Source organism: Benincasa hispida, unplaced genomic scaffold, assembly GCF_009727055.1.
Source record: "Benincasa hispida cultivar B227 unplaced genomic scaffold, ASM972705v1 Contig384, whole genome shotgun sequence".
In the NCBI taxonomy this organism is placed as follows: Eukaryota; Viridiplantae; Streptophyta; class Magnoliopsida; order Cucurbitales; family Cucurbitaceae; genus Benincasa; species Benincasa hispida.
Genome location: NW_024064828.1, coordinates 743,327 through 887,505, shown reverse-complemented (window position 1 = coordinate 887,505; position 144,179 = coordinate 743,327). Strand labels below are relative to the sequence as shown.

The following is a 144,179-nucleotide window of genomic DNA, read 5'->3' as shown; positions in this document are numbered from 1 at the left end:
TAACTAAACACTAGCCCATACATTGACAAGATGCTTGTCAGGTTTTTGATACAGAACTCCAAAAGGGGTTTACTCCCTTTCAGGCATGGAGTTATTTTGTCTAAGGAATAGTGTCCTAAGACACCTTAAGAGGTTAAGGCAATGAGATGGATCCCTTATGCATCGGTTGTTGGTAGCCTGATGTATGCGATCTTATGTACTAGACTTGACATTTGCTATCCAGTGGGGATAGTCTGTAGATTTCAGTCTAATCCAAGATTTGATCACTAGACCACTGTTAAGAATATCCTCAAGTATCTATGAAAAATGGGGATTGCATGCTCGTGTATGGTTCTAAGGATATGATCCTTACAGGATACACAGTCTGTGATTTCCAAATTAATAAGGATTTTAGGAAATCCACATAAGGATCAGTGTTCACTCTTAAAGGAGGGGCAGTAGTCTAAAGAAGCACCAAACAGAGGTGCATTACTAACTCCACTATGAAAGCTGAGTACGTGGCGGCTTGTGAAGCTGCTAGCAAAGCTATTGATAATGGGCCGAAATGCACATTATTACAGCGCAGAGATATAAAACAATGTAGGATTGCGACGGTAAAAATATATAAAATCGTGTCCAAAAGCATTAAGTTTAGAACATTGCGATCGCAAGCGTCCATTGCATTAAAGCAGTTAATTTATGTATTTTGTGCAAGAAAATGCGTTGGCGCAAGGCAGAGTTACAATCCAAGGAATTCAGCATCTGAGCGCATTAAAAGATTGCGACCGCAAGGCTATGCGATCATATGCATTCATGAAGATCTTCTCAAGAAGGTGGCCACATAAAGCTAGCGCATCAAGGTGAAAACTTAATAAATCATGATGGGACAGAAAGCTGATGATGGTCGAATCCAAATTTAGTTGACAAGCTGTTAACGACACACTGTAGCAAGTACACTCAACTTTTCAGTGATAATTAATCAGCATATCAGACAGAGAATTAATGACATCCCATCAATGAAATCATTTGAGAGAAAAAATCTCTTCACCCTGAAGCTCTATAAATACTGAAGGTCACCTTCGTTAAAGGATTTCGGTTCCTTTCTAGCTTAGCCATATAGAGAGTTCACCATACAGAAGATAGTTAGCCTTTGTTCATAGTTTTTTTTACACTTAGAAGGCGGAGGCGAGAGAAGAGAGAAGATGCCGGAAGATCATTCCTAGTCAGCTCGAGAGGGTGCTCGGAAGCATTGAGAACGGAGAGAGGGCCAACTCTTGCAAAAGCAAGATTATTTTTTTGGGCAGAGTGGAGAAAAACAGTGTAAAAAACTTGGGAAGCAAGAAATTGCTACCAGACCCCCTATCCTTATTTCCCATTGTCACTCTGTATTTTGATTTCATTTATAGAATGGAACTTACATCTCTACATCTGTTCACTCTCTTTACATTACGCATGAGTAACTAAACCTCCGAATGGGTTGAGAAGTATTTAGCTAGCATGACTTAAGATCTTCATTGTATGCGATCATCTTGTCTTATGTATGCGTCCATCACCTCTTTAGAGCTACTTGAGAGAGAGTCTAAAGAAAGAACCTAGACTTGAGAGAGCTAGGTTAGAATCTAGACTTAAGAAACCAAGATTAGAACCGTATAAGCAAGAGATAGAGACTTAGAGATAAGTTTTGTTTGCTAACATGCATCGTATGCACCCTAGAAATAGGTTATGGTAGTATGTGGTCGCCTTGTGTATGTATGTGTCATTCATCATCGCATAGACAATAGTAGAGGGTTAGACAAAAGTCCTATAGACATCATCGTATACATTGCATGCGTCCTGAAACTAGGAGCTATAACATTTGCATTTAGAGATGACTTGCTGTTGTATGTATGTAACATGATCACACGCAATCTTAGGAAGTGTTAGCTAAATCCCTTCTCAACTCGTTCCCCCGCATACTCATTGTACTTTCATTGTTATCGACTCTTTTCTCAATTCTGCCGCATAGAACCTATACATTAAACAAACATACCAACCAAAGCATCGCAAAGAAATCTGAAATCTCCATCGCATACTGTCTCCATAGTCTCTATGTTCAACCCTAGGCTTACCAGGTAACCTAATAGGATTTATACTTGGGTCTTGCTAGGAAAACTTGCATGCACAATGCATACACCACCATTGCAATCTACACCATTATTTCATCATATTCATAACGTATCAAGTTTTTGGCGTCGTTGCCGGGGACTATGGCAATACAGATTGTGCTAACGGTAATTGTTTTTATTTTCTTTGTAGACTTTCCATCTCTGTGCACTGCCTCTCCTTAGGGAAAGGGAAGAAGCGGACATCGTATGAGCGAAGGAAAAAATCCTGAGCTCAATTACGACCCAGAGATTGAGAGACCTTTCCAAAGAAGAAGAAGAAACAGCTGCCAACGACAACAAGAGAAAGATCCCAACATGGCAGAGCAACCAGAAGACAGAGCACCAAATGCAAATAATATCATGACGAACCCTATCCTCTTAGCGAACGATCGTAATAGGCCCATCTGGGACTATGCATCACCCGACCTTTATGATTTCTCACCAAGAATCATGAGGCCAGCCTTAAATGGATCGAGATTCGAGACGAATCTGGTGATGTTGCAGATGATTCAAACGGTCGGATAGTTTAGCGAAAGGCATGGCGAGGATCCACATGTCCACCTCCGGAGTTTTATTGAAATCTATAACACGTTTGTGTTCCCAAACATCTCCGTTGAGGAGGTTCGATTAACACTGTTCCTATTTTTATTGTGTGACCAAGCACGAAAATTGGCTTATTCTCTCAAACCAGGGGAGATTACATCATGGGAGCAAGTAGTGGAAAAGTACATAAAGAAGTACTTCCCCCCCGACAGAGAACGCCAGGAGGAGGAAGCTGATTACAAATTTTGAACAGGATATCGACAAATCGCTCAATGACGCCTGGGCGAGGTTTAAAAGACTAGTGCGAGATTGTCCGCACAACGGCTTACCAGATTGTCTACATATGGAAATTTTCTACCACGGTTTGAACCCTGTATCACAGACGACTGCTAATGCAGCAGCAGCTGAAGGTCTGCTTGACAAGACATACGATGAGGCCAAGAATACATTTGATTGCATTTCCAAGAATCATGAAGACTGGAGAGAAAGCGATCAAAGACTAAATTAAAGACAATGATTCAAATAACGGGGCCATCGCATCCCTATGATAACGGGCAGAAATGCACGTTATCATAGTGCTAATTCTTAAACAATGCTGGCTTGCGTTGATAAAAACATGTTAAATTGCATCCAAAAAGCATCAAATTCATAATATTGTGGTCGCATGCGTTCATCGCATAGGAACAGTTGATTTTTGCATTTTTATGCAAAATATGCATTGACGCAAGGCGAAAATTGCGATCATAGGAAATCATTGGTTGAGCGTAGCATTACCACAAGGATTGTCGCAACTTGGTCGGCGCAACATGGTGGCCGCATCTGAGTGAAAAGCATAATTAATCACGATGGGACAGAAAGCTGATAACAGTCGAATTTGAATTAAGTTGACAGCCACTAACGATAACAAGTACATTCAGCTTTTTGGTGACAAATATTCGATACATCAGTCAGGGAATTAAAGTCGTCCCATCTGTGCAATCATGAGAGAGAAGCCGCCTTTCACCCTAGAAGTTCTATAAATACCGAAGGCATCCTTCAGAAAAAGGGTTCACCATCTCACAAGTTCACAAGTATGTTCATAGTTTAGCCTTGTTCTTAGATTTTCTTTTACTTTAAGGCGGACGCGAGAGAAGGAGGTTATGCCAATAGACTGTTTCGATAAGCTTGAGAGAGCGCCGGAAGCTTCAAGAACAAAGAGAGGGCCGACTCCTGTGGAAGCAGGAATATCTTTTGAACTGAATAGAGATTGACAGTGTAAAAGCCTCAATCAGCAAGGAATTGTTACCAGGCTCTCTACCTTTATCTTCCATTGTTATTTTATACTCAACTCATTATCGTAATGGAATTTACTTCTCTATATCTATTCACTCTCTATTATTTATGCATGAGTAGCTAACTCTGTTGAATGGGTTGAGAAGCATTTAGCTAGTACAACTGGGAATCTTCATTCTATGCGATTATCTTGTACTATGTATGCTTTAGTCATCCATTAGAGATACTCGAAAGGGTAGTCTAAGGATAGGATCTAGGCTTAGGAAAGTCAGGTTAGTATCTAGGCTCAGAAGAGTCAAATTAGAACGCATAATCAAGAGATAGAAGCTTAGGAATAAGCACTATTTGCTATTAGCGCATCGCATGCATCCTAGAGATAGGATATAATTGTATGTGGTAACCTTGCCTTTTGTGCATCATGCATTAGTGCATGGGAAAAGAGTAGAGACTTAAGAATAAGCTCTATGGACACTTTTGCATTCAACACATGCGTCCTAGAGTTAGGATCATTGCATTTGCATTGGAAAATGACTTGTTGTGCATGGTTGTAGCATGATCGCATAGTTTGACGCATTCCCAAGTAACACTAGCTAAAAATATTCTCAACCCGTTCATCCACATACTCAGTGCATTTATCACACAATCAGACTTTTCTCAAATCCGTCGCATTTGTTTATTTTCATTATCGCAAACAATAACCTCAACAACTATTGATTTATTTGGTTACCGCAAAGTTTTCCTAAAAATTACCACCGCAAATTGTTTTCCCAAGTCCCTAAGTTTGACCCTGGACTTACCAGGAAACTCAATGGGGTTTACACTTGGATTCCGTTGAGGAAACGTGAGTGCTCAACGCATTTTCACCATTGCATTTTGTCCATAATTTCACTTCATAAAATAAAGCATCACCCTACAGAACCAAATGACTGCAATGATGAATTTAATACAAGGAATCGCAATCAACAGCCTAGGAACGTATAGGGGGTAGGTCAACGTAATCGTCAAGCGAGCGCAAGTTGTGCCACTTGCGGTGAAGGCCATCCAATGGAAGAGTGTCTGAGGAACCCACAGTCTGTTTATTTCATGAAGAATAATCCGTTTTCCAATACTTACAACCCTGGGTGGAGAAACCACCCTAACTTCGCGTGGAAAAATCAATAATAAAATTTTCAACCAATGGCGCAAAAAGAAGGACTGCCCGGATTTTTCCCACGAATAAACGGTCAACCACAAAATCAAGCTAACAGTTTGCAGGCGCCACAATCTTCATCTTTGGAGAGCTTACTGAAGCAATATATTGAAAAGAATGAAATAGTGCTTCAAAATCAAGTGACGTTTATCCGCAATCTTGAAATTTAGATAGAACAGATTACGGGCGAACTCAAAAGTAGACCACAATGGGAATTGCCGAGTTCTACTGAACTACCGTGCAACCCAGGTAGTATGGGAAAGAAGTAATGTCAAGTTGTGACGCTGCGAAGCAGAAAAAACAGTGGCAGAGGAGAAAAAGGAGCCCAGCCGAACTGCTCCAATTGTAATGGAACCACAAACCCTGTTGACTCAAGAAGAAACAGAAGAACAGGAGGCGATGGAACAGGAGATTGCGTCCACTTTGAAGCTGAAAGAATAGGGAACCGTGAAAATACAGCTGCCACCATTCCCGCAGAGACTTAAAAAGAAGAAAAATGATGAAGTGCAATATCAACGCTTCATGGACATGCTGAAACAATTGCATATCAACATCTCTTTCACTGAAGCGATTGAACAGATGCCAAATTATGCGAAGTTTCTGAAGGACATGGTGACGAAGAAAATGAGCATTGGTAAGTTTTGCAACGATGACATTGACGCAAAGTTCAAAATCCATAATTCCACTGAAAATGTGAGACCCCGGAAGTTTCACAATACCCTACTCGATCGGAGGGTTATATATTGATCAAGCGCTTTGCGATCTCGTGGCCAATATAAACTTAATTCCCCTTTCAATTTTTAAGCAGTTGTATGTGGGGCAGCTGGCGTCCATGACGGTGACTCTCCAGTTAGCTGACAAGTCCCTTGTTTGTCTAGAAGGGAAGGTGAACGATGTCCTAGTCATGATGGACAAATTTATCTTGCCGACAGACTTCATCATCCTTGATTATGAAGTGGACAAGGATGTACCCATCATCCTGGGACGACCATTTTTATCCACTGGTCGCGCTCAGATTGATGTGTCACTACAAGAATTTTGGGCTTTAATGTCGGTTGGAAAAAGTGAAATCGGATATATAATGTCCATTTTGTTTTTTTTTAAAAAAAAAAGTGGATCTTTAATGTCGGTTTAAAACTGACATTAAAGATCCGCTTTTCTTTTTGAAAAAAAAAAAAAAAAAACCCATTCCCCCCCTTTTTTTCATTTCCCGCTTCAATCCCCCCCCCCCCCAATTTTCTTTTTTAAACCCTATTTTCCCCATCAGCCACCTTTTCCCTCCCATTACCAGCCACTGCACCTCGCCCCGCCACTTGCTGTTCCTGCTCGACACCTTCTCATCGACTGTCGTCGCACGCTGCACTCTCAGCTGTCGAAGTATCAGCCAACCCTTTCAGTGCAACATCCTGCATATGGCCCTCGCCGATTGTTTCTCCATTTAACGCTGGCATCTATATAATCTTCTCATAATCATCAGTTCTTTTCCCTCCCTTCCTCAATATATTTTCAGGCATTTTGTTTCTTTCTTACGAAAATGATCTTAGGTTACGTTAAATAAATCCTTGCAGTAGAAGATCTACTGCCCATTCAAATCTTGCCGCCGACAAAGCTAGTTAGTTCATCATGGCGGACATGATGCTGATGAAGGAGATTGAGGAAATGGTTGGTTGGCTTGGGATAGATCTCTCCCAAGTTGATTTTGATGCTAGTCGTCTCCCCCCTGGCGAGGATTTCGGAATCATTAGGTCAAAGCTTTATACTTTTATCGTTTGATTTTGTATCTTAATTTGCATTTTTTGAGCTCTCCTTTGAAACGTGATGAGTTTATTCATTTATTTTCGTTTTTCCATTTTGTGGCTCATATTCCTTCATTTTTCTGCAATTATGTATATAGTGATGATGAATAGGTTCTACAAGAGGAGAGTCTAGAGTTTGATTCTGGGTTTGGAAACATTATAGTTGTTGACAATCTTCCGGTTGTTCCTCCAGAGAAGTTTGAGAAGCTCGAAGGTGTTGTTCGTAAATTTTTTGGACAGATTGGAGTAATTAAGGATGATGTTTGTGGATGCCTGATGACCCTACTAAACAGAAAACTTTAGGTTACTGCTTTATTGAGTACGGCACCCCACAGGCACTTTCTCATTATCTCATGCACTCTTGTGTTGTTTCTACTAACTTTTTTCTGAAACTTCATATATTTATCAAATCAAAATGTATTTTAAATAGTATTATGAAGAAATAATGTTCTATAGTATAAATCTTGTTTAAGATAAAATGAAAGTCTCCTATTTTTGCCACTTTTGGTTCTTGTTGGCATTTGATGAAGTTCAATAGAGTGACAGAAACTTGCAACCTCATCTTACTTTCTAGCTTAGCTGGTACTTAACTCTAGTCCCTTTGGGGGACTACTTTTAACCTCCACAGTCCATCCATTGTAATGGTGCCTTACACCTCTCTTTTACCATCACCCTATCGTCCATTTAGAGGTGGAATATAAATACTATAGAGGTAGTTTGATGTTCATGAATTAATGACTTGTTTGACTTAACTTGTTATGATTATTTCCTAATCTCTCATTGTCTTTGCATACCAGTAATATATTGGCACAACATTAGTGGTACATCGTAAATATTCCTTGTTAGAATGGTCTTGAAATGGAAACTTTCTAGCGTTCAGAAAGTGTGCACTATATGATAATGTGACATATAGCAATCCTCGTGATGCAAATGTGGCAACTCTCTTTCGAACTTCTACTCTAAGTCTGGGAGCTTGGAATTTGCAATAAGAGCCTTCAAGAAAATTAAGAAAAAGAATGTGATTTCATGGACTTAGTTGTATCTTCCTGTTGTGATAATGGTCAAGCAGCTCGGAGTTTAAGTTTCTTTGCCGAGATGCACTCGGATGGTGTGGAACCAAACGAGTACATTTTAACAAGTGCTCAAGGTTAAAACTGATGGTGTGGAACCAAACAGATGGTGTGGAACTAAACGAGTTTAAGTTTCTTCGCCGAGATGCTCTCATTTGTATCTTCCTGTTGTGTAATGTTGGCATTGGGTTTAGGAGCACAGACATTCACTAAGCATGGAACCTTCATCGAAGGTTAAAACTTTGTAACCATCATTCTCATATGTAGATTTGAACTTATTATATGGTTATCTATGTGTATATTCCTGAAATTCTTGTTGAATATTTAAATTTCAGTTCAATTTTTAAAATGTCCCATAAATTCTAGAATAAATGTGAAAACGCTAGGTTAGCATATAGCTAAAAATCATTACAAGTATGAATTTATGATGAATTTTCTCTACTAGCATTCTTTAACATCCGATTTAAATAGTTAGTATCTAGCTCTGTAACAGAATCGATATTTCTATTACATTAGTAACATTTTTCATATTAAGATTCGATAAACATCATTCTAATATTCGATTTAAATTATTTGATCATTCGATAAGCATCACTACAAGAATTTTGCCTTGAATGTACCATTTATGAACATTCCCAATAAACACGGTTAGTTGAATATGAATTCTGATAACATTTTCACTTTCAATCCTTTGTCTTCAACCTTTTTTGTTTGTGTATTTTTTAGGTGTTTGGAAGGGGTGGGGAGGAGATGGATTTCTTGCAACAACAAGGGATTCAGGTGAAAATTGTTCCTGGTAAGTGCATTTTTGAATGCTTGAAGTTTTAAGCACAATTTCTAAGTGTTTTCAAGTGACTCTAATAATATGAAAATTCCTGTTTGAGAAGTTATAGTGTGCTTATTTCTCTTTGGACCATATTGGATTAGAATGTAACACCCATTTATGACTCATGGGTACTATTTATTTGTAGTTTAGATTTGATTCAAGGTGCTCGAGTTTGTAGTTCGCACTATGGTAGTTTGTGGGTTATTCATGCACTATGGTAGTCTTTGTGACAACTTTTGAGGTTTGAAGTATATTGTGAGCTAAATTTTCTTATTGATGTATATGTTCTTGAATATTCATTTGTTGGGAACTCTAATAGTTATGTTGAGAATAAGTGGTTGTGAAATATTTTTGAGAGTGTGTTTCTTTGAACAGGTTCAAGGTATATTTTTGGTTTTGTTGTGGTAGCATCGTTATGCTGCCGAAAATTTTTCATCCTCTTTGTATCTCATATCTAGGTAACCAAGCTTCTCTTCTTCAAGAGAAGATTCTCTCATTTATTCAACTATTGAGTTTTCTTGTTTTGCAGATGCAACAAAGGAGTAAATATTTGGTATCACAACCTCTTTATGCTTTTTCTTAGGGAACTTTAGATCCAACACATTCTCTACAAGAATTTTGCCTTTAATGTACCATTTATGCACATTCCCAATAAACACAGTTAGTTGAATATGAATTCTTATCACATTTTCACTTTCAATCCTTTGTCTTAAACCTTTTTGTTTGTGATCCTTTGAACAACAGTGGTTAGACAAAGATGCCTATAACCAGACACTGCTGAAGCTAGGGATTGGTTCAAGAAGAATTATGAAGGGATCCATACTTACCAAGTGGAAAGAGACAGTAATCTCACAATGTTTGTAAAATCATAATGTTTGTATCACTTCTAATTTGTGTTTTCAAGGCCTGAATTATTGTACAGCCTTTTAAATTATAATTTTATAGTAGAGTTTGTGGATTAAATGTAATAGATTTACAATCCATACATGAATAATATGTCATAGCCACAACGTTCAATGATGATATGTCATGTTATACTTGTTGACCAAAAAAATGGATTCGGCAATGAAATTTAAAAAAAATGAACAGATTCGGGCTTCAATGTTGATTAATAATTAAACAAAAAATAGAGACTTTAATGTCTATTGCAACTGACATTAAAGACCTTTAATGTCGGTTGGAAATTTCACTGAAGGTCTTTAATGTCGGTTTCAACCGACAATAAAGACCTTTAATATTGGTTGGAAATTTCACTGAAGGTCTTTCATGTCGGTTGCAACCGACATTGAAGGCTATGTTATTGAAGTCCTTTAATGTCAGTTTAAAGCCGATATTAAAGGTAACCGACATTAAAGGGCTTTAATAACACTATCTTTAATGTCGGTTGTCAACCAACATTAAAGCCTGAATTTCTTCTAGTGTGTACAAAGGAGAGATCACACTGAGCGTGAATGGATAGAAGCTCAGGTTTGATATTATCAGAGCCATGAAATATCTGGAAGAAGAAGACCTCACTGAATCCGATGATGAACCCAGTTTATATAAAGAAGAAAAGTCTGAAGATGAAGAAGAAAGAGAGGATGTGACCGCTTCCATAGTAGCCTGCAATGCGATCATAGAAATCATAACCAAAGAAGAAAAGCTAACAATGAATGAAGAAAGAAAAACACCAAAACCATCCTTGGATTAACCACCGACAGTAGAGCTGAAAACCCTTCCAAACCACCTGAAATATGTTTTTCTGGGGCAAAATAAGATGCTATCAGTAATAATTTCCTCTACATTTAATGAAGATCAAGAGCATGCACTGCTGAGCATCCTAAAAAAGTACATAAAAGCAATAGGATGGACACTAGAAGACATTAGAGGATTCAGCCCTGCATATTGCATGCACAGGATATATCTCGAGGACAATTAGAAAGGATCGGTTGAACATCAACGCAGACTCAACCTTGCGATGAAGAAAGTCGTGGAGAAGGAAATAATCAAATGGTTGGACATAGGGATTACGATCCAATCGCCGATAAAACGTGGGTCAGCACCGTGCAATGTGTACCAAAAAAAGGAGGGATGACGGTAGTCTCAAATGCAAATAATGAAACTAATACCAATGAGGACCGTCACTGGCTGGCGGATCTGCATGAACTACCACAAACTGAATGCGGCGACAAAGAAGGATCATTTCTTTTGCCTTTTATCGACCAGATTCTAGACCGCCTAGTAGAAATGATTACTACTGCTTTCTTGGATGGATATTTCGGTCTACAACCAAATCAATGATTTCTCATGAAGATCATGAGAAAACCCATTCACCTGCCCCTATGAACATTTGCGTTTCGACACATGCCGTTCGGCCTATGCAATGCGCCGAGCACATTCCAGAGGTGTATGATGGTTAAGTATCTTGAAGATTCTATAGAAATTTTATGGACGACTTCTTGATGTATGGGCAAACATACGAAGTCTGTCTCGACAATCTAGAGAAGATACTGAAGAGATGTGAAGAGACAAACCTGATGTTGACTAAAGGAGAAATGCACTTCATGGTGAAGGATGGTATTGTGCTTGGGACAAAATCTCCAAAGACGAGCTGAAGGTGGATAAAGCGAAGATTGAGGCGATTGAAAAAGCTTCCACCTCCAGCAAATGTGAAGGCTACAGGAGCTTCTTGGATATGTTGGCTTTTATTGACGTTTTGTGAAAGATTTTCAAAGATGCATGACCATTGAATGTGTTGTTTGAGGCAGAAAGAACGTTTGACTTCGATGATCAATGCCTCATGCATTCAAGATACTAAAGAACGCATTAACAACGCACCTGTGTTGATCGCACCTGACTGGACACAGCCCTTTGAACTAATGTGCAACGCAAGCGGTTATACGATGGGGGCGGTGCTGGTGCAAAAGAAGAAAACAATGCTACATCCCATCGCCTATGGGAGTAAAACCTTGAACCCTGCTCAAACAAATTACACTACCACAGAAAAAGAATTGCTTGCGGTGATATTTGCGTTGGAAAAATTCAGAGCTTACCTGCTGGGATCCAAAGTGATCGTTCACACTGACCATTTGGCAATAAAGTACTTAATGACAAAGAAAGATGCGAAACCGAGATTGATTTAATGGGTTTTTCTCCTTCAAGAATTCAACATGGAAGTCATTGATCGCAAGGGGACGGAGAACCAGGTTGCGGACCATTTGTCAAGGTTAGAAAATTCAGAAGTCGACCGCAACCAGTTAGAGGTGAACGTAACTTTCCCAGATGAGCAGCTATTTAAAATTGAAGAATTACCATGGTATGCGAACGTGGTCAATTTTCTGGTTTGCGAACAATTTCCTGAGGACTACACAGCCCACCAAAAGAGGAGGCTCAGACATGAATTTAAATCATACTATTGGGATTAGCCAAATATTTATAAGAGAGGATCAGACCAGATTTTACGCCTATGCGTACTAGATGTTGCTCACCAATGCATACTATCACAATGCCATGACTCGCCATATGGAGGAAACTTTGAAGGCCAACGCACAGTAGCAAAAGTGTTACAAAGTGGATATTTTTGGCCAACTTTATTCAAGGACGCAAAAGACTATGCAGTGAAATGCGATCGATGCTAATGCACGGGAAACATTTCATGGAAGAATGCGATGCCCATGAACATCATCTTAGAATTGGAACTATTTGACGTCTGGGGCATAGACTTCATGGGACCATTTCCACCATCAAATGGTCACAAATACATTCTATTAGCAGTCGACTATGTTTCTAAATGGGTAGAAGCAGTATCGTGCGTCGCAAGCGATGCGGCGGTAGTCTTCAAGTTCTTGAGGAAGAATATTTTCACTTGTTTTGGCACTCCATGTGCAATAATAAGTGATGAAGGCTCTCACTTTGTCAATCACATCATCAACAAATTGCTGCCCAAATATAATATCCTTCATAAGGTGGCCACCGCATACCATCCACAAACAAATGGTCAAGCTGAAGTGTCCAATAGGGGGAAATCAAGCTGATATTAGAGAATGTGGTAAAACCTTCACGAAAAGATTGGCAATGAAGCTGGACGATGCCTGTGTGAGCATATAGGACAGCACTAAGACACCTATAGGCATGTCCCCGTATGCACTGGTGTTCGGAAAGGCATGTCATTTACCACTTGAGCTGGAGCATAAAGCACTGTGGTAGTGAAAACTCAATTTTGACTTAAAGGCTGCAGGGGAAGCAAGGAAACTTCAGCTGGTCGAGCTTGATGAATGGAGAACTCATGCATACGAGAATGCCAAAATCTACAAGGAGCGCGCAAAACGTTGGCATGACAAACAATTATGCGAGAAGAATCTCCAAGTCAGACAAAAGGTCTTATTATTCAATTTGCGGCTACCACTCTTTCTCGGTAAATTAAAGTCACACTGGTCTGGACTCTTTATAATCAAAGAGGTATTCCCGCATGGCGTGATTGAGTTATCCAATGAGGACAGGACCAACACATTCAAAGTCAACGGGCAAAGAGTCAAAATATACCATAAAGAAGACTTGCATCGCGAGAACACCTCCGTGTACCTGAGGAATTCCTACTAAAGGAGAAGTGGACAGTCCCTGCATAATCATGCGATTCAAATTCATCAGGGACGTAATTTTTGTGAAGTATCCTTTGAACTCTTCAATTCATGAACTCAATTCTACCTCTTTATATCTATTATCATTTCTATATCCTTTAACGCCTTTTTCTTTACTCTAAAAAAAAAATTGCTAACTCTGTCTTTTATTTGACCCTCTCGATGTTTTTTTGCAACGACCATGGTGAACGATTGCGGGGAAGCTACACGATAACCAAAAGACGCGACTAGTTTATTCAGCCACCGCAATCGAAGAAATCGGCTCGCCACAAAGAACATTGCGATCATAAATAATGCGAGCGATAGAGCAAATTTGGGGTTTGTATCTTTCCTTGACTTTGTTTATTCCCAATTTTGCACTCTCGCATCTCATTTTAAGTTTGATAATTTTATCATCGCATCCTCTTTAGTCAACGCAATCATTAAACATTGATTACTTTAGTAAATCACCGCATTGTTTTTCTCTACCAATTATGATTTCAATGATGAAACGCATGCCTCTATTTTTCATCACATGCACTAGAGTCAACTTAATTTTAGGACAGACAATCCATGAAATATTTTTATAAGTTAGTGGTCCACCAGCTTTCTTTCAAACTGACTTTTATGAAACCTCCTAAGAGCATCGCATGAATTCTTTCAATCTTTCAACAATGAGGCCATTGCTGCATTTAAATTTGGGGGTGCGGTATTTATTTTCAACCTTGCTATTTTAGGCATTCTAAAAAAAAGTCATAATGTTGCGATCGGATCCTACTCGTAGTTGGATGTCCGCATGACACCCATGGGGGCAAGCCAAAACGAAGGTAGGAATCATGATCAATGCATAAATAAAATGATCGCAACTCCACTGCCAAATGGGCATGAGTTTAGACTGAAAAAGAGCACCTTGCTCGTAGTTGGATGCTTGCATGACACACGTGGGGGCAAGCCAAAACGAAGGCTAGGCACTTGGATCAGTGCAAGGTCATAGAAAAATTATCTAAACTACGCAAGGATAAAAATCATTTGAAAACACCCCAGTTGAAAAAGTTTTTTTTATGAAATAAATCATGTGATGCCCTAGAAACAAATAAAGTCTTTTTGAAGGTTAAACTTGCAGTCCCTAAATTTTAGAAATATTTTAAGAACAGACCTGGATAGGAATTAAGGAGATTTTGGTAATAGGATTTGAATAAGGCACCTCGAGAAATCTAGGAAAGAAAAAGGCGGCTGACTTTCTAGAGAAAATCCTTAGTTTATGCTTGAAGGCAAGCATTGTTTTAAATTTGGAGGTGTAATAACGGGCAAAAATGCACGTTATTACAGCGCAAAGATATAAAACAATGTAGGATTGCAACTGTAAAAATATATAAAATCATGTCCAAAAGCATTAAGTTTAGAACATTGCGATCACATGCGTCCATCACATTAAAGCAGCTAATTTTGGTATTTTGTGCAAGAAAATGCGTTGGCACAAGGCAGAGTTGTGATCCAAGGAATTCAGCATCCGAGTGCATTAAAAGATTGCAACCGCAAGGCTATGCGATCGTATGCATTCGCGAAGATCTGCTCAAGAAGGTGGCCGCATAGAGCCGTTGCATCAAGGTGAAAGCTTAATAAATCACGATGGGACAGAAAGCTGATGACAGTTGAATCCGAATTTAGTTGAAAAACCATTAACGACACACTGTAGCAAGTACACTCAACTTTTTGGTGATAATTAATCGGTGCATCAGACAAAGAATTAATGGCATCCCATCAGTGCAATCATTTGAGAGAAAAAAGCTCTTCACCCTGAAGATCTATAAATACCGAAGGCCACCTTCGTTAAAGGAGTTTGGTTCCCTTCTAGGTTAGCTATATAAAGAGTTCACCATACGGAAGATAGTTAGCCTTTGTTCATAGTTTTTTTACAATTAGAAGGCAGAGGCGAGAGAAGAGAGAAGACGTCGGAAGATAGTTCTTGGTCATCTCGAGAGAGTGCCCGAAAACGTTGAGAACGGAGAGAGGGCCGACTCTTGCAAAAGCAAGATTATTCTTTTAAGCAGAGTGGAGAAAAACAGTGTAAAAGCCTTGGGAAGCAAGAAATTGCTACCAGACCCCCTATCCTTAGTTCCCATTGTCACTCTGTATTTTGATTTCATTTATAGAATGGAACTTACATCTCTACATTTGTTCACTCTCTTTACATTACACATGAGTAACTAAACCTCCGAATGGGTTGAGAAGCATTTAGCTAGCATGACTTAAGATCTTCATTGTATGCGATCATCTTGTCTTATGTATGCGTCTTCCACCCCTTTAGAGCTACTCGAGATAGAGTCTAAAGAAAGAACCTAGACTTGAGAGAGCTAGGTTAGAATCTAGACTTGAGAAAGCAAGATTAGAACCGCATAAGCAAGAGATAGAGGCTTAGAGATAAGTTCTATTTGCTAATATGCATCCATGCACCCTAGAAATAGGTTATGGTAGTATGCGGTCACCTTGTGTATGTGTGTGTCATTCATCATCACATAGACAAGAGTAGAGGCTTAGACAAAAGTCCAATAGACATCATCGTATACATTGCATGCGTCCTAAAACTAGGAGCTATAGAATTTGCATTGAGAGATGACTTGTTGTTGTATGTATATAGCATGATCGCATAACATGAACACAATCTTAGGAAGTGTTAGCTAAATCCCTTCTCAAACCGTTCCCCCGCATACTCATTGTACTTTCTTTGTTATCGACTCTTTTCTCAATTCTGCCGCATAAAACCTATACATTAAACAAACATACCAACCAAAGCATTGTTTTATTTGTCACTGCAAAGAAATCTAAAATCACCGTAGCATATTGTCTCCATAGTCCCTGTGTTCGACCCTAGGCTTACCAGGAAACCTAGTAAGATTTATACTTGGGTCTTGCTAGGAAAACTTGCATGCACAACGCATACACCACCATCGCAATCTACATCATTATTTCATCATATTCACAATGCATCAGCTATGTGGCTCAAGAAGTTCCTGATTGATCTGGAAGTGGTTCCAAACATGTCTAAACCTATTACCATTTATTGTGATAATAGTGTTACTATGGCTAATTCCTGAAAGCCTAGAAGTCACAAGCGCGGGAAGCACATAGAGCGAAAGTATCATCTCATTCGGGAGATTGTGCATCGAGGGGACATGATCGTCACACAAATAGCTTTGAAGCATAACGTTGTTGATCCATTTATAAAGGTCCACACAGCTAAGGTGTTTAAGGGCCACCTGTAGAGTATGGGTTTACGGGACAGGCCACATCTAGTCTAGGGCAAGTGGGAGATTTTGTATTAGGTGCGTATTACACCGTAGTTTACTGTTTTGTGTACTTTCATATTAGTGTGACTTTAATGATGTACACCCCACTAGATTTAGGACAAGTGGGAGATTGTTAGGGTTGATGCCCTAAATCTCGTGGGTTTTGTAGTTTGTAGTTGTAATCTACAAACGATTTATTTATTTAATAAAAAATGTGATATTTTATTTGACATTGAGTAGCATTAACCCATAAAAATAATAAACTAACATCCAAGGTTATCTTATGTAACTTAAACATGTATGTAGAGACACACAGGGGGATCATGTTTAAGTGGTAACCTAAATAGTCTATAGTAGATGGATAAGGATGGATTCCTTATCATGGTGACACTACAAACATGACCCGCTTTGTAGATGTTACAATTATTGTAAAGTGCTATAAATGATCTGATCCTGATCATTCATGTAGAGACTTGTGGTTGGAGGTGTTCTATAGAAAAGGGTTTGTATAAGTCTGGACCACGAAATGAATAGTCTCTTTATATAATGCCATTAATAGTAGAGACTTACATTTCACCAAGATGACTATATGTGACATGACCTTAATCCTGAGTGAGTTGTGAACTTCTATCTATGAAGGCAGTCCTTTGATTTGTATGGGTGATAGTGGCCAAATCGCCGACTCGATACGCCTACCATTTTGGGGATTCGTTTGATTGAGGAGTTGGGAACACAGCTACACAAGATGAAATTCACTCATAACCTAATGTCAGGGTAAGCAGATAAATTGATCTGTTACGGGCTGATTCCAAAGCTTGAACAATGTGGCGCCACACCCTCTCTTGGCCGAAGAGGGGTTTGGTCATAGTTGGACTATGACTTATTGTTCATTAGAGGGATCAGTGGTACTTAAGGAGTTAGATGTAACTAAAGGGGAAAAATGGTAATTTTGACCCAACTGTACTTACGAGCAATTTGTGAAAAGTCATCGTACTGTTGATTGGTTATATCCAATGGACACAAAAATATTTATGTATTGCGAAGAGTGCAACTGTCTGTCTTTAGTGGAGTGACCGACAATTAATGGATGTTGAGTAATTTAATTAAAGAAGTTTAATTAATTATTCAAGTGCAATTGGAGCTTCAATCTAAAGTTCATAGGGTCCCCTCTATAGCTCAACTGCGATTACTGAGAATTATTTTTGGATTAATCAGGGAATTAATTATATATGATATAATTAATTTAAATTAATTATATGTGATATAATTAATATAATGTATTTGATACATTATAATATAAAGTTTATTTTCAGAGGAAATAAATATTTGGAATAAATGATTCAAATATTAATTATATGAATTGGATTCATATAATTAAATTTAATATAGATTTGATTTATATTAAATATCATGATTGATTGAGATAATTAAAACTATAGATTATATTATATTTGATATATTTACATATAATTTTTTATATATAATAAATTAGTTATTATATATATGTTTTATTTATTAAATTAAATTAGTTTTAATTTTAATTTAAAATCTAAAGAGGGAGTTGTAACTTCCTCCCTTAATTCTCTCCTCAATCGATCATGGAAAGGGGAGTTGGGGGTTTTGATGTTTTTCATCTTCTTTACAAAAGAGAACACAGTTAGAAGGTTTATGTGTGAGTTTTATTCCCCAACGCAATTTTTTCCAAAAAATTTCCTTCCCTCTAAAAAATTCTCTCCCTCTTCAAAAGAAGCAGAACCCACACCTTTTGCCAATTCTCTACCCAAAAGAGAAGACAGAAGGCTTCGCTTGGTAGTGTCCTCATCGAAATGTTCGTGATTGGTTCGAGGGAACTCGTGAAGATTTTTGTTCTTCAAGGGCAATTTATTTTCCAACCCGAATTTTCTTCTCTGTTTTCTTTTAAAAGCATGTTGTAATTTTTGTTAAAATGCATAATTTGAATTTTGAGTTTTATCATTCCGTGAAATTAAAATTTTGGGAATGTTCTGCGCTTCCACAGTGGACTTCACAATTCCTTCACCTCGTATCTACAAGAAGATCATCAATAGTTCAGTAAGTTCAGTAACTTTCTTAGTATTGTATGTGGATGATATCCTACTCATTGGGAATGATGTAGGTCTACTGAAAGATGTAAAGAAATGGCTAGTTGCCCAATTCCAAATGAAAGATTTGGGTGAGAGATAATTTGTTTTTGGGATCTAGATTATCAGGGATCATAAGAACAAAATGATCGGTGATAACTTGTAGAAATTGTTCTCTCAAAGTTGGAATAATTAGGAATTAGTGTTGCAGATGAGGCTAACACAAGGGGTATGCATCCGAGACTACTCGACACATGAAGGATTCATTTGGCTCATACATTTTGCGTCAAATCACAACTTGAAGGCATGGGCATATGATTGATGATGTCTAATTGAATCGGTGTGGTAGACGGCTATCTCAGGGTATGAAATTTAATGCAATCACATCACCAAGTTTCTGAGAGGTTGCCTATATAAGGAGAAGTCACTTGCAAGAAGAAGAATTAGACAGTCAGAATTTAGAGATCAGACAGCCCTTAGTTAGAACTTTTTCACCTCTACCGTTAGCAAGCAAGAAGTATGAGGGATTATAACACCCCGAATTTTTATTATTTATGTAATTTCAGTCATTTTTATTAATTGAGAGCATTTTTGAAATTTTTGGACTTAACTGTAATTGCGCAAAAATAATTATTGACGTTGAAATTATTCAATTTGGAAATTAATGGCATGAATTAATTTCATTTTGAAAGGAAGAGGTGTTTCAATTTAATGGTTTAATCGGAGGGAAGTTATGGAAATTGGACTTTTAATGTCACACAAGTTTAATTTGAAATTAATGTCAATAATTAATTTCATTTTAGAAGGGGGTTATGTCACAAAAATTTAATTTGAAATTAATGTCAAGAATTAATTTCATTGTGGAAGGGGGTGGGTTAAATTCTTTGTGAATTGAAAATTTTACGAGAAAAAAGGATTAAAAGTTAGAAGCATGGTCTGATTGAAGGAAGATTTTGGAGATTGGAATCTTGAGGGTGGTTGTTGCTCAGCTTCATTGGGGAATTGAATTCAAAGATTGATTATTGAAGACTGTCGCTTGGATCGATATCTGAATCTAGTATCAGGTAAGTAATCTTACTACTGGAACTGCCCACGGGCCAGACACTAGATATATGCTAGCATAATATATGAATGTCAGAAGAGAACGATAGCATGATAAACAGATAGTATAGTATGACCGATATATGTTCTTGTAAGAGAATCTGAAAGATCTATTTATGTATGTAGATACTTGCATGCTAGTAAGAGATGATACTTGATTCACTGAGGTTGTATTTGATATGAGGATATTGAGGCGTATATGCATGTTCTATAGCCATGATGTTGAGGTGTATATGTATGTTATAAAACAATATTGTGATCATTGTGATGTTGAGACTGTGATAGTGTGAAACTCGAATCTCTATTTTCCTTACTTAAGCAAGTGATAAAATCAATTAACTAAGTGAAAGTTAAATCCTAAGTTAAGGGGAAGGAAATTTCTAATTGTTAAGTAGATTTTTCTTGAATAATTTAAGTTGAGCTTTAATTGGTAAAATTGTAATGAAATTTGAATAATAAGTAGGTTGATGAGAAAGTTAGTGTGGAATGGTGAAGAAGGAATGGGGATTTGAAAAAGAAAAATATGGAAATTGAGTTTAGGAAATTTTGGAAAAATCCAGCTAAGTATGGAGAAATTAGGTGAAGTGCGTGGCTGAAGGACTGAGAAAAATATGGAATTTATGTGAAATGCGAAAAATATGGGAAATTACTTTGGAAAAATTTTAAAATTCGTGTAAAAGTATCACAAAGTTGGAGAGAAACTAGGAGAAAGCGAGAATGGAGAGAACAAGACCAGTGAGATAATGGGAGAGAGCGAGATTGGAGAGAGCAGTTTGAGCGAGAGAATGGGAAAGAGCGAGAGTTTGAGCGAGAAAGTTGGAGAGAGCGAGATTGGAGAGAAAGTTGGAGAGAGCGAGAGTGGAGAGAAAAGTTGGAGAGAAAATGGGAGAGAAAGTTAGAGAGAGTGACACTGCCGAGATTGAAGAGAAACTAGGAGAGAAGGTTGGAGAGAAACTTGAAGAGAGCGAGATTTTGAGCGAAAAAGTAGGAGAGAGCGACACTGCCGAGAGTGGAGAGAGCGACACTACCGAGAGCGGAAAGAGCGAGAGCGCCTATGCATTAGCCTTACTTTGACCGATTCAAACGTCACGCCCACGCGTCGCCTATGCATCTGTCTCTTATACACATCTAGATGTGTATAAGAGACAGGGATTAAACATTTGGCCATGCAGCCAAGTAGGTGATGTCAATCCCACGAGCAATTTGAATGCCTATAAATAGGGAGTTGGGATTTCATTTTCAAATCACACAAAAATCATAAATTTCGTAGAGAAAGTAGAGGGTAGTGAGGGTTCAGAGGCATGTGTCAACTTTGGACGAGAAATCTTCCAATCTACTCGTGCATTTGAAGTGATTCCAAAGCCATCTAAAAGCTCTGGAAGTTTAGTGTTCAGAATAGGCTGCCGGAGGAAAAGGCTCAAAGGAACTGGGCTGGAGGTTGAGAAGAAGGCAGAAGGGTCAGACTGTCAGATCAGTCTGGGCCAGTCTTGAAGATTTTAAGATTTCGGCCAAACCACGAGGAATTCTGAGCTAAAAGTTTAGGGTAAGATTCCTGAGACATTTTAAAATAAGTTTGTAGAAGGAAGTATTTCAAAATAAGTTTGGAACCATAAGTAATCTAAGTTTTAAGTTGAATCTAGATGAAAAAGGGACCCGAGGAGCTACTAGAGTGAAAAGCTCCTAAGAATTCAAGGTGAGTGGCTAAAATGTTTTCGAACTAAAATGTTTTTAAGTTGTTTTGGGTTACAACATTTATAGAAAGCATGTTTGCGAAAATAATTCTCATGCCTACTAGTTTTATAAAGTGGTTTCCAAGCAAGATCTGATTTGTGTTGTGAACGCATGCCTATTGTTGAAAAACTATTTACATATGTTGATTTTATCCAGCATGTGTTACCATCTTTAAATCCATGTTGTATATGTGTTATACTGTACATGCTTTAAAGAGAAAAGTTGTTTATAAATAATTTTGGTAAAATGCGATGCCGAAGTACAAGGAGAAGGCATCCACCAAACTAGATACTGAAGTACAAGGAGAAGGTATCTATTGGTACTGAAGTACGTTTGAGAAGGTACCAAGCCAACGGGATACTGAAGTATGTTGGAGAAGGTATCCAAGTAGCTCGATACTGAAGTACAAGGAGAAGGTATCTAAGCAGTAGTACCTAATGTGGCTACAGGTTAATAAAGTCAGAGATTGAGCAAAAGGGTTCTCTCTGGACTAACAGTTGGTGTTGGGATTATTTTACCAATTATAAAGTACTTTGATTTGAGAAATGCTTTTATTGTTTTATGTTTAAAACAACTTTACATGTTTTACGCTTGGAAAACGTTTATGCTGCAGTACAAGTACTGTAAAAGTTTATGTTTCAATTAAGAAATCATTATTGAAATCATGCATGAGAATTTACTATGTTTTCTCAGTCACTCACTGGGCGTAAGCTCACCCCATTTTCAAATTTTTTTGTTCCCCCCCCCCCCCCCACAGGTAACGGTCAAATCCTCTAAAGATAGCTCAGTATCTGTTCTGCCACTAAAGGACAAAAGACTTGTAACCGTTTGCTAGGTGGTTACTGTTAATATTGTCCACATGTTACTATTGTTCATAATGGGACTAGGGTTTATGGGTTTTGGGACTTGTAAATCTAATGTTATAAATACTCTAAACATATTAAGTTTCTAAGTTAATAAATTGGGGCCTACAGCCGTCCGTTGCATATAATTTTATTTAGTATCAAAGTTATTCCTCAAGAGTTTTTAGGCAATAAGTGTCAGCCTAAGGGTTGATAACTGCTATAGTCACGCCCTTCTCTATGGCTAAGAGGGTGATTTGGGGCGGGGTGGACAGATAGTGTCTTTATTGGGTTAGTATAGATGCCACCAGGAATTGTGTTTCCTTCGGGATTACCAGATATTGTGTTTACTTCGGGATTCACCAGATTGTGTTTCCTTCAAGATTCACCAGATATTATGTTTCCTTTGGGATTCACCAGATTGTGTTTTCTTCGGGGTTCACCAAGATATTGTGTTTCCTTTGAGATTCACTAGAGTTGTGTTTCCTTCGAGATTCACCAGAGTTTCATTTCCTTCAGGATTCACCAGGGGTTTGTTTCCTTCGGGATTCACCAGGGTTGTGTTTCCTTCGGGATTCACCAGGGTTGTGTTCCTTCAGGATTCACCAGAGATAGTGGGCATTCTTAACTATAGTAGGATAGAAACCAGTTTTTCATGTATGTATGTGTCCCATGAGGACTAGAACAGATTTTATGTTCCGCTAGAGGTAGGCATCTAGAGGACATAGATGTCTAGCCCGACCCCAGTAGTGGGGTTACTTACTAAGTATTTTATACTCATTCTTTATCATGTTGTTGTTTCAGGTAAGGGTAGAAATGCACCGACGATTGACAAGCGAAATTCGTGTTGAGCCACTGGGACTAGTTTTATGCTTCCACTCATGAGATTTAGATTTCTTTTCATGTTTTGCTTAACTTTCAATTTTGATGTTTGAAATTTACTATTAAGAATTGTTTTCCGACTTATTTATTAACATTTATGATTTATGGGTACCCTATTGTTGTTTTTAATATTTGAATTTAATGAAGGGCTTTTGAACTTGCCTTATTTATTTGACATTTATTTCACCATAAAAAGGTGTCGTTTTAAGTTTCATGCATGCATGTATTTAGTAACGGCCTAGCTTGAGTCCTAGGGGTCGGGTCGTTACAGTTGGTATCAGAACCCATGTTTTGGGGGTTCTGTAGATTGACTTACTATGTAAGTCCAGATTGTCCCTATGGTCCATGAACGGATTCCTCGTCATCACCAGGTATGTCTTATTAATTAAAAGTATTATGATAGTGTGCATTAAAATATTTGTTTTGCTTAAATGCACCAGTTATGCTCTAATGCTAGGTCAGCGACTCGTTAGAAGTTATTATAAGAGGATTATCAGGTACGATACTACAAAAGGAGAAAAATAAAATAGAGTAAGTTATGAGGTCACTTGGCACTAGTTTATCTCATGGAAATTATGTTAGAAACGAACAAATATATACCTCAGTTCAGAGATGTTAAAGGTTGATAAAACTATGTAGAGTTATGGCAATTTAGGACTGAATGTATTTAAATGTTTAAGCCAAGGAATAAAATTGTCGAGACAAGATTTGATCAAGGACTAGTGTTATGTTTTGTGTTGGATAGTGCAATCAATGGTAGTATAAATACACAGGCCAGTACTCAAGTATAAGGTTAAAAGTTGTTTTATGAATAAGGAGGAAAAGAAGAAGAGACCATAGATTTATAAAAGGTTTTGAGATATTAAAATCCCAACATTTCAAGAAGAATTTTAGAAATTATTCATAAGTCATAATCATTTGGGTAATACTAAAACTTGATGGACTAGGTAAAGTATGTGTAATGATATGAAGAATTCTTTTGGAATATCTAGCAAAGTTGATGTCATTAAAGGAAGCTAAAATAGTTAGACATGACCTTGAACTTAAAGGGGGGATAAAGCAAGGTATTATTGGTTTAGGTTGAAGGATTATTTTCGTATACCTAGACTAAACCCAGAGCCTTATTGTGTTGAGGAGATCCAAGTTGGGCAAATTTGAAGAAAGAAAAGTCTTTTGGAGTTTAAAAGTATGCAAATTGGCAAATAAGAATTCTACAAGATGGAAATTCTTAGTAAGAGAGATCAGATTTATGGCAGAGTTTAATAGAATATAATTTAGTAAAGAGATTATGTTCCACTTGGAAAGTGAGAAAAAGGGGGAAAAAAAGGTGTCTTGAATTTAGTGGTTTTACCAAAGATAAGTGTGAAAGAGAGAAAAGTATCTAAGAAAGTTCACTTTTTTGGAAAGAGAGAGGAATTTAATGTGTTTTAAAACTCCTAATTAAATATGGTTTGGAGGCATGATATGAGGGGTTACAAGAATTTTGTTTTGGTATAAAAGAAAAATATCTCATTATCATGTGGAACTTTAGGAGAATATGAGTTGAATGGAAAGATAGCTTACATAGGTGATCGGTATGGAACTTTATTTTAACACAAGAATCTATTACCGAAATAAAAGGTTGAGAAGGGATAAGCTAAAATGGAGTTACCAATAATAGTAGATGTTCAAGAACTATTGACATGGTATGTTGAGGTTTCATTAGTTAAGAGGTAAGCCATTGAGGGCATCAGTAAGATTTAAGGGATTTTGACGTAGTGTTCAAGTTCGAAACATGAACTAGAAAGACCATCAATTTGATTGAAAAAATAACTTAATCTAGCTTGAGGTAGACAAAAGTTGTATATGCACAAAAGTAAGTAAGTTGGATCTTCCAATATCACCATTGGCATAAGGGATAGACTTGTAATAAAGTTGAGTTGATAACAAGAAGTTGATATAGGTGGGTTTGGAGCAGTACAAGATAGTATGTTTTCCCTTGCATGGGCAATGAATTAACTAGCTCTAGGGAGTACGAGTAATTCAAGCTATGACTTATGAATCAAGAAAGTTTTATCATAAAAACTAACTTCAGGGATCAATTACGGTTATTACAAGGTTATGAAAATGTGTTATCAATTGATTGATACTTTAGCATCTAGGAACTTCAAAACCTCATTTTCAAAGGGCATTTTAGACTCATCCGCAGCAGGGTCTAAGTAATGATATATGATTGTTTAAGGTTAAAGGATAATATGAGGATTGGCTCAAGCAAGTTTTATAGCCCATGATAGTATAGAGCCTCATGATGAGTTTCTCATGAATGTGAGACCTAATTAGACAGAGTTATTCTCATACATGTAGACCCTAACAGAGACATCACAGTCGGCGCTTCTAAAGCAGAAGCAGTATTCAGTTGAGCAGATTTGTTTTGGTACGTATCTTCAGATGACGCATTATATAGTATGACCAATTTCTCCAATACATATATGAAGTTTTCCCTATGACAGAATGGTAAGCTCAGATATATGTTTTTAGTGGATAAGACTTTCTTAAGCTCACGACAGTTTTCATAGTTCTTAGCTTGAACGTGTTAAAATATTGTTGGTTTTCAGCATCTTAAGTTTCATAGTTATATATGGAAGGGGATTGGCACACCTCTTTAGATACTAGTTTCAGTTATGTCAAACGAAGACCCACATTTTACATCCATTTTTTTTTTAGTCTCCTAGAAGGTGTGGATACTCTGTCAAAATTTATTACAGCTTTCCACCCACAGATTGGTGGTCAAATAAAGTGTTTGAACCAAAAAAATGGAGAATATGTTATGTGCTTGTGGGTGGAGTTTTTGAGGAGTTGGGACTCTCATTTTCATCTCATGAAGTTTGCTTATATTAATAGTCACCATACTAGTATTAGCAATGTCGCCATTGGAGGCCTTATATGAGAAGAGTTGCAGGTTTTCTGCTTGTTGGGATGAAGTAGGAGAGAGAAAGTTGCTAGGACCTGAGCTAGTGTAGACCACGAATGGGACAATACAGAAGATCAGGGCTCATATGCAATCAGCTCAGAGCAGATAGAAAAGCTATGCCGATGTGAGACGTAAGGACCTGGAATTTGAGACTGGTGATAAAGTGTTCTTAAAGGTGACATCTATGAAAGGTATTCTGAGGTTTGGCAAGAAAAGGAAGTTGAGTCCAAGATTCATTGGGCCTTTCGAGGTCTTGGAGTGAATTGGCCCCATAGCTTACCAATTAGCATTGCCTCCATCTCTTTCTTCAGTTCATAATATCTTCCATGTTTCGATGCTGAGAAAGTATGTAATAGACCCATCCTATGTTTGAGCCCTTGCAGTTGAATGACAACTTGAGCTACGAGGAGAAACTTGTAGAGATTCTCGCCAAAGAGGTAAAGACATTGCACCTCAGGGAGATTGCATTTGTGAAAGTCCTGTGGCAGAATCACCAGTTCAAGGAGGCTACCTGGGAGTGAGAGGATGGGATGAAGGCCCAGTACCCAGAGCTTTTTCAGGAATGAACTTTCGAGGACAAAAGTTCTTTAAGGAGAGAAGAATGTAACACCCCGAATTTTTATTATTTATGTAATTTCAGTAATTTTTATTAATTGAGGGTATTTTTGGAATTTTTAGACTTAACTGTAATTGCGAGAATTTTATTATTGACGTTGAAATTATTCAATTTGGAAATTAATGGCAGGAATTAATTTCATTTTGGAAGAAGGGGTGTTTCAATTTAATAGTTTAATCGGAGGGAAGTTATGGATATTGGACTTTTAATGTCACACAAACTTAATTTGAAATTAATGTCAATAATTAATTTCATTTTGGAAGGGGGTTATCTCATACAAATTTAATTTTGAAATTAATTTCATTGTGGAAGAAGGTGAGTTAAATTCTTTGTGAATTGAAAATTTTACTAGAGAAAAGGATTAAAAGTTAGAAGTAGGGTCCGATTGAAGGAAGATTTTGGAGACTGGAATCTTGAGGGTGGTTGTTGCTCAGGCTTCGTTGGGGAATTGAATTCAAAAATTGATTATGAAGACTGCCACTTGGATCGATTATCGAGGTAAGTAATCTTACTACTGGAACTGCCCAGGGGCCAGACACTAGATATATGCTAGCATAATAGATGAATGTCGGAAGAGAGCAATAGCATGATAAACGGATAGTATAGTATGACCGATATATGTTCTTGTATGAGAATCTGAAAGATCTATTTGTGTACGTAGATACTTGCATGCTAGTAAGAGATGATACTTGATTCACTGAGGTTGTATTTGATATGAGGATATTGAGGCGTATATGCATGTTGTATAGCCATGATATTGAGGTGTATATGTATGTTATAAAACCATATTGTGATAATTGTGATGTTGAGACTCTGATAGTGTCTTTACTGATTAGTTAGATGCCCACCAGGAATTGTGTTTCCTTCGGGATTCATCAGATGTTGTGTTTACTTTGGGATTTACCAGATTGTGTTTCCTTCAAGATTCACCAGATATTGTGTTTCCTTCGGGATTCACCAGAGGTAGTGGGCATACTTAACTACAGTAGGATAGAAACCAGTTTTTTATGTATGTATGTGTCTTGAGAACTAGAACAGTTTTTATGTTCCGCTAGAGGTAGGCATCTAGAGGACATAGATGCCTAGCCCGACCCCAGTAATGGGATTACTTACTGAGTATTTTATACTCATTCTTTTTCATGTTGTTGTTTCAGGTAAGGGTAGAGATGCATCGACGATTGACAAGCGGAATTGGTGACCGAGCCATTGGGACCAATTTTATGCTCCCGCTCATGAGATTTAGATTTCTTTTCATGTTTTGCTTAACTTTCAGTTTTGATGTTTGAAACTTACTATTAAGAATTGTTTTTAGATTTATTTATTAACATTTATGATTTATGGATACCCTATTGTTGTTTTCATATTTTAATTTAATGAAGGACTTTTGAACTTAACTTATTTAATTGACATCTATTTCACCATAAAAAAGTGTCGTTTTAAGTTCCATGCATGCATGTATTTAGTAACGGCCTAGCTTGAGTCCTAGGAGATTGAGTCATTACAGGAACAACTACCATTTTTCCACCGTTGATAAAGAGGTGCTGCCAAAGAGACGCTTGAGAGAGATATATTCTTTAACTTCTTCACCAAGTTCGTTATAGCAAGCATAAAAAACAAGCCAAAGAGGACAAGAGATAAAACTCTGTGGCTTGACTTCTTCCTTTTTACTTTGCATTTCCATCCACTATTCCATTCAATTGAACTAAGATTTTTTGTATCGACACTTATTGTCTTTAATTCAATCTTATTTTCGACCATTCTTCACTTCTCCATCTCTTTAGTTTCAAAGTTGTTTGTGTTTGTGAACATTATGGCTTGATGAGTGCATGAAATTTGCTACTTAAATCTTCCTGATCAATAGATTGAAGTGAAATAATGGTTAAGTCATTCGAGAGAGTAGTTTAACTGTTGAACACATCAGTCAAGACGTGAAGTAATTTTAGAGATAGAATTGTTCATGTCTTTTGTTTGTTCTTTATAACTAATGCATGCACCGTAGAGATAGGATTGTGTATTGCATTCGCATCGAGAGATGTTGAACATAGCATGAACTACATTAGATCCGAAAACAAACCCTGTACCATTTCCATTCCATAGCAAATACACTTAGATTGTAAACAAACATCTATACATTTCCATTCCATTCTCATTCTGCTCATATAAGCTTGTTGTTCCTACTTGGAAATCAACGTATACCATTTACACTTAAAGTCATTTCATCCACGAATCCCTTTTTCCCTCTTAAAACTCCTATCTTCTCTTGCAAGCGATAGCTTAGTGTAAATAACCAATGTCCCTTAGTTAATCAGGCCCTCCGTATTAGATCCAAAAACAAACCCTGTGTTAGTACACTCTAGAATTCCTTTGTTCAATCTTAGACTTACCAGGAAACTTAGGTTAGATGTATACTTGGGTCTAACTTAAGAGAACTTGTATGCACTAACAAGGTTTACACACATCAAATCTATCACCGACGCATCACATTATTTTCATACCAAGAGAGAGATCAATCCCCATTCATCTTCATTCATCTTCATTCATCATAATCATCCTTCACCATTTACTTTCATCATCATAAGCACCATTAAGAATAAAAAATACAGCGAGCAATCACTGTAACAACCCAAGTTTGTACACAAACATTATAGGAAATTAAATGTCGAATGTTACCTAAGGTTCAACATAAAATTTAGTTGTTAGTAAACGAATTCTAAATTTAAGCCACTAAATTTAAAATTTGGCCCATAAATCTCATAGGACATTAAATAACAAACATAATATTGATGTGGAAATTAAACAAATACCTAAGTAAGAAAAATATCTAGGAAACAAAAATAATGACAATATGATATCACTTAAACAAAGTTATAAGAAATGATTTTAATAATAATAAAACTATTAAAATATGAAGAAAGTTTAAAGTAGTAATAATGATTAAAAAAACCATGTAGCAAGGTGGTGAAGAGATGGCTTAAACATGTATCAAATGTAAGTTGGTTAAAAAATAAATAATAAGAAGAAGAAGAAGAAAGGTGGTGGAGAGATGGCTATAAATAGACTTGGTGTGGTTGCTTTACAACAAGAAAATGGGAGGATCAAAATCCTTCTGTAGCATTTTTTGAATTTTGGGATTCATACAAGTAAGCTTCCTTACTTTTGAGGTTTTGTTTCCTTCTTTTCAAATCTTTTAGGAACTTAGTTGAATATCAAGTTTAAATTCAACATAATTTAAAACTACAATCAACATATGAAAGTGACCTTAGTGATTTGAAAGATTAATATTAAAATTTCATATTCTTTGCTTAGTAAAGTTTGAAGTTTCACTATAACTACTACTATATTAAAATTATTATTGTTGATATTACTATTGTTATTAACAATACTAATTTAATGATAATATTATTGATTTCCAATTTTGTTAATATTATTGTCATTATCATTACAATTACATAGTATTACAACTAATAATATTATTACTAATACAATGCTAAATATTAACTTTTTATTATTATTCTCCATCTCTCTTCTTCTTCTTCCTCCTTCTCCTCTTAATATTAATATTATTATTATTATTACTACTACTACCATTACTATTATTATTGTTATCATTATACTTTTATTATTATTACTACTACTATTATTATCATTATTATCATTATCACTATTCTTGTTGTTATTATTATTTTTATTACTACTACTATTACTACTATCATTACTACTATTATTGTTGTTGTTTTTATTATTATCCTAATATTACTACTACTTCTACTACTACTACTACTATTATTATTATTATTATACTATTACTATTTTTATTATACTAATAACAATATTATTATTTTCATCATCATCATCATCATTAAATAATTCAACGTAATTATACTAATACTCTCAAGATTTAATAATCATAATTTTATAAATAAATAAGTTATGTTCATCAAATTCCTTAATCCAATAGTCTTAAAACTAGATTTAGTCATAAGTGTTCTTTATGAAATCTATAGGATCAAACCATAAGGAATAATTAAGATCGTAGTCGAGGTAAGTAGTTTATCTCACCCTCTTTTTAAGCATTTTATGGTAGTGTACCTTTGTTATGTTGTATTATTATGTTATTATTGTTATGTTGCATTACATGTTTAAAACACATTTCTCTACAAGGGACCTCATGCATTATGTTTGTTCATGATTATGTTAAGATCAAGTTTTAATTAGGTATAGATTATACTTTCAGGGCTAGCGGGGCATGTATGGTTGCGCCCCTCTAGACCCAATCTTACGTTATGTTTATGCTAGGGACTAGCAAGTATGTGTGGTTGCACCATTCTAGTCCAATCTTATGTTTATGTTAATGGTTGATGTTGGATGCGACTCTTGTGGTAGTCTGTGTGTGCCAGAGTGCCAGATTCACGTGAATGGTGAGGAAGTCGTGAACTCCGTCCACAATTTAGGTCCTTAATCAGTAATCGTGTATCGGGTCCACAATTTTCCTACACTATTTTTGTCAAAATTTTCAGCCCACCCTAGTTTTGTCAATAGTTATTAAAATAATATTATTTAAAAAAATCGAAATTGGATAATTCATAAAACATAAAAGCACATGTAGATTAAACATACACCCGCAAGCAGATGATCCGGACCACTGAATCAAATGAATCCCAGCAGTGAACTCTGCCCTGAAATTTGCTCGGTCTTCACTCTCTCAACTAAACATTTCTTTCCAAGGCCTCCAAGCCTATCTTCTTCTTCTTCTTCTTCTTCTTCTTCCTTCAATCCTTCTCTGTTTATCATCTCACCAAACTCAAAACCAAATCAATGGACAGGCTCAATTTAGCCCTAACTTCTCCTCCCAAAATTCTTTTCCTCACATATTCTTCTACTTCTTCTATCTCCACTCCCACCAGAACCCACCAATTATGTGGAACCAGGCGCTTTGCAACCTCCAGGATTCCTCCCAGAATTTTTGCTTCTGCTATTAATCGTCGACCCAACCACCGTATTCTCGGTAATTTTCGAATTCCCTATTGAAATTGATGTTTGAACGTCGCTTGTAATCTTCAGTCCTCTTATTTGATTGTTCTCTGTTTTCTTCGCTACCGTGGAAAGCAGTGGCTGAACGTTTTGCATCGGTTTCTTCTTCGACTACCAGTAATGATTCGTCTTCTGTTGGTGTTCCATCTGTATCTATTCCTCCTCCCTCCTCATATGTGTAAATTTTCGCTTCCTTATCTTTTGTTTTTAGTAGGTTTTTGGAATTTAGTTCTACGTTTTTTTTTCCCTTTTAAGAAATGGGTTTGATTAAATAGATATGACATGGACTAAGTTCAGTATCTTAGATGCAACTGACAGCTTTGTTCTGGTTGCAACATTTTTTAGAGGGTCGCCTCTCTTTTGGGTTGGTGTTGGTGTTGGGCTTTCAGCATTATTTACATGGGTGAGTGTGAACCAAACCTGTTTGTCTGAACTATATATTTTTCCTAATGTGGATGTCATTAAATTTATCAACAAGGTCTTAGGCTGAATGTTCTTTTGACAATTTTTTGAAAAATTGCAGGTGGCTTCTTACTTAAAGGTGAGTTTTCTTCTACAAGGTATGGGATTATGATTGTGCCTTATAAAATGTCCGCTGTCATTCGGTTCCTTCAAGAGTTTGTCTTCCATAGCTCTCTCGTAGCTTGCAGTTGCACCCATGTTCTTCTGAAATGTTACTCTCTACGTGGAGTTCAACACGATTCCAGTTTATTGTCTGTGCAGTTGTTAACCTTTGAAAAATTGTATCATCCATATACAAAAACTTTCTTTACTTTTGTTGTTGGAGAAGGGTGGTGAATATCCCTTCTTTGCTGCTCTTCTCGTTATTTTTAATATTACCTATAACGTTGATTTTACTTTATTTTCAATTCATTTTTGCATGAAAACTGCATTTCACATCTACAGGGTTCCTCTGTTTTCTTTTTACCTATCACGTTGCATTTCTGATTGAAATAGCCACAAAAACCTTATTGAAATCCTGTGGAACTCTCAACTTTAAAGATTATTAATAAATAAACGTAGGAAAACCATATGCTAGGATTTTGGATTTTGGTATCATCATTCTGATGTTTTGCATTTATGTTTTTATAATTCTGTGTTTTATAAGTGGTAAACTTACTTGGGTTTAAGAGAACCAATTTACAGTTGAGGGAGATTTGGTAGTCTCGTTCTTTCCCACAACTGTGTTTCTACTATTTTTTTGCATTATAGTACATTCATACCTAACACCTCTACTAATGCTAGTTTACTTTTGATGCTTCCTTCCTTCATTAGTAGGTTGTTTCCTCAATCCTCATATTCTTGCCTATTGACTAAGTTCTATCACTAATAAATTGATCCCCACCCTTGTCACATGTTCTTTTGTAAACATCAATTATTGGGGGACTATAAAAAGTTCTCTCATAAAAAGATTTGTGTTTTAGTACATAATAATGTTTCTATTTACTCCCTGCGGAGCAGATTCCTTTCCAGTACTTTTTCTTCCCTTTGTCCTTCTACATTTCTGTGGATCTTTGGTTTCTATAAGATTGTTGTACCATTTTCTTCTTGCATATAAGTTACAACTTGGATCAGCACTAACCTTGACCTGTCTATTTGCTTCTCTGTTCCTATATATTTTATTGTAAATTTGTTATTACATTCCAGAAATATGCAATGCAACAAGCTTTCAAGACGATGATGTCTCAAATGAATTCTCAAAACAGCCCAATGAGTAATCCTACGCTATCATCTGGATCACCTTTTCCAATGCCACCGACATTTGCAACTGGCACAACAGTTTCTCCATCTGTCTCTGAACCTGCTGCATCAATTGATGTAACTGTAACAAAAGTTGAAGAAGAACCGGTTATTAATGTCAAAAGTGGAACAGAGAACACGGAAGCTAAGAAGTTTGGTAACTAAGGATCCTCCTATTATATCATTTCAATATGCTGGTGGTTCTTGATTTATTGTCTGTGTTTTGATTTTTGTGCTCCCAAGTGATAACCCTCTGGCTGAAGGCTTGAATGTTTGGAATACAAATGTCAAGGTTTACATTTTTTCCCATTTGATGAGCATGACTGAATAATCTTTTAAAGGGTGTTTGAGACTCTGAGTTGGTTATTATAGTCAATGATTATTATAATTTGTGGGTTATAGTAGTTTGCTGGTAAATAGTCTGTGTTTGGGGTGCAGACTATTTTTGGTTTGGATTATAATAGTCCGTGTTTGGGTTGCAGACTATTTTAGTCTGGGTAGGAAATAATAAACACTCTAACAAAGAGGGATTTGAAATAGTAATACTGTAGTTAATTGTAAGTTATAATACTTGGAAACACCACTATTATAATTAATTAGAGCCCCAAACATGGAGTGGGTTATAATAACCTGCTCCACCCACGTGAAGTTGGGGGCCCAGACACTCTCGTAGGTTTTATTGTATCTTGGTATTGGTGTGTGAACAGTATCTTCCACAACCTTCAGCATTTGTTGCTTCTCAACTAACTTTATAAGATCTTAATCTCAATTTATGACATTTTGGTCTCAAAACTAAACGGATTTATAATATCTTCAATTCTTGACCTCATTTTATTCATCAATAAAATTTGTTTCTCTTCTCAAAAAATATCTTAACTTCTTGACTTCCAAGGTAGGAAGACTTCCAAGGCAGGAGACTAATTCATGAATTTTCTCACAGCTTTTGTAGACGTTTCTCCTGAAGAAACTGACCAAAACAGTCCATTCAAGGAAGATGCCACAGACGCAGATGTTTCAAAGAGTGCTCAGCCTACCGAGGAAGTAAGTTTGCTTTTTTAGCTGTGTGGTGGCTGTTGTTGATATGTTGATTTACTCTGATTTATTTATGAAGCTTCCACAGAATGGAGCTGCTTCTAAGCAGGCATTTAATGGTTCAGAGGGATCGCAATTCAGCCGTAAGTTGAGAACAATAGATGATCATACTTCTTTGTTAATGCTATTACTTTATTCTCATTTTCTCTGTGCAAGACCTACTTAAATAGAAAGTATCTCTGGACGAGACCTACTTAAATAGCATGGCAACTCAAAACCCAGTCTTGAAAAATAAGAGAAATTTTATCTACACATTCACACTCTTATAAAATTTGACCTCGTTATTTGATATTTTTGTCTCATAAATTTTCTTTCGTTATTTCTGTGACTTTCTTCTTTTTGTGCTTCAAGACATTTATGATCGAATGTATTACAGCAGTTTAGTTATTGGTTTAGTTTTAATAAAATCTATGTTATTCTCATCTATTAGGAAAACCTGGCTCAGTCTTATCAGTGGAAGCTGTGGAGAAAATGATGGAAGATCCGACAGTGCAGAAGATGATATATCCGTATGTAGCTTTTACTGTTTATCTACTTCATGATTTGGTTTCCCCATGTTTATGTATGTTTATATCAGTAGAAACGCATCACTGTATTCAAAATAAAGTAAACAGAAATATGTGGAAATGGAAATAGGCATTGCTTCACATATTTAAATGCAAATAATTTACAGTACATCAAGCCAATTAGGTAGTAAATATCGAAGGATAGTGACTTTAGGTCCTGTCATCTGCCAGGTTCACTTGCCCCAAACTATACTACTATATAATAGAGTTCCACAGAGTAGAGGATCAGAGTTCTTCACAATCTCTTGGAGATTTAAGCTTGATTTTTATACTTGATACTGCCTGAGCTAAGCCCAGCTAATTTTTTATGATAGGAATTAATATTCCACCCGACTAGATGACTACCTTCATAATCCCTTGTCTCTTCAAGGAAACCTCATACTTTTTTCAGTAGTCTTGATGATATTTATTGAAATTTTGTATTGGTAGAAATATTAGAGAGGAAATGAGTGTAATTCTACCACCTTTTAAAAATAAATGCTCTTCCGTCCCTTCTGTCTTTTTTTTGACATTGGTGGTGTAGTCAACAACCTCGTTCATTTCAAACTCAGATGATTTCTTGATTTTTGGAGATTAACCAGTGAAATCATCGCCTTGGGGCGTTCTTATCAACAAACTCAAGGATAAGTTTTTTGGTTTCTCCTTTTTAATGTCTCTTAGGGCTGGCTAACCTTGGTAGAGTCAGTACTCAGTAGTAGACTAGTAGGAGACATCAGGGAAATTCAAATGAATGTTGCTTTAGCTGTTTTTGGGATAAAGTTTTCAGCAAGGTCTACAATATTACTCTCTCATTTTCTCTAATTCAATGAGGACCTAACAACTGCCACTTCCTGCCTGTTGATAAAGAGAACAATTAGTTAATCTGAAAGAATGATGTACATTGTACAATTTACATATTTACATTCCGTAACAAAGGATCAGAATCAGATATAATGATATCCTTGCAAGTTGCACCAACTGTTTCTTTTCATCGAATTGAAGTTTTGGTCATAAGACTCTCCACTATGCACCAATGCTTATTCTGTTTTCCACCATGCCCTGGATATTTAATGCTCTCTTCTTTTCTAGGTGAATATCTTTTCTGCTTTGTAGGTTCTTTTATGCTTGCCTTTTTGCATTTGCATGTAATTTGTATGACCATTTCCTGAAGCATCTTACGGATAAATTTGATTCCTGAGTACTTGAAATTGTGTTGATCTCTGAAAGGAAGACATATTTTTCATCTTACAGCCATTTGCCCGAGGAGATGAGAAATCCAGAAACATTCAAGTGTGAGTCTATTGATTAAAGCAGTCTTCTAGCAATATGCCTTCTATAAGCAATGAGAAAGAAGGATGTACATCGATAAGGTGAAGGCCCAGGGGTGTTCCTGCTGAAGATAATAGCAGAAACCCTGGGAGGGGGACGGTATGCTGGAAGTAAATAAGAAGAAAATTATTGAACCAACATAGAAAAGAAAGAAAATAAGAAAAGGGAAAAGAAAAGAAAATGAATGTGTGAATTAAGTGGGTACTGTGAATGCAAGGTAGATATTAACTTTAATAAGTGATTCTAACAAGATGCAAGCTAATTTTTCAATTCTATTTTAATCGTCTAATATATAAATTTGTTAAAATATCAATTGACGCTCTAAAACTTTGGAGGTCATATCAATTTAAACCCTGAACTAATAATTGTATGATTGTATCAATTTAAACCTTTAACTTTCGCAAGTGTATCAATTTACTCCCTTCATTATGTTATGTTTGGATAAACATTGTGTAGGACTCATAAATTTATCAATTTAATCCATAAACTTTCATAAGCGAATCATTTTAGACTCAATTAATTCGACATTTGAAGAAGTTTACACACGTGTAAGAATCGAATGCATCGACGATTTTCAAATGTAATATTAATGAAGGGTCTAAATTGATTCACTTATAAGTTATAACAATTTAGAAGTCTAGTTGAAACAATTATATATTTTGCACTATATTTTTCGAACTAAGTTTGAAGGAGAGTTAATTGATACAATTATAAAAGTTCAGGGTTTAAATTAATACAACTCTCAAAATTTAAGGGCATATATTAAAAATTTCCCAAAAAAAATTGTAGCTTAGAAATTACAGGATTATAACTATTCAACTACAACTTGGAAGTATGATTATTGTAGTGTCGCATATTGTGCTACTATTCTTTAGCAGCCTCTTAGATATATAAATGTGAAAGATATATCATTTGGCAATTATTTTACCACATTTTTTTTGTTACTCCTATTACTATTTATATTCAGATGACGAATGTTACTATTATTTTGGAGTTTCTGTACATTTATTGTGAACTTCACAATCTAGAATAAATTTTTGTTGTCTGTGATTTTCTTTTTTTTTTTTTTTTGGGGGGGGCGTACTTGGGAGATTGGCAAACATAGTTTGAAATTTTACTTGATCAGTTTCTATTTTCTAATCTTCAACAAGGCATAACTTATTGATTAAAGTTATATTGAATAGGGATGATGCAAAATCCATTATATCGTCAACAATTAGAAGAAATGCTGTAAGTTCAGTTTATTTATTGCTTTTTTCCTGTTTTAAAGAAATAATTATTTAATTCTGTTCAAAGGCTTCTTATATATCATGTCAGTTTGAATACTCGTGTCATAGAAAATTACCGATCGTTCCTTTATGTTTCATGCTTTTGCTTTCTTTGCTTTTTCATGTTTGATCTTAAATTCTTATAGTTGTGACGCTGTGGTTTTCATGCTTTTGAAACTACACGAGTCTTATATCTGATTTTATTGAACATTTTTGTTAGATATTGAATTGTGGTACATGTTTGGTAATGTCGGAATCCAATGTTTTTCCTATTGAGCCTGATTCGTGTTTTAAATCCATGATGCAAGCAGCTAAGATCCCGTTTTCCACAAAACCAAAATTCTACGAGTGAGATTAACATGCTTTATAGAACAGAGATGCTTTTTTTATCTAATATCATACTGCTCGAATGTTTTTTTTAGGAAAGATTGTTGTGCAGGTGATAAATTCCTCTGTGAGTTCCCACGTTTTTATTATCTTTCAAGTAAGAACTAAGAAGTTGCATTTTGCAGTTTCCATTTTATCTTCCTCAGTAACCTCTTTGTTTTTAGGGAAAAAGAAAAGATCCATTTTTGCTTTCTTTGGGCTTCAGTCAACCTCTTTCTGATAGAGAGGTCTATGAGGTGACAGGCCTTCTTTTCTTCTTAGTGATCAACTCGTGCATTGACAGAGAAGGGACTCTAGGTTTACTATTATATGGCCTTTTCTTGCCGTTCATTGTTCCTCGTGTGATGTCCCCAAGCCACCTCTATTTTCTCCTCCCTCGAGAAGGTTAATTTTTCGTGGTAGGGTTTACGGGGGAGAGTCAATACTATAGACTCTGTTCAAAGACACTCTTTCTTTGTGTTGCTCCTGCAATGGTGCATCCTTTGTAAGCGTTATGTGTTAGGTGGCAGAGGATCTCCATCACTACTGGTTGTGGGCTTGCCAGTTATGCTTATGGATGAGCTGATTTGGTTTACGTTGGGCTTGGGATAGAGACTGAGAAGGTCACCTTTTTGGGAGATGGGCAAAGTGTTATGGCATGCTGGATTCTTTGCAATTCTGTGGGCATATAGATCGAGAGAAACAATAGGATTTTTAAAGAGGTGAAGAGGCTGTGGCTGAGGTGTGGGAAATGACGAGTTTTAATGCTTTCATGTGGGCACCGGTCAACAATACCTTTTTGCAACTATGATCTTGGTTTGATTTTCTTGGATTGGGGTCCTTTTTTATAGTTAGTTCTTGTTCCCTTTCCGTGTTGGGTTTAGTTAGTTAGTTTGTTTTGTTTTTTATTTAATCCCTTCGTATTTCTTTTCCTTTTTCTCAATGAAACCGTCATTGCAGAAAAGGAGTCTCCTTCAGATATATTTGGTAGGCTGGAAAGATTGGAGTTTGTGTCTATGAATGTGGACATATTTAAATAGTTATTTGTGCCCAATGTTATATCATTTCGTAACATATAATTTAATTTTTCATTTCATAATTGCCATGGATGCTAAACAGTAATCACACTGCTTCTTCTATTTCTTGTCTCAATGCCTTCTCATTTTCATAATCTTGGTCCATCGGGCTAGAAGTTCTTAATATGTTTGAAATATGTGACATAACGCCATCTTCTAAAATGATTTTTTTTCTTGCTTTAATCATTACTCAGTAACAATATGAGTGGAAGCCCTCAATGGGATGATCGCCTGATGGATTCTTTGAAAAACTTTGATCTTAGCAGCCCTGAAGTTAAGCAGCAATTTGGTCAGTCTTGATCTCTTTTGATTTTGTATATTTTGTCAATGGTTGTTTCGAGGGTGTTAAATGGCTTGATTACTATTCTCTGGTTGAGATTTGCTATGACATATATTCATATATAGCTGAAATGATGATATTTGTGATTTTCTGTTATTGTTGCAATCACATATTTTCCCACTCTTAAAAAATATGACCAACATTTTTTTTGTCAAAATAGTCGATGAGCTTGGAAGTGTCAACTTTTATTCATTTTGGTTTTCTGATGCTGATGTCAGTTTCTCTTCTTGCTGAAATTGATTTAATATATTTTTTGAAATTGAGTTTCAAAATCAAAATTACGATTCATGATTTCTCAGAATTAATAATTTCATTTAGTATATCAATATGTTTTCGTGAGTTACTTGGTGCCTGTTTAGAAATGAGATTTTAAAACAATTTTTATGTATTTAGAAATAAAAACTATTTTCTTTTTACATGTTTTCTGTGATGTTTTCTCAATAATTATTCATTTATATAAATATTAAAAGTAATTTGGGCTTACTATTTATTTCTGGACCTTGACAGATCAAATTGGGCTTACACCCGAAGAAGTTATTTCAAAAATTATGGCCAATCCCGAAATTGCGATGGCATTTCAAAATCCAAGAGTTCAAGCAGCGATCATGGATGTATGTTCTACTTAAGGTTTATAAATTTTTAGTTCGAATCTAACGTTTTGATTTTACTTTTTGCAGTGTTCACAAAATCCACTGAGTATAACAAAGTATCAAAATGACAAAGAGGTACGTTAAATCAATATATGTATTTGTAAAATCTATCACTCAGTTTATGTATAACTCAAACGTTGTTAACATAAATTCAGAATTTTCACTTTACTGATTCTGGTGGAAGGCTTCTTTTTTGCAGATTGTTAGTATATATTTTATGTAGTTAAATTGTTCATTCTCAGCTTCACTTATGCCTTTCTAGTTTCATTCATATTGCTTCTATTTAACAATAAAACTGTAGGGTCCTCTTAGAACATGAATTTATGTTGTGGTATATGGTCTGTAGATTTATTGTTTAGGTCCATGTTAGCATCGTTTATAGCTTCACGTTTCATACATGCATATGCCTTCTTATTCAATTTTTGCTGACAAAAGTTTCAACAGTTAAAGAAAATAAACACGTTGCCAAACTTGAACATAGCTTAACTGCTTAAGGCATATGTTTGAGTTCAGAAATCCGAATTTCTACCATCTCATGTTGAACTCTTAAAAGAAAAGAAAAACCTTTTAATTCTGTTCTTTCATATGTGCGGAAGATTGTTTTATTTGTCTTTGTTTAATGCTGGACGTAATATTTGTGAACTCATATTTCTCATCCTTTTGGCCAGTATGATATCATTCTCTCTCTGTCATTTCCTTTATTTACTTTTTTTTTTCTTTATTATCCCCTTTAGGTTATGGACGTTTTCAATAAGATATCGGAACTATTCCCCGGAGTCTCCGGGGCACCATGATAGTTGTAGCTGTTTTAGTTACTGAATAGTATGATGACAAAATGTGAATCGAATATGGAAGATTGAGCATGCTTCCTTTCCCATTGCAAAATAAGTTGGGAAAGCCATCTGCCTTCTAGTTCTCGAAATGAAGTTAGCTGAGTACGGTCTCACCTGCTTCAATTACATGAAATATATTGGAATTTTTGGGTTGCTAATTCTTTTTCCCCTTTTAAACTAAGTTTCCTGTGTATTACTTTCTCTGGAGATCATGTATTTATTAGTGGCCTTGCATTTAATCAACTTCATAGGAACCTCCTTTTCACATAGTGGTTAGATTGTAAGAGTCTTTTATGTTCCTTGATATATTAAGGCAGTCGATGTAATTTATAAGTAATTTTGGCATGTTCCTATTTGCCTTAATTGAATGACATTATTGAAGGTATTGCTGAGTGAAAATATTCACCACCCTTTATTTGGAAATTAGGTGTGAGATATATCATGTATGTTTGATTTCCCATTGTTATTTTTGCATCTAAAACATTCTTCCTGGTTGATGTTAGAACATCAACCGGCAAATATGAGCTACAATGGAGAAAGTGCAGTTAGGCTGGAGCCCTTTACCTAACCAAGGAGTTTATCAGTCTATTTATTTATGGTTAAATTATATAAAAAAAATTTAAAAAAAAACCCCAAGTTTTATGCTTTATTTTGCAATATTGACTTTTCATATAAGTGCTTCAAAACTACCCTCGGAATGGCAATCCCTTAAAATTTTGTAAGTGGTTGGAATATTAAAAGTTCGAGGACTAAGATTTTGTTTGGGATTGTTGGAGCTTCTAAAATGATTGTTGACCGCTATGTTTTTAGAAAAATCTATTGTAAAAAGAAGTAAAATATGGTTTGGTAAATTTTAACTTAAACTTGAAAAAATAGGTTAGAGTGTTTGGTAAATAAATACAAAAATATTTAATTTTAGATATATTAATTATTATTATTTTTTTAATTTTAAATGATTGTTTAGTATAATAATTTTGTTTGTTATAGATTAATTATTAAATATTAAGAAAAATAGACTTATTTTTTTAAAAAAAAAATCAATATGGTATATTTTTTTTAATAAATTGATGCATTTAACTCATGAAAAAATCTTCTTTTTAAAGTATGAATTTGAGAACTAAATATTAATTATAAATTTTACCTAATTTTTAGGTGAATCTAAAAGCTAATAAGATACTACTTTTAAGTGAAATTAGCGTAAAAATGGTTAAGATTTTTTTCAAATGCAATTCAAAATGTAATCTAAATAAATAAGAACTTCAAAGAGTAAGTTTGTAATTTAATCAAATTTCGTTAGTGAAACTTTTTTTTTTTTTTTTTTTTGAATACTTGTGTAGTACGATAGTACATATCTCTTTCATTCATAATTTGATACATTGTTAGATGGTATATTATTTTATTTTATGAATTTTGCATAAGAAGAATACTTTGGTATATTTTAAGTTGTACTCATCTTTGTGATAAACTGTAGTTAGGACAATTGGATATGATGCATAAAGAAAAGTTTAGTTCAGGATGCACCTAATTATTTTATTTCACATAATTTTTTGTGCTATTTGGGGGGCCATTAGTTAGTTATTATAGTCTATGGGGTTATAATAATTTATATTTGGGGTATAGACTATTTTAATCTTGGTTATAATGGTTTATATTTGGGGTACCACTTATTTTAGTCCATGTTTAGGTTTTTTTTCTACTATTTTTTTAATTATACAAGTAATGTTACCTTAAATATCATATTTTGTAAATATAAATAAAAGTATTTATTCCACCAATTTATAAAAAAAAAATGTGTTGGATTTCAAGTTACATTATTATTCATCCATGTGGTCATTTTGGGATGTACCAATATTTTGGTGAACATCCAAAAAAAAATAGTGATTACTAATTCATATCACTCATTAAGAAAGCTTTTTTTTTTTTTGTTCGTTCTTTAACTCTATATATAGTGTTGCACAAAAAACACATACATAGTGATTGTTGCAAAGTATAAAAATCACATCCCAAAAAATAAAAATAGAAAAATTGTGCAGAATGGCCAAACGAGATATTCAATTAAAAATGCGACCAGTTTTTTTAATTTTATGATTTATGGCCAATGTTATGTGTAGGATCCATCTGTGCATTTTCAATTCTACCCCACAAGACTTTCATCAAGTAGTTATATCTTCTCACAATCTTTGCAAATCTACAATTTATCTTTCTTCTAATTTCTTTTCGATTTCAAGAATCAGATTCTTCATCTTCCTTCTTTGTCCAAAACTCATTTTCTTCTCAATTGAAAGGAAAAAAACAACGAGAACGGATCTTCTTCTTCTCCCAGTCTTAAGTTATCAACTATTCAACTGAACTTTCAAATATTTTCTTCGAGCTTCTTCTCAGGCAATAAGGCAAAATGGTTTTCTTAATCAAGGAATCGAAACATTTCAATTTAGAACAAATCAAACAATTCGGTATGATGCATAAAATTTACTATTAAAATCTGCGATTGGACTCATCTTCTATTAGTTTTGATATATGTATCGTGGTTGATAATGTTGGTGATGAGTGTTAAGATAGCACAGTAAAGATCTGAAGCCCATTTACATTAAAGCCCAATTGTATTCAAGCTCTGCCCATCTATGTAAAAGTCAATAAGTACTTGTAATTCCTTTTGTTAATACTCATTCGAGAGAGATTAAATGAAATTCAAGAAATCAGATTCCATTCTGAATTTCAAATATGAATTCTAAAAGGTTTGCGATATGGAGGTGTTTCAAAGGATTGAATGAGGTATATTAGAAGATTGGAGATGAGTATGAAAGGTTGAAGATGGAAGGGTGTATGATTTCTCCTTGGAATATGGAAGGTATGTGTGGGGAGATATGTTAGTTTTTGCCCGTATTTTATGCTACTATTGATTTGATTTTAAGTTGATTTGAGTCTTGTTTTCGATTATGCAGGTTAAGGTTTATTCATTTGAAACCACTGTATATGCAAATCTTTATAATTTATTTTGGTTATCAATGTAGATTTTAGGAAGATTTTCGATCCTATATTTTCAATTCAAAGTAATTTCGTAGTACAATATGACTCCCTTTAATTATATTTTTAGTTGTTAAAAGGTATTTTTTTTAGTTATTAGAAGATATAAGATTTAAATTGTATGGGTATTTTGTTTTAGGGAAATTTTCAAATATAGAGAAAATGAACCAAAATATTTACAGTAAAATATCACAATCTATTTGTCATTGACTACAATAGACTAGAGATAGAAATAGGTAGTAGTTTATCCTTATCTATCGCTGGTGACATTTTGCTATTAGTTATAAATATTTTGTGATATTTGCTATTAATTGTAAATATTTTTAACAATTATTTTCCTTTGTTTTACTAAAAGACTAATGAAGCATTTTTAAGCGTGGAATGCTATAAATATGAAAGGGATGAGGAACATAAGACAAAACATAAACACCCATCCTATAAATATGAAAAAAGATAATTAATAAAGCATAGAGGGTTTGGTCATTAATAAATAAGTGGGTATATGAAATATGATGGAAAATCTTATATTAGGTTTTATTCTTCACATATATAATATTAGTATTTTTGCAGCCAAGTTAGATATATACTTCTTTTGACACAATTTTTAAAACTTGTATAGTATCCACCTAATTTTATGTTAGGTGATATATTTGTTTGTTAATTTGCTGTTAATAACGATCTTTTTACTTGTTTTTAGGAGTTTTTTTTCAGACGTTGATTCACTAAAATAAATCACTTAACATTCCTTAATTTGAGGGGTTTGTTTGTTTTTATTTTAATTTTAAATTTGTTAGTATTTTAGTTAGATATTTTATTAGGGGTACTTTTGATATTCGATAAATTCTATTAAAAGTTCTAAAGCAATCATTTGGACATTTATTTAAAGAAAAAGTTTGGTGGCTATTTTTTAAAAAGTGCATTAGGTTTTGGCTATTTGTCCAAAAAAAACCCCAAAAATAATTGTAAAATGAGTCCAACAAAATAATATGGTATGTTATCGTTGAAAAGTACTTGGAAAAAAAATACTAGTAACTTAAATATCATATTTTGTAAATAGAAATAAAATTTGTTCCACAAATTCTTAAAAATGTCTTGAATTTTAAGTTACATTATTATTCTCCGTCCATTTGATCATTTTGGGATTTACCAATATATTGTTGAACATACACAAAATACATGCGATTAGATTAAAAATGCATATAATTGATTAAGTAAGAAAACTCTATATTTGGAGGTTTACGAAAGCAACCAATTCTCTAACTCTATAATGTTGCACAAAAATGCATATCTAAGAGTGATAGTTGCCAAGTATAGGCTACTGTCATGGTGACACACAAAAATACTGTCAACTTAGATACATGATTTTGAAAAAAAAAATGATGATGGGTTGATCAAATGCATTTTTCGAGGAGAAATTTACAAAACTAAAATAAGTTATTATATTATATGAATTGAATTAAAAATTAAAAAATTAAAAAAAAAAAAGATAGAAGGAATTGTATTAAAATTTAGGCTAAATTATACAAAATACCTTTGAACTTTGTATTTCGTGTAAAAATATCCCTAAATTTTCAAAAATACCTTCAAACTTTCAATAAATAGTTGAAAATACTTTAACGTTAGTTTTAAATAGAAACCGTTAATGTTATGTTTCAAAAGTATCTTTGAACTTTCAAAAGTTTCAAAAATATCATTACTATTAATGTATGAACATAAACCGTTAATACTTTGTTGCATACGTACCTATAAACTTTCGAAAATTGCTTTAGTACCCTTACTAAAAAAATAAAATAAAAATGTTCTTACCATTTATCAGCACCTTATGACCTCATCCATTTTCTTTCTTTCCCCTAATTTAATCTATGACCTATCACTTCTCTATTTTCTTTCTTCCCTCTTACTCTCCTTGTTAATTGTTTAATCTTTTATTTATCTCATTAAAAAATATTACCCCTTTAAGGTATATAGATTATAACAAAAAGAAAGAGAATAATGGAAGTACCAAGGGGACCTTAGGGGTTATACATTTTCACGTGAGTAGTTGAATGACGTTAATAACCAAATATGTTATTTTTGTATTTGGCTAGCTATTTATAGTTTTGGTAAGTTTTAAGTGAAGATCTTTATTTTTGGAGTTTTGTGGGATTTTATATTTTAACTTGAAGTTATGGTTTATATTTTATTATGATAAAATTAGCGTAAGAATTGGACAGATGAGAGAAAAATGAGAGTATCTACATGCAAAAAGATGATATCTATATAATTTGTTTTAAATTTCGTACTAAATTTTCTTTATACACAAGTTTGTAAAATTATATTTATACACAAGTTTGTTTGGCTTACTATACACTTAAAATTTTTATATTAAAATGTCAAATTACTATAAAAGAAGACTATTAAACTCTATGAATTGGTTGCTGGCATGCTAGAGAGTTGGTCATAGGTGATCTTCAGAGTTGGCTGCTAGAGGTAGCGTTGCCAAATTGGACGTCATAGGCAGTTTTTACTCCAGTTGCCCACCAGAGGTGGTGGTTGGTATCCATCGTCAAAGGTGAATGTCGAAGTTGGTCGCCAACGGAGTTATTGAAAATATTGGAGTGATGGAGAATTGATTATTTTTACCACTGAATTGTAAATAGTGTTACTGTAGCAAAAGAATAGTTAAAATAATTGTTACTCATCATCTTAACACCCATGACCCACCCCAAACGATAGCCTACTCGACACATTTTTTGTTCTATATCGATTCCTCTGAATGCACCCTAAATGCTTATGTTATGTTATGACCAACTATTGGCCCAAACCAAGTATTGCTCAACTTGAATTTTGTGTTCGAACTTGGTCTTTTTGGTAGATAATTTGAAAACAAAATTTTGAAAACAGTTGATTTAATAAAAAAAAAATAGTTATATTTCATACTTATATGTGTTTGGTAGAAGATTCAGAAATTAAATGTAAATTCAAGTAATTTTTCAAAAGATATTTGATAATATATTTATAAACTATAACACTAACTATAGTTAACAATAAATATTAGATTGAATATAAAATATTATTACTAATTAACTTATGAACTGTTTTATGCAAAAAAAATTTGTATGATTTTTTATTTTTAATATCATAAAATATATAATATAATAATAAATATTTTAATTTAACACAAATAATTTATAACGTAATTTATATTTATATTTTCTAATATAATTCTACTTTTTAAACTTTCAAATTCAAAATCGGATAAACTAAAGACGTAAAAATGTAGACCCCGTTTGATAATTATTTTGTTTTTTTTTGTTTTTTGTTTTTGAAAATTAAGTCTATGGATACGCTTTCTACTTCCAAATTTCTTCATTTGTTATCTATTTAAAAACCGAGCAAAAATTTGAGAACTAAAAATAATAGCTTTCAAAAAGTTATTTTTGTTTTTGAAATTTGGATAAGAATTCAACCATTGTACTTAAAAAAATATGCAAATCATGGTAAGAAATATAGATGAAATAGCCTTAAATGTCAAAAACCAAACGGGACCGTAATTTTTCAAAATTTGTACTATTTGGATCATAAAATCCAAAAACAGTTTTCGAAAATAGAATCCAAATTGCGTACCCCACACATATTCAATGAACTTAATGAATCTGAAAACATAAAATAAAATTTGGATTGCGTACGAAAGCACTAAGCTTACAATTTTCTGTACAATAAATCTGTAAATTAAAAGAAAACAATGTCAAATAGTTGAAAGAGCTATTAGATAAGTTCCGGAAAAAAGATGGGAACGCCTTAGTAGACTTCATGCACGAATGGAATCAACAATAATAGGGGCGTGGGTCCTCTTTCTCTTGGGCAACTACTCCCAAACCATACTAAATGCTGGCAAGGACACCACATCTATCGACAGGGCTAACTGCGCCCGTTGACTCTAGTTCCCTTAAAAAGTCGTTACTTAATAAGGATTTGTTACACGTGATATAGTAGGCCTGAGGCCCTTGCGAATCAAATTGAAACTTATACCTATCAAACAAAGTTTAAAATATTGAACTTAATTTATAGTATAACAAGCCAAATTTAACTATCGATAAACTGTAATTGACATCATCTTCCTCCAACAATCAATCCCCAATCTCGCGGTTGAACCAAATAAAACAAAAAATTAGAACCGACTCTGCTTTGACTAAGAACTAGAAGAACACCATAATGGATTTGCGATTTCATTGGCCTTAGTTGAGAATCAAAAATCTTCCTTAATCTTTCTAAATTCTTGACAAAATATCAGAGATGGCTATCGCAATGTTATTGTAGCACTTCCAAACTCCTTCTACATCTTTATCTCTCGCCGCATAATCCATCTGCAAAAAACACTTCAATCAGAGAAGAAGATCCATATGAAATCGAAGAACACAAAATTCTTCGCGATTTCACTTCAAATCAAGACAAGAAGCCATTGAAGAGCTTTCAAACAATCGAACTTACTCGCGTAACATTGTTGAAGAGAACAGAATATAGTTTCCTAAGCGCAGGCCTCTCCGCAGGCGGTTTGTATTCGATTATAGTGTACAGATCTTGCTTCAGCAGCGGCGAACTGCTTCTCAACCGCTTCTGAGCTTCCTTCCAAGCCTCCGATTCGATTAAGCTTCTCACCTGCAAAAGCGCTTCCGCATGGCTTCTGATTCCGCTCTCAGCCTCGTCCAAGCTCTGCTCCGGCGCGATCAATTTCAGATCCAAAGCATTCGCCAATTCCACGGGTGTCGCGGTTACTGACGACGCCATTAAAGCTATGAATCCCAGCCCTAGCCTTCTGCTTATGTTTGTGGCGTTAATAGAACAATTCGGTGTGGTGTTGAACGATTGGAAGGAGATTGTGGGACGAAAGGAAGAGAAAGGGATGCGATTAGTGAGGTTTGAGACTGAGATTGGGAGTAATTCCGCCATTGGAGTACAGAGTGAAGCTTTTTGCTAACTGTATCTTTGTATGGATGTGAGATGCTAGGAATGTGCCACGTAAGCAAGGGATGGTTTTACCCATTCAAAAAATTTGGGTGGTCGGTTTAAATCTTATTTGCTCCTTGAATTTTGAAAAATATTCTATTTTCAACCCTAAATTTTTAAAATAGTTTACTTTAATCCATAGACTTTGAATATTATTTTATTTCAATCTCTAAATTTTAAAAAATATTTGTTTTAGTCTCTAAACTTTTAAAGATTGCTTATTTTGGTTCTTTATATATTAATTCTTTTTTTAACTTTTCAACAAAATGACGAGATGACTTGTATTTTTTAATGACTAGACTATCAAATAAGTTAGCTACGTTAAAAAATCTAGAGTTTCAATTTTGAAGCTGACAAAGAGAGAATGTAATTGACTTTTTTAGTTCAAAATTTTGATACTTTAGCATGTTGGTTGTTGACATTTTACTTCATATTTATCTTGCTTAATACATCTAGAGCCGAGTAATAAAAAAATACAAGCTTCTTCGTTTTTCTGTTGAAGAGTTAACATAATTTCAATAGTAAAGATTAAAATAAACACTTTTTAAAAGTTTACGGACAATAATTAATGTTTTTTGAAGTTTAGTCGTCGAAAGTGTATATTTTCATCAACATTTATTGTTTTTAAAAGTTCAATATTGGCATGAATTGATATTTCCATAATCAGGTACCTATGATACATAAAAAAAAAAAAAAAGCAACACAATGTAAATATAATATAAATAATAGATATGTTAACTTGTTTAAAAATTATAAAAGTTTTCTATATTATCATACTAAAAATTTTTGCAGTTAAGAGTAGAGTGCAAAAAAGAAATAAGGACACCTTGTACTGCTCTTATCAAGTTTACTTTTTTCTTGGAGGTTCAATTTTAACCTTTTTAACTTGTCAAGTAAAATTTTATGAGATGCAATTTCAATTATCAAATAAGTTGTCTAAAAATATCATTAACAAAGCTTTTCTCTTATGAATGTTCGATGCATTATAAAACAGATATACAATTTGAAATTGATAAAACTTTATAGAAGAACGACAATAGAGCTGATTTTTTATAAGAGAATTGACTTAAGATCCATCTCATTCTTAAGGGATATGAGTTTTTTTTTTTTTTTTTTTTATAATCCTAAATAATTTAGGATTAAATTTGATCAATTCAATCATAATTGGCCCTAGACTTATTTGAGGTCGCGCCTACTTTATTTTGGACTCCTTTCATAGTTTTTTTTCTAGCATATGACCTATTTCGTCACATCCAAGTCTACTCATAACATTAGCCCGCCCCCAATTTGGAATTCTAATTTAGGTTTCAAGTCTTTACAAGTTAATCTCCGTGTTGTACCTTTTATTGTACGTTTGTACATGCTTCTCTCTTTTGATTTGGAATTTTGGGAATCCATCTCTCCTGCATCCTCTCGCCTAAGGATTAGGCTTCTTTAATATTGAATTATAGGGGTTTGATTCACCCAAATTTTCCACCATAGGAGCTTTCCCTGAGTATGATTGAGAACTAGTTTAGAGTGATTTTTCTTCTTTTCTTGTTCTTTTCTTTGATAAGAGGGTTATCTCCCTCCCTCTTTGTGACAAATATTTCATCCAATTGAAGCCCCATGTCACCGTTATTTCTTGTGATTGTTCTTGTTTGCTTTTTCTATTTGGTTTTTGTTATGGGTGTCCCATGTATTTTACTAGATCATGAACAAGTTCTATCCGATCTTGATTTTCTCTTGTTCTTCAATTTTTAGTGCAAAAGTAGAACACACTTGTTTCCACAAATGATGCCAACTATTGATGTCAAAATTTGAATAGGAAAATGAGTTTGACCTTCACGTGATATCAATGCTAAATTTGTAGGAGGTGAATATAAGTTGCAAAACAAAGAGAAACCTACACACCAATGTGATACTTACCATATACACTTCAATGTAGTCAGAGAGAGAGCGTAGAAACTTTTGAATTTGAGAGTGAAAATTAACTTATTTCTTTTGGAGCCATAATAATATATAGGACAAGTATCAATTTATACCTCGTAAATTTTGGGTTGCATCAATTAAAATTTTAAACTAATAATTGTTTCATTTTAGACCCTAAACTTAAGTATATCAATTTGCGCCCTCCTATTACTTTTAAAAAAATTATCCATGCATTGATACTCAAATATGTGTAGACTTCTTGAAATGTGGATTTTACCAAATGGAAGAAAACTTAAGATTTATATGATATAATTATAAGTTTCACACGAGTTCTTTCAAAACATGTAATGAAATTTATAAATTGACACTTACAAAAATTCAAGATTTAAAGTGATACAATTATTTGCAATGTTGAAGTTGATACAACTCTTTTAAGAATATAAATTGATATTTTCCTTGGTATATTTATAGGAAAAATTTCTTACTAGTCATGCATGGATGCCTCAAAAGCTATTTACAATGTAATATTCTTTTTATTTAAAAAAAAAAAACAAAAAAAAAACAAAAAACAAAAACAAAAACAAAAAGAACCCAGAATCGATAAATGCGAGATCATGCAAACGCTGAACACCAAAACCTTTAAAGTACATTAAAGGAAATAATAATAATAAAGATCAATTAACTCATCTAGGGACCATGCATGCCACTTTGGTGCTTGCTCCAAACAAAGTGAATAATCCTAATTCATAACGAGATTGGAATCAATTATAGGGAGAAGAAATTCCTCCCATGAAGAATTGATTTCCTAAATAAAATAAACTGAAACTAAAGCATAGAAATTAAGGATGCAATTTGATAAGCCATAAAGATAGACAACTAGCATGTCTCAAATCACATCCTAAGAATCTGCACACAATGAGATGTATGATATGTATCCAGCGATGTTTAAGAAAACAAAATGGCCAAGAAAGAGAGAGAGTTACCATAATCAACAGAGCAGCTCACGACGAATGCTAGAAATGTTCAACGTGTTATATTTCTTATCTAAGTAAACAACGTACATGTATTTTAACCACATAATCTTTGGAAATGATAACTGTTTTAGAGTACTTATAAGCAAAAGAAATTATGAATACAAAAGAGTTTACACACACTGATCTAATTTGAAGGCATTCCAACTGCATATCTAGTTTAATTGCGAGTTCCGAAGTAAACATCTCTCGAACCTTGCAACACAACTCCCTTACAAGTTCAATATTCTAGCGAACCAACAGACGGTAGTCCCGAAACATTTCCAGCTTCATTGCCACCACTGGTAAGTCGCTGACCAACGATAGGGTTGAAGGACTCGATTGCCTGTTCCCCTAGTTTCTGAAAGTCCTGGGGAGAAAGTATCTTGATATACCCGACATTATTGACAAATGCCCTGCAACATATTCACAATAAGTGTGGTGAACTTATTTCAAACTATATCAGAAACATAACATGCAGAACTAGCAGAGGGCCCGTAAATTAACATGCACAAAGTCAGAGAGAAGTGGGTAATTGCTGCCCAAATAAAAAGGTTGAACAAATAGATTGAACTCAGAACATAACCTACACAAAATTCTTCACTTTCTGTTTTCTTTCATAGAAAAGCTTTAGAGAGCAATTCGAGAGAGGTAACGAGAAGAGCTTGAAATTCTAGGAACAACGGTACCATGTTCACTTTAAGCATAAGCCTATAAAGGGGATGCATGGAACAAAGTATATGTCAGTTACTTACTCCCAAGGGTCATCTCCAAGGAGAAGTACATCATTCTCCCTGTCGACAAATACAAGCTGCCAGCCTGATCTATGAGGGTCTTCCAACTGTCCCTCGATTCCAAACATCTGAGCCAGCTCCTCTCGCAGCTCCTGATAGCTGCTGAACCGGGAGATGTCTAGTGAGCGCCCAACAGATCCGGATTTATAAACCTGCAACAAGAAGAGCTCTAAGCCAGCATACAACTAATAAAAACAGGATTTACCTCGTGTGTTTGCATGTTCGCACCTTCACAAATGTCCGAGTTGGATTTGATGGATCAATTTGCCCTGAGTTGTGCAACAACTCAGAAGAGTCTTGGACACAACTGTACAGAGAATTCTGAAATCCAGAATCTCCCAGTGGCATGGAGGATGAATCAGGACCAATTGATGGAGAAGCGTAAGTGGGCACATTAGAGGAAAGAAGAAGTCCAGATGAATCAATATTTACACCAAAAAGTGTAGGACTTGGAGAATCTGAATTACAATTTCCCAGCTCCAAAATTGAGTCTCTACCAGAAAATGGTGGAAATGACATTGAGTTCGGGTGAGCATCAACCTGTGAATGAGCATTCTTAGAAACAGGGGTTTGTTGAGGTAACTGCTCAGTTAGGATTGACTGCCCACTTCTGTAGATATTGGAAAAATTTCCCGTCCCTTCAGCACATGATGAAGCAAGTATATTTCTTCTCGAGGTAATGGATTCCGAGTAATTTGTGTTGGAATCCATAAGGTCTGTTCTGGGAAATGTGGGTGATGGCACATTTGAATGCCCACCCTGATGGAATTGATTGCTTTGAACCTGAATGGTATCATGATAAGTATGCTGTTGCTGGTTTGGCAGATCCTCAGGTTGATTTTGTAGAGTTTGCTGGAGAATATGTTGAGGTAGATTTTCTGCCATAACTTGGCTTGGTGCCTGCAGAATGTTCTGAGGCATGGATTGTTGAACCAATTGCTGTTGTTGCTGCTGCTGCTGCTGCTGCTGCTGTTGTTGCTGCTGTTGCATCTGCAACAGAGAGTTATGGAAGCCTGCCTGTTGAATATATTGGAAAGGTTGTTGAAGATGCATAATTTGCTGTCTCAGCATATCAACACCTCCAATGTTTGGCATTCCGGCAGCCAACATGGCTTGATACTGTTGATTATGATCATTTCCAAACATGGAAGAATCAAGTCTCTGCTGCAACCAGGGCAGGGATCCCACAGATTGCAAATTCAATGAGTGTAGACCCTGTTCCCCGACTCCTCCCCGAAGCCACATTAAGCCATTAGATGCATCATCTCTGTTATCTGTAAGAAACACAACATTACAAAAGAAAAAGGCGGTCATAAATCATGAGTACTTTGTGAAAACTTTTATATCCATGTAATGTTAAATTAACCAGTGCCGTAAGCATAAGCAATCCCTGCTAAATGACAACACAGTGCACCAAATTTCCCACAAAGGCATATAGAAAATGAAATGATAGAAGATATACAGATGAGCACCAAATAAAGCTCTGCTAAAATAGACATAATTATACTTCTTTAAGATAAAACATCATTATAAATGCAAGTAGATAAAAACATGGCTTGGAGATATTAAAGAATAGGCTCCAGTTGATATTCAAATAGACTCACTGGTGGGTAGATTTAGTTTAGCAGCGTTGTTATATATCATCTAACAATCATCAATCACAGTTTAGTGGAGCAAATGAGAATCTTTAGCTTTCCTCCAATCAAATCTTTAGCCTTTTTGTTATATGATATAAAGCTCTCAAGGTTTGAAGCTCTCTCAACCCCTTTTACTTCTTTGTTGATAGCCGATTGGATTGTTTGCAGGCAGGGCTCACCTCAATACAAAGCCCAAGTTCTCTAAACCAAGGAGCCAATGCCATCAGATGTGGAGCAGGATTAAAAGAGTCCATACTTGTTGATGGGTAAAAATCATACAAATCTTCTCCCGGATGTTCATGTAGAGAGTGAGGTGAGTACGGCATTGGGCTAGAAAGATAGGCTTCAGTCGGCGTCAGATGAAAGGGCAATGATGGCAGTGGAATGTTTCTTAGTTTAGTTGATATCAAACGATTTCTATTTCTTTTCAGCACTAATATTGGTTGTATGTGGATTGTATTTGGTTGTTATCTTTTTCGGTTGTAACTGTGTGAATTGATTTGGATATATCAACTTCTTGTTGAGTTGGGATTTGAAATCACCACACCGACAAAATTGTGGTGTGATAATCAAGTAGCACTTCATATTGCGTGAAACCAGTATTTCATGAGAGGGTTTAAGCTCAAAATCCCCCAAAATCAAACCCCCTCCCCTCCCTCCAACCCCTCAAACAAACTTCACACAAAAACACTCGAACCAAACAAATTCAAACCTCAATCCACACATCAAAAGGCAATCATCCGTACTAGATCCCTCCAAGAGAGAGAAAAAAAAAAACCACGAAAGCAAACAACAATCAAGTGAGGAAACTGAGAAAGATGAGATAAATTAAACCCCAAAAAAACCCCTTCACTGACAAGCAATTTTAGAGTAAGCCGGTACACCACAATCAGACTGACTGAGAATGTCAATCAGTACATTTTCATGAAAGGACTAAAGATATTGAAGTTGATTTCCATTTTGTACGTGAGAAAATTCAACAAGGGACTAGAGAACAATTAGGAGATAGCTTCACAAAAGCATTGGATGGAACACGTATAGATTATCTATGTAACAAGTTGGACATGATTAACATATATGCTCCAACTTGAGGGGGAGTGTTATAGTTCTATTGTTAGGATTTTCCACTACTGTAAATATTTTGTTATATTTCTCTCTTTTTCTATGCTTTGTACACTTGTATATATTCATATCTTTGGTGAATGAATAGAGTATTTTGATTCTCTCTCAAACCTAAGGGTTTTACACAATTCGTAATTGACTTGTCAAGGGTTATCAAGAGTAGAAGCGACATGTGCAGAGGGTGATGGCACCCTCTGACCCTTATTCATCAATCTTCTGCATTCACGTTTCGTAACTTCCAAGCTGAAGTTGGAACTCAGTTTAGTGGTGCTCTTAAAATCCTACAGACCGATAATGCTAAGGAATATTTCTCTCATACTCCAGTCTTATTTAGATGTCATGGCATTCTTCATCAATCTTCTTGTGTCGATACTCCATCTCAAATTGGGGTTGTAGAACGAAAGAATTGTCATCTCCTTGAGACAGCCAGAGCTTTGATGTTTCAGATGCATGTTCCAAAAGCCTTTTGGGTTGATGCTGTTTCCACAACTTGTTTCTTAATAAATCACATGCCCTCTTCCATTCTTAAGGGTGAGATACCTTTTCATACTTTATGCCCCAAGCAACATTTGTTTCTCATTCCACCCAAAATATTTGGTTGTACTTGCTTTATTCGGGATGTTCGGTCTCAACATACCAAGCTGAATCTAAAGTCCTTAAAATGTATTTTCCTTGGTGATTCCCGTGTTCAAAAGTGGTATCGGTGTTATTGTCCTAGTCTAAATAAATATTTCGTCTCTCCTGATGTCACGTTTTTTTAACATTCCTCATTTTTTTCATCACCGTCTTTCTCTTCGATAAGAGTTAGGGGGAGCATAAGGAATTAGAAGATGATTTCCTTGTCTACACGGTTATTTATCCTTCCGATCCTCTTCCTGATTCATCTCTACCTGTAGCTAACTCTACTTTTCAACCATTGTTAAGGTCTATACTTGATGACAACCTCCTTCAGTTCCATGCCCTGTACCAGAGACTTCTGTCTCCTTCAGTTCCATGCCCTATACCACAGTCTTCTTCGTCATTGGATCCAGAAACAAGTTATGATCTTCCTACTGCTCTTTATAAAGGTAAACGTACATGTGCTCATCCTATTTCTTCTTGTGTTTCATATAACCATTTGTTGCCTTCCACATGTTCATTCATTGCATCCTTAAAGTCTGTATCCATCCCTAAAACTGTTCATGAGGCTTTGTCTCATCCTAGTTGGTGTGCCGCAATGGTGGAGGAGATGACTGCCTTAGATGATAATTGTACTTGGGATTTAGTTTCTCCCCCTACAGGAAAGAAAGCTATCGGTTGCAAATGGGTGTTTGCAGTTAAAGTTAATCTTGATAGTTCTGTTGCTCAGTTAAAAGCGTGCCTTGTAGCGAAAGGCTAAGCACAAACTTATGGCGTTGACTATGCTGATACTTTTTCTCCTGTAGCAAAAATGGCATATGTGAGGTTGTTTATTTCATTAGCTTCAATCAATCATTGGCCTTTACATCGGCTTGATTATTCAAAATGCATTCGTTCATGGTGATCTTCAAGAAGAGATGTATATAGAGCAACCACTAGGGTTTGTTGCTCAGGGGAGAATGGAACGATGTGTCGCCTTCGTAAATCTTTGTATGGATTAAAGCAGAGTCCACGGGCTTGGTTTGGTAAATTTAGTCAGGTGATTGAAAGCTTTGGAATGTGGAAGAGCACGTTAGATCATTCGATCTTTTTTAAGAGATCTGAGGGTGGTGTCATCTTGTTAATCGTATATGTGGATGATATTGTGATTACTAGTGATGACTTTACGTATCCAGTCCCTAAAGACCTTTCTTTATAGTCGATTCTATACAAAAGATTTGGACATGTTGAAATACTTCTTAGGAATTGAGATAATAAGAAACAAGAAAAGAATACTATTATCACAGAGAAAATATGTACTTGACTTGTTGACTGAAACAGGAAAGCTAGGGGCTAAACCATGTAGTACCTCAATGATGCCCAACTTACAGCTCACAAAAGATGGAGAATTGTTAAAGGATCCTGAAAGTTATAGGAGGTTAGTGGGAAAACTTAATTACCTTACAATGACTCGACCCGACATAGCCTATTCAGTAAGTATTGTGAGTCAGTACATGTCATGCCCTACAATTGATCATTCTGTTGCATTGGAACAGATTCTGTGTTATCTGAAGGGTGCTCCCGGGCGTGGTTTACTATATAAGGATTATGGTCATACTAATATCGAATGTTTCTCAGACGCTGATTGGGTAGGATCTAAAGAAGACAAAAGATCAACCTCAGGGTATTGTGTTTTTGTTGGTGGTAATTTGATTTCTTGGAATAATAATAAGCAAAATGTGGTGTCACGTTCAAGTGCGGAATCAGAATATAGAGCAATAGCACAGTCTTTGTGGGAATTGATTTGAGTTGGGATTTGAAATCACCACCCCGACAAAGTTGTGTGAAAATTAAGGATTCAAGCAGCACTTCATATTGCGTCTAATCCAGTATTTCATGAAAGGACTAAACATATTGAAGTTGATCGTCATTTTGTATGTGAGAAAATTCAACAAGGGTTGGTATCTACAGGATATGTGAAGACTGAAGAACAATTAGGAGATATCTTCACAAACGCATTGGATGAAACACGTACAGATTATCTATGTAACAAGTTGGGCATGATTAACATATATGTTCCAACTTGAGGGGAGTGTTATAGTTCTATTGTTAGGGTTTTCCATTATTGTAAATATTTTGTTATATTTCTTTCCTTTTCTATGCTTTATACACTTGTATATATTCATATCTTTGGTGAATGAACAGAGTATTTTGATTCTCTTTCAAACCTAAGAGTTTTACAGGTCATAATTTCTATATTTTGTTTCTTTGTTTCTTTGTAATTTGAGCATTAGTCCCTTTCCATTTTATCAATGAAAACGGTTTTCATTTTCCAGGGAGGAAAAAAAAAATCTAAAGTCTACATCTAACATGTGGAATGTGTTAACAGAGCTTAAATGTAAAACCTTCCTAACAGAGCTTAAATGTAAATAATTTACATGTGGAATGTGCTAAAAAATAGGATACGTAGATACAGATGAAATAAACCATAAAAAGAGAATCCAAAAACAAAGTAGAGAATATGCTGGTACAGATAGGATATATTCCATTTAAGAAAGAAAATCCACAAACAAAATAGAGATGTGCGGATACAAAAAAGAGAACCCACAAACTCTATATCTAACATTTTAAAATCTGGAACTAGAAGCCCAAGTTAATATTGGGTACTGGAAATCTTTTTAAAACGGCCAGCAAAGATAATGCAAAATGACTGTGAGTGATGCCAAAATGACTCAGTTCCCACTCATGCCAACTCCCCTTCTTTATCCTCAAGCCTCTAAAAAGACTACAATCATCAAGCAGTAAACCAAAATCAATTCATTTGATGCCCAAAAGAGAAATAACTTCAATCCACTTAAATTTGCCATATAAAGAATATGAATTACAAAGCATCATAAACTTCAGAAAAAAGTTTGGACACCTATTGCAGAGGACCGAAAATGAATTTAGTAGATAGAAAACAAATACCATGAACAGAAGAGACTCCAGGATGCCATGGACGTTTGAGTCTAAGTGGAAACAGAGACGGATACATAGGAAATGTAGTCAAAGGCTCAATTTCCCACAATGATACCCTTGGCTGCCTCTCCCCAGCTGTTGACTCATCCCACCCTACCTGAACAAGGAAAAACACAAAAATGAACCAAACAGTCAAAGGTCTGAATGGAATGGGATTTTGGATGGTGCCACCTGATACTGTGAGTTAATTTAAATTTTTTATTATTATTATTATTACTACTTTCAAAAAAGGAACATGCGCCTATAAAATTTAAAACAGTGCCTTAAAAGATTTGTTCTAAATTTCCAAGTCTTTCAGATGCTGACATTTCCAACCTACATACAAGACAGGACGACATGTGGAACAACTCTCTATTACTAGCTAATTCTAAGGGTTAAGGAAGCATTGCAGGAATTAACTTAATAAAATGTTGTGCTTCTGCATTAGATGAGATCAAGAATTAACCCCCTTGATTATTCACAAAAACTTCATAGTAGATTAGCTAACACCTATTTGCTGAAATTTCAGAACCAAATGATCTGAGCATCCTAAACTAGGAATTTCATTTCCAATAATATTTTTTCTATATACTAACAAATACTATTTAAACTTCAAATACATTTCCTTAAGTGCATCAGAGCATATAATATCACAGAAGTCACGTTTTCAGACCACCAACAGTACAGCCATGTTGCCAGTAAAATAAGTTAATCGAACGAAAATACTAAGGAATCCACTACACAACTTGTAATCAGGGTTTGGGAAGGCATCCCATCAAGACTATACATTTACTGAGCATGTTGTTCAGTTTTATTACATCATTCAACCCTCATGTACAGAAACTACTGCAAGAAAATTCAGTTCATGCAGATTTCAGCACGTGTACATATATGTAAGCTACTGCATGCTTGAAGACAGCGAAAGTTCTGAACAAAAGCCATTCATACTTGAGGTCACAATCTAAGCATGTGCTACTAGATAAAGTATTGAGAAATAACGTCATTGTAAATTTAGTAAGTGTTTTTGTGGAACCATCGTGGGAATAAAGCTGCAACACCTTGACAGAACGCCAATGAGAATTCGGCCAGCGAACAGGGTCGAGATCACTTATTCCAGTTATAGTACCCATGTACCTGACAATTCAACTATCCACATATTAGCATGCAGAAACATGCATATTGCGGTGAAAGATCCATAATAAAAGGTAATATTCTTAACCTCTACGGGTATATCATCTAGGATTCGGAAAAATCATGGATATCATGGAAACTTACAGAAATGTGTGCAATTCTTGATGAAACTTTAATGACAACTCATCTGAGTTTATCACTATCTTGAGACAAAACAAGTGCATTATTAAAAGAAAAGATAGTAATGGCACTGATAGATGAGCAAACAATTGCTTAATGCCCGAGTAACGGATAATTAAATACAACTTCTATTTTCTTCTTCCTTCTTTCTTTCTTCTTCTCTTTTTAGAAAAAAATTATAAGAATCTGAGTACAGTCATGCTTGTTTGATAACGTTTTTATTTTCAATTTATGGCTTCTGTTCTCATTTTTTCATTATATGTGTTTCAAGTAACAAATATAATGGACAAATCAGCTCGTTTCTTGTTTCTAATTAAAAATAATAATAATAAATAAATAAATCTTAAAATGGGGAAAAATAAAAAGTAGCTTCTGTTTTTCTCCCTTTTCTCTCTCTGCCATCATTTTTTTAATACTTGCTTATCTTTTTCGTTTTATTACCCTTTTTTTCTCTCTCCTTTTGTTGTGTTATCATCCCTTTTTTTCCCACTAACGAGCCTTTAGTTATTATTTTAAATTTAGATCTCTATTATTTTTCCTTAATTTTGATAAGGTTTCAATTTCATTTTAGTAATATATATATATATATATATGTTTCATGTTTACCATTTATTTTCAAAGCAAATAAAATCTTTCTTCATTCTCCTTTTTAAATAAATGGTCCTTGAAAATTATCAAAATTAGTCAGAAAATTTACAAATTAGTCTAATGAAGCTTATTCACGCAAGTCAATATCATTTTAAGATGAATTGGCTAGGGTGATGGGAGTGATATGGTAGATCAAATTTGAATAACATCTGAAAAATAAAATTTACTATTTTGTTTTTTAAAAAACTTGCTTTGTGGATTGTATTAAATACTTGGGTGTTTGGAGCGCTGAGTTGAGTTCCTAAGTCTGGAGTTAATATGTTGGAACTAGGAAATCTGTATTTGAGGTGCAGAGTTGTAAATATGAGGTTCCTCAATAAATGTGCAAACTTCAATAGTGTGCAGTATTGAAGGTGCCGGAGTTGAATTATTTAACACCGACTTATGAAGTCAGTGAGCCAAACACCCCACCATTAAGTCTTTATAATAGTTATAAATTTGTTTTAGTGCAAGCTACATTATGATGCAGTATGTATTTCAACTAAATAACAAGGAACAAGAAATCATTATCAAATACATTTTTCTAAAAGAAATCTTAAAGAAATAAGATACGAAAATAGTTATCTTACACAGTTTTGGATTAGAGCCCCCTTCTGGTAGTTAATTCAATGTTCCCTACTACGGGTTTTTTTAATGCACTTATACATTCTCTCCTTTTTCATAATGAAAGCTCAATTTCTTGGCAGAAAACAAAACGTTGAACAAAAGAGAGTTAATAAATTTAGTAAATTATTAAGGAAAATAGTTATTAAAAATGCTTATTATTAGAGAAATAGTGCCAAATATCGGCAACATCATGTTATCACCAAGGTCGCTTATTATTAGAGAAATATTGCCAATTGTCAAGACCTAAATTGTTCGGCTTTGTTGGTCGATGGCAACACATTCTAATACTTGCTTCTAGAAAAAATTTGCGAGACCTCCCATTGTGCATATTTACTCTAGGAAAGGTAAAAATGCTAATTCGCAGAAAAAAGTTAATTAGTGGTCGGGGGATCACGCGTGGATGAATGGTGTGTGTGTGTGTGTATACAATATGAGAGTGTGGAGGGTCTTTGTAGGAGTTTGGGTAGCCATCTGAGGCAGTTTATGCACCAAGTTTTTGGACTTGAAACCAAAAGGAACGGCCAAGTTTAGGGAAAGATTTGCACTATTGTCAAAGCCCAAGAAGCACATACTTTAGTTTGACTAACGTGCCCATGTCTAACACGTGTTGACACTTGGACACTCTGATATTTGTTGAACACATATCAAACAGTTTTTAGTGTAATACATGTGGTAAGACACTAATTGTACAAAATCAAAACAGAACCAACATTTGTTAGACATGTATCAAACACTTGTATACTAAATAGACACATATATGACAAAAGGAATAAAATTCGATAGTAAAGTACATTAAACTAATCTTTTAAGCATATAAAAGCATAAACTCATTGCTCTTTGAATTTCCTTCTTGTTTAAAAATGATATATATTTTAAAAAATGTATGTTTAAATAAACATGTCGTTGTATTAGTGTCCTAATAGTTTTAAAAAATAGTATACCACTACCTATGTCGTGTCTGTTTAGATCAAAGTGTTGCAAATGTTTTGGAGAGCACTTTCCTGAATGAGCTTCTTACAGCCATTCAAGTTGAAGCTATCAGCAGGGAATTGATTTGGCTACAGAGTATTATTAAGCAGACCCAATATCAAGGCCTAGTGTTGAAATTGGACTTCGAGTCAAAGGAAACAAGGCCCAACATCGCCCCAAGAAAATCGACCCAACCCAGCCAAGAGAATTAATAAGTTCCAATCCCATCAAACCCACAAACTGCAGTCTCGACTCAATTACCGATCTAGACCATTACCCTCCCGATAAGGTAAAATATCTAGAAAAAGCTTACAATTACGTGGATTGGAATTTAAAGCTTACAATTACGTGGATTGGAATTTTTTGGACAAAGTCTTGGAGAGGAAAGGATTTGGTTATAAATGGCGGATGTGGATGTGGGGTTACCTAAGAAATGTGAGTTACTCCTTTCTCATTAATGGGAGTCCTAGGGGCAAATTTGTGGCGACGAGATGCCTCAAGCAGGGAGACCCCTTTTCCCCTTTCAGGCAGATCAGGTTCTTCTTTCCTATCTTCAATTTCTGATACACTTTTCTTTTGCTTAGCGAAGGAGAGCTCCTTCTTATTGCTAAATCATATCCTTGCTTTTTCCAAGGAAATATCGGGGCTGAACATCAATAGGGGGAAATGTTGTGTTGCGGGAATCAACTGTGGGGTGATAAGCTTAGGAGGTGGGTCGAGTGGGTTGGGTGTGATGTTAGTAGTCTCCCCTCCTTTTTTTTCTTTTTTTACGAATCAACCTTTCATTGAGAAAAAATGAAAGAATACACGGACATACAAAAACAAACAAGCCCACCAAAATACCCCTATTAAAGGAAGGGGTTTCAACTAAGTAAAATGTTACCAAGTGGATAATTACATAAAAGCTTCAAAAGCGAAGCCCAAAGGGACACATGAAACCTCACAAAGGACCAAACCTCATAAGAGTCTCTATCCCCATCTTTAAATACTCTATTGTTCCTCTCCCCCTATATATCCCATAACCCCACACACACCCCCAAATAGTCTCCCCTCTATTTATCTTGGCCTTCCTCGTGGAAGTAATCCCAAGTCGGTCTCTTTGTGGGACCCTACGGTGGATAAAGTTAGGAACAAGCTAGCCTCTTGGAAGAAAGGTTGTTTCTCTAAAGCAACCAGGCTTAGCCTAATCAAGTCCATCTTGAGTGGTATTCCCATTTATTATTTCTCCCTCTACAAGACCCTGTGCGAGGTTTGTAAGTGCCAAGAGAGGATGATGCGTAACTTCCTTTGGGAAGGGATTGATGAGGGTAAAAGCAAAGGTTCGCACTTAATTAGATGGGAGATTATTGAGAGACCGGTTTCTTTGGGGGGTTTGGACATTGGGAATCTTAGGATGCGCAAACCCTTTTAGCCAAATGGTTAAGGCGCTTCTCCTTTGAGCCTAATTCTCTGTGGCGCAAGATCATTGCAAGTAAACAGAGCCCACATCCTTTTGAGTGGTTGTTTAAAGGGATTAAAGGTACCCACCAGAATTTGTGGAAAGACATTTCAAAAGAACTCCCTTCTTATGCTTATATGGTTCATTGTGTGTGTGGGGGGGTAAGGGGGTACTTACTTTTGGGGAGATCACTAGGTCACTGGGTGGGGCAGAGACCACTTTGTGTTATGTTTCCTCGATTGTATCACTTATCGTCTCTCAAAAATCATTTTGTTGTCGATTTTTTGTATGGTCAGGGAGTTCTTGTTCCTTTTCATTTAGGTCCCGACATTCTTTTCCCAATAAAGAAGCTACGAATGTGGCTGCTTTTCTTTCTTTACTTAAGGGCCACCCAATTAGGTTGGGGAGAAGGGATGTCAGATTTTGGAGTCCCAATCCTTTGGAAGGGTTCTCGTGTAAGTCTTTCTTTCATTGTTTGGTTCATCCTTCCCCCTTAGGTGAGTCAGTCTTCTCGATACTTTGGAGGATTAAGATCCCTAGAAAGGTGGTTGTATTCTTTGTCGGAAAGCAGAGGAAGACATGGATCATATTCTTGGCGCTGTGACTTTGCGAGTGGAGTCTAGGATTCCTTCTTCCAGACGTTTGGTATGATGAATGTTCGTCATAGAGATGTCAGTGCTATGGTCGAAGAGTTCCTCCTTAATACGACTTTTTTTTTTTTTTTTGGGGGGGGGGGGGGGCGCTAAGGTGTGTGTGGTCTTATGGGTTTTGTAGGGCGAGTAGAATTAGTAGGGTTGTTCAGTGTAGTTAGAGAGGGATCATAGGGAACTTTGGTCTCTTGTTTGTTTTCATGTTTCCCTTTAGGCTTCGATGTTGAAAACCTTTTGTAATTATTCTACAAGTGTGATTTCACATAGTTGGAGTCCCTCCCTTTTCGTGGTCTTGGTTTTTTGTACACCCATGTATCCTTTCATTTTTTCTCAATGAAAGTCGTTATTTTCATATAAATGTGAATATATATGCATATGTATATGTATGTATATACATATATAAAGAGAGATCCATCAACTAGGTGGTTATCAAAAGCTAAGTTTCAATCGGAGAGAGAAAAAGGGCTTTGCTTTAGGTGAGACGAGAAGTATATGATAAGGCATTGCTGGAAAAATCATAAATCCCAAGAGTTGAGGGTATTGCTAGAGAACAACCTTGAAGACATTGAAGTTCTTCCAGAGCAATGGAGGAACCACATGAGGCACTAGATCAGGGTAGGGAATTAGGTTGAATTGGATCTAAAATATGTCATTGGGTTCTCTCTTCTCGGGAACAATGAATATCAAAGGGTTGATAGGTGAAAGAGAGGTAATAGTTATGATCAATTATGGAGCCATCCACAATTTCTTTTTTTTTTTTTAAAAGTATTGTAATTAAAGTGTGGGGCGGGGGAATCGAACCTCAAACCTTGAGGTTGATAGTATAAACACTATGCCAGTTGAGCTACGCTCTTGTTGGCCCATCCACAATTTCTTCTCACAATAACTAGCACATGAATTAAAGCTACCCTAACAAACAACGTCAAATTATATGGTTGTAAAGGGGATAGGAGTTGTGGTGTCAGGCAAAGAAATTCGTAATGAGTTTTTCGCCATTTTTAAACAATATATTTCAAAATCTTGCAAAAATGCAGCATGGTTTTTATCTAAATACTCAGAATTCACTATGGTAGGGCTACCTGAATTAACGATTCAGGAGGATTTATTACCTTTGGAGTTAAAAGGGATTGGATATCATCTTATGAAAGCAATTATGATGGAATTCATGGGGTAGGTTGGAAAGCTTTAAGTATTACATTTGCATTGGGGAAGAATAAGGTTACCATCAGAAGAGACCCATTAAGAAGGCAGAGGTCACTCTAAATATGCTCACTTGAAGGTGGTCAGATCTAAAGATTTTTATTTGAATTACAAGGATTGAACCTTGAGGAACAAAGCAATGGGATTAATGCCGATAGCGACAAGGGGTCAATGTCATTGCAGAAGGAAATTCAAGGATTATTGAAGGTATTATGAGCATCTAAATGATTGGTTGACTATCAAATTGTGTTGAAGGAGGGCCAACAACCTGTTAAAGTACAACCTTACAAGTACCCCCATGCCTAGAAATCAGAAATTTGGAGTCTACTTAGTGAGTGAGATGTTGGCTACCAAGATAGTCAAACCCAAGTGACAGTACCAAATAAATTGTGAGGATTACCACACTTTAAACAAAGTGACATTACCAGATAAATTGTTTATTCAAAACTTAACTTGAAGTTTAAGTACCACAAGGTCAAAATGCACAAGTCTGCTCTCCTGATGTTGGTGATCTAAGTGTTTTCCTTTATTGTATATCCTCGGTTTTAGCCTTGTGTATTTAGTGGCTTAGTTCTATTTCTTTTATTATTCTATCATCGACTCCCTAGGTTCCCTTAACTGGCTAGCAAATTCTTGTATAAATCGGCTTTCTAGGTTGCCATTAGTTGTTCATTATTGAATAAAGATGATCTTTTAATTCTTGGTGTGTTAAACCAATTGGTACCCAAAGCGTCATCCAAACGTGCAGTCTATTTTGGATTTTGGTTAGACATGAAAGTGGAAGCCTCCTCATCATCTAAAGTTGCAAAGAGTCAGTCGTTTATCCACTGTAGAAAAAATAGTCGATGATATGAAGGAAGAAACTGAGAAAATGTGTATGATGTTGGCTCAAATTTTACAATAATTGAATATCCAAAATGCAAGGGCCAACTAAGAAACAAAGGTGTCATTCACATCAATGAAGGTCATCAAAAAACCGGACTGATTAAAGAAAGAGATGGTGTTCAATTACCTTTAGAAAATCAGGAGCCTACCCAAGTTCAAGAACGTGTCAAGATCCTTGATAGAACTAATGCCACAAAGCCAATTCCTCGGGATTATTTTCTAGTTGGGAGAAATGTTTATCAACCAAGATTTAGACCTCAAGAAATGCAAATTCGCAAGATTCAGACTTTTCTGGAGAAAATGAGAACTATCATTTTGGATATCAAGATTGGATGGGGATGAGACGGGGCAGACATCATTTTCAGCAAGAAAAGTCTGAATATAAGATGAAAGTTGATCTTCCTACTTTTGATGGTAGTAGGGAAGTTGAAGCCTTTCTTGATTGGACAAAACAAGTGGAAATTTTCATTGAATACGCAAATATTCCCAAAGAAAAGAAGGTAAAACTTGTGGCTTTCAAATTTCAACGTGGAGCATTGGCTTGGTGGGATCAAGCCCAAAATAACTGAAGATGCTATGGCAAACCACCAATCAAAACTCGGTCCAAGTTATTGCGTACTGTTGAAGAAAAGATTTCTCCCATAGAATTATCAACAGATTTTATACAGCCGATACCAACTTTGTAAGCAAGGAGATCATTTCATATCCCTAAACTACTTTCCTAAAGCACGAAAGACACTACGAGTTTCGTTGAAGTCATTCAAACTAACCAACACTCTTGCATCTTGCCACATTTCAATCCTTAATGAACCAAGTGTTTCCTTTCCTACCGTTTTCACTGTGTTTTGTCCCCAACTTTCTCCATACCGGGGGGGGGGCTGCTTGAAATCTGAGAAATTTTAAATATTATTGTACTCGAAATATGGAAAGAATAAATTTAAATATTATTATCCTTGAAACCTGGGAATCGAGAAAGTCAATAAATAAAGATTGTATTTAAATCCTTGAAATGTGTGAAGGTAATAAGTTAAAATAATTTAACTATTATTTAAATGAATGAAAAACGAAATGAAGGGAAGTGTGCAAGTTTTACATGCTTTATTTATTAATATATTAATAAATAGATATACACATATTAAAAAAAAAAAAGGTACACATAAGCCATAATGTTTTATCTATTAATTAATAGGCTTGTTTTCAAATATAGGAAAATGAACTAAAATATTTACGAATGATAGCAAAATATCATAGTCTATCTGCGATAGACTATTATATGTGTCTATCAAGACATGGATAGATATAGATAGTAGTCTATCGTAGTCTATCACGACCTATCGCAGATAAACTGTGATATTTTGCTATTATTTGTAAATACTTTTAGCAGTTTTGTCATTCAAAATGATTTTCCTAATTAATGTCTTATATTATATTATATTATACTATAGTATAGTATATATATTATATGATAAACAAGAAAAAACGTGTCCCCAACGTGTCATATCCTACTTTATTAGAAATTGACATGTCACGGTGTCATGTCGCATCGTGTCGTGTGTCTCGTGTCAGTATCTGTGCTTCATAGGTTCCTGTGTCACCCCCTAATCGTGAGAAGGAAGGTTTCTTTGGCAACCTTGAGGAACTTTTTAGAGGTTCAAAGAGGAATCCTTGTGATGTTTGGCCATCACTAGGTCTTATGTTTCTTTAGAGGGTATTCCTGCTATTTGTGAAGCGGATGCCGTCCTTTTATCATATTCTTTCATTCTTTCTTAATGAAATATTTGGTTCTTTATCCCATATAAAAAATAATCAGGAAAAAAAAAAGAACATTTTGCACGATCACCCATTGCTCACAAATAGAAAGAAATGAGTCTTTGCCAAGTAAAGAATCGAATACCTCGGTCATTGGATATTAACTAAGGGGGTTGAAACTTAGATGCAGCATGAGAGAAAATTTGTACGATGTCGCAGTGGCCCATTCATCATTCAATCTGAACTACAGGCTTCTAGAGGCTAACTAGGTATTACCGAAGATTTGTTCTAAACTATGGAATTCTCAGAGCACCTTCAAACCAATTTCTCAAAAAGGATTCTGATGTATTATAGGGGTAGTTGGTTCTGTTTTACCCAAGAAAATCGAATTGTTTCCCTCCAACTAAAAGATCCAGAGAAAAAAATTCTCAACCATTTTACATATAGCTCCAACAATCAAGGAATGTGCTAACTCAAGGAATGTCTTCCAAGGAAAATGTTGAGAAGACTAGTGATATAGATAGGAAGAACATGCCAATCAAAAGTGCTGGAAGAGGGAGATATGCAAGAATTTTCTTATATCAAACAGATGATAATGTACTATTTAAAGTTACCATACCTTCGCACGCTTGACTCTTCAGTCTCAAAAAGCATCCGAAAACGCATTCCTACTGAAACACGGGTATGAAATACAGCTTTAACATATTTTGTCAGAGGGATGACAAACTCTGATGGGCTAGCCCTGGAATTATTTTTTACAAAGAAATTGTTTCAAGATGGGCCAAAATAAATTGTAAAACAGCAATAACAGTAGCAAAAGGAAAGAATATTTCCGAACCTGGGGTTGTAGAACACTGTGAAACAGCTATTCGTTGCAGCAGCATGAGCTGCAGCAGCGAGGAGTCCAATGTGCATGCTATCACTTGATAAAACAGAAGAGGGCATCACAGTTTGTGGTCTTGTGGCACGGCGTATACCCAAAAGAAGCTGATTTTTTTCATTCCTAGACAATTGATTCAGGGTGTTCAAATTATAAGCTCCAAAACGGAACACCATAATATGAAAACACTTATAAAGAGAGGGACATAGTTACCATATAAAAAGTACAGAATCCCCAGCAACCAATCTTTTGGCACTAACAAACACACTCCAACCAGTTGTAAGAAGGTGTCGTTTTGGCTGTCCTGTGACAACAAAAAGAATAAACCATGTCAGCTGCATATGCAGTTTACTGTTCCCAAATAGTTATCTATATTGAAAAACAGAGTTTCAACACGAGAAATGATAATGCAAGGAAAAGCACAAGAATACAACACATCATACAGAAAAGGAAAAAAAATCAAAACACAGGGACACCCCATAGCAACCTTTACAAAAGCTATATAGGTAAAGGAGAAAGTAAAACTAATGGGAAAAATAAAGAAGAAAATAAGAGAGAGAATTTTGAGAAACAGCAACAGTAGATATGCAAAGTGAATCGCTCAAATCTCTTTGCCATCAACATTGTTAAAAATGTTTTTGTTCTTTTCAAGGTCAAAAGCTCAAAAGTCTGAAGTATCACTAGACACCTTAGGAAAATGGACAATGATTTTAACTGAAGATCCACTCATCCACAGCTTGTCCGCAAGAATGAATCATTGGAGTTGAAGGAACAAAGGTGTACTTCCTATGGATGCCATTCGAGACAATCCTACCCATGGCCACTAATCACACAAGCCATCTCCCTAGGATGGCTCAGATCTTAAAATCAAGGTTTCTTTTTAACTCCACAGCCTCATAGATGTGGGTTTAAAGAACCCTCACCAAGTGAGATAAACCTCTTCTCTGTTTTCTTCTACCTCTTCATATAAAACTCGTCAACCTACCACTCCTCAAGACAATAGCAGTTAGCAACCTAGAACAAGACTAATAAATAGTAAAAGGTATATTTCATAATTTGATAATTAGGTGTGAGTGTATGTATTGATTAAAAAACTTACTTTTCATTAACGAAAGAGTACAAGGAGGGAAAATAAGACATCCTCCCAACCTACAAAAACCAAACGAGGTTATATACATTATATTATCTAAAAATGGAAATATTAGTATAAGAAGGTGGTGAGAAACAATGACTTGCATCGTCGGTGTCAGTCAACCACTTGTGATTCTACCCTTCATTAGGGAACAAAGGACTGTTCTTCTATCACCAAAAAGTACTACCATTAATGATTTGATCCATCCATAGCTTAACTTTGAAATAATTTTTTACGCGACATTTGCTGTGCAAATGGGGCGGGCGGGCAGGGGTTCCTTGGTGTATCAGTAATTTACAAATATTAATTACTTAATTACTTAATTTATAAATAATTGAATTTAGATTTAATAATTCTTTTATGAAAACCACACCATCATAGAGAAAATGAAGGGAACACAAGCACAGGTAATACCAAAAATCAAACCAGCCCTCTAAAAAGGTAGAAGCCTCTACAGAAAAGAGCTCCAACTGTTTAAAATGAAAAGTAAATTTAATTTAATTTTAGATTTAATATAGGATTGTTTTCAAATATAGGAAAATGAACCAAAATATTTACAACTAAAAGCAAAATATCACAGTCTGTCTGTGATAGACTACTATTTGTGTTTTGATAGAGAGCTGGTTGCAAATATTTTGCTATTAGTTGTAAATATTTTTAACAGTTTTGTCATTTAAAATAATTTTCCTTTAATATAAAATAACTTATTTAACAAAACGTTATTAAAAAATTTAATTGCACTCTACATAATTAATAGAACTCTTACCGGTAATGGCTGGCTCACTCTCTCTCTCTCACACTCTCTTCTCACCCATCCACCCTCCACCTCTCACCCACAAATACAGATGGAGATGTTCCCTTTTCTTGCAGGAACCTGATCCTAAATCCCTAATCCCTAGATAAGCAAGGAATGGGGAACGGGGGCAAAGCGGACAAGGAATCCCCACCCCATTGCCCTAGAAAAGTCATTTAATTGAAATACTATTTTGTCTTTTCCTTTAAATGGGCATTCGTTGTGAAGAATTAAACATCTAACTAGACTTTTCCTAAAAAAGTCATTCAATTGAGATGTTTGGAAAAGGAAAATTAAATGGACAATAATTCCTTAGGGGAACTCAATCCGATGTACTCCTCGTAGTGATCCTCGCCTTGCTCCCCGCAAAAGTAAATGGAGAATTTTGCAAAATGGAGAATTAAATTGGGGTAGGATGAAGGGGATGGAGAAGTCACTACCATCCTTATTCCCACTTTGCCCTTAAATATTCCTAGCTACAAAGCCACATCTTCACCAACGGTTAATAACCGACTTGTTGCTTGGTTTCAAGGGGTTAGTTGTAAACCATCATTTAGCCACAATTGCAAACCATTATTTGGCCACCATCAAACAGAAATCCTTCCCCATTATAGTAGACTCAAATACTAGAGGGAGATATTGCAGAAGCTTCAAAAGGCAAAGATTTCTCCATTGGTGTGCATTGAAGCACTATCGATGGATTATGAAATATTTCAAGCTTCTATTAGAACTGCCCCTCAATCACAAATCTTTCAAAGAAAAGAGAAATGGAAATGGAACCAAACGTTAAAGAAGAATATGTTCAAAAATCTTCATAGGAATGCTTATTATGGATCAAAAAGTAAGAAAATACCAAATGATCAACCCTCCACTGATAGGGACTGATTCTATCAACCTACCCCGCCTACAACTAGGTAAACAACTAACTACCAAGTAAAAAAATCAACCATTCACATGAGAAAGAACAAAATAGTTACTAATCATGCTACATCAATTAGTGATCAGGTCCTATCCTATAGATAGAGAAACTCAAAAATGAGTGGACACTCAACTTAGTTAGTTAGGATGGACGACATTAGCGAAAAAAGCAGGCTGCTTATCCAAACAGGGAAGAGGAAGGAGCTCTTTCATAGACCTTATATCCATCTACATCTCGAAACTAAAGGAGGTATTAATGACAAAACACCAACTTACAAATATGTTCTTAGTACAAAAGTCATTAAAGAAAATTGTGTGCTTAGACCCAGCTCCTTTTATCCATTGTTACCCCCCCCCCCCCCCCCCCCCCCCCCCCCTCTCTCTCTCTCTCTCTCTCTCCCCCCTTCACATAAGTTAGAGGAGTACTCCATGGGAACCAACTCAAAGACCCATACCCTTCTTCCCTTCAAATCAAAGGGCATCAGTGTCCTCCAAAGGGAAAACTTCAACAACAGGTGGTATAGGATTTTGAGTGCTTCACAAACCCACATATTCTCTTACATTCTTACTTCACTCATCCCATTTGAACCCAACAAAGCCAAGAAACTAAATAGACATGTCCCCAGTCAGCTGTGTGGTTGGCACTTGGCAGAAAACGGGTACCTCTACGAACCTTGGAATCAAGAGTTATTCGGTGAACAAGTACGTGGCATCATATGAGGGGTAGATAAAGAAAGGAGGCCTTCCCTTAAATAAAATGGATATGGAACTTTTCTGGATAATCAATAAAAGGTTTAGGGGAAGTTGCGAAAAAGACCCTAAGGCCTAAACTGAAAGGATTTGCTGGAGAATAGCATTAAAGGAAAGGAAAATATATCTAAGTTGATTCTCATAGCCGGCGGTTTTTTATGACAAACAAGTATTCTTCAACATTGAATAGATGAAATTACAAAAGAGGCAAAGATGCCAGAAGGATTTACAGAAAAAATATTGTGTGCAATATGAGAAGTAATGCTATAGAGAATGTACGTAAGGTGTTCAAAAAAGGAGTCAAATTCGTTGATGTCTTTAAAGACGCAACGTTTTTGCTCATGCCAAGTTAACGAAAGGAAGGATTGGTTGATAGAAACCCACAAGACCTCCTCTTCCTTTTCTTTGTTGAAGGGGGGTGAAGAGCTTCTCTAAAAGAGTGATTGGATCATTTGGAACTGCAGTGTGCGGAGTAGATTGAAAGCCTTCATGTTTTTGGCCCAGGAAGAATTAGCGAAGAGGGTTTCTCCACTTTCCTGACTAAGAATGCACCAATTTGGAGAGGGGCCTCTTTTAAGCAAGTTGTCGATCGTGTTGATACTATTTGTAGTACTCTGTACTTTTGGAGCATGAATTTCTTATTATTTAATTAGATAAAAGGTACATATATATAGGAGAATGAGAAACTCTAATCTAGGATGTACAAAATTATAATAAAGAACAACTGTACATATTAATTTAAATATATCTTATAACACTCCTCAAACTAGAGCAAATATGTCAATCATGCCCAGCTTGTTGCATATGGTAAAATATGTCCCAACAATTCTCCGATCTTCACATTTCCTGTAGATATTATTAACCTTTCTTGTATTTTCTCGCGAACAAAGTGACAATCCACTTCAATATGTTTAGTTCATTCATGAAACACTGGATTGGATGCAATGTGAAGTGCAGCTTGATTATCACACCATAATTTAGCTGGCACGGTAACGCTAAAACTCATCTCAGATAAAAGTTGGTGTATCCATACTATTGCATACACGGATTGTGCCATAACTCTATATTCTGACTCAACAATCGAACGAGAAACTACATTCTATTTCTTACTTTTCCATGATACTAGGTTTCCTCCTACAAAAACACAATATCTAGAGGTTGATCTCCTATCCTTTCAAGATCTGGCCCAATCAACATCTAAAAAACATTCAACCCTTGTATGACTATGATCTTTATACAAGATCCCACGTCCAAGTGCAGCTTTTAGATAATATAGAATTTGTTCTACTGCAGTCCAATGATTCACTGTAGGAGAAGACATAAACTGACTCAAAATACTCATAGAGTAAGCAATATCTAATCGTGTCACTATTAAATAGTTCAACTTTCCAACTAATCTTCTATATTTCTCAAGGTCTTTAAATAATTCTGCTTCTCTAGCAAGTTGCAAATTTGGTATCATCGAAGTACTACATGGTTTGACTCCTAATTTTCCAGCCTCAAACAAAAAACCAAGTACATATTTATGTTGTGACAGATAAATACCTTACTTGCTTCTCATTACTTCAATACCCAAGAAATGCTTCAATTATCCCAAATCTTTAGTATGAAATTGACGCTGAAGAAAAGTCTTGGGAGGATATATACCTGATATATCATTTCCAGTGATAACAATATCATCAACATACACAACAAGCAAAATAATAACATTATCAGATCGTCGATAGAATACAGAATGATCAGAAGCACTTTTCTTCATACCAAAACATTCGAGTGCTTGACTAAACTTACCAAACCATGCATGAGGACTTTGTTTCAGTCCATACAAATATTTTCGAAGACAACACACCTTATCACTCTCACCCCAAGCAACAAACCCAGGTGGTTGCTCCATGTAAACTTCCTCCTGAAGATCACCATGCAGAAAAGCATTCTTAATGTCGAGTTGATGCAAAGGCCAATTACGAGTAGCAACCATGGATAGAAATAGTCAAATGGAAGTTAATTTACCAACAGGAGAAAATGTAGCAGAATAATCAGTTCCATAGATTTGGGCATAACCTTTGGCAACAAGACGAGCTTTCAAGCGAGTCACTGTTCCGTCAGGATTGGCTTTTATAGCAAACACCCCCCATTTACATCTGATAGTCTTCTTTCCTACCAGACGCGAGACTAAATCTCAAGTACCATTCTCATCCAATGCAGTCATCTCCTCAATCATTGCACTACGCCACCCAAAATGAAATAAAGCTTCATGAATCGAGTGAAGAATAGAGATGGAATAAAGAGATGTAATAAAGGAATAAGTGGGTAAAGACAACCGGTTATACAAAACAAACGAAGAAATAGGGTAAGTATAAGTGTGTTTACCTTTTCAAAGGACAATGGGTAGATCATCACTCAATTTCGGATCAAATGTTGAAGAAGCCATCGATGTAGGACATGTGTCTGAGGTGGTTGTGAAGGACGCCTAGAGTAAACTCGAGTGACCAGTGGGCGAGAAGGAAGAGACACCATATTTACCAAGTCTAAATGCAAAATTTCTTGTGTTCAAGGGTCTTTTTTTTCATATTTATACTTCAACTATGTTTTCTCTTCTTTATGTAGTACTTCTACATATAATGCACCTCACCCAAAAAAAAAAAAAAAAAAAAGGCCCACGCTTAAGCCCCAGAAAACATTTGCGTTTTATTGCGCCTTGAGCTTTAAAAACACTACACTTACCATCATTTCCTCTCCAATTATATTGATCTCCACTTATTAAGCCTTCTACAAATTTCCAAGCCCACAATTGAAAGAGAATGTAGAAGTACTGAAATAGTTAAATTTATCCGAACCTAAACGCTTAAGCTTCTGTAAGCTTTTGGATTTAGTGGTGGTTAACAAATATGTTCATGACTTAACTCCCAAATAAAAAATTTGACCTTATTTGGAATGGGTCCTGTAAATTAAAATACTATATCGATGGTTGCCATTGGATGAAAGATGTTGTGCGAGGGAATTTTTCTACGAAGTCTTTCATGTCAAGATTCCATCTCCAATGATCTTTCGAGAGGGAGAAGAATGGTGGATACGTTTAACCTGAAAGCTTAAGCTTATGATTTGAAGAAGGCCCAAATCCCAAGAGGTTGCTTCCTCTTTCCATATATTTGCAACGGAGATGTCTTTACATAAGGCGAGACTTGGGAAGGTGTTGATGAGCGGCATTAAACCAATCCAACAATCATTTCAGAAGAAAGTGGACTTCCCATTACCAATTACACTCAATATACTATCATATATCAAATCTTCCTGCTACATAATGTAGCTTTAAGGGCCCAAGATGTTTAGTTGCCCGAGAGAGTACCAAAATGGGATGTGTCATACTTTGGTGCAATGCAATGAAATACCTCCACGGGCGGTCTTTGCCTCATAGAATCTCCAAAACCACTTTGCGAGAAACTTCTATTCTTGGCCTTAAAATTGATCAAACCCAATATGGCTCCAATCAAGGAGTTAGTTTACCTTCATCACCATCTTCAAAAGTGTTGTTCGTATAGATCGATTCTTTGAAGCAAATTACTATGTCATAAAAGTTGTCAACAACAAATCGTTTCCAAATAGCCTCTGACCAAACAATGCCACGAAGCTACAAAGTATTTGAAATTAAAATCCTATATAGTTTGCAGCAGTGTAAGCTTTTGTCCTTGTCCTGAACAAACCTTTAAGATCATGACCTCCCATCCACTCAACAAATGAATTTTCAACATCAAAAAGTTGCATATCTACCCCGTTCCAATTTCTACCCAACCTTCCCATGTATTAACCAGTAAAGCATGTTGTGCTTCTCCCAAAAGTAAGCCACATCCTATGTGTTCAATGGTGATTTAACATGGTACGAGAGCACGAGATCCTATGTTCAAATCCATCTTAAGTCATTTCTTTCCATTTAATGTTGATAATCATTTGTTAGGCTTTACGCAAATTTCAAAGCCCACAAGTGATATGGAGTATAAAGTATTGATATAAGATTAAATTCATCATAACATATAAGCGGGATTTCTGTGGAACATTGAAGACATTATTATATTAATCCTTACCCAGCGACCAACCAAGCAAATAAACTTATTCTCTTCAAGATGTTGAGTTTCCACAAGGATGAGAGAAAGAACATAACAAGATGAGGAAATGGTTGAAGTGGAAAGCAAACGAAGAAGAAAGAACTTACAAAATTAAAAAAAAAAATAACAATAATAAATATTATCATAAAAAGAAATTAAAAAAAAACACTATAACTAACCAATAAACGACTCAAGGAACCATAAGCATTGGTCTCTATATCTATAAAAGAATCCATAGATTCAGTGGCGAATCCAAGATTTTACATCGAGGGCACAAGTCCATATACATTTAATATTTTAGATGGGTATGGGTTGATGGCATGATGCAACATTAAAATTAAGTAATATTCATTAAGTTCAATTAAAATTTAGGCCCTAAACTTTTGAGTTTGTGTCTATTCAGTCCTTGAACTTAAAAATGGATTTTAAAATATGTCTAATAGAATCTTAAACATTCAATTTTATATCCAATAGATCATTGGATTTTCAATTATGTGTTTAATAAGTCCTAAGATTAATAATTAACATTTTTTAAATTTCACGAACTTATTGAACACAAAATTGAAAGTTTAGAATCTCAATAGACATGAATTTCAATTTTATATCTAATTGAACAATTAATTTTTTTAAAAAAAATAGTATAAGTCAGAGGTCTAATAGAGAATTCTAAAATTCACGAACCTATTAGACACAACATTAAAAATTTAGAAACCTATTAAAAACTTTTTAAAATTTAGTGATAAAAATAGACCCTAACCTGAAATTAATGTTTAGGAACTGAATTTGTAAATTGATCTACCGATTAATGCACTATAATAAACCATAATGTATGATACCAATCTGGTTAATACAAAGATATAAAATTAATAAATAAATAAAGACTTTATAGTTTGAAAATTTAAAAAAAATATATATATGATTTTATATATACATAAATTTTTATCAATATTTTAAAAAATATANNNNCTATACCATGAGAAAAAGAAAACTTGAAATAGTTAGTAAAGTTTTTTTTTTTCAAAAAAAAAAGTGAGTTAAATTTCTTAACGTGAAATAAAATTTTTAATAAAAATTTCAAAGAGACATTAAAAAATTAACAATTTTTGTGTAATTGATATTAATTAAAATAAATAAATAAACTATTAAAAACTTATTTCATATTCTTTTTAGGTTGAAGTATCACTTTGCTTCTTGAACTTTAGGACTTATTCTATTTTAGTTTGTATACTGTCAAACATCTAAATATTATTATTGTACTTCTAATAATCTTAAAATTGGTCCCTATTTGTTACTAGTTAAATTCTTTTAAATGTAACTTCAAATTAGTAATGAAAGGTAATTTGAAGATTTACTGAAATTACATAAGCTAAATTGACATTTGAAATTACATGAACTCCAATGGAACGAGTTTTAAAGATCTTTAACCAAAATAGGTTTTTTTTTTTGGGTACCCAAAATAGTAGTTTTAACATTTGTTGAATCTCATAGATTAATATAAATTCATTAAAGCCAACAAGAGCATAACTCAACTGACATAGTGTTTGTACTATCGACTTTAAAGTCTGAGGTTCAATTCCCCCACCCCACACTTTAATTACAATAGCTTTCAAAAAAAATATAAACTCATTAAAAAAAATTACTTAATAACTGAAAATCTCATTACTATTTAAGTTCCCTTTTTTTTTTTGGAGTTCTGTTTATTATTATTATAGTAAACATAAACATATGGGTACACCAATTAACTTAACTTATTGTAGTAAATATCTTTTTTACAGTAAAAGTCTAAATTATTTATTTTAAAAGTAAGTATATGTTTTATTAACCAAAATGGCAAAATAAAATTTGAAAGAACAGAATTCTAACAAAATCAAAATATTACGTTGCACAAGACTCAAACTTGGAACCCGGCAGGGGAACCACGGCAAGGACAAAGGCGGAAACCAAGGATCCAATGTAATTAATTAGCAAATAGAAGCTAAATTATATTACATAATACAGGAACTTGAGCACAATTCTGTTTGGCATAACTAATAAGGACTAGCAAGGTCATTGCTAGTCAGTACGGTCCTCACCTCATCCATCTACGCGTGAGGTTAAAGGCACTTACCAGAATTTGTGGAAGGATATCTCTAAGGAGCTTCCTTCTTTTGCTCCCTTTGTTTGTTGTGTGGTTGGTGAGGGGAAGGAATCTTATTTCTGAGATCAATGGGTGGGGATAGACCCCTATGCTCTTGTTTCTACGACTATATCACCTTTCCTCTCTTAAAAATTGTTTGGTTTCAAAGTTTCCTTTTTGGTCAAGAAGTTTTTGGTCCTTCTCATTTGGGTTTCGTCATTCTTTATCCGATAGGGAAGCAATGGATGTCGGTGTTCTTTGGTCTCTGCTTGAGAGGTATTCCTTTAGCCTTCGGAGAAGGAATTGGAGAGTGTGGAGTCCCAACCTTTTGGAGGGTTTTTCATGTAATTCTTTTTCTCATCGTTTGATTGATCCTTCTCCTGTGGGTGGGTTGGTATTTTCTATTCTTTGGAGAATTAATATTCCGGGAAAGTGTAAGTTTTTTACTGGGCAAGTGTTACATGGCTGTGTGAACATTATTTTATTTTTTTTAATGAAAAACACAACTTACATTGAGAAAAAATGAAAGAATATACGGCATACAAAAAATAAAGCTCACAAAAGGGGAGCTTCGTCAATAAGAAGGGACTCCAACTATACGAGATGACACCTATCAAATAATTACAAAAGGTCTTCGAAATCAAAGCCCACAAAGAAACATTGTACGAGCTAGAGACTAAAGTTCCCCAGGATCCCTCACCACAACCCTAAACATCCTACTATTCCGGATTCCACTCACCCCAAAAAACCCAATGGATTGCACACACCCCCGCCATCCATAAAAAACAACCCTTCTCCCCAAAAAGCAAGTTGAGAAGGAACTCCTCAATCAAAGTACTAGCAACTCCTAGACCAACGTGCATCATACCAAATGTCTGGAAGAAATAATTCCAAAAACTACTCGCAAAATCACAATGTCAAATAATACCATCCAAGTCTTCCTCTACCTTATAACAAAGAAAACAACAAAAGGTTCCAACAAGCAAAAGCAACTACCCCACAAGTCAATCCATCGTATGAACACAACCGTGAAGAATTTTCCAGGTAAAGAACCTCACCTTCCTAGGAATCTCCATCCTCCAAAGCACAGAAAATACCAACACACCTAAGGGAGAGAGGTCAACCAAACACTAAAAGGAAGACTTGCACATGAACCCTTCCAACACTCCAAAATCTAATGTCCCTTCTCTCTTTTCTAAAGGAGTGACCCTCGAGTAAAGAAAGACAAGCAGTCACCTCTGTCGCCTCCCAATTGGATAGAGAGCACTAGAACCCAAAAGAAAAGGAACAAGAGCTCCCAAACCACACCAAAAAGGCAACAACAAAGTGATTTTTGAGGGGCAACAAGTGATACAAGGAAACAGAGCACGCAGAAGTTTCTCTCCCAACCAATATTCTTCCAAAAATACGTTTTCCTCCTCCCCCACCACACAACGAAAAGGTTAACAAAAAAAGGGGAGCTCTTTTGCAATATCTTTCCGCAAATTCCGGTGAGTACCTATAACCCTCTTAAACAACCACTCGAATGGATGGGGGCCATGTTTGCTAGCAATGATCAGAGTAAGGTCGTTCTGTGAAGATGATGGATCGACTTGTGGGGAAGATGACCTCGCTATCAGGGTCGTTTTGTTGTATACTCAGTCGGAAGGCAAAGGAAGACTTAGACCATATTCTCTGGAACTTGGAGTTGCGAATAGATTCATGTGGGATTTTTTTCTTGCAAACATTTAGGTTCTTGCTTGCTTGGCATAGAGACACCAATGTTATGATAAAGGAGTTCCTCATCCAAGAAGGGTCATTTTTTGTGGCTTGCCATGGTGTCTACTATTTTTTTGGGTTCTTTGGGGGGGGGATCCTAGTGATGATCGGTCCTTGTTCGATATTATGTTTCCCTCTATGTTTGATTTAGAAGACCTTTTGCTATATGTTTTTATCTTGCATAGTGTGAGCCCCTTCAAGGCTTTGGTTTTTTTTTTCTAAGTGTATATTCTTTCATTTCTTAATCAATGAAAATCGTTATTTCGATTTAAAAAATAGTAATGATAATAAAATTATTATTTAAAAAATAAATAAATAACTAAACTTCCAAGTGTGTGTGTGTGTGTCTAGGGGAATATGCCCCAAGATATGCCCCTTCATAGATTAAGCAAAGACAATAAAAAGAAGCTAACTTGTGGAATGACTCATCTGCCATCTCATTTTTCTCTCATTTTTCTTCAATTTCTTAAATCCCTAGCTCTCTCATCTTTCTTTTTGAAAAGGACACAAGACTTTTCATTTTTAAAATGAAAAGAGACTAACGCCCATAATACAATGAAACAAAACAAAATAAAGCAATTACAACCAATAAGAAATATTAGCTCTCTCATCTACGAAACCCCAATTCTTTTTCCAATTTAGAATCCTTCTATTGTAATGGATACCTCTTTGATCATTGGAACGGTTTCAATGATCACCAACAATAGCATCAACTTCAATAAATTCCTCAATAGCCTCGATTTCTTTCCCAAATACTGTATCTCTGTCACTGATTCAATCACTAACTAGATCCCACCATGTTCCGCCGCCCTCTTCAATTATTGACCACATTTCTCCTTATCACAACCATTGCTCCGCTTCTTGTAAATCCATTTCAGACCGATCGGCCTCTTCAACGTTTTGCCATAGAAAGTGGTGCTCGAAGCATAGATTTTTGACAAGCCATATGGTAGAGATGCCAAGGGCAATAAAGGAAGGAATTCCAATAGATTTGAGAGGAATGATTGGGCATCCTCTTCCTCCTCTTCTGATCGCGCGTATTATTTCATTTATGAGGTGGTTTGTTGAATTGCACTCTAAAATTGTGTTCATTTTGCATTCTAGAAGGTTGTTAGATTTGCCGCTAAAGCAATTAGGAACTCAAAACGGGAAAATTATCCATGAGATTAACCTCTGTTTGTTCAATTCACTTCTCAACTATCATCCTCTAGAATGGAAATCTGGCTAAAAATCTCTAATAGAAAATTGCTATGTAAAATTTGTAAATAACTCACATTGTTTTATCTTAGTAAATTGGTTCAAAAGAACATGATGAAATATGTGCCTTACCAATCTAATAATCTTATTCCTTAGTTCCCTTTTGACATTTTGTTGGGCTCTCCATGGCTAGTGTTCATCATTCATATAATGGTTAAATATTTGTGTGATATGTTTCAGGAAAGAAAAAAAAAAAAAAAGAAGAAGAAGAAGAAGAAAAAGTTAACTCCTTAATCTCGTGATCAAGGACAAAAGATAGTGGATACCATGAAGTATATAGAAGTAGGGAGATAAGAAATAAGCGAGAACCATAAAGAGAAGAACTACTTCCCACCAGTTCCTAAAGGTGCCTTTGGAATCTGTACTAGAATCCACATTGGAATGTAGCTCTTACTTACTCGCGATGAACCTAAAGGTTCTAAAGGAAACCTACCACGGCAATTTCAAAAGGAGTGGTACACTCTAAGAAGCACGGATATGGATACAACACGACACTGACACGGCGACGCATCATTTTTTTAAATTTAGGACACGGACACGCCAAAGACACATTTATTAAAACATACAATTTTTTAACATATATATCATTTTTAAACGAAAAGAAAATTTAAAGTTAATCAGTTTATTTATTTCTATGCTTAAAAAATTAATTTGATGTATTTCGCTCTCAAATTTTATTATTTTTGTCATATATGTGTTGAGTTAGTATATATAAGAAGAGTTTGATGCATGTCTACCAAATTTTGGTCCTATTTTGGCTTTGTACAACTAGTGTCTAACATATCTATTGCACCAAATTCTTTTATATGTGTCCAACAAGTGTCGAAGTGTCAGAGTGTCCAACACGTGTCGGACACAGACATGCAAACCAAATTTAAGTGTCCGTGCTTCTTAGGGTACACTTTTGCATTAAAAATTTCCTATCCCTAGTCTAGATTTTGATACAACATTCTAATTTACTAAATGATACCCATTACCCTTCTCAGCCCCTCCCCAAGAAACAGCTCTCATAATCTAATCTAGCCTAAAACCAATCGTACAAGAATCCTAAAGTGAAGGTGAAGGACAGTGCAAAGGAATTACTTTGAAAATCAACTTCATTAAACAATCATTTGTTCTCTGAACAGAAAGTCTCTTAATGTGGCTTATTTTTGTAGGATGCTTATTTGACCCTCTCCTCTTATAGGTGTATTATGTGCCATGCCAACTCCATGGATACTGTTCCTTTATAAGACAGTAATAGAACTTTGTTCTAAAAGCTTTTGGTTCGCGTAACGTTTTGCTTGGAAGCAATTTTATCTTCTATCTATGATTTTTCTGGGTCACCTTCCAAAGGAGATGCAAAGACAATTTGGTTGGCTTTTAATCGATCTTTTTTTTTTTCTTTTTTTGGTCTTTGGGTGCGGAAGGAACAGGAAGATCTTGAACAAAACTTGTCCGTCCTTTGAGGGTTTCCTTTTTAAGGTTTTAATATTGGTGTAAAGTTCACACTCTTTCAAAGATTATAGTCCTTCTTCTTCACTAAACAATAGGAATCCATTCTTATAATCCACCATGGTGGTTATTTCATAACTCTGATCTTATCTCAGAAAACAAAAAATGATAAAGACTAGAGAGAAGGTCTTCAAGTTCGTGACAAAAGAGGTAGGCCCATTCACACCTGAGATCCTATCTCGAAAAGGCCTTTCAAAGAAGCATATGGAACCGTGAACATTGAACAATATCGGCAACTTTCATCAATCTCTCTAGCCATATCACTAAAATAACCCAGCGACACCATCAACTTCTAAGCAGACCACCCAATGAATCTAGAGGTTCACAACTCTCTAATGAGAAATCTATCCACTTTGACTAACCCAAGTGTCCTGTAACAAAACCTCTAACATTCCCAGAAAGACTCTTAATGAAGCAACTGAAATGCTCTAATTTTCCTTTTCATTAACGGTTTGGTTCTTGACTTCCAATAGTTAATAAGGTAATTCAATTCTCTGCCTTCTGCGTTTTTCCTACTACTTAAGTTGTAATTTGGTTATTCTATAACCAATTAATCATTAACCTTTGCTCTGATTCAGAGACAAAATGTAATTCAATGTTCATACTCTAGTACGAACCAAACTCTCTTGAGTGAGTTGGTTTTTTTTTTTTCTTTACAAAACAAAGTGTCTCACTTGATGAGCTTGATATCACTATTACTTTGTAGCAAATGCCAAAAAAAAATATTAAATCAATAATTTTCTTGACAGCTTCATTTCAAATGCCAACTAAATATGAGTGCTTAACCAACACTACAAATAAATTGGTTGAACTAGCGGTCAACAAAAAGGTTGGAGGTAAAGTAGATACCATTAACAAAGAAAATGCACGTATTTCCCCAAATGGACGAAACATCAAGGGACTTACCTCGAAAAATATGCCTAAACTTCCATTCGACATCATGAAGGTCCCTTGCAATCAGCTCTTGTGCCGGTGGCTGTTGTGAAAAATCCTGCAGGACCATACCAGAGAACGATGGCAAAAGTCATCCATAAGATCCAAGAAAATCATATAACAAAATATATGTATGTACCAGTGGAGGAAAAACTTTCTCAGCAGCACGACGAGGTACAGAAAATCCTCCATGGGTGCTTGTATCACTTGCTGTCAACGTCTTGCAAAAGTAATTTGTTGGCTGTCTACTTGGAATCCCCAATTCCATGGGTAGAAATGTATCCTTTTGCTCTTGCTGTATGTATAGAATACATTGAGCTAAGGTACTAGTAAATTTGGCAAGAAGAATTGAAAGAGAAACAGAGTTGTAAAGATATTTACTGCGGTCAGCGGCTGTAATGTCATCTGGGCATATACTTCATCCGTTTCCACATCTGCCTGAAATGTCACACATACAAATCCTGCTTAGAAGTTCTCCTTTGCTTAATCTAATTCCTCATTCATGGTTAATAAGAGATTAATGAAAGATTTAAGCATTAAAAACATTAATTATGTAACGAAGGGGGCTAAACACGCTCAAATTACATGAAAAGTAGAGAACCCACATGCATTGTAACGTTGTGGAGTTGACATATCAACTGGGGAGGTAGGTTCGGGTAATTGGGTATGTGCCCATCAACTTCTTTATTGGTTGTGGCAGCAACCTACAGAGAAACAAATCAACAGAGAAGTCCTTTCAATTTCACAGGCTTATGCAATGACAACTAATTTAATTAAGACACTTCTCAACTTTTCCCCATACAAAGAAGGGGAAAAAGAAAAGGAAAAAGATAGCCGCAAAAATGGAAAAATATAATTTCAAACTAAAAGGAGAAAAAAAAACCATGGAACCTGTTCGCTGTGACCCTGAGGGAAGTAGACAACCCGAGTCCCAGCAGTTGGGAGGGACACAAGGGGCCCCGCGCATGCATGCCATAGCTCTGAATTCAAGCATTTCTTTTCCCCTCCTATAATCATCACCATCATTACAACGCCATAATTAAAGTTCAGCACAGGAGATCAAAATTTATGGCGGGAGACGAGGGAACCATAGCATTTAATAAAGGGAGAAGAAAAAAAAGGCACACATAATAATAATAACGATAACAATTCAAAACAGGATTTGCATCGTTCCAAATTGAAACAGTAAACCAAAACAAAACCAACAACAAAAAGAAGATTCCTCCGCTGCCTAAACCCAACGCAATCACTCACAACCCCACCGCACTCTCCCATCTCCCCCACCCCAAATCAAACCAACCCAATATCCATCTTCTCAAAAACAGAGTGCTTTTAGGGTTTAAGCTCAAAATCCCCCAAAATCAAACCCCCTCCCCTCCCTCCAACCCCTCAAACAAACTTCCCACAAAAACACTCAAACCAAACAAATTCAAACCTCAATCCACACATCAAAAGGCAATCATCCGTACTAGATCCCTCCAAGAGAGAAACAAAAAAACCCCACGAAAGCAAACAACAATCAAGTGGGGAAACTGAGAAAGATAAGATGAATTAAACCCCAAAAAAACCCCTTCACTGACAAGCAATTTTAGAGTAAGCCGGTACACCACAATCGGACTGACTGAGAATGTCAGTCAGTACAAATTTACATACAGAGAGCTTAAAAAAAAAAAAAAGAAAGAAAAAAAAGAGAGAGTAAAAGAGAAGAGGTGGTTTCAAAGGAGGGTTTCTCTTCCAAAACTGAAAGATGAGAGAGAAAGAAAAGACAGAGACAGAGGAGAGAGAAAGCACGGTCAAGGCAGTGTCTGTGAGAGAGAAAAAAATATGGTAAGTTTAAGTGTTTTTATTTAAGAGTGAGAAAAAAGAGAAAATATAAAACGAAAAAAGAGAAATGGAGTCCAGGAGATACTAATTTAGGACGACGCAATCACAACCCTTCATCTCTCCGTACCTTTTAATCCTCACCGTTCATTCCCCTTTTGATTTGACAGCAGGCATGTGCCACCATCCTCCAGTGGTCCTTGTCAGACGTACGGATTATGTTAAATAATCACTTTTTTTTTCTTTTTTTTTTTCCTCCATTTTTCATTTTTAACTTTCAAGATTTCTTTTCTTTTTCTCTCTCTCCTTTTTTCTCATTTCCTGTTTGTTAAAATATCTTTGGTTTGGGATTTAGTTTTAGAAATATGTTAACGCTTTCAAAATGGAGTACAAAAATTTTAATTCTAGTTTATCTTTTTTAATAATGTCGCTTTTTTTTTTTTTCTAAATTGAGTTACATGTTAATTTTTTTTTTCCCTTCAGAATCTAATACAATGTTGACTATCCTTTGAATTAGAGAAGAATTGGATATGTCATTGTCGTGATGAGAATTTGATGTGTCGTTGTCAAGGTGAAATTGATAGATAGATATTATTCTTCGTATCATCTTAAACCAAAATTAGATTTTGGAGTTAAATAATTTCTGATGAACAAGCTTCGTTTGCGGATAAATAACATTATATTTTTAAAAAAATTATTTGATTATACACACAAATTTGTTGATATTTATTAAATCACTATTGACCTAAAATTAATAAATTTAACGTTATGCTATCTATATATTTTTTTTAATTAGAAGTAACAAAATAGGAATTGAAATATAGATTATAATGTGATATTAAAATTTGGTTAATAGAAATTATAATATATATGTAAGGTTGGAGAGAGAAAGAGGTCAAGTTTGGAGTCGACAATTATCGATAAAATTAAAATAAGAAAGATAATTGCTTCCAAAAATATGTGTAAAAGAAAAATAAGAAAAATAAAATCTTCATTCTCATGAGGATCCTCATCTCATTCGAGGCAAGTTCCTCCATGGCCCATTATTTTTAGTACACCTCTAGTCCAATTATAAATAAAGGATTTTGTTATGGGTTGAATCTTTCATATTAATTATATTTATGTACTGATCCAATTATACTAAAAATTCATTATAATTTAATAAAAAAAGTGAGATTTTTTAGGGTGTTAATAACATGTCAAGATCGTAATAAAAAAATTTTATCGAGCCACGTTAACCAAACCATAATTAAATTGGTATCATTGCTATGAGATTATAAATAGATTTGGAGGTGAATCTCATAGTTCATTAGGAATAAGGAACAATAAACAACAACCAACAATAATTAGATGGAGTTCACTATTTTAGATTATTATTGATGGATTGCATTTCATCTAGAATAAACATGGCCTTAGACTGCGTTTATCAATTCATAAGGAAAATTGGTATAATTGTAATGAGATTTCATTAATTAACCAACCATAATATGATTTTTTTTATTACGTTTACTTAGAATTATGAATTTGTCACATTTATTGTTTATTATCATTATCATTAGTGTTACTATTACCATTGTAGTGATTGCTATACATAATATGTCATATTTATTGTAACTGTTAACCGCTAGACCCTAAGGATAAATAGTAACAATAATAGTAGAAGTAACAATATGACATATACATAATTCTAATATTGTATCGGCAACAATATATGCAACGGTAGTGATAATAGCTAGTAGGTCCTACTTAAATTTCAAATGCGATCAAATCGAGCATCCTTAATTCCTAAATTAGATTACGTTATTTGATTATAGAATTCGAAATGGACCCACGTTTCATTACCATTACGGAATATAGTTAAACAACGACACACATAATCAAACATGACCCACTTTTCATATTATCATTGATTTATTATATTTATGAATGGGTAAACACGACCTTAGTGTTATTTACTTTATATGGAATCGTAATTATATTTTCTTACATGTACAATTAATTAAAATATAGTAACGTTTAGATCTGTTATAAGAATGAAATTATTCCTTTACATCTCTATTTACTTCAAGTTATTATACCTGAAAGAAAAATGTAATGCTTATATTAAAATTAAAATGTGTATAGTTTTAAAAACTAATAATTATCTTAAATGTCACTCGTCAATCATCTAATTTAAATTTCAGTTTGGAAAATACAAATAGTTTGGATATGATTACTTTTAAAACTAAAGAAAATCACGATTTTCAAAACCAAATCTAGGTAACGTTACCTAATTTATTTTACTAAACCAAAAAGCATGCACGAGGTAAACAATTTTTCGCATAGGCATACTTCCAAGTTAGGAGTTCATAAGATCCTATTAGGTTATCAGATAAATGGATTCCAAAAAGGAACAAAGAAGACCCAGGTCAACCTTTTATATAAATAGTATAACTTTATACGAGATAACTTAATCATCTCTTAAACTTCTAGTTTCTACATTTTTCACTATTTGTCTTAAGCATTAGAGTGTATATGGAAAACATCACACCAGTATGTAGGTTTTCTCTTTTGCAAGCCACGTTCTTATCTACTTCAAACAAATTTACTATTGGTGTTGCATGAAGATCAGGTGTGTTTCTTCTGTCTAGATTTTTGCATCAACAATGGACATCCTTTGTGGAAAAGAGAGTGTTTTAGTTATAATTTGCATATCTTACAAAATATGAGTAAGAGAGATGAGAACAAAAACCTGGACAAAGATGACTCAGACCAGGACCACCACCCGTGAAGAACAAGTAATCAAACACCTCCCCAACCTGGGAAAAAATTGGAGACATATAGAGAAGCAAGTGAAAGGAATGTGTTGAGATCTAACTCGGTTATTGGATATTTTGGACGAGCAAAACCCACTAAAGTGGTTCAAGTGGAATCATTAGTATGTAATCTTGCTAATGGAAATGTCTTCTTATTGAGGTTATAAGAGATGCAAAGTCTCAGGTCCACAGACCAAATGAGAGGCCAATCATCTTAGGTGGGAACAATTAGAGAAGGCAACCTAAGACTACCTAATAGCCAAAAGGACATAAAGTTGCGCATAACAAAGCTAGTTGAATTAATGGACTAAACTAGTGGTGCAAACCGTGCCGAGGATTCTACGTTGAAGTCGAGGTCGAGGTTGGAAGACAAATCCAAGGCCAAGGCCGATGCCAATTAAACCTTTGAGAAACAAAGAGATAGTCGAAGGTATGCAAAACTTGATCGAGAAAAAACAACCAGCGAAGGCCGATGTCGAGACTAGCCTGCAAGGTCCATGCCAACCCCACCATAAGGTATCTTACATTTTATGATTGATTTTTTTTTCTTTTTGTATGATACCTGTTTTTAATTCAAAACATGCAAATTTCCTTTTGAATGGAAAAGTTTTTTTTTTTAATGATAGAATGTCATACTCAAGAAAACATTTTCTCTAAATAAAATTTTCCTCGAGTATGGCTAATAAGTCGATGTCAATCTTACCTAGAGAATGATAAAAGGAAGCAGTAGGCAAACCACTAGCCAATTCTAGGTGGTTTAGGTCAAAATTGAGTACATGTGGCTGAGGTCGAACTCAATATTGCCAAGGGGTGAGTCTAAGATGGTCGATGTCGTGGCAAAAGATAACTCACTCATTCTTTTAGAGGTTACACACCCAACGACTAAGAGTCAAAACTTACATGGGCCTCACACACCAAGTGCGAGCTAGATTGAGGTTGAGGTCATCACACATAGGCCGACATCAAGGCACACATGCTGAGATTGACCCAGTAGGTCGAGGTCGAGGTCGACCTCAGTCAAAGTTTACCTATTGATAATGTGTGTATGACACACTGTTTATGACATTGATTGACCACAAAACATTCCTATATCTCCACCAGTCACAACTTAACACGTGTTCGATAGTACTCTATCCAATTTTGTGGTGAATGTGTGGGAGACATAGTTCAATTCAAAGTCACGTGTTCTTTACACTTTTTTAACAAACTCCAATGTGGAAAGTGTCTAGAAAAGCTACATGAAAGTCACTTCACCTCTCAAAAATTGATATTCATCTTTCTTGAGCAGGTGCATATAATCTCTAAGAACTCTATTTTCATTTTTCTAAAGAAAAAGTCATATAAAGCCATATGTTGGTCACACCACTTCTCATATATCAATCTTCATCTTTATCAAGAAAGTACTTATAATCTTAAAGAAATCGATTTTCATCTTTCATACAAAATTTAGTAATTAAAAGAATGTTACTTGTTGGCCACATTACCTCTCAGAAATTTATATCCATCTTTCTCGATAGGGTGTTTATAATTTTAAAGAAATCAATTTTGTATCTATTTTACAAGAATCGGTACAGGTTAGTTATAAGCCCTCTCTTCTTTATTCTTTATTGGAAATTCTAGAAAACTTATAGTTGAAGTTGAACTCTAGGACTCGAGATTAAGTTTGACTTGGATCTCTTGATTAAGATTTATAATTAAAAATTAAAAAAAAATAGTTGACGTTTGTTTCACCTAGGAAGAGAAGGTGAGGGCCCGGGGAATAATTTGAGAGCAATGAACATAGTCGAGCTTGTAATGGACATTCGAGAGTGAAGTAGGCATGCTCAGGACAAGTCAAAATCAAAGTCAACTGTTAAAGTAAAAGTCAAAGGGTCAAAGTCAACTAAAAAGTCAACATTTTTTTTAAAATATAGTAAATTTTAGAAATTTCAAGGATTTAATGATAAATTGGAGGTGACATGGACTTGTAGGACTTTTTTTGGGTTAGAATTGAAGATGGATTGGAAGAAAAAATGAGAGACTCGAGAGAAAGAGATAAGGCAAATTGGTAGGTTTCTTGATAAAATTTTGGTTGTCTTCTTCAAATTTTATGATTGGATGGCCAAAAAGTGAAAGGAGAGTCATCCAAAGACATATAAATCTCAAAGCTGGAGGTGAAAATCAGATAAGAAGCAAGAATTGGGGTGTTCGATGAGTTTAAAAAGGGGAAGAAGGAAAAGAATGGAATTAAGAGTTTTTGGTGAATGAAAATTGGACAAAACAGAGCTAAAACATTGAAGGAGATGAGAGGAAAGTCGTGGAGCATTTTGATTGAAGAAAATTTGGCCAGAAAAGCAAGGAAAATAAAGAAAAACAGTGGCGGCAAAAATTAGACTGAAAATAGGGCTTGCGAATTTTTATCAAATTCGTGGACTTAGAGGTTAATTCAAAACTCTAAATTTGAAGGTAAGATACTTCTAAGGTCCTTCTAGAGTTTTATGGTCTTTGATTTGATTATTATCATTAGATGGAATCAAGGAATTTAAATTCTGAATATTCTGTGACCTTTTAGCGGGAAAACATGGGTGCCGAGAAGTATTTCGTTGATTCTGAGAGTTTTAGAGCAAATCAGACGTTCAAATTTAGAGGTTAGTTAGTTTTAGTAATGGATAAAAGGTTTATATAGGTTAGTTGAGTTTTTATTGGCCGAAAATTTGAATTTTGAAATTTGAAGTTTCTCGCTGGAAAATAGGTACCCGTGGAGAGTTTGATCGATTTTGAGCAATTCAAGGCGATTCAAGGCTCCAAACTTAAAGGTAAGATAGTTTAAGGGATGGGTAAAAGGTTTGTATAAGTTAGCTATGACCGAAATGAGTGAAATTGATCATCGGAGATCACCGGAAAAACTGGTCAAAATCTGGAAAATTATGGGCTGAAGGTTGAAGAAAGAGTTTTTATTATAGTTGACTTCCGTCTGACATCTGTTGTCTGTTATTAAAAGTCAATTTTAGGTTACCAAGATGATTTTAAGCATGATTGGGGTCCAATTGGTATTGTTATGATACTTCAAACCTAAAATTAGGAGAAATCGAGATCCTAAGCCAGTTTTGAAGTTGATTAGGGGATTAATTTAAAGTAAACTCTATCTAGGGTTAATGGAAAAATTAGATAAAATTGGACAAAATTAAGATTAATTAAGGTGTTCCAAATTTTAATTTAAGTTCTAATGGATATCAATAAGATGCTTTGATCTTAGAATTGAGTTAATTTAGAATCTTAAATTAATTTTAAGATAATTTAAGGATTAAAGTGTAAAGTGAAATCCTGGAATTGAATGACATTAGGGTTTGAGAAAAATTAAGTGTACTTAAGCTGGATTTAAGTCCCAATTGGTATCATTAAGATATTTTGAGTTTAAATTGGATTAATTGGGAAAATTAAGGTAATTTAAGTAATTTAAAAGACTTAATTGTGAATAAACCCTAAATTGAGTGAAATTAGAGTTGAATTGAAAAGGAAACTCTAAAATGGTCAAAACTAAGGCTTAAAGAAAATTGAAGTGGAATTAGTTCTTATTGGAGATTAATTTTTGGGATCTTAAGTAATTAAATGAGCAAATTGTAAAATAAACCCTACATTGGATCAAATTAGAGTTTTGGGGAAGTTTAGGTGAAATTGGTTATATTTGAAGGTTATTTTTCAAATAATTGGATTATGGTCATATGGAGGATAACTGGGGAATTATTAATATAATTTAACGATAAACGGGAGCCGAAGGAACTAGAAATCCGAGGAGAAATCGGTTAACAATGAGTGGTTGTATTTTAAGTATTTTGATATGAAAAATATATAAGTATGATAGTATTCTATGACTTGTGAAATGTGTTGGCATGATTTGTTTTACTTGATTATTATTTTAAAAATGTTTTGAATCATGATTTATGAATTCCCATTGATTTTATATGAACTGGAATTATAAAAATGTAGTTTGGAACCTGATTTTACTTTATTATGATTTGTATGGTTTTGTAAGAAAATCTCTTAATGGCGTAATAAATAATGTTGACTAGTTTGTGAAAGTGGTTTCAAACTACTGATCTTATACCAAAGAGATGGTTATTTCTTCCATGATACTTAAATGTGTTTCACTAGCACTGCTCAGGAAATCATGGGACTATCAGGGTCAGATGTGGTCATAATATACTGGAAAGTCTAGAGGAACTTGCACTTGTAGCACCACCCAGGCGACCAGGGGGCTACCAGAGTCGGATGTGACCACAATATACCAGGAAGTCCATAGGAACCTACGCTTGTGGTGTGTATCCATATTTAGTCTTGAGGCAGCTCTACGTGCACGTATGACATTATTATTGGGTTTACCACCACAGGGGACATTCTTTGTCTAGAGTAACTCGTCATTGTAGACGAGTATTTTGGTACAAAGTTGGTGTGGTTTTCTGACAAGTCGTGAATATTTTATAATGTTCTTTATATGAGATATGATCAAGTCATTATTTTACTAGCATTTGTTTGAAATGTTATTGAATCTTATATACTTTGCCAAGGATTTAATGAATGGTTTTGATAAATTTCACTAACATTCTACATAATGATTTTAATGAATTTCACTGATGTTTATGAAAGAGAAACTCATGTTTATATTAAATTACCGCTCACTGAGCTTTAGTTCATGCTTTCGATGTTTTATATTTCCCCCTCCCCCAAGTAGCAATGAAGTTCCTAGCGCCTGCTGAGCCATCAAACGCCATTAGTGTTGTTAGACACCTATTGTATTGTTTGTCCATATATTTAAGAGTATTTCATAATAGTTAAAACTTGTGAGTTACATGTCAAAGGAGGTTTTGTTAAAAATAATCCTTACTACTAGTCTATAAATCTTTTTAATCAGTATTATGATTTAAATTGAGTCGAGTTCTTGAACTCTATTGATGAATAGACTATTTTCTAAAATTGGTTTGGAAGTTTGAGTTTGATCTTGAGCACAAGATATGTTAGGAGTTGGGACATTTGATGTCACTAAAAGAAGTGATGTTTAACGTCTTCACATTTCGTTCTAGGTTAGAGGAGAAATCTATAATGGGGTGTGACATTAGTCCCTTAAAAGGAGATTGGATTCAAAATAATTGAATCTGAAGGATATTTACAGGATACTATGAGTCATCCCAAGATAATAGAGAAACCACCCAGTTAGAACGTCGCTAAGGTAACTCGAGGGCCTAAAGCACCGTCCAAATAAGTACTCAACATCAAACTTATAGGTTTGATGTGTGGATGCCTCACATGAATACCGACAAGAAGTTCAACCTTCCTGAGAGTTGATTGACAAGGTCAATGAAGCAACATAAGTTAGAATAAGTATACTCTCAAATTGGGTCTGAAGTGTTTAGCTCATAATGTGACTAGCCAAATCTCAAAACCTAACATGAGAGTGGAGAGCTAATTATTATGGGTGATTTTTTTACAAAAAAGGATAAATCTAATCAATAAGCGAACAAGAAACAGATTCGAGATTAAGACAAAATCATGACATGCTAAGGGAGAGGAGTTAGATCTTTGGGCCCAACTCCCTATTGGCCTCACCCTCAAAGGCCGACACCGATCTTGTTGGGATTTGTGCTCTAAAGCCTTATAGTTATTTATTTGACATAATAGTTGATTATTTTAAATATGCAATAATGAATTATCTACCAAGTTAAAAATTCAAGGTTGTTTTACGAGACTTGAATAGTATGTAATGGACATACAGGTGGATAATGTTCAAGTAATAACTAAAAGAATTTATAGTATATGGATTGAGGTTAGGTGTCTTATCCTCGTAATACTATGGATATGACCCACTTTGCAAGTGTTACAATCAATGTGATCTAAATCATTCGTGTGGAGACATACAAGTTGAAGTATCCTATACAATGAGTTTGTATAAGATCTGACCGTTAAATATTTAATCTCTTTTTGTAACATCATGGACTGAAAAGATTAATATTTCATAGGATAACCATGTAACTCGATATCAATCATGAGTGAGTTATGGACTATTGTCTATGAATGTTGTCTTTTGATTTGTATGGGTGAGAGTGGTCCGAGTTGCCGACTCAATGAGCCTACCATTTTTGGGACTTGTCTTAGTGGACAGCTGTGATCATAACTACATAAGATGAAATTAGTAAATGAGTTGTTTCCTTAAGTGCTGATTCCTGGCGTTGAACAACCCGCCGTCTCACTGGCCCGAGAGGGACTTATTTTATGGTAGGACTATAAACATATTATTCATTAGAGGGATTAGTGGTATTTAAGGAGTAAAAGGTAATTACATAGGTAAAACGGTAATTTGACCTAATTGTAATTATAGACAACTCGCGAAGAGTGTAGTTGTGGGTTTATAGTGGAGTGGCTCACAGTTAATGAACGTTGATTAACGTAATTAGAGAGTTTAATCAGTCAATCTCGGATCATTGGAACTTTTAATCTGTAGGTCCATAGGAAACTCATGACGGGTAAATAAGGATCAATAGTTTTGGAAGAATTCAAATTGTTCAAATTATTTAAGGGAATAACATTAATTATATATGATACAATTAATATAATGTATATAGTTAATAGAAAGTTAATTTTGAATAAGATTCAAGATAAACTTTATAATAAAGAGAGATTTAATATATTTGAATATGATTCAAATATTAAAATAGTATGAATTAGATTCATATTAAAACTATAGGTTAAAATTTAATATGAATTAGATTCATATTAAAATTATAGGTTATGAAAGAGATGTGCATTTAAATATGATTTAAATGTATATTTAATTAAATATGAGATATTTAATTAAAATACTAATTAATCAATCCGATTAATTGTTAATTTAATTTAATTAAACGAATTCTATTTAATTTAAACTTAAATTAAATAATAGGAACTAGGTCTCCTCCACAATACAAGTTTCTAATAAAAAATCGAAAGCAAAGTCATCCATCGCTTCTGCTGCAGGATTTAATCCCACAATTCCCACATCTTTGCTCTCGAAGGCCAAGGGTGAGGAACCTACTTGGCCATTGAGCTTGAGTTGGGCCCTCGACCCAACCTTCCCTCACCCTTGGTCTCGGAGACTGAAGAGCCAAACTTTCACACAAGCACGCCTCCGAGCCCAAGAATCCATAGGATTCTTATTAAATAATTGGATTTCAAAAGGGAATAGGAGAAGACATAGATCACCCTCCTACATAAATATATCATTATAACTCCATATGAGGGAAGTTGAATCATACTCTCAAACTCCCTAACTTTCACATTCTTTCACTCATTGACTTAAGCATCGTAGTGTGAGTAGCAAATACCACACCAATCTACATGTTTTATCTTTTGCAGGCCATGTTTTTTTTTCCCCTCAAACAAGTTCAATACTAGTGTCACGTGAAGGTCAGGTGCATTTTGATCCCTGTTTGGATTTTGACATCAATAATTATGATATTTCTTTATTTGCTCCATTTGCACCATCCACGACCCTTGTAATATTTTTGGTAGAGATAAATGGGGATATATGGAGTTTTTCCTTATAGAATTAAGGTTTTTAAATTACATTTGAAAATGTTAAAATTCAGTCCTCATGGTTTTAAAAATTATATTTTCATTCTTATGATTCGATACATCTTCATAAATAGTCCATATGATTTGATGAAATCCTAATGAATAGTCTATATCAACCTATAGGGAAAACATCTAATTTTTAAACTATAGGGACTAAATTCTAATTTTCTCCAAACAATAGGGACCAAATTTATAATATAACCTTCATAAATATTTAATTTTATATCTATTGGGACCCAAAATTTTCAATTTTATGTTTATTGCCTTTGTAAATTTTAAAAATGTTGAATAGGTAGACAAAAAATTAAAAATTTAAAGATCTATGGGCTACAAAATTTAAACCTTAACATAGAATTGAAAGTTCATGAACTAAACTTATAATGGAACCTTACCTTCATTCTTATATCTTTTACACTTATGTGCTACATATAAATGATAATATATATATCATTTGTAACATATAAGGGAAATTATAAACATTTTAGAGTACATTGCACTTTTGATTCATGAAATTTAAGGTTTGTTTCAAATTAGTCTACATTCAATGTTTAAGAAAATATGATTTTGATCCTTTAATAAAAAAATAGGTTAAAGTAGTTGACGAAGTTGACGTGTCATCTTTTAAAAATAAAAATTATTAATTAAAATGGTTTAGAAAAAACTTATTTATTCTCTCTCCCCTCTCACCTTCCTAGCCCTTCCCCTCGTCCCCTCGACCCTCTGGCAAACTTGTCGTGGTTGTCGCATCTCTTTTCCTCTCTTCCTTCTTTTTTCTTGAGTAATGTTCTATACATGTATATAAATTCACTTCTCTATGTTTGTTTTTTGGTATAACAATTATAGAGATGAAGTTCGAACTTCTAATACTAAGTGAGATAGTATATCTCAATTATCGTTAAGTTGAACTTAATTTGAACGTTTCTCTTTCTCTATTTAGAATGTCCCATTTTGGGGGTTAAACAACTAATCCCCTAAGTTTGGACGAATTTTTCCTTTGGTTAAAGAATTTCTTTTTCCTTTACGAAGATATCAAGGCTGATGTCATTTTTTTCTTTAAGAAATCCTACGCTTTCTACAAAAGGGAAGAACTTTATCGTTAACTAAAGGTTTCACAAAAAAAATGAGTCCTTATTTCTCTAAATATAAGGTTTCTTTTAGAATTGATTTTGAAACACTCAGCACGATAATTTTATATTTTCAACATTTTCTATTGTTTGATAATCAATGGGAAGACCTATTTAGTAATCATTTAGGTTCCGTTTGATAATTATTTACATTCTATTTGATAACCATTTGATTTTTTGTTTTTGTTTTTGAAAATTAAGTCTATTTCATCTACATTTTTTACAATGATTTGCATATTTCTCTACATTTTTTACAATGATTTGCAGATTTCTTAAGTATAATAGTTTGATTCTTAGTCAAATTCCAAATTCCAAAAACATTTTTTTAAAAGCTATTTTTTTCAGTTCTCAAAATTTGGTTTAGTTTTCTAAACCATTGGTGAAAAGTAGATAACAAATAAATAAATTTGGAGCTGGAAGTAGTATCAATAGGCTTAATTTTAAAAAACAAAAACAAAAAACAAAAGGGCTAGTTGCATAAATAGAATTTAAGCCCAAAATAATAGAATATGTAGTACAAGGATAAAATAATTGCATATATAGATCAAAAAATGGTAAAAGACTAAAAAACTCATGCCTAGTCACCATTTTTTCCGCTTCTTCCCGGTTTTCTCAAATTAAAAGCTATCACTGATAGCAGCTATCAGTGATAACCACTGATAGATTCTATCAGCTGCTATTGTTGATAGCTTCTATCAATTGCTATCGATGATAGTTGCTATCAGCGATAACTTTCAATTTTAGACAAATTAATACAATCTTGAAATATTAGCTTTTAATTTGCTATCAATTATTATTAGCTATCATTGATTCACTTTCATCAATTGGAACCAACGTTGAAATATTACTACTTAAGACTATCAGTGGCTATCAATGATAGATTTATAAATAGTGATCAACTTTAAAAGAAGACCAACAACTTTGATTACCATATTAGTTATCATTAATAATCTTTTATCATGGCTATCACTGATAACAATTATCAGTCATTATCACCGATAGACTTTCATGTGAACCCCGAATCCCAATTTTACACTTAAGTGTGTTTTCTTATTTAAATTGTCTTAATTTTCCACTTAATTGTGTGTCCCTATTTAAATTTATATAAATAAGTTGAGTTTTAATTGGTGAAATTGTAATGAATTTTGTATAATAAGTAGGTTGATGAGAAAGTTAGTGTGAAATGGTGAAGAAGGAATGGAGATTTGAAAAAGAAAAAATATGGAAATTGAGTTTTGGGGAATTTCGGCTAGTATAGAGAAGTTATGTGAAATGCGTTATGGCTGAAGAAAGGTTTGGAAGAATTGAGAAAAATATGGGAAATTATTTTAGGGAAAATATGAAAAAAAACAAAAACGTGTAGAAGTTGCACGGAGACAAACAATTCGTAGTAGCTAAGAGCGAGATCGTTGAGAGTGAGATCAGCAAGATTGTTTGAGAGCGAGATCATTGAGATCGAGACTAGCGAGGTTGGAGAGAAAATGGTAGAGAGCGAGATTGGAGAGAAAATGGGAGAGAGCGAGATTGGAGAGAGTAAGACCAGCGAGAAAGTGGGAGAGAGCGAGAGTAGAGAGAGCGAGATTTTGAGTTAGAAAGTTGTAGAGAGCGAGAGTGGAGAGAGTGAAATTTTGAGCGAGAAAGTGGGAGAGAGCGAGAGCAGCCCGTGTGTCAGCCACGCCTTGTTCGGTGCTGCATTCGAATGTCACGCTCCGGCCTCGCTATGCATTGAACGGCCGAGCAAGCTTCTGGGCGATGTATTTGGACGCGTTGAGGTGGATTATGCATTTAAAAACCTAATTTGAATACAAACAAAGCTTGAAGACATAAGGGCAAACGTCAATTAAAATTTAGGTGTCGATTAAGAGAAATTCTTTAAACTTAAGAAACTGTGTTGGATGCATTTGGGAAGAACACATTGAACCAAGGTGAAGTCAGCTTACGTTGATAAAGGGAGGATTAAACATTTGGCCATGCAGCCAATATGGTGCTATCAATCCCACGAGCAATTTGAACGCCTATAAATAGGGAGTTGGGATTTCATTTCAAATCACAACAAAAATCATAAATTTCGTAGAGAAAGTAGGGGACAGTGAGGGTTCAGAGGAATGTTCCAAATTTGGACGAGGAGATCTTCCAATCTACTCGTGCATTTGGAGTGATTCTAAAGCCATCTGAAAGCTCTAGAAGTCTAGTTTTCAGAGTAGGGCTGTCAGAGAAAAAGTCTCAAAGGAACTGAGCTGGAGGTTGAGAAGAATGCAAAAGGGTCAGACTGTCGGATCAGTCTGAGCCAGTCTTGAATATTTGGAGATTCCGGCCAACACACGAGGAATTCTGAGCTGAAAGTTTAGGATAAGACTCCTGAGACATTTTAGAATAAGTTTTGTAGAAGGAAGTATTTTTCAAATAAGGTTCGAACTATGAGTAATCTAAATTGAAAGTTGAATCTGGATTCTAGGGGTGAAAAAGGGACCGATGAGCTACTAGAGTGAAAAGTTCCTAAGAATTCAAGGTGAGTGGCTAAAAATGTTTTCGAACTAAAACGTTTTAAACTGGTTTTGATACAAAACATTTTACAAAAGCATGTTTACAAAAATATTCTCATGCCTACTAGTTTTTATAAAATGGTTTCCAAGCAACGTTTGAATTGTGATTTAAACGCATGCATATTGTTGAAAAACTATTTACATATGTTGATTTTATTCAGCATGCGTTATCATCTTTAAAGTCATGTTGTATATGTGTTATACTATACATGCTTTAAAGAGAAAGTTGTTTATAAATAATTTTGGTAAATGCGATGCCGAAGTACAAGGAGAAGGCATCCACCCAGCTAGATACTGAAGTACAAGGAGAAGGTATCTATTGGTATTGAAGTACGTTTGAGAAGGTACAAAGCCAACAGGATACTGAAGTACGTTGGAGAAGGTGTCCCTAGTACCTCGATACTGAAGTACAAGGAGAAGGTATCTAAACAGTAGTACTAATGTTGGGTCACAGGTGAATAAAGTCAGAGATTGTGCAAAAGGGTTCTCTCTAGACTAGTAGTTGGTGTTGGGATTATTTTACCAGTTATACAGTACTTTGATTTGAAAAATGATTTTACTGTTTTATATGTTTAAAACAGTTTTATATACATTATGCTTGGAATTATTTATGCTGCAAAAGTTTATATTTCAGATAAAACTATTTTCTGAAATTATGCTATGAGAATTTACTAAATGTCTTCTCGTCACTCACTGGCGTAAGCCTCACCACGTTTTCAAATGTTTTTGTTCGCCGTGCCCCCACGCCCTCGCCGCCCTCGCCCAACATGGTAGTGGTCAAATGCCTCTGAAGAAGCTCAGTAATCTGCTCTGCCACTAAAGGACGAAAAGACTTGTAACCGTTTGCTAGGTGGTTACTGTTAATATTGTACACATGTTACTATTGTTCATATAGGGACGAGGGTTTGTGGGTTTTGGGACTTGTAAATCTAATGTTGTAAATACTCTAAACATATTAAGTTTCTATGTTAATAAATTGTGGGCCTACAGCCGTCCCGTTGTATATAGTTTGTATTTGGTATCAGAGTTATTCTGTAAGAGTTTTTAGGCAGTAAGTGTCAGCCTAAGGGTTGATAATTGCTGCAGTCACGCCCTTTTCTAGGCTAAAAGGGTGATCTGGGGCGGGGTGTGACAGTTTGGTATCAGAGCATAAGTTTTTGGGACAATTAAGGAATTAGTTTATACCAGTTTGGTATCCAATATAAGTTTCTGGGAAGGTTAAAGAGTTAGCTGGTACCAGTTTGGTATCAATACAAAGGTTTATGTAAAACCTGGGGAAAGGTTAAGTGTAAAGTCTAAATTGATACCAGCTTGGTATTAAAGGATGGGTTATACGTAAGCTTAGGAAAGGCTTGAGCTAGTTTAGTATTAAAGCATAGGACTTTGGGTGAAAGAGAGAGTTCATGCATTAGATTAAAGTCCCATAGATAAGTCCCTAACATGTGTACTTAATAACTAGGAAAAGATGCTAAGGAAAAGAGGCAGACCGAGCAAGTAGACTGAGAAGAGGAATATTGACCCTACCAGTGGAGGTCTTGAGGTCTCGTCAGACCCAGATTCGAAGGGGAAAAGAGTTAGAGACTCAGTAGAATAGGATGCAACTTCTGAAAACAAGTTTAGTACACCAAAAATAGGTGTAGATCCCCAGATGGAAGATCGAGTGTTCGATAGAATTACTCAAAAATTAGCGACAAGTGTAGGATTGATCCAAAATGATCTAGAAAAGAAATTCGGGTCAAAAGGCTAAAAGATTTAGGAGCCACGACGTTCGATGGAGCCACAGATTTAGTAGATGACGAGATCTGGTTGGATTTGATTGAGAAGTGTTTTAAAGTAATGAGATGCCCTGAGGACCGTAAGGTCGAGTTAGCGGCATTCTTGCTGCAAAAAGGGGTTGAGAAGTGGTGGAAAGTAATAGAGGCTAGACGAGGTAGTTTAGAAACTATGACTTGATCTGAGTTTAGACAAGTATTTGAGGATAAATACTACCCTAGTTCTTTTAAAGAAGGGAAGAGGGAGGAATTCCTTAGGCTAACTCAGGGAGTAATGACGGTTGCTGAGTATGAACAAAAATTTACTGAGTTATCTCAGTATGCCATTTCGATCATCGCGGAATGGAATGAGAGGTGTAGGAGATTTGAGAGTGGCCTAAGAAGAAAAATACGTACACCCGTTACTCTACATCCAATTGGGTGAATTTCACTAAGTTGGTTGAGACCGCTATCCGAGTAGAGCGGATTGTAGCGAAGGAGGATGAACTTCAACCAAGAGAAGGACAGTTTAGAGTGCCTGGAGAAACAATAAATAAAAAATTTATATCCTCGTTCTCTGGACAGTCGGAGATAAGGAGTTTGGGGGGCATGAGCCAACAAAGTTTGAGTCGAAAGAAGTCCAGACCTGTAGTTAAACAAAGTGGTAGATCAATATCAGGTTGTGCTAGTGAGTTGATGGCTAGTACGGGGAGGAAACCACTTTGTGTAAACTGTAGTAGGCCTCATACAGAAGTATGTTATGGTAATAGGAATGTGTGTTTCCAATGCGGACAAGCTGGGCATTTCAAAAGAGATTGTCCTCAGCTAGGTCATGGAGCACAGAATGAGCAAAGAGAAGTTACCCAGACTGTAAACCAACCTAGAACGACTGGAACTATAGGTGAGGGATCTGGTGTAACTAAGTAGAAAGGGGTAGCTGGACGACCCCAACAGCAACCGCAACAGCAGCAGGGTAGAATATACGCTATGACACACTAGGAAGCGGAAGAAGCTCCAAATGTCGTAACTGGTACGATAACTTTATGTAATCAATCCGCTTATGCATTATTTGATCCTGGTGCTACACACTCATTCATATCTAGTATGTGTGCATTACATATAGATAAAATACCTAAACGTATGGATGAGGAGTTATTTATCTCTACGCCTGTAGAAGATACTCTAGTGGTACAAGAGTATTATGGGAATTGTGAAGTAATTCTCGGAGACCAAAGTTTTTGGGCCAACTTAATTCCATTAGAATTACTAGAATTTGATGTTATCTTAGGTATAGATTTCCTAAGTAAACACTATTCCACTATGGATTGCTTTAGAAGAGAAATAGTGTTTAGGAAACCCGGTGAAAAAGAAATAACTCTGGTAGGAAGCAAAAGAATACTCCCAGGAAGTTTAATATCAGCGGTAAAAGCTAGAAAACTGTTGAGTAAAGGATGTGAAGCATATTTAGCATCTATAGTAGTTTCCCAAGATAGGAAACTAAAACCTGAGGATGTACCTGTAGTACAAGAATTCTTAGATGTGTTCCCTGAAGAATTACTAGGCTTACCGCCTGATAAGGAAGTGGAATTTACTATTGAGTTAATTCCTGGTACTGCACCTATATCCCAAGCACCATATAGGATGGCCCCAATAGAGTTGAAAGAGTTGAAAGAGGTAAAATTTCAATTACAGGAACTTGTAGATAAGGGGTACATTAGACCTAGTGTATCACCTTGGGGAGCGCCATTCTTGTTTGTTAGGAAGAAAGACGGTACTCTTAAATTATGCAAAGACTATAGACAGTTGAATAAGGTGACCATTAAGAATAAGTACCCATTGCCTTGTATAGATGATCTCTTCGATCAGTTAAACGGAGCAACGATGTTCTCTAAGATAGATTTGAGATTAGGCTATCATTAGTTGAAGGTGAAAGACACAGATGTTCCAAAAACTGCATTCAGAACTAGATATGGACATTTTGAGTTCCTAGTAATGCCGTTTGGACTGAAAAATGCTCTTGCGGTATTTATGGGCTTGATGAATAGGATATTCCATTCTTATCTGGATCAGTTTGTGATAGTATTCATAGATGATATACTAGTGTATTCTAGTAGTGCAGAAAAACACAAATAACATCTAAGGATGGTATTACAAACTTTAAGAGAAAAGAGGTTATATGTCAAATTTAGTAAGTGTGATTTTTGGTTAAATCAAGTCATATTTCTTGGGCATATAGTTTCAGCTGATGGAGTTAGTGTTGATTACCAAAAGATAGAAGCAGTAGTTAATTGGGAACGACCCCTGAATGTAATCGAAGTACGCAGTTTTCTGGGTTTAGCAAGTTATTTAGGAGATTCGTGGAGGGTTTCTCTAAGATAGCCCTTCCATTGACAAACCTGACCAGAAAAGATGCGAAGTTTGAATGGTCGCTAGAATACGAGCATAGTTTCCATGTGTTGAAAAAAATGTTAGTATCAACACCAGTATTAACTCTACCTACACCAGGTAAGGGGTTTGAAGTTTATTGTGATGCATCCCGACAAGGATTAGGATGTGTGCTGATGTAGGAGGAAAAAATAGTAGCCTATGCTTCGTGACAGTTAAAGAAGCATGAATGTAATTACCCTACACACAACTTAGAGTTAGCAGCAGTTGTGTTAGCTTTAAAATTGTGGAGACATTACCTGTTTGGTGAGCGATGTCATATATTTACAGACCATAAGAGTCTAAAGCACATATTTGATCAAAAGAAACTAAACCTAAGACAGAGAAGATGGCTTGAATTGATTAAAGATTATGACTGTACAATTGACTATCACCCAGGTAAAGCAAATGTGGTATCTGATGCTTTAAGTCGAAAAACTAGATCAGTTGGAGCTAGTATTAATTCAGTGAAGGGTAGATTGATCCATGAGTTGTATAATGTTGGGGTAGCATTATCAATCAGTCGAAAAGGAGGATTACTAGCCTTATTTCAAGTGCGTTCTACTCTTATAGAAAATATTCTACGTGAGCAATTATAGGATTCTAATCTGAAGAAATTAGTTGAAGAAGTGGATAAAGGATTGAGAACGGACTATCAACTAAGAACAGACAAAGTGCTACTAAAGGAGGGTAGGATTTGCGTACCTAAGGACTTAGCTCTTAGACAAGCTATCCTAGAAGAAGCACATAGTTCGACATATGCTATGCACCCAGGCAGTACGAAGATGTACAGAACATTAAAGAAATCGTACTGGTGGCCGGGTATGAAAAAAGAAATAGCGGAGTATGTTGACAAGTGTCTAGTATGTCAATAAGTTAAACCAGAGAGACAGAAACCAGCAGGATTACTTAATCCACTCCCAGTACCAGAATGGAAGTGGGAACATATTACGATGGATTTCTTGTATGGATTACCTAAGACAACAGCAAGCTATGATGGTATATTGTGGATAGATTGACAAAAACAACTAAGTTTTTACCTATTAAAGCCACTTATACTTGGGACCAACTAGCTAAGCTATATGTTGATAGAGTTGTAAGTTAGTTTGGAGCTCCAGTTTCAATTGTATCAGATCGAGACTCCAGATTTACATCAAAGTTTTGGGCTAGTATGGGGGCCAAGTTATATTTCAGTACCACTTTTCATCCACAAACGGATGGTCAGTCTGAGCGGGTAATCCAGACATTGGAAGACATGCTGAGGGCATGTGTGTTGTAATTCAAAGGCAGTTGGGATACATACTGTCATTAATTAAATTTGCATATAACAAAAACTACCATTAGAGTATCGGAATGGCACCATATGAAGCTCTATACGGAAGACTATGTAGAACTCCGATATGCTAAATGAAGTCAGTGAAAGGAAATTACTAGGTCCAGAACTTGTACAACAAACGTCAGATAACACTAAGATTATAAGAGATAATCTTAAGACGGCTCGAGATAAGCAGAAAATTTATGCTAATAAGCAGAGAAGAGAATTAGAGTTTGAAATGGGTGATAAAGTATTTCTGAAATTATATCCGTGGAAAGGAAAACTCAGGTTCAGTAGAAAAGGGAAGTTAAGCCCGAGATATATTAGACCCTATGAGATAATAGAAAGAATTAGTCCAATGGCATATCGATTGGATTTACCTCCGGAATTATCTCGTGTTCATGATGTGTTTCATGTGGCAATGCTTAGAAAGTATGTGCCAGATCCTACTCATATATTATCTGAGCAACCGATACAGTTGAAAGAGAATTTATCGTATAAGGAGGAACCAGTGAAGATTCTGGACAGAAAGGAACAAGTCTTGAGGAATAAGACAATCCCATTAGTAAAGGTGCTATGGCGAAATCATACCATAGAACAAGAAACATGGGAAACTGAGGAGCAAATCAGAAATAAGTATCCGCAGTTGTTTAACTGACGGACTTGTGGCGAAATTTCGAGGACGAAATTTTTATAAGGAGAAGGTAAATGTGAACCCTGAATCCCAATTTTACACTTAAGTGTGTTTTCTTATTTAAATTGTCTTAATTTTCTACTTAATTGTGTGTTCCTATTTAAATTTGTATAAATAAGTTGAGTTTTAATTAGTAAAATTGTAATAAAATTTATATAATAAATAGGTTGATGAGAAAGTTAGTGTGAAATGGTGAAGAATGAATGGGGATTTGAAAAAGAAAAATATGGAAATTGAGTTTGGGGAATTTCGACTAAGTATAGAGAAGTTATGTGAAATACGTTATGGCTGAAGAAAGAATTGCAGAACTAAGAAAAATATGGGAAATTATTTTGGGGAAAATCTAAAAAAAAAAAAGTGTAGAAGTTGCACGGGGACAAACAATTCGCAGTAGTTAAGAGCGAGATCGTTGAGAGTGAGATCAGCGAGATCGTTGAGAGCGAGATCATTGAGATCGAGACCAGCGAGATTGGAGAGAAAATTGTAGAGAGCAAGATTGGAGAGAAAATGGGAGAGAGCGAGATTGGAGAGAGCAAGACCAGCGAGAAAGTTGGAGAGAGCGAGAGCAGAGAGAGCGAGATTTTGAGCTAGAAAGTTGGAGAGAGCGAGATTTTGAGCGAGAAAGTGGGGGAGAGAGCGAGAGCAGCCCGTGCGCCAGCCACACCTTGTCTGGTGCTGCATTCGAACGTCACGTCCCCGCCTCGCCTATGCATTGAACGACCGAGCAAGCTTCTAGGCGATGTATTTGGACGCGTTGGGGTGGATTATGCATTTTAAAACCCTAATTTGAATACAAAAAAAGCTTGAAGACATAAGGGCAAACGTCAATTAAAATTTAGGTGTCCGATTAAGAGAAATTCTTAAACTCTAAGAAACCGTGTTGGATGCGTTTGGGAAGAACACATTGAACCAAGGTAAAGTCAGCTTACGTTGATAAAGGGAGGATTAAACATTTGGCCATGCAGCCAAGTAGGTGCTGTCAATCTCACGAGCAATTTAAACGCCTATAAATAGGGAGTTGGGATTTCATTTTCAAATCACACAAAAATCATAAATTTCGTAGAGAAAGTAGAGGGCAGTGAGGGTTCAGAGGAATGTTCCAAATTTGGACGAGGAGATCTTCCAATCTACTCGTGCATTTGGAGTGATTCTAAAGCCATCTGAAAGCTCTAGAAGTGTAGTTTTCAGAGTAGGGCTGTCAGAGAAAAAGACTCAAAGGAACTGGGCTGGAGGTTGAGAAGAATGCAAAAGGGTCAGACTGTCGGATCAGTCTGAGCCAGTCTTGAATATTTGGAGATTCCGGCCAAACCACGAGGAATTATGAGCTGAAAGTTTAGGATAAGACTTCTGAGACATTTTAGAATAAGTTTGTAGAAGGAAGTATTTCCAAATAAGGTTCGAACTATGAGTAATCTAAATTGAAAGTTGAATCTGGATTCTAGGGGTGAAAAAGGGACCCGAGGAGCTACTAGAGTGAAAAGTTCCTAAGAATTCGAGGTGAGTGGCTAAAATGTTTTCGAACTAAAACGTTTTAAACTGGTTTGATTACAAACATTTTACAGAAAGCATGTTTGTGAGAAATTTTCATGCCCTACAGTTTTTATAAATGTGGTTTCCAAAGCAAGTTTGAAAGTTGTGATTTGAAGCATGCATATTGTTCGAAAAAAACTATTTACATATGTTGATTTATCTAGCAATGCGTTATCCATCTTTAAGCCATGTTGTATATGTGTTATACTGTACATGCTTTAAAGAAGAAAAGTTGTTTATAAATATATTTTGGTAAAATGCGATGCCAAAGTACAGGTAGAAAGGCATTACCTAAACAGATACTGAAGTATTAAGAGATGGTATTATTGGGACTGGAAGTACGTTTGAGAAGGTTACTCAGCCAACGGTCGATATCTAAGTACGTTTGAAAAGGTATCCTAGTAGCTCGATACTGAAGTACAAGGATAAAGGTATCTGAACAGTAGTACTCTAATGTGGCCACATGGTATATGAAAGTCAGTAGATTGAGCAAAAAAGGTTCTCTCTAGACTAGTAAGTTGGTGTTGGATTATTTGCTATGTTTAGCAGTACTTTGTATTTGAAGAAAATGATTTTACTGTTTTAATGTTAAGAAACAGTTTTTATTACAATACTCTTGGAAGTATTGTTATGGCTGCAAGAAGTTTTATATTTCAGATAAAACTATTTTCTGAAATTATGCATGGGAATTTACTATGTTTTCTCGATCACTCAGTGGGCGTAAGCTCACCCCGTTTTCAAATATTTTTGTTTTTTTTTCTGTTCCACATGTAGCAGTCAAATTCTCTGAAGACAGCTCAGTATCTGCTCTGCCACTAAAGGACGAAAATACTTGTAATCATTTGCTAGGTGGTTACTGTTAATATTGTACACATGTTACTATTGTTCATATAGGGACGAGGGTTTGTGGGTTTTGGGACTTGTAAATCTAATGTTGTAAATACTCTAAACATATTAAGTTTCTAAGTTAATAAATTGTGGGCCTACAGCCGTCCTGTTGCATATAATTTGTATTTGGTATCAGAGTTATTCCACAAGAGTTTTTAGGCAGTAAGTATCAGCCTAAGGGTTGATAACTGTTGCAGTCACGCCCTTCTCTAGACTAAAAGGGTGATCTGGGGCGGGGTGTGACATTTCATCAATTAGAATCAACCTTAAAATATTAACACTTAAGGCTATTAATAATAGATTTCTATAATCGGTTATCACCTTTGAAAGAAACTTGATATATAGATATCACTTAAGTTTTATCACCGATATTACTAACATCACTCATATTGTGGTTATCAGTGATAGCTTCTTTCACTGATAACATCACTAATAAGATGCTATCAACGATCTCACTAATATCATGCTATCAGTGATAGTTCTTTATCACTGATAATGTGCTATTAGTGGTAGCTTCTATCACCGATAACGTGTTATCGGATAATTTCTATCATCGATAACATGCTATTAGTATTAGCTCCTATCATTGGTAACATGCTATTAATAGTAGCTTCTATCAATCATAACCACTGAACACCTTTTTGCCCCTTTCTTGTCCTTCCCAAACATTTATAAGTCTCTTTTCTTTTCGATGATAGCTTCTATCACTGATAAACATTCTATTAGTGATAACTTCTAGGCATTCCACTTACATTTTAGTTCGATATTCAACTTTATTAATTAAATTCACTAAAGCTATCAATGATAGATTTCTACAAGTGGCTATTAACTACGAAAATATAATCAAAGATTAAGCTATCAATGATAGAAAATATTAGTGGCTATCACTGATAGACTTTCATTTTCTATTTCTATTTATTATTTGTTATAATAATCAAACTTGATGATTGGCATGTTGGTGTTAAGTCACTTATGAATTGAATACTTTCAAGTCATGCATATGGAACTCAGCCTCATAATTCTTGTGGAAAAAAAAGGGAAGAAGAAAAAAATTCAAATAAAGGAAAGAAAAATTTTAAAAATAAGAGAAAGAGAAGAAGCAAAAATTGAAGAAAAAGAAAGAAAATTAAATAGAAAAAATGAAGCAAAAACTGGAAAAATGAAAGAAAAACTAAAAAAGAAAGAGAAAGAGAAAGAGAAGAAGCAAAAAGTCGGAGAAAGACAAGAAAATAAAATAATAAAAAAAGATAAGGAAAAAAGCAAAAATCGGAGAAATGGAAGAAAATAAAAATTAAAAAAATGAATAAGTAAGAGCTGAAGAAAGAAAATAAAAAAAAGGAATATAAAAACTGAAGAAAGAAAAGAAAATGAAAAAAATGAAAAAAAAATAAAGGAAAAAGAAAGGAAATGAAAGAAAATAAAAAAAAATAAAAGAAAGAAGCAAAAATCGGATAAAGGAAAGAATAAAATAAGAAAAAAAGGAGAAGAAGCAAAAACTAAGAAAGAAAATAAAATGAAAAAATGAAAATAGGGAGGGAATAAGCAAAAATCAAAGAAGAGAAATAAAATAAAAAGACTAAAAAAAAATTGTACAACAAAATAAGATAAGGGAGGACGAAATTGGAAATTAAAAAAAAAATTCAAAGATTGACCAGTCAACTCATTCATATTTACAAATATTTTAAAAATGTAATATATTTTTAGATTTTTTCTCTTATTCTACTATGCATTACAAATATCCAAAACAAAATGGTTACTAAACGAGGCTTTAGTTTTTTATTTTTGAAAATTAAGCTTGTAAACAACCCTTCCCTATATTTATTACATTGTTAGTTGCCCTTTCAAAAATCAAGCAAAAATTTGAAAACTAAAAAATAGTTTTTTTAAAACTTCCCTTTGTTTTATAAATTTGACTAAAAATTCAACACTTTCACTTGAGAAATATGCAAAATCATTGTAAGAAATCAAGAGAAAAAGACTTAATTTTTAAAAATAAAAAACAAAAAACTAAAGCTTCGTTTGGTAACTATTCATTTTTTGTATTTGGTTTTTGAGAATTAAGCCTATTTTCTCTCATTTTCTTGCAATGGTTTGATCTTTCTTAAGCATAAGAGTACATTTCTTAGCCAAATTGAAAAAAAAAGTTTGTAAAAACTATATATATTTTTTTAGTTTTCAAATTTTGTCTTGATTTTTAAAAACATTGGTAGAAATTAGATACCAATGCGATAAATCTAGAGGTGGAAGAGATTCTTGTAGGTTTAATTTTCAAACACGAAAACTAGAAACTAAGGATCTGTTTGGTAACCATTTCATTTTTTGTTTTTGGTTTTTGGAAACTATGCTTATTTTCTCTCATTTCTTACAATGATTTGCATATTTCTTAAGTGTAATTATTGAGTTCTTAGTCAATTTCAAACACTACTACAAAATTGGGCTTTAATGTCAATTTGAAGCTGACATTATAGGGATACAATGTCGATTGTAAACTGACATAAAAAATCGTATTATAAAAGGTCTTTAATGTCAGTCTTAAATCGACATTATAACTGACCAAAATTTCAATGCCAATATTCTTCAATATCGATTGGAAACTGACATTATACACCATCTTCAATATCAGTTGAAAACCGACATTGTATCATCTTTTATGTTGGTTTTTTATCACTTTTTTTTTTTTCAATAATTGTCTGGTAGTTTTTTAATGCCTCATTTTTTTATACGTCCAATCCATTTTTAATGTCAATCAAAGAATTAAAAATCGAAATTAACAAAACATACATATATATTTTCTGCTTAAGCATGTGTAAATCAATAATATATTCTTTTTAAACAATAATATTTCTCTTACTTGTACATATAAAAAATAAAATCTTTATTGCTTTTATATATTATGATTTCAACAAACACAAAAATTAACTAACTTATTGGAATAAGGAAATAAAACTAGATAACAGAGGAAATAAAACACATCCACAGATTGTTGTATCAATTTGACCAAACAATCATAACACAACCACTAATAAAGTTAAGTTCAATACATTTGTTAGAAATGAAGGAACGTAATAAAGAAATGGAAAATGCATCATAGTTATGCTTCATAGTTGATCTATTTCTCATGCACTTTCAAACCCAAAGATCTTAAAAATACTTGCAACAAGAAAATGAAGACAACATTTTGTGAAGTATCTTAAAGTAAAACCTTCTATGAAACTCACTCTCCAACTGGGTCAATTGCAATGAAATCTAGAAGTAAGAACAGAAAGAACCTAGGAACATTACCATATTTTAACTTGTAACTAACTTTACTAATTCTTATGCTTTAGAAAAATTTTGGCAGCATGACATCACTATATAACAAAACCATTTTTTTAAACTTTGACACTTGTTCAAAGAAATGCACTTCCAACACAATATTCAAACAACAATCTTTTCTCAACAGAACTACCAAAGTTTCCAGAACACTATAATATTCAAAACAACTATGTAGTAATTTGAGCACAAGTTGACTAAAACTTACATGAGTGCAAATTACAATATATGTGCACAAATTGGAGAGTTATATTGGAAGTTTTATGGTAATCGTGAGATAAAAGGAAAATTGTTTTCCTAATTTTAGAAGTTGCCTCATTCAGAAAGTTTTCACGGAGAAAAGCTATCAAGTGAAAGAGTTTTACTGAGCGATAATGTTGACAGAGACTAAATGATCGTGTAGAGTTGACTATACGATAGTCACTCAGCTGATTGTAGCTACACGATCGAATAGTAAAGTATATGCGATAGACTTTAGTTTACTAAACGATCAAGCAGATCGTCTTTGCGATAGACCAGCTTCTTATCTCCCACTTGCTCGACCATCTACTCGATCGTAGACCTCCTCTCTTCCTCAAGTCAAAATCATATAGAGCCCACAACTTTTGCATTCTCACATCGAGAATACCAAGGTAACCATTGTGATAGTGTCTTTACTCTGTTCGTGAATCGAGTGAGACTCGATTGAGTTAAAGGAGCACTCAGACGATTGTTGTGTTCGAAGTCGTGTTGTTCTGCGTTCGTGTGCTATTTGTGGATGCATTGGACTTCGTTCGAGGATACTTGAAGAATGGTTCTTCAAAGGTATGCATACTCTATCCCTTGATTCTCTTGAAGCATGCTGTAAATTCTATTCATGCATGACCTGTTAGTTTTCGTTTTAGACTACAATTATTTGTGTTCAATTCAAATGGAATTTGGAACGACCCCTTCCGCTGCTCATGGAAATCCTCTAGTTTGATTTCCTTCAAAGAAACCTTAGCCAAAAGAATAAAAGGCTTGTGAACTTAACAATAATCAATAATAAGACCTAAATTTATTTATGTCAACATGAGACAAACACAAAAGAACAAAATAAAATATTTTCAAAACCAAAATATAACCCAAGAAAATGTTCTATGAGCACATTAACCACCAAATAAAAAGATGAAAACAAGACCATCAAACAAGTTCATATTCTTGAACTAATTTTCATTTCAACACTTCCAAATCTTATGAACCATAATCAATAATCATACCTAAATTTGTTTGTATTAAATTTTGAGATAAACTTAAAAGAAAAAATAAAATATTAAAGGCTAAAATATATTCTTTTTTTAAGAATTGAATCATATCACACAAGATTATCAAACAATCATATATTCTTGAACTAATTTTATTCCAACATTTCAAAATCTCTAGAAGCTTAATCATTGGAATAAAAACAAAATGAATGAAACAACTTTAAATTACTAAATTGAAAATAAATATAAAATGAAAAACTTATCTTTGGAGCAAGCAAACAACTCAAACAACCCACATAAAAATTGTGAAGGGCTTCACTCAACCAACAAGCTTGAATGGATCTGACCTAGAGCTCGAAGATTGGAATAGAACTGAAAAACGAACTTGCACGACCAGATTTGATGACCCACAGGTAGATTGGACAAATAAACGACCAAATTTGAAAAATCCATGACCAATTCTGTAGATTCAACATCGGCGACGAGGTGACCTCAGATCTAATCGCACGAGTGAGTGTTCGGAGTGGCACGAGCGTCAGTGATCACAGATCTTACCGCATGAGTGAGACGAGGTGACTGAAGATCTGAAGCCGACGACGAGGTGAACCTCAGATCTGACCGCACGACTACAGATGTGAACACCAGCGACAAGCTGACCGCAGATTTAACCGCACAAGCTGACCGTAGATCTGATGCTGACAACGAGGCAAACCTTAGATTTGACTGCATGACCGCACAACTATAGACGACTGGAGTTGGCGACCACGAACGAAGGCAGTGAACCTCAGAGTTGACAACTGCAGACAAACAGAGTTGACGACTGCATGACTGTACGACCGCAAATGCACCTCCATGAACAAAGTTGACAAACGGAGCTGACGATGATGAGATCTGCACCTCTCCACGAACAAAGTGAGAAAAGAGAGAAGTGAGATTTGATCAAATGGAATAGGGTTTGGAGGAGAGAGGAGAAAGATAGAAAAATGAAAGAGATGATGTTTTTTTTACTAAAGGGAAAAAAATAAATAAGCATCTACAATGGCAGTTTTAAACCAACATTTATTCTAATTAAAATATATCTTTAATGTCGGTTTAATTGACATTAAAGATTCGTCTTTTTTTATAAAAAAAACTAACATTATACATCGGATTTTTGTTTTTTCAATCAACATTAAAGCCCAAATTTCTTGTAGCGTTAAAAACAAAAACGAGTTTTTAAAAGCTATTTTTTTTTTCAAAATTTGACTTGGTTTTTTTAAACCATTGGTAAAAAGTAAATAACAGATGAACAAATTTTTTTCAAAATTTGACTTGGTTTTTTAAAAAGCTATAGGCTTAATTTTAAAAAACAAAAACAAAAATCTAGATGGTTACCAAATGAGGACTAAATGGTTACCAAAGGGAAATATCTCGTTTGGTAACCATTTGATTTTTGAAAATGAAGCTCATTTTCTCTCAATTTCTCTCAATTGTTTTCATTTTTCTGAAGTAAAAAAGAGTTGAATTCTTAGTCAAATGTTAAAAACAAAAAGAAGTTTTAAAACAAACTACTTTTTTTTAAAAAAAAAAAATTCAAAACTTGGCTTGGTTTTTAAAATATTAGTAAAAAGTAGATAACTAATCAAGAAATTGAAAAGATGTAATGAACGTTTATAGGCTTAATTTTCAAAAATTAAAATGTAAATGATTATCAAACATGACATAAATGGTTACCAAATGGGCCATTAGTTTTGGAACTTTGTGCTTGTTTTCTCACAATTTTTTACTCATAATTTCATACTTCTTATGTAAACATTTGAATTCTTAGGCAATTTTCAAAAACAAAAATGAAAACCACTTTTTTAATTTTTAAAATATGACTTTCATTTCGAAAACACTCTTAAAATGTAAACAAAACATAAACAAATTTATACACATATATGCAGGAGGGAGCGAGGGAGATATGACATATGTGATAAGGGTTACATTAGTAAATGAATAATGGGTGGCATAAACTAAATATGTATTTCTTTAATAATGTAGATAAAATTATATATCAAGAGGCATTTGGGGCGTTGAGTTATTTATTATATCCAATGAATATTATGGCTGGTGGGTTTAATAGTTATTATTTGGGTACAAACTAATTTAGTTTGGATTATAGTAGTTTGTATTTGGGTTGTAAATTATTTTTGTTTGGATAAGAAATAGTAAATATTGTAACAAAGAAGAAAGTAGAGGATGAGTGACATATAGTAAATAATGTGGAGTGAGCTATAATAACTCACTCTACCAACTTCTAGTCAGTGCCCTAAATGACCCCTTAGGGTGTGTTTGGGACAAGAACTATCCTAAGACTATAATAACCACCTCTTGTTACAGTAAATATTATTTTGTATTCCTTAATTAATTACAATCAACACTATTTCAAAACTCCTATTTGCTAACGTATTTACTATTTACTACAGTTTTTACTTTTTTACATTCGTCAGTTTTTTTACTTTGCTACAATGTTTACTATTTTTTTCTCAAACTAAAATAATTTATACCTCAAACACATACTATTATAACTCAAACTAAAATAATCTACACTCCAAACACAAACTATTATAACCCAATTATAATAACTTATGATTATAATAACTAATTTTCTGTCTCAAACATCTCCTTATTAGTTATTAATTTTTTTCAATGAGGTGTCAAAATATATTAATCTTATATCCAATGAGACTTATATACAACATATCTATGTTTTCTTTCCTCTTCGAGTCACCACCATCCATCTCCACCGCTAAAAAAGCCTCATGGTGATGTAGTAGCAATACAACGACAATAATTATTAAGGACATGCATACAAAATTTTGAATCTACATCCAACCATCATTCAAAAGACATCAAACGTATTTTATGTTGCACTTATTGAATATTTTTTCATGACAAAATTTTCAAAATACCATTATGTATTATTTCAATTACAACATTGCTCTTTGTAAATCAATATTTACGATTTTGTGGGTATATTTATGTGTATATATGTATATATCAAAATTAGGATTAAAGTTTAAAAGAAGAATATGAAACAAGAACCCAAGAACACAAGAACATCTTGAAAGAAGGAAATAAGATGTAGAAAAGAGTAATAAAAAGGAAGTCTGACGTAACACTTTTAGTCTCTGAATTTTTATGAAAACAATATTTTAGTCTATAAACATTAGTTGATAACCATTTAATAATCCCTACATTTTCAAATTTATAACAATTTAATCTCTAAATTTTAATAAATAACGATTTGGTCCCCATGCTTTACAATTTGTAACGATCTAGTCTAAGAATATTATTATGATTTAATGAGATTTATTGCCCGTATAGATTGACAAATTAATCAAGAATCAAATTTATTTATAAACTATAAATACTAAATTTATAAAAATGACACTTAATTTTGATGAAAATTTTCACAATAGGGACTAAATCATTACAAATTATAGAGTACATGGACTAAATCGGTATTTATTAAAGTTCAGATACTAAATTATTATAAATTTAAATATATAAAGACTAGATCTTTATCAACTAAAGTTCAAGTTAATTTCATAAAAGTTTAGGGGCGAAAATAATTTAAACTTAAAAACAAATAAAGAGATGCGTTTGAATATATATAAAAGAGCAACTAATAAAAGAAGAGAATAATCTTATTGTTATTTTTTTAAGTACATATTGGGGGTGAGGGGATTTGAACCACGACCTCTTAGTAGAGATGAGCATAAATGCCCTGAAAATTGAATCAACCTATCGAATCCAATCGAATTGAGGTCGGTCGGTTTTTGGTTATCATGTCAAAATTTTGGCAAATTGACCAACCGACTGATATATATAAATATTATTTTTTTTTCCTAAAAATAAGTATAAAAGTAAACTCACTACCACCAACCCAAGCTCAAGCCTATTGTCTTAGTACTGATTTATTATTTTCTTTTTAATATTGCCTAAATTCCAAGCCCACTACATGATTGATTTATTTTTTTTCATAAAAAAATGACTGATTTAAATATAGAAAAGTTGCAAATTATGTTAACCTAACAATAACACTTTATCAAATCATCTTTTATTTTCATTCATTTTTGCTTTGCTTACCAAAGAAAAAAAAAAGACCAACTAACTGACCGAACTGATTGTTGATCGGATTTCATGCACTTTTTTTTTTATATCGGTTTTTGGTGTCAGTTTTGGATGCACACCCTTACCTTTTGTGGGTGTTTGGCTCACCAACATGAGTTGAGTTGGTATAATATACCAAATCAATGTTTGACGTACCAACTTTAAATATTGGTGGAGTTGAGTCGATATATTTTACCAACTAACCTGAACTCTCCCTTCTTCTAATGTTTTCAATAGCTCTACCCATCGGCCACTGTTGATGACTATCGCTCACATTTTAGAGACCAACTCCGAGCTTCAACAATCACCTCCAATGACAACTATCTTCGATGACAACTCAAACGCCACCTACGAGCAACCAACTCTGACGACCAATTCCAATTTCTGACAATCATCTTCGGTGACAACTCTTGTGACCCAACTTCGACGACCACCTTCACGCGACTAACTCCGACGACCAATTTCAGGCTACAACAACCACCTCTAACAAAAAACTCTGATGACCAACTCTGACACTTTGTAGGCTCTGATAATTACCTCCGACAAAAATCACCTTCGATGATCAACTTTAATGACCACCTTCAAGTGAGCAACTTTGACAACCAACTTCGAGCTTCTACAATCACCACTGATGACAAACTCCAACAACCAACTCTAATACCACCTTCATGCGATCAACTTTGAGTTTCGACAACCGCCTCAGACTACAAACTCCAACAAAAATTATCTTTGATGACTACCTTCAAACGAGCAACTCCGACGATCAACTTTGGGCTTTGACAACCACCACCGATGACAAAAAATGGCAACCAACTCCAATACCACCTTTGTGCAACCAACTTCGTGCTCCGATAACTACCTCCGATTACAAACTCTGATGAAAATCAACTTCGATGACCACCTTCGCGTGACCAACTCCGACTTTAAAAAACCACCTCCAACAACAAACTCCAACGACCAACTCCAATACACCTTCATTGCACTAGCTTCAGGCTTTGACAACTACCTCTAACTATAAACTCTAGTAAAAATCATCGGGTTGTTGATTATATAAATAATAGTATTTTGTCTACATTAAGTGTAATATTTATATGTATAAATCTATAAAATATATTTTTATTTAATTGAATTCACATATCAAATGAATGTTAAGAATATTTGAAAAAGTATGTATGTAGTTGAAAAGTATGTAACATATAACAAAAAAAAAATTGATATTTTTTCCTATAACATTTATAGCAAAAATTAGTGAAAAATAAATATTTATTCTCTTATGATCCTCCAAATTTGGAAGAATTGAAAATGAAATTGTTGAAGAAAGTGGTGGCATTTTATTGACTGCTAAGATGTTGGGGAGATTCAATTAGAAAAAAAATCATGACAAAATAAATACAGAGCAACAATAAGAAGAAGAAAAAAAATAAGAAGGTGATGATGAAATTCGTGGAAAAGAAACTAGGAATCAAAAGTTATGGTTTTTTTGTTTTTTTTTTACTTTCTCATTTTATTTAACCACATTTCTACTAGAAATGTAGTGGGTTAGTTGTTGTTTATTAAATAATAATAATAAAGAAAGAAAGAAAAGTTCTAAAAATTAAAAGAAAAAATTGCAATCCATATTTTATTCAAACAAAGATGGGTAGAATTATTAAATAAAAAAGTTTCAAAACAAAAATAGTAATCATAAAAGCAGATTATTTAAAGTTAAAAAAAAATTATACCAGATACCCCATATATATGTACTCAATTCTACACCTCAAATACAAACATATGAACTTAAGACCAAATAACTTTGTACCCCAAACACAATATATTCCACAGATGTATAAACTCCACAGACATATGTGTTAGATTTTATGTCCTAAAACTCGTGGTTTGTAAACAATAAATTCATTCTGTAAATCAATAAAGTTGTTATTGAAGTTTGATTCAATAAAGTTGTATTGAATATATGAATTGCTTATTTCGTTTTAGAAATAAATTCAATAAACCTAAAAGATCCATGACTATTACATGAGTGTCCGAACTTTATGTGGAGACATAAGAGTGGATCAATTTCGAGTAAATAGTCTAAATGTTCTATAGTATATGAATAAGGTTGGGTGTCTTATTCTGGTAACACTATCGGATGTGACTCACTCTGTAGTTGTTATAAGGAGTTGTAAAGTGCTACAAACGAAGTAACCCTGATTCGTACATGAAGCGACATGAGGAATGAGGGCATCCTGTGCAATGAGTTTGTGCAAGATCGGACCAAGAAATAAGTCACTCTTACTTTATAACACTGTTTACTAACTATGACTGACTATTTTCACAACGATGACCTAAGTAACTTAACCTTAATCCTAAGCTAACTATGAACTCCTATTTATTCGGGATTATCCTTAGATTTGCATAGGTAAAAGTTGGCTCAACAACGCGTCTCAATAAGCCTCCCATTTCATGGGGAAGATCGGGTAGATAGTTGGGGACATAGGGTGCAAGATGAAATTCACTCCTACCCGTTTTCAGGGATAGTAGAGAGGTTGTTCCTTTAAGTGCTAACTCCAGGTCTTGAACAAGGGGCCCACCCTCTCATTGACCCAAGAAGGACTTGGTTTGATGATCATATCACAAACCAATTGTTCATTGAAGGATCAGTGAGACTTAAGGAACAAGAGATAATCTCGGGGGTAAAACAACATTTTGATCTAGCCGTTGTTTTACGAACAACTTGTGAAAGATTAACTTACGAATCACGGTTATATCGAGTGGACACAATATATCTATAATGAGAGGAGTGCAACTATGAGTTTTAGTGGAGTGACTAGTAGTTAATGAATGAGGATTAATTCAGTGTAAAGAGTTTAGCCAATTAATCTCGGATCGTTGGAGCCCATGATCTGTAGGTCTACTAGTTCTCTACTAGCTCACAAACGGTTTAGCCTTAGAGTAGTGTGATAAGTTGATTTGAAAGTTCAAATTATAATTAAGGGAATTAGTAATTATATGTGATATAATTACATGTTTAATTTTGGAATTAAACGAAATTGGAGAATTGGTTAATATTTAAATATGATTTAAATATTAAGTTCATGAATAGGGTTTCAAGAAGGTGGAATTGATATTAAATTAATTTAATATTTAATATTAAATTAATCGAATTAATTAAATTGTTTAATTAATTATTAATTATTAATTTTATTAGAAAAATAATTTTGAATTAATTTTTTGTAAAATTAATAAAATTTCAGTTTTGTTTTTTGAATTAAAAACTGAAAATCTTTTTTTAATTTTGAAAATAGTTTTCAAAATGGAAAAAAAGAAAAGAAAAATGAACAAAACCAAAAGTGGTTTTTCCCACTTTTGGAACCAAACACCTTACTCATATTTTCACTTCAATTCCAGCTCAATAATGAAGGTGGAGCTGGAATTCATGTAGAAGGTTTTTTGCTTGAGTGCAGTAATATAACATTAGTTCTAAGTGGAAATAAGGCATGCAAAAGGTTGCAATTTTGCTAAGAATTTGTGTTTGAATAAGTGCTCTTCACACTATGTAAAACCAGTAACCTCCTCTCTAATTCCCCTTGATTCAAGCTTGTTTTGAGTCCCACAACTCAATCTAAAGCTCCAAAAGAATAGTAGGGAATACCTTGTGGTGGTTCACAATCAAAGAAAAAGGAGATTGCAGCTGAAGATCGTGATTCAAGAGGCACTTCAAAGGTTAGTATTGAAACTCTGTTTTTAGTTTATGAGCATGCTGAATTTGAAGCCAAAATTAATGAATTAGAATGCTTAATGATCCTGTTTTTCTTCCGCTGCTTGCTTCCTTTATCCAACAATGTGAACTCTAAACATCTTATCTCAACTGAACATCCCAAACAGCACCCAGCATCCCAAACAGCCCCTTAGTGTCAATACAATAAATGCAAGCTTTCGTTGGCTTTTTTTTTTAATAATTATTTTTGGGGAAAAAGACATCAACGGAAGATGAGAATGAGGGCGGCCATGTTTGGCAAGAAGGTCTTGTGCGGCTGCGACTTGACGAGGAAGTAACTGTCGTTGGGGGTTCCGATGATGAATGAGATTGGGGAAAAGGAGAGAGGGGGTTTTATATATTGCCCCACATTCCCAATTCCAACCCTGTCTAAATAAATATTAAGGGGTTGTTTGGGGCGCTGCATTGAGATAAGATGTCTAGAGTTTGTCTGTGGAGTTTATATATTTATGAAGTTTATATATATGTGTTTGGGGTACATAGTTATTTAGTTTGAGTTTGTATGCCTGTGTTTGGAGTGTAAAGTCAAGTTCATATGTCTGGGTATCTGATATAGTTTTTTGAACTTTAAATAATATGCTTTTATGATTACTATTTTTGTTTTGAAATTTTTTGTATTCAATAATTCTACAAATCTTTGTTTGAATAAAATATGGATTGTAAATTTTTCTTTTAATTTTTAGAACTTTTCTTTCTTTATTTTTTGGACAATGAATAACAATTAATCCATTACATTTATTATAGAAATATAGTTAAATAAAATAAGAGACTAAAGCAAAACCAAAACTTTCTAGACAATTTTTCTCCATGAATTTCATTATCATCTTATTCCTTTTCTTCTCTTCCTATTGTTGCTCTATATTTTTACTACTTCATGTATTTTTTTTAATTAAATTCCCCCATCATCGTAACAGCCAATGGAATGTCACCATATTTCATTTCACTTTCATTTCCTCTAAATTTGAAATATCTATTTTTCACTAAGTCTTACGGGAAAATGTTCCAGAGATTTTTTTTTTCTTTTCATTTTATGGTTTTTTTTATATGTTACATACTTTTTAACTACATACATACTTTTGTTTAAATATTATTAACACTCATTTGATATGCGAATTCATTACGTATAAATATTGTACTTAATATATGCTAAACAATATTTTTTATATAATCAACAACCCTACAACATACTTTAACCGTCATCAGTCTTATAGTAGTTGGAAGTGGTTGTCGAAGTTGATTGTTGAAGATGATTTTTGCTGGAGTTTGTAGCCGGATGTAGTTTGTCAAATCCTGGAGTTGGGCGGGGCGAAAGTGGTCGTCGAAGTTGATCATCAAATATGATTTTTGTTGGAGATTGTAGGAGCCCAAAGTTAGTTGCATGAAGGTGGTATTAGAGTTAGTTGTCGGAGTTTGTCATCGAAGGTGGTTATCGAAGCCATGAGTTGGTCATTATATTTGCTTGCTCAAAGGTGATCATCGAAGGTGATTTTCATCGGAATTTGTAGTCGGAGGACATTGTTAGAGCCTACGAAGATGGTTGTCGGAGTTGGTAATCGGAGTTTATTGTCGTAGCCAATTGGTCATCGGAGTTGGTAGCACGAAGGTGGTCGTCAGAGTTGGGTCATCGGAGGTGGTTGTTGGAGTTGGTCACTGGAGCTGTCATTGGAAGTGGTTGCTAGAACCCAAATTTCGTCGCCAAAATTGTCATCGGAGGTGGTTGTTGGGGCCCGGAGTTGGGTTGTCGGAGTTTCCATTGGAGGTGGTTGTCGGAGTTTGGAGTTGGTCGCCGGAGTTGTCATCAGAGGTGGTTGTCGGAGCCCGGAGTTAGTTCTTGGAGTGTGACAGTGGCCGATAGGTGGAACCATTGAAAACATGGGAAAAAGGGAGAGTTGGGGTGAGTTAGTAAAATATAACAACTGAACTCCACTAAAATTTAAAGTTGGTAGGCCAAACAATAAGTTGATATATTATATCTACACAACTCAACTCATGTTGGTGAGCCAAACATCCCTAAGGTTTCAACTTTATGAAAATGCCAATATCGATGGATATTTCTTAAAAAAAAATTATAAAAACAAAAAATTTAATAAATAAGTTTAAATTAATAAATAAATATTTATGGTTTTAAATAGGTTAACATGTCTATAATTTATATTATATTTACATTAGTTACATTTTGTAGCTTATTTCTTATGTCTTGTAGATTTTTCGATAATATAATGGAAATATTAATTCACCTCTTATGTAGATGTTAAACTTATATAAAAGTGGAAATATCAACAAGTCGACGTAAATTTATTAATATGGTTCTACTAAGAATTAGAACCACTTGATATCATTTTCTGAAAATGGAAAATTAAAAAAAAATCATTATTGAATGGTAGGTCTTAAAATTAATATAATATTGTTATTTTGAAAACATGGTTTTTTTTTCTTTGCAAATTTGATAATGAGACAAAACACATGAACTGATAGTTAGAACTTAAAATTAGAGTTTAAAATGTCGATGTCTTAGTTTAACGAAAATATGAATGGAAATATCGATGATGCCAATAGATATTTTTCACCAATTATAAAAACAAAATATTGAGAAACAATTAAATTGATAAACAAACATTTATGTTTTTTTTTTTAAAAATTAACTAACATATTTACTATTTATATTATATTTACATCAGTGACTTGTCGATGCATATTTTATGTTTAGTTGATTTTTTTCCGACATAATGAAAATGTTGATTTACCTTTTATGTCGATGTTGAACTCAAAGAAATGTGAAAATATCGATAGAAATGTTGATGTGTCAACAAAAATTTAATAATGTGATTAGAACAAATGTTTATAAGCTTAATTTTTTAAATAAAAAACAAAAAATAAAAAAATCAAATAGTTATCAAACATGTCATTCATCTACAAAATTTTGTTAACGGCTTATTTACTCAACGCCCCAAACGCCAATTTAACGTTTAGTTCCTACTATTTTAAAAGTTATAATTTAGTCCTCATGGTTTGATGAAATCTCATGAATAGTTTTTATGCTTCAATAAAAATCTCGTCAATAGTTCCTATTATAGGTGTTTATTAAAGTTTGATCAAATCACAAGGATTAAATTTTAGTTATAAATCATATGAACTAAATTTTAACTTTCTCCAAATCGAAGAGATCAAATCTGTAATTTATCCCTTTATTTTTGTAATTATGTATTTTGAGAAATATTGAACCTTTTTATCCTTTCATGTTTATTCCACCAAAAGATACTCAAATGAAGTCAAGTCGTCTAACCAGTTGTATTTTAAATTTAATTAGTTGACAATTTAAATTATACAAAATCTTACACAATCGCCTTATTAAGAAGTTGATTTAAATATTAACTAACAATGTTATTTTGGTTATTATAATTAAATCACGACAATTTATTATTTTGGAACAACACGATCTACAATAGTTATTTCAAATATGGAAACAATTCAAACTAAGCCTAAGAGTTATTATTGAAAATGATTAGTCAATTAGTTATTTGTTGAAATACTTGTCGTAAAATTAACTAAAATATATATATTATTTTTGTCAATTAGTCAAGTAGTAAATTTTGAATTTATAGTCAATCAGTCAATTAACTAAAATGTATTGGAAACGATTAGTCAATTAGTTATTTAATATATATGTTTCCAAAATGCAATTTTTTTATAGTTCTAAATTTTGAAAAATAGGTACAGTTAAGAATCTTAAGTGCATGAAGTGTTTTTTTAAATAATTGTAAGTTAAAGTTATTTTTATAATTTAAAAATATTTAAGATATTACAAAATTATAATATTTTAAAACCATTCTTAAAAACTCAAGACCAAAAAGGTATATATTGAAAATTTAGAGGCCGTTTGGGCCAAGTTAGCATTAATAATTCAACTTCAATAGTGAACACTATTGAAATAGTTTGCATTTTTATCGAATACCTCTATCTTTCTATTATTTTCTACTTTTCTCATTTATCAATAAACTCCATCTTCCCATCAATTTCAACTTTTCACATTTATCGGATAACTCCATTTTCTCGAATAATGTCACTATACTACGATAGTATGAATAATTTTCCAGACTATCTCTATTTATTGTGTATCATGTCAATGTGTTTTTTAAAATAGTATGGGTCTTGCTGCCATCAACGTGACGTCCACAAATATTTATAAAAAGACAAATTTATGGTGTGAACAGGGAAAGTATAGTATCACCGTAGTACTAGAAAAATTCTCCATCCTCTCATCTTAATCTAGTTTGTACAAGTATTGAGAAATATCATCTTAGAATTCTCTACATCTCAAACACAAATTTGCTAAACTTAACATAAATTCCAAACTTATTAACTTCTCTTAGTGGGCCAAACACCCACTTAAAGATCAAATATACATATTCTTAAAATTTTGAGGACTAGAAAAATATTTTGAAAACTTAAATACCAGACACACGATCTTCAAAATTTAGGAACTAAAATGTTAATTTTTTTCTAAATATAATTACGTTAAATTAATATATAAAATTTTGAACATCTTAAAGTCTGTTTGGGTTGATTTGGGAAAAAATATTTTTATTTAAATATATATATTTTTTTTTTTTGATAAAAATCGATTAATATACAGAACACGCGACTTATTTTTTTAAATTAGATACAAGTTTAAAAGCATATGTTCCCTTACACAGTGCGTTAAATTCTAGTCGTGGGACAAAGCTATCTTCTCTGCCAATTTTCATGGTTTTTCGTTATCTTTTTTTTTTTTTACTCACTTTGCTTCATTTCTCCGCTAATTCTTCTCCATAACCCCTCCGATTTCGCTTTCTGCTCTTTCTTCAGCTATCTTCTGAAGAATTTCTTATCCCCTTCAAGTGGAATCGTAATACGTGAGATCGTTCTTGTTAGTCCCTTAAAATGGGAGTGCTGTCGAATAAGATTTCGAGGGAGGAATTGAAACCGGGGGATCACATCTATTCTTGGAGGCAGGCCTATATTTATGCTCATCACGGTTTCTTCTCATTCTCTTTCTTCTCGATCTCTTATTTTTTGATTTTGTTCTAATTTGGGCGTAGTTTTCTTTTACCCTTTTGGATTTTGTATCTATTTCTTATGCTCTGGTTTGCCCTCAATTGCGTAACTGCATTCTGGAATCACTACCACTCATTGCTGTATTGTTTTCCTTTTATGGGCATTTTGATTTTCTTTTAGAAATTGTCATTTCATCGTCGATTGTGTAGTTTGAAAGTTATTGGATCTGGATTTGGGATTATTCTTGAACTGTGGGGCTGGGAAGGCCAGGGATGGTGTTGGCTGTAATTTATGCTAATTTCTTTGATTATGGATTTCAACTCGTGAATATATTATATAAATCTGAAGTGATTGAATTCCCATTGCTCTGCTGACTTTCCAGTGGCAGTGGAGTTGCTTATGAATTAAGGAAAATGTAAAAAATCCCCTGAATGAAGTATCTCATATGGAGGACCTCTTATTCACTTTTGGCTACTTGATTTTGTATTATTTCCATTTTTACGAGCAAGGCCGAATCTTTTCTTCTTTTATACGGTAATTGCAATGGATAAGACTTTTAGGTTAATAATTAAGTACATAGCAACATTTTTAAAGAATTGCAAATGTAGAAAAATCTATCAACGATAAACTCCTATTAGCGATATGGTCTTAGACTTTAAAAACTAAATCTAAAATTTGCTATATCTGCTAATACTTTAGGCGTGATTGTTATATTTGCGATTGCCTTTTTTAATAAGAGAGGCAAAATTTTATGTTGTAACTTTCTGTGTATAAAATGTTTGAACCCAAAAAATTTAGAGGGAAAATTAGAAGAAAAGCGATAAAATCTAGCTTACAAGTTTTAAATCTAAGATAAATTAGGAGTAAGTACTCCCTCTTCCCAATTTTTTTTTTTTTTTTTTTTTTTCCTTACGGTCTCACTCCATTTACAATAAATGAAAACTTATGTTGTTTTTCCTAAGTTCTTTGACTTTGGGCTTGAGCAATACCTTATCTTCAATGTCTGTCTTTGTTGTGTAATACTTAATTTTATCTCTAGAAATAAAATTAACATGTTTATATCCAGATATGTTCTCTTGTAAACAATTTGGGAAAGTGATGGTAGGTGCTATGATCAAGAGTGTACTGGTTATTATAAAGTTATTAGTTATTACCCACTTCATAGATGCAACAGTTTGGTGTGATTGTATGTATTATGCTGATATGACTTGTGTGTTTGGTCTGAATCCTGTTTGCTCTACTTCTCAAATTCTTTGTACATGCCACTCAAAGTCTGCTTTTTCTGCTGCTGGGGTCCAGCTTCTTTTTGGTTGATATATAGAATTATTCATCCCTTTCCACAGATTTGTGCATATTTGGTCTTCCACTTAGAGTGATGGAATTGTTTATTCTTGACATCATGAAGAAATTTATTTATTTGCTGGACAGCGACAGTGAACATTCTTTTACGGCCTTACTTGAACATGATATGTTCTATAGGTTGTACAATTGTGTTCTTGAGTTCTAAGGACATCGAATACTCTCAATAGGTCAGGAGGCCATGCAATTGATTTATACTTAGATGTTAAATTCGCTTTGATAGCTTTTAGATAATAGTTTTCCTAGTGTGTGTTTTGTGGTTATCTTTTCTAATGAATGTGCATTTGCTCTTTCCTTTGAGAGGGAAAGTGGATGAGACTGAGGAAGGTTTTTTTTCTTATTCTGTTGTTGCATGTTTATCAAATATCATAGAGGAATTCCTTGAGAATATGGAAATGTCTGGAAAGGTATCGTTCATAAGTGACTCATTGATCGCAATTATCAGTAGAAGTCTCTCTTTAAATACTACAACTTTTGTTAGTAATCAATCCTGAATAATGAATTTTGTCATTTTTACTTGTCTACTTATATTACTCCAGGGATTTTTATTGGTGATGGAAAGGTGATCCACTTCACTCGAGGAGGAGGCTTGGAAATCGGCTCAGGAACGGTACTAGATCGATTCCTTGTTAGTTCATCTCCTCATTCTCTAGACAATCCATGTCCTGTATGCGGTGATCAGTCAAATGGTGATGGCGTAATCTGTTCGTGCTTGGATTGTTTTCTTGGTGGTGGCGATCTTTACATCTTTGAATACGGTGTCACGCACGCGTTCTTCCTCGCGAAAGCTCGTGGCGGGACTTGCACTCTTGCTTCTTCTGATCCATCTGAAGTTGTCCTTCATCGTGCTTCTTTCCTCCTCCAAAATGGCTTTGGTATGTACCACATCTTCAAGAACAACTGTGAAGACTTTGCCATCTATTGTAAAACTGGACTGCTTGTTTACACAACCCTTAGCATCGGTAGGAGCGGGCAAGCTGCGTCATTTCTCGCGGCCACTAGTGCAATTGTTTCTTCTCCACTTCGATTTTTAACCACCAGTTGTAGCGGTCTAGCACTTGTGGGTGTGGGTATGTATTGTGCTAGTCGACTTGTTTCTGACATTGGAGTGCGTCGTGATGTTGTTAAAATCCCAGTTGAGGAACTCGTGGCTAGAGTTAGCAGCAGCAATGCTCCAGAGGAAGCAACACAGACGGACAAGGAAGAGTAGAGTTCAGTAGTGTTGTTCTTGGCTTCAATTAAACCAAAGAGATGTCTTGAAAGTGTGAAAATCGATTCTTAATTATGTACCCGCTTGCATTAACTATATTGTGACTCGTATTTACATTGTTGAAACTTGAAGCTGAACTGTATATTTATATCTCGGATTTATTTCTCTTACCCTGTTGCAGTTGAAACCTTCCATTGTTTATTCAAAAGATAGAGTTAGAGGGCCTACAATGTTACAATATTCCAAAACCATGTTTGAAAATTATTTCTCCCCCCTTACCGAACCAACAAAGTGCCAAAATATAATGTATTCAAATTTATAATTTGTTTTTTAAGTACAATAAATGTTAATTGATGTTGAATTATGACTACGTTTATCCACTCATAATGAAAATTAGTGTAATCGTAATCGAATTCCATTAACAGATCAATCATAATGAGCCAAAATTGCAAATATAATTAGATCGTTTTTGATTGTATGTAATTAGATTGTTTTTTTATTGCATTTACCTTAAATTAATTTTTTTAAAATCAAATTTACTGTTATCGCCAAATTGTAACAGCAACGATAAATGTGTCAAAATTCACAGTTTTTCTCTAAAACAGTAACAATAATGATAATCATAACCATAACTATAACGGTAATAGTAATGATACAACGTAATTTTCTCGTACTCGTCATTCAGATTACATTACTTGATTACAGATTTCAATTAAAACCTACCTGTACTATAGAACACTGGTAAACATAACAAACATAAAAGAATGAAACCCACTTCTCAAATTACTTTTCATTTATTGCAATACACCTTCCGTGGCCTATACTCATATTGACCGATGTTGATTGATGTCGACGTTTTTAAAAAAGCTTTAAATTTAGGGGCCTTTAAAATTTTTACATTTTATGACAAAAAATTCCAAAAGTACAAAGCACTTTTAAAACTTTTTGCTATAAAATATGTAAATATTTTTTTATTTTTTTTTATTTATAAAAATTTCCCTTAAACTTACTTAACAATCAAGCAAATAAATATTACCACATTGGTGTCACTTATGCCATTTATCACTTAGCATTTTTTTTGACCTATTCGATTGACTTGAAAAAAAAGTATTTCTAAAAAAAGAAAAATCATTTTTATTTAAACTCTTCTAATAAAAAATATTTTAAAATATACTTTAAAAATATTTCAAAAGTTATTAAGTGGTCGCCAAGTACTTTATTATTATTATTATTTTTAAAGATGACTTATTTCAAAAAATTACACACTCAAGTTAAACCAAATATATCCTTCATTCTTTTAACATTTTCTTGACACTTACCCACCATTTCTAAAACCAATATTTCCTTCAAAATCTATCTTATGACAAAATCAATAAAAATATTATATGGATGTTGATGAACATTTTTTACATCTTTCAACTTCGGATAATATGAAAACAACTGTCAACTTACAATAAAATCAATAAAAATGTCAACATGTGAGTGGACATTTTTACATCACCCTGCACAACAACATAAAAAGATACAAACTTAGAAAGTTGAGAGTGAGTATTGAGTCAGATTACATGAATGCAGGTCAAGAATTTACTGGAATGGCCACATATCAAATCCCTCAGGCTTCTTTACAAGAATCTGATTGTACTCTGGCCTTGATGTCTGCAATTGAATCCCACAATTATTCGAATCTCTCGACATTTGCACATCAATAGAGGAAGAATAATAAGACAAATAGAGATGAGAATGTTCTTGATCTAGTGACACGGTAATTAAGCAACAAACGAATGTGTTTATGCTAGATTTTTCGTCACAAAACTTATTATAAAGATTAGTCTCGAGGACCAAAATCAATTTTATGGAAAAATTTATTAAATCAAATATAAAAGTTATAAAAGTCTAGGAACTAAAATGAAATCTAGACAACCTAAAAAGCAAGGATTAAAATATCGATGTTGATATCAGTATTTCAATTTTATGGACATACCGACGAAATGTTGATACCAACGAATATTTCTATAAATCACGAATTTTATAAAATTTATTTACATTTAATTGTTTACTCCCAAACTACGTTATGAATATTGTTATTAGTATTTCTGTTCATATTGAACTAAATGTATGACACTTTTTATGTTTTACAAACATTAATAAAACATGTTGGAGATATCCATAAATATTTAATGTCAATATTGAATCCTTCGATTTATGGATATATCAACATATGAACGAATATTTTCATCCTTGCTAAAAGTATTGTAGAAAGTGTGGAATCATGTGCAATGACCTAGGTGTTAATTTTAAGTGAGCTTTCATTGAGAAGAAATAAAATAATACAAAAGTGGCATTAAAAAAAAAAAAACAGAACCTAACACATTGACAAGATGAAAATGGGCTCTAATCCAAAATGATAAGACCAAGGGAATAATTCAGAAGTCATTTGAAACAGACGTCATTACTGTCACAAATATGATTTAGGATGTGTTTGGATTATATTTTTAAGAGTTTAATTTAAAAAATAAGTCGTTTTAGAAGAAATTGAAGTGTTTACCAATCATTCAAAATATCTTTTTAAGTGTATTTTAATTATTTTTTTTTATCAAAAGTGTTTAAATAAAAATGAGTTCTTTGAAAAAATAGTTTGTTCTTAAGTCAATCCAAACGGACTCTTAATCCTACTACTTTGCATTAGAGAAAAATAGAGAAAAATAAATAACGGCATGCTCATCAATAGCATTCAGACCTTGACAACTAACTTCAACACCAGAAATGGATAGTGAACACTGAATCTAGAAGACCCATTAACGATGAAATTAATTTTCAATGTTGATGCCTACATAGCAAGCAACATAAGTATTATCCACAATTTTTATCCAGGAAAGTCCAAGATATGAAGATTCTTTCCATTATCATATGAATGTTATCCTATCTCAATCTGACTACACCTCAGAATTGAAAACATACAACTAAATTTATACCAGCTCATTAGAATTAAGGAGGTGTTAAGCAATTTCCCCACCTGAGTTATGATTGATGAACATAAACCATTCTACAAAATTTTTGGCCCCATTCTAAATCCTGAGAACTGATTTTAGTCATGAATATGGTCACATTTCAAGAAGTTCCATTGCTGCTCTAGCAACGGCCTTTTGGTCTTGACAAGCAAAAGGCCGAAGTGTAGTATTTCTAAATGCAGTACATGGATAAATTGCTACACCGAAATCATTTTACTGCATATTTCCAGATTCCCCATATGGTTTGAGATGGTTGCCTAGAACTTTTTTAAAATTTTCTTTTTGGCAAGAAAAGAAAGTTTCATCAATGCCAAAAAAGAAGATATGAGAAATAAGAAATCAATCTATGGCCATACCATATCCAAACGAGGTCACAAAAAATGCTTTTCAGCTAGCATTGTTGATGCTATCATGAAGGAACGGATAAACAATTTTCCTCTCTAAGGACACCACTTTCCAATTGAGCTTGAAAAGAAACGAATGATGGTATCCACAACAATATCTAATGAAATAGTGATTCCTAAAAGAAGGGAATGGCACGAATGCTCCATCAATGATATCCTTTGATCTCGCAGTGAAGAGAGAAGAATTCCAAGATATTTTTCAAAACTATCCAATCTTCACTCAATACCATGGAATTCTTAGAAAATAAGGTGATAGGCCCCCAGTTACCCCACTATTAAAGTTTATTCACATAGTGCTGAGAGGGATTTTCTGTAAGGGGCCCACTATATTCCGAGTAAGTTATAGTCTAGTGAGTTGTAAGGAGTATATAGGAGTGTTTGTTGAGTGAGAATGGTATCTTTTTGATGTATTCGTTAATTGAACTCTCCGAGGAGATTGCTTGGGAGAGATGGGAAGCTCTCAAATCTTCCCCTGTTTATGTTGATAAATAAATTTGTTGGCTAAGGCCTATTGTAAAGTTCCATGTTATACTAAGAAATTTGGACCATTCTCCTTTATGCAGTAACTGTTGGAACAACCAAAGACAGGGATCACTCTCTTACTCACTAAGCATATTTTATTTCCTTGGGTACAAATCTTTTACTTCTGTATTGTGAAAATGTTGTATATTTAGGCTCATATTTTTACCCACTTGAAAACATGATTAGAGAAATCATCTCTCTACAATGTCTCTCCCATTCCCTTCATATTTTTCTACATGCTATCAGAACATACCCTTCTTCGGGCATCCATATCCATAACTACCAAAAAATCAACCTAAAAAATTGGAGGAAGCAATAACTGGGAAAAACTCCTATGAAACTACACCATACTCCAAAGTCCAAATAAAAGGAATTAACTGAATACCCTCGAGGACAATAAATTTCCATTTTAAGCTATCCTACAATTTCACCAAATAAGTATAATCTTCACTATTTTCCCTATAATATTTGGATGTTCCTAAGTAGATATGCAAGGAGTTACACCAATAATGAGATACGGAAGGAATGACTTGACTTCATGAAAACAGAAAGGTCTGATGAAATCCATACAGATGCAGACTGGTAGATCAACAATTGATCAACGATCTATCTCAGGATACTATATGTATGTATAAAGAAACCTAATCACATGGTGAATCAAGAAAAAGCAGCATGGGTTAACATCTATAACAGCTTGCAGGAAAGTGTAGAGAATGTCATTTGCTTACTTGAGGCCATTTATGTAGCCCATTCTCCTTTGTGTAGTTACTAATTACTATTAGAAATCACCAAATATGGGCTGATTTTCTTTCCCATTAAAAATATTACTTTAGTTCCTTCTGTACTGTGAATACTTGTATATACAGACTGGTATTTTACTCCCAAGTCTACAGCTGATTAGAGATATCCTTCCTCTCTTTTGCCTTCTCCCTTCATCTCTTGCCACATTCCCCCCTTCGGTCTTACCAACCTAAGAACTACCAACATTTAACAGTTCATTCTCCACACTGGAATAAAGCCTATGCCTAGGGAATGATAGACTTGAAAGATATTCCCATATGGAGATCTTCTAAGAATTTAACCAAAGCACTTCTATTCACTTGAAAGTCAACCTTCAATAAGAAAGCTATGTCTAGCAATATCAAACCAATATTTTACTATGACCATAGCGACAACAGCCTATTTTCAAGCCCCAATGATCTTTACACAGTTGCTTTGGATGATTTTATTTTTTTAAAATGGTCAATCCATTGGCTAGCGTCACTCCATTTCTCATGTGCCCGATATGAGATCTTTCTTCACAAACAGAAACAACCATTTTCCATTTCATGCCAATTGCAATCAGTTGCTTTCTTTGCAAAATTTCTAATAGTACTTCTCCATGTTCTCAGTCACAATGGGAAGAATTCTGAACATCAGAAGAAAATAGGCAGGAACCTTAGCAACCATCAACTTGGCTAACACGAACTAGCAACAACCGCAAGTTCTGCCATTTCGAAAAGCTCAATTTGCAATTTTTTCCATCACAAATGTAAAGGTTTCTGCCAAGGGGCAATCCTAAATATCCAATGGTCCAAGTAGCAAAGCTGACAAGCCAACGGTAGTAGCCAAATCAACCATTGCCTGTTGAGAACAATTACATCCCGCAATCCTTTCAACTTCTTTATCTCTTTGTTAAACGGCTTGTAAAATGGCATGGCATTTCTTTATTTCTATATGCAAGGGCCTATACGATAAATTTGTTTCTTTATTTTCTAATCATACTTGCATAAATTTCTTCCTAGTTTTCTCATCTACTTTCAAAAACATTTTCTACCTTCTAGCCAATCAACTTCTGAAAACTAAAAAGACAGAAGTTCCCAAAAAATGTGTTTGTCTTCCGAAATTAGCGAAGATTTTTAATGTTTTCACAAGTTTAGAATCAGTAACTAGATACATCGGGGAGGGGGAACTTCTGATAACAAGATTACAAAACAACGAAAACAAGAAAAGACGGAGCTCTACAATTATCACTCCGGTCTACACCGCCGGATCCAATCCAATTGAGACAATAAGCCTTAAACAGAGCAAGAATAGCAACAGACGAATAACGGAGAGACTTACAAGATCTTTGAAGAGAATAAAAGCTACGATGAAGAAGAGAACGAAAAGGATCTCAAATTCTGCCATCTTCAAGTATCTGAAAGCCGCCTTAAGAAATCCTACCCCCGAAGATTCGTTCCCATTCCTGCTTGCCCGAGCCATTGCCACCGACGACGACGACTGCCGCTTTTTGACGAACCGCGGATTCTCTTCAACGATCAAAGTATCATTCGAGACAACTTTAGAGGGTTTTCCTCTCTTCAGATATTACGTTGGTCAAAGACTCAAAAATGGTCTCTTTCGTATAAGAACGTGGGAAATGGTGAAAAATAACCGTTTTTACCTTCGCACGTTTTTTAAAAATTCGTAAAAATAATTTTTTTCGGTTCATCTCGAACGAGATCGTCCACCAAGAATTAGTTAAAAAATCAACATTTTTCCAAGATCTTCTCGATCCATCTTGACTGATTACACACTAAGATTGCTATATATATATATATATATATTTTTATAATATTTCCAAATCTTATACTATTTTAAAATTTTCTCTAAATTCAGTTATGTTTATTAAATATTATATCATATTATTACGTATTTTTTCATATCTTTAGCATTATTTATGTTTTCCCAATTTTATGAATTTTTAAAATTCCAAATGCATTTTTCAATTATCAAATTAAAATTTTCAAATTGATTTAACATTTTTAAATTTTGGAAAAGATCATTTTTTTCCGAAAATTTGGGTAAGATTTGAGATATATATAGAATCTCGATGTTAATCCTGTCCGAGATTCCACCAAGAAAGCTTAAATATATGAGTTTCGATGTTAATTATGCTCGAGATTTTATCGAGAAAGCTCAAATATATAGAATATTGGTGTTATTTTGTCTGATATTATCACCAAGATGCATCGAGAAAGCTCAGTGTATAATCTGGCTAGATGTATCGAAAAAGCCTCAAACAATCGATAAGTTAGAAAAATTTGATTTTTTAAATAAAATCTCGTGGTCGATCTCGCTCGAGATGGATCGAGAAAAACTATTTTTACGAGTTTTAAAAAAAGATGCTAGTTTTGTAAGGTAAAAACTTAAACGTGCTATTTCTGACACTTTTCCAATAATTCAACTATTATACTGCAAATTATGTAAAAAATAGGGCTAGTTGCATAAATGGAATTCAAGTAAAAAATAATAGAATATGTAGTATAAGGACAAAGTAATTGTATATATAGAACAAAAAACGGTAAAGGACTAAAAAGCCCACGCCTAGCTACCACTTTGCTTGCTTCTCCCCGATTTTCTCAAATTAAAAGTTGTCGCTGATAGCTGCTATCAGTGATGGCCATCGATAACTATTATCAGTTGCTATCATTGATAACTCCTATCAGTGTTAGCTTTTAATTTGAGAAATATTTATACAATATTGAAATATTAGCTTTCAATTTGATATCAGTTATCAGTGATTACCATTGATACACTTTCATCAATTGGAATCAACCTTAAAATATTAACACTTAAGGCTACCAGTGACTATCAATGATAAACTTTTACAAGTACTTATCAACATTGAAAGAGACCCAACAACTTTGAAAGATTGAGCTATACCAGTGATGGAAAACTATTAGTGGCTATAGACTTTTATAAATGACTATCAACTTTGTAAGAGTAACACAGTAGCTATCACTAATAATCTTTTGTCGTGGTTATCACTAATAGTAGCTATCAGTTGCTGTCACAAAGACTTTCATCAATTATAATCAATCTCGAAATATTAACACTTAGAATAATCTCGAGTTCTTTCGAACCTAGATTTAATCTACTTAGAATAATCTCTCGAGTTATTCAAGCCTTTCAATAAGTATGCATAAAACAAGTAGAACATATGGTTTAATTGCTTAGTTCATGTTAGCTAAATGCTTCTCAACCCATAAATGGTTTAGTTACTCATAATTAAAATAGAAAAGATGGATGAGAGATGAAGCAAATATGTATTCATATTGAGGAAAGAGGTCTCTCTACATTTATACAATATAAATACAATAAGATAGGAAATAGAGATAGAGAAATAAATCGTGGTGCACAATTTCTTGCTTTCTTTGGCTTTATCAATGACTGCTTCACTAGGAGTGTTGAAAATGGAGTTCCTCTTCTACCTCCAGAGATGATTCTTAAGTGTTCCCTCAAGGTTTGTAAATGGTGGAAAAATGAATGGATTTTTGTAGAGTTTTTTTTTTTCCTATTCTTCTCCTGTGTTTGCATGGCGATTTTATGGTGCATTTATAGGCGTTTAGATGCAACTTTTCTTCTCTTACTAATGATTGTGTTGATAAGTGATGAAGGTTAGAAATGTACGTCATCTTAGGCCTTTTATTTAGAATTATGAGGGTTGTTAAGCAGAATATACGACAATTATGTTAGGAATTCATGAGAAAATGAGTTTGCATCATTCAGCATCAAGAATCTCGGCGAACCCACTATTATGCGTTATTATGCATTCAATTGTCTATTTTTGTAGCAAACGCAGGAAGCGGACGCAGACGCGGAAGCCGGGCTATCGCATAGATGACCGCATGGAGAAATTTGTAATGAGCTTGGGTTGATGATATAAATTGCTCACAATGATGCGATACTGCTTCTAATTATGCATTAATTATGGATGTTCATGTAGTATGCCATTCTTTGTCACAAGTTTCCTTATGATGGAACCAAGTGTAATTCCACCGCAAGTTTCTCAGTGTGATTGGAGGTCGAACACGGGGACTGGTTTAGGTTATTGTGGTATGTTCATGATACATGCGACCAGGTTTTCAATCTTTAAAAGTATGTCTGTACAAGTATATAAATTGCAATAAAATAAAGGAAAGCAGTAAAGATGTGATAAAAACATAAAAATACAGTAAACCTAAGCTAGATGATACAAGATACAGACTTCATGTACAAGATGCTGGGATTAAGACTGGCTGTGAAAGTTATGCAAAGACATGGGATGCGGCGACAAGTCTTATGAATATAATAGAAAGAGAAAGACAAATAATATAAACAACGCAAGTTCTTAATTGGATTGAAGGTACAAATACTGTTCCGCTCTTCTCTTGGCGTACACTCTCAGTGATCGGCCGTGCTCCCATATGTCTGTGGTGAAACAGAGACTAACGTAATGAACGCAAGGTTTCTTCCATGTCTGCAAGTACTCCTCGCTTTAGTTAACGCATTCTCCTGACCTTTTCTCGATAGATTAGAATGACACCTTCACTTTTGCTTTCACAGGTGAAGATGCCATCTAGCATGCTTTAGCTAAACATATTTTATATCTTTAATATAGATTAGTTCTTAGTGATTCATATTGCTTATCAGGGGGTTAAGAGACATCATGGAGAAAGTGATTGATGGGTGAATGAAAATAGACAGAGAATGGTAAATGGAATTTATCGAAACATTTAATATTTTTACTAAACGTTTGATACATGGTGTGTGAATGAAGAGATAAAGAAAACATGAAATACACAATGAAAGAGAGATAGAACAGATATAAGTAAGTGCTAATGTCTTGACACAAATTTAATGGAGATCTGCTTGCCGGATAGGATGGATTTGATGGTAGGAAGAGCTTCTCTCTCAGGCTTGCTCCACCGGTAGCAGGGATCTTTGCACAGAGCTTTCGATCGGGTGTTTGGCAGGTTGGATCTGAGATTCACCTCTCGGCCTTATCTCGAAGATGGAGGGATATTATTCCTTCTGTTATGAAATCAGACCGTCAATTCTGCATAACCATTAGTTGTACAAGTGTCTCATCCTCCGGTCTTGCGTTGCTCAGCTGCATCTTTCGATCATAGGTTCGCATGCGGTGTTTGTTTTTATTATCGCATGCGGTTGAGACACAGCTCTCGAATCAATTGTTGCATTGCGCCATCATTGCGGTAATCGAATCTTCATTATTGATTGATGGGTGCAATGTGACAGAGATGTGTTGATTAGTCTCTCGTGAGCCTTGAGCGCAAGCGGTGACTTGGTCTTCTGCAAAACAGAGTAAAGTTCGGCTTGTCTTCCATCTTTTTGGTGTTAGTGGGTGTAATCGCAAACATTTATAATTATTGTAATACTAGGCTAATTTTCATACAATTAGTGCATAATTACTAACTTTTGACCGCAATATCATAAGGTGGCATAATAACTTGTATTTCTACAAGTTATCACACCCCCAAATTTAGATATATGCTTGTCCTCAAGCATATCTTCTACTAAAGCAATCATGCTCCAAATCCTATCCTATATTTCTGCGATGATTGGTTGCTCCAAATGTTACACATAGGCACATTACTTGACATCGCACTTTCTTCTATCCTTGCTAATTTCTTAGCAAGCCCTATTTTATTCTTTTATGTAACAAATTCTGCTCAAAGACACTTTTCCTAGTTTTCAAAAATAAATGTTTATCTCTTAATTTATCCAAACACAACTCTGCTGCTCACTCTCTATAATGCGGTGAGCAAAACTTTGCGTCATTTATTCACTTAGAGACAGGTTTGATCATGGTTACACCTCTTCGTTTTTGGCTTTGTTCGCCCACAGGGTGTCTTCATGTGAACATCCAATACCGGTTGTGTGCTAGTGTTCAACTTTTAACTCATGAATAATCAGACGAGATGTTCCCTTGCCACTTCTTTTTATTTTCTTTTTTATTATACTGACGTGTTTTCTTGGAAACACACCTCGTTTTGCTTGCTCCTACGGGTGTCATACAAAACATCCAACTATGACATGCTCCTTTCACAAACTAAAACTCTTATCAGGTGGGAACAGTTTTGAAAGTTTTCCTTGCGCTAACATTGGAAGAGTTTTGCATAACATATTATATATTTTTATTATTTATTTATTTATTATTATTTTTAATGGAAAATGGACGCATTTTCTTAAATACTGCATATTCTTGATATTATCTGCTTAGACCTTTCTCACCCCCAAATTTAAAGATGAGCAAGGTCCTCATTCCGTTGTTTGGATAGACTAGACAAACACTTAAAAGAAAAGTTCAAAAAGAAGGTTTGAGCAGAACTTTGAAAGATAAAAGGTAAAGTACTGCTAAACTAAGAGTTAACTAAGTGTAGTAAGAATTTACTAAGTATGGGAAATGATTCTAAGTGTAAACATATAATACATCATAGTAACGTAATGAAGATCGTAAAAATAAAAGACTAAGAATGTCACAAAAATTAACAAAGGAAGATAAAGAATGAGGCACATGCAAAAAGTAAAGTGAATATATACTCTGATTGTATTGACTATTAACAAAGTATACACATATATTACAAACAAACGCATTACAATTTTTTTTTCCTATTTCCTGTACAAGAGTCAAAGAATTTAATTAACTTACAAATTTGACTCAGAAAGGTGCATGATTTAAAATTCACACCATGCTTCCAATAAACCCAGATACATTTTTGCCGAGGACGGGCAACACGCATACATCCCCATAGCACACCCCTTACCTAAACACATTTATGGAGGATACCTCAACAGAGTGCATTTAACTACGGCTTGGCAAAGGACATATACGTGCACAACACACCCCTCACCGTAATGTATTTGGGTGTACTAAACGCATAGCTTCTCTTGGTTTCACTTACTACACCCATCCTCTCATACATACTAGTTTATTTTCCTCTCTTTATAATTCATCAAAAACGCAAGTCGAAAAGACCTTACGGTGATTCATCCCATCATTCACAAAATTATACGACCGACGCTACTACATTTAAAAGTATGGAAACATATGCGAAATTAAATTGCCACCACATAAAAGACTAATTCTGCTACACATTAATTACGGAAGTAAGAAAATGGTAAAGAAAGCAAGTAAACATAGATAGGAAGGTCGATTGAAAGAAGTTCTTAGAGTTACCGCAATCGCTTTCCCTGCAAGTGGTTTAATCTTGCTTGCCCAAGTCAATGGTATCCATGCGTTGATTGAAGTCGCCTCCATAGGAGGGTTTGATCCGCTGACCATTGACTTTGAATGCGCTGCTTCTGTCTAAAGTTGTTAATTCTACTGCGCCGTGAGGAAAGATTGTTTTGATTCGGAATGGCCCCAACTAGCGAGACTTCAACTTTCCTGGGAATAGTCGTAAACATGCATTAAATAAAAATACCTGTTGACCTTCGGTGAATGTCCGGTCATTGATGCGGTCATCGTGCGATTTCTTTGTTTTCTCATTATATATCTTAGCATTTTCATAGGCATCCCGTCGCCATTCGACCAACTGATTCAATTACAGCTTTCAAACTTTCCCCGCACTGGCTAAATCAAACTTCAGCTTCTTGCATGCCCATATCACCTTATGTTCCAACTCAAGTGGCAGATGACAAGCTTTTCCAAAGACTAGGGCATACGGGGACATGCCAATTGGTGTTTTGTAGGCAGTCCTGTAAGCCCATAGTGCCTCATCAAGCTTGGGTGACCAATCCCTCTTGGCAGTATTAACGACCTTCTCCAAGATAGTTTTGATCTCTCTATTAGAAATCTCTGCCTGCCTATTAGTTTATGAGTGATAAGCAGTTGCAACTCGATGGCTGACGTTGAATTTAGTCAATAGGTTAGCAATTATACGGTTGATAAAGTGAGTGCCCTCATCGTTGATTAAGGCCCGTGGCATCCCATATCGAGCAAAAATGTTTTTCTTCAGAAATTTCGCCACAGTGGCTATGTCATTCTTGGCACATGCATAATCAACTGCAACCAAAATATATTGATGACCTTCGGATTCTGGAAACGGGCCCATGAAGTCAATTCCCCAAACATCAAATAGTTCAACTTCTAAGATTGACATCAATGGCATTTCATTTCTTTTAGACATATTCCCCGTCCTTTGACACCCGTCGCATTGCACAACCTGGGCATGGGCATCTTTAAATAGTGTTAGCCAAAAGTAGCCGCACTGCAAGACTTTTGCTGCCGTCCTTTGCCCCCCAAAATGTCCTCCGTATGGAGACTCATGACAGAGCTCTAAAATGTGCTTGGCTTCATGCTCAGGAACACATCGACATATTATATGATCAGGTTCTTGTCGATAGAGGAATAGATCATCCTAGAAATAAAATTTGGTGTCATGTCTTAGCTTCTTCTTCTGCTGGTATGTATAATCATCCGGTAGTTGATCACAAACTAGGAAGTTTACTATGTCTGCATACCAGGGAATATTAATGTCTACTGCCATCAGCAGCTCATCAGGGAATCCTTCCTCAATATCTTTTTCTGTCCCTTGAACCTCGTAGTTTTCCAATCTTGACAAATGAATTTTGGCGACTTGGTTCTCGGTGCCCTTTCATCCGGTCTCTGATTTCTATGTCAAACTCTTGCAGGAGCAACACCCACCATATCAACCTCATTTTTGCATCCTTCTTCGTCATTAAATACTTAATCGAGAGTGATTCGTATACACCACCACGTTTTTTTCCGATTAAGTTACTGTCGAAATTTTCCAGTGGCAAATACCGACTACGGAGGCATGTTTCCTTTTCTGTGTCGTATAATGTTCTCATTTTGCACGTCACTTCAAGTGTGTTTGCTCGTATAGATACCAATGAGGAAAATATGCCAACCACCCTTATACCCTTATGCTGCTAGATCTCAAAATTGCGCCCAGAAGTCATATCTGCTGTGCATCGCACATCAGGGTGAATTGGACGCAACACAAACATGGGTGCGGATGGCAATACATCTTTAAAGATGTTAAATGCTTTGGTGCAGTCGTCATCAAATTATACTCTGCGTGTCAAGCTTCTAAGAAGTGACTTAAGGGTCTTGACGACTGGGAGAAATTGCGAAATAAATCTTCTATAAAATCCCGCGTGTCCCGATGTACCAGATTCCTAGTGTCTTTAACATATCCCAGGTGGGGGGGTATTTAGGAAATTTGCATCAATTTTTGGCCTGATTGACTTCCCATCCTGCCTTGTAGATTTTGTTGACCCAGAACTATTTCGCTTCCTCCACGATAATGGCATTTCTTCACCAGTTCAGAATAAGATTTTTTACACACGCAAATCTCTTTAAGACTTTTCGAGGTTAGTCAAACATATAGTCATTAATTACTGCCGAAGGACTGAGAAATCATCCATGGAATAGCTTCGATTAATCTTTCCAAGTAATCTGAGAAATATGGCCATCATACACCTTTTGAAGGTGCCTGGTGTATTACAGAGTCCAAATGGCATGCGTCGGAATGCAAACGTACCAAATGGGCACGTGAAGGTTGTCTTGTCTTGATCCTCCGGCACAATTGCTATTTGGCTATACCCTGAATAGCCATCAAGAAAATAGAAAAATTCATTCCCCGCAAGTTTGTCTAACATCTAATCGATAAATGGGAGTGGAAAGTGGTCCTTTTTAGTGGCCAAATTCAGCTTACGATAATCCATGCAGATTCTCCACCCCGTAGTTGTCCTTGTGGGAACCAATTCATTGTTATCATTAGTGATGACTGTCATCCCCCCTTTCTTTAGCACACATTGTACTGGGCTCACCCAACTGCTATCAGATATTGGGTACATGACACCGACGTCCAGCCATTTTACTATTTCCTTCTTTATAACCTCCTTCATGGCAGGGTTCAAGCGGCGTTGCCTTTCTACTGATCCATTCTTTCCTTTTTCCAGAAGAATCTTGTGCATGCAATACGAGGGACTGATTCCTCGAATGTCTGCCAAGGTCCATCCTAAGGCTTTTGCGTTATTTCTTAGGATCTGTATGAGAGCATCTTCTTTCTCCTTACTTAACGATGCAGAAATGATAATTGGTAACGTGTCGTT

General features: G+C 34.6%; 5 protein-coding genes across 8 annotated transcripts; 2 read left to right on the top strand and 3 right to left on the bottom strand.

Moving 5' to 3' along the window:
- Positions 1 to 31,579: 31,579 nt before the first annotated feature.
- Positions 31,580 to 41,615, top strand: LOC120069396 (protein TIC 40, chloroplastic). 2 transcript variants are annotated; one of them, XM_039021138.1, is made up of 14 exons: positions 31,580 to 31,927; positions 32,032 to 32,131; positions 32,299 to 32,356; positions 32,477 to 32,494; positions 33,601 to 33,850; positions 34,634 to 34,734; positions 34,814 to 34,868; positions 35,216 to 35,294; positions 36,582 to 36,622; positions 37,844 to 37,889; positions 39,564 to 39,658; positions 40,217 to 40,320; positions 40,387 to 40,434; positions 41,094 to 41,615. In XM_039021138.1, exons 1-14 carry the CDS (start codon positions 31,738 to 31,740, stop codon positions 41,151 to 41,153), a joined length of 1,245 nt encoding a protein of 414 aa, XP_038877066.1. In that variant the 5' UTR covers positions 31,580 to 31,737; the 3' UTR covers positions 41,154 to 41,615. The 2 variants fall into 2 exon arrangements, with proteins under 2 accessions (XP_038877066.1, XP_038877065.1); XM_039021137.1 differs by having other exon boundaries at positions 34,805 to 34,868.
- A 6,644-nt stretch (positions 41,616 to 48,259) lies between these two features.
- Positions 48,260 to 49,297, bottom strand: LOC120069397 (psbQ-like protein 3, chloroplastic). The gene is made up of 2 exons (XM_039021139.1): positions 48,687 to 49,297; positions 48,260 to 48,562 (listed from the first exon to the last, which is right to left on the bottom strand). Exons 1-2 carry the CDS (start codon positions 49,143 to 49,145, stop codon positions 48,467 to 48,469), a joined length of 555 nt encoding a protein of 184 aa, XP_038877067.1. The 5' UTR covers positions 49,146 to 49,297; the 3' UTR covers positions 48,260 to 48,466.
- A 2,827-nt stretch (positions 49,298 to 52,124) lies between these two features.
- On the bottom strand, positions 52,125 to 85,896 carry LOC120069391 (auxin response factor 8). Of its 3 annotated transcripts, none has more exons than XM_039021130.1 (13): positions 85,749 to 85,896; positions 85,463 to 85,561; positions 85,239 to 85,295; positions 84,997 to 85,152; positions 84,831 to 84,915; positions 69,820 to 69,910; positions 69,565 to 69,729; positions 69,346 to 69,468; positions 60,329 to 60,404; positions 59,241 to 59,388; positions 53,146 to 54,191; positions 52,879 to 53,069; positions 52,125 to 52,539 (listed from the first exon to the last, which is right to left on the bottom strand). In XM_039021130.1, exons 1-13 carry the CDS (start codon positions 85,881 to 85,883, stop codon positions 52,365 to 52,367), a joined length of 2,547 nt encoding a protein of 848 aa, XP_038877058.1. In that variant the 5' UTR covers positions 85,884 to 85,896; the 3' UTR covers positions 52,125 to 52,364. The 3 variants fall into 3 exon arrangements, with proteins under 3 accessions (XP_038877058.1, XP_038877059.1, XP_038877060.1); XM_039021131.1 differs by lacking the exons at positions 84,831 to 84,915; positions 84,997 to 85,152; positions 85,239 to 85,295; positions 85,463 to 85,561; positions 85,749 to 85,896 and adding exons at positions 70,706 to 70,755; positions 74,750 to 74,846; positions 74,991 to 75,105; positions 75,210 to 75,424; positions 75,570 to 75,828; XM_039021132.1 differs by lacking the exons at positions 84,831 to 84,915; positions 84,997 to 85,152; positions 85,239 to 85,295; positions 85,463 to 85,561; positions 85,749 to 85,896 and adding exons at positions 70,706 to 70,755; positions 74,750 to 74,846; positions 74,991 to 75,105; positions 75,261 to 75,424; positions 75,570 to 75,828.
- Positions 85,897 to 126,415: 40,519 nt separating this feature from the next.
- LOC120069399 lies at positions 126,416 to 129,525 on the top strand. Its single transcript, XM_039021142.1, has 3 exons — positions 126,416 to 126,498; positions 126,598 to 126,766; positions 128,685 to 129,525. The coding sequence occupies exons 2-3, from the start codon at positions 126,673 to 126,675 to the stop codon at positions 129,353 to 129,355; spliced, it is 765 nt and encodes a 254-aa protein (XP_038877070.1). The 5' UTR covers positions 126,416 to 126,498; positions 126,598 to 126,672; the 3' UTR covers positions 129,356 to 129,525.
- A 1,188-nt stretch (positions 129,526 to 130,713) lies between these two features.
- LOC120069389 lies at positions 130,714 to 135,660 on the bottom strand. Its single transcript, XM_039021129.1, has 3 exons — positions 135,393 to 135,660; positions 130,944 to 131,011; positions 130,714 to 130,857 (listed from the first exon to the last, which is right to left on the bottom strand). The coding sequence occupies exons 1-3, from the start codon at positions 135,531 to 135,533 to the stop codon at positions 130,848 to 130,850; spliced, it is 219 nt and encodes a 72-aa protein (XP_038877057.1). The 5' UTR covers positions 135,534 to 135,660; the 3' UTR covers positions 130,714 to 130,847.
- Positions 135,661 to 144,179: the final 8,519 nt, after the last annotated feature.

Bases quoted from the DNA above. Each gene is read 5' to 3' on its own strand.
- LOC120069397 (XM_039021139.1), bottom strand. From the start codon at position 49,145: ATGGCGGAATTACTCCCAATCTCAGTCTCAAACCTCACTAATCGCATC. The intron at 48,563-48,686 runs GTAAGTTCGATT...TGTTTTTTGCAG, and splicing joins TCTTCAACAATGTTACGCGA to ATGGATTATGCGGCGAGAGA.
- LOC120069389 (XM_039021129.1), bottom strand. From the start codon at position 135,533: ATGGCTCGGGCAAGCAGGAATGGGAACGAATCTTCGGGGGTAGGATTT. The intron at 131,012-135,392 runs GTAAGTCTCTCC...ATTCAATTGCAG, and splicing joins TTATTCTCTTCAAAGATCTT to ACATCAAGGCCAGAGTACAA.
- LOC120069396 (XM_039021137.1), top strand. From the start codon at position 31,738: ATGGACAGGCTCAATTTAGCCCTAACTTCTCCTCCCAAAATTCTTTTC. The intron at 34,735-34,804 runs GTAAGTTTGCTT...TTATTTATGAAG, and splicing joins GTGCTCAGCCTACCGAGGAA to CTTCCACAGAATGGAGCTGC. The intron at 39,659-40,216 runs GTCAGTCTTGAT...GGACCTTGACAG, and splicing joins TGAAGTTAAGCAGCAATTTG to ATCAAATTGGGCTTACACCC.
- LOC120069399 (XM_039021142.1), top strand. From the start codon at position 126,673: ATGGGAGTGCTGTCGAATAAGATTTCGAGGGAGGAATTGAAACCGGGG. The intron at 126,767-128,684 runs GTTTCTTCTCAT...ATATTACTCCAG, and splicing joins CTATATTTATGCTCATCACG to GGATTTTTATTGGTGATGGA.
- LOC120069391 (XM_039021130.1), bottom strand. From the start codon at position 85,883: ATGATGGTGATGATTATAGGAGGGGAAAAGAAATGCTTGAATTCAGAG. The intron at 85,296-85,462 runs GTGGGTTCTCTA...GTGACATTTCAG, and splicing joins TCCACAACGTTACAATGCAT to GCAGATGTGGAAACGGATGA. The intron at 69,469-69,564 runs GTTCGGAAATAT...AAATAATTCCAG, and splicing joins ACAGTGTTCTACAACCCCAG to GGCTAGCCCATCAGAGTTTG.